Genomic DNA, 119,405 nt, shown 5'->3' on the forward strand with positions numbered 1-119,405 from the left:
GCACTCCTGTGCCTTCTGGCTGCTGGTTGGCTTCAGCCTATGGAAATCCTTGGCAGGAGATTGAAGGGCAAAAGGAAAATAAGATCTAAGTATCTGCTTCCTTGGCTCCACACTGGTGAGGTTATCTGGGGCTGTCTGTAGCCTTGGTCACTGCTCTTCTCAAGGTGACCTACTCCATGTGACTTCTTCTCTTCCCCAATTATGGCCGCCTCTCCTTCCCTTCTTGTCTCCAGGCCTAAGGGGGGTGACAGCGAGCCACTAACTGCCCTGGGTTCCTGCACCACTCACATGGTCTTCCTACACCCTCCCACACCTATGAAAACATCCCTTTATAAACACATCTTCCTCCCATTATGTGTCTCCTACTGAAACCCCAATTGATCCAATGTGGTGTCATTCATTGCTCCCCTCTCCCTCCCAGGAACATCCATTTGCATTTAGGACTTGAATGTTATTCCCTCTACTCAGCTAATCAAATCCAAAAAATTATATGGAGGCAGACGGGAAGAAAATGGAGAGACCCTCCCTTCCCTTTGAGATTCTAGGAACCGGGTGTCCTGAAAGGAAACAAAAACAAGCACACAGACAAAGCTAGGACTTTACGTAAGCCATGTGTGGTTCTCCCCGTGGCCTACAGAGCACAGCACTGGCACTTACATCCTTCCACCTCTGGACACGTGGCCTCTACCCACGCAGGCACTAGCAGCAGCAGGAGCAGCAGACATCCTGAGACGCAAGGTCCACAACCCCAGACTCCTTTGGGCTGAATACAGGCTCTTGAGTTTCCATTCCTACCAGCAAGCAGTGAAGATATCCAGGATCGATTCTGGAATTCATGTAAACACTCCAAGGAGTCTGAGAAATGTAAGAATAAGGAACCCTGGGAAAATTGGCCTTCCTGTTTATTTGGTAAATGAGACAGAGTCGTTGAAATGTATGGTTCCTATGAAAAGTTAACTCAATTTTCATCCCAGCCTGTGAAGACATTTAGGCGATATTTACATGACCTTTCTCTTGTACTTGACCCTACTGACCACTTCCTCCTTCTTGGGCCCCCTTTTCTCTGCCTGCCCCTTAAACATTGGTGAACCCAGGATTCTCTTCTCGGCCACTGCCCATTCCCCTGCTCTGTGTCCTCATAGTAATCTCTACTACTTTCATGATTTAACCTGAGGCTCCATTTTTTTCTCACAACACATTGTCTCAGGGACACGTGTTGGAAAAGTCCCAGGGCCAGACAAGGAACTTGGTGGCTCCTGGAGAAAGTTTAGTGTGCAGAGATAGGAAAACCCCAGGGGAAGACAATAATAGCCCACAGGACTGTGCCTGTTCTCTCTGACCTCCAGGGAGCTGAAGAAGCGCTGAGCAAGTCAGCTGAGACTCCTCTCACCTTAATGCCTTGAAAGAGGGTTAAAAACCACCTGCTGCTGCCATGCTGCTGACACCAGAAGCCAGAAATGATACTTGTAGAAATGCATGGTCCAGAGATTATAGCACCTATGAACCTATCTAAGAAATACTTTACTCTCAAAAAAAATCCAAACACAAATAAAAGATGACGGAGAAAAGGAAGTGGTGAGCAACAAATATACACAAATCCAAATACGTATGTACCTATATGCATTCAGAGATATTTTATATATGCCTGTAAGTACGTATATATTGAAAATCAGCACCTGAAAACAAGTAATCCAAGAAATAAGGATCTTAAATAAAAGACACCTACGTACTGAAAGATAAATTCTAATAATAGCTTAGAATAAATGTACCAAACTCTCTCAGGAAAACCTGGGTGTTAAGATGGAGGGACATCAGTAAAAATGTTCAAAGGCATCATTCAAGTTGGGGAAGAGAAAAGTCAGGAAGTAAAAATGTCCTAATGTTTCACCACACGCAAGGTGGAGAGAACGGTCAGATAACTGAGTGTCTTGACAGAGGAAAAGTTGGCATTTGCTATCATTTAATAGTGATGAAGAAAATACGGATTTGGGTACTTAGAAATGGAACATTATCATTAATGGAATGGAAAATGATAGTTGAACTCCCAAATTTAATAAGGGGGTTAAAGAGCAGTAAATAACAACTGAAAAATAAACAGCAACCAGCAAAAATAAGGAAAACGATGATTGGGAAACCACAAAATAAAATGAATAAAAAATACAAAATAAGGTAGAATGCTGTATAAAGTATAACAGTCATTACTCAGTGTGAATGAACTGAATGATCCTCTGAAAAACAGACACCATCGGATTGAAAAATATTTTTACAAATATGCGATCTAGAAAAGTCAAACAGCATACTTTGAACAGAGACAAAGAAAGGATGGAGGTGTTCAGTGTTGGTAACAAGGCCAACCAGATAGCCTAAAAATCCTCTGCCCCTAAAATCTAGAATGCTGTATAGGATGTAGCAAGCATGCCTCTGAATGCATAGCTGAGTTGATAACTTCTTTAGCCAAAAGTGAAGAGAGAATTGGAAACCAGAGTGCTAAGTATAGGCCGATGCTCCAGTTGATCTGACAGAGAGAGAGGTAGGCGAGAGGGGAAGGGTCCAACCTCTAAGAAAAGCACAGGGACTGGCCCCTGGGGAGAGGTATCAAACACACAGGCCCTTGCAAGGCAAACTGTCAGTCCTGACAGAAAGCCAGGCCCTTCAAGGGACCACATCCTCGGGGAAAGGACCAACACATGGAGACGGGGATGCTCATTTGTCTTAATCTGATGTCCACGTGATTTTAGACCTTCTCTTGTCTCTCAATGAAGTCTTGCCATTTAACTCATAAAGGTCTTGCCCATTGTTTTCTCTTGTTTCGTTGTTGTCGTCACTATTATAAAGATGCCTTTTAAAACACGTTGTTTTGTTGCTGGTATAAAGAACTCCATCCACCTTGGGTTCAGCAATCTTGCTTGGTTCTCTTACTGTTTCCAATGGTTTGTCCATAGATTCTCACAGATTTTATATATAGATATTCATATCACTTGAAAATAATCAATGTTTTATTTTACTTTCTTTTAACCTTTTCTTGATTTACTTTTTAACCACATCAGTTGGATTTTCAGCCCAATATTTCATGGTGGCACTGATGCCATTTCTTTTCTTATTCTAGGCTTCAGAAGGACTGTTGCTCATGATTCCCCACAAATCATAACAGCTTCTGTAGGCTTCAGTAGACACTCAGTTCTGCATCAGCACCTTCAAGCTCAGCCCTGGCCTCCCGAGGACAGCTGTGCTGAGCTGCTCATCCATGCTGGAACCCTCTCACCAACCCATCCTTTATCTCCCTGGTGAATGGAGAGTCCTCCAGCCCAATCAAAAAGCACAGGCAGCCAGTGGGTCTTCTGGTATTCTAGAGTAGATCCATTCTAGCACGCCCATTTCCCTAAGCCTTTGGATCCCTTCAGCCATGATCTGCAAGGGAGTTCTGACACATCTATTTCATTTCATGTGGGCCGTCATTCTCAACAAGCCTCTAGGAACCACTCAGCAGCCATAAGAATTGCCTTATGGGGCCCTGGCAAGATTATTAAAACCTGTATCACTGGTGGGTGCCCCCATAACAACAAACTCTCCCCTGAAGAGCTTTCTAGTCTGGCCCCCTTGGCCCAGGACCCTCAGGATTCACCCCCAAGCACACTCCCTGGTCTGTGCCCAACACACACTAGCCAGATCCTTCAGCTCCTTGAAGAAATCCCTCTCCTCTCTTAGCAGAACCAATGCTTGCCTAGGGGGATATGCTGAGCTTTGATTCTCTTATTGGTCTAAGTGATAAGAAGGGACAAATGGGGCATCTGTGGATGGGAAAGCTGCTGAGGAAGTCAAGAACTTCTTGTAGAATACCTGCTTCATTTGAAGCATCTGCCTGTTCTTCAAGCAAGGAGGGGTTTCTGTCTTCCAGAAACGGGGAAAGGCCATTTTGGCAGGACCAGAAGTTTTGGGGAATCTGGAGACTCAAAGCCTTCCAACACATTTCTCTCTCTTTTCCCATCCCAGATGGTGGGTCTCAGTCTTTTCCTATTAGACCCTGACTTTGGCATATGAGACTCATCTGGTCTGAGATTCAGCCTGCTCCAGAATTCTTCTTCTCTAACAGTTAAGTCCTGGGTCTGGTCTTCAGCTTGTTCTGCCCTCCTGCTGCATATGGGAGTCTCTTTAAGGCCACCAAGGAGGCATGCTGACTCTCCTTTGCTTTAAATTGGAGATTGGCTGCCCTGGTCCTGCCTTTCCTCTCTTCAAAGCCTCAAGGGCATTCGGCCACTCCATCCCACAGTTCCTATCAGTGGTCTTTCTTCAGAACCTCTCAAATATAAGATGTTCTATGAACCAGTATATCCCTTTTCCTTGTACCTTCCCTGAGTTCTACATGGGTGGCCATCTTAGCAACTGCACTGCTAACACATACCAGCAACTGCTAATACTGTACCTGCCGCTATGATGGGGTCCTTTTGCCAGCCAGTGGTGAGTGACCTAATTCCTGAGTTCCAACCTTAGAGTCCCCTGGCATCCAGTCTTAGACTGGGTTCTCTAGGTGCAAAGCCTAAGCCAGGCAATGGGGTGGGGGGTGTTTTATTGTGGAAACTTCCAAGAAAAAAACTAAAGAAGTAAGGAAAGCTAGACAGGATTGGGGAAAGAAGTGATGAAGGATGTCATCTCAGGTGAATTCTAGCTGTGGCCTGATCCTGGAAAGCATCATAGAGACACCCTCTCTTTAAGGCAAGCAGGTGGCCTTTTGTATCCCTGTGCCAGCCATTAGCTGAGGGTCACTCCTGGCAGAGGAGCTTGTCATTTCTTGGGCAAGGGGGCTCACGTCAGTGAAGGGCACCTCTCCAGTGATGAGCAGGGTGGGAGGCACCTGTGAACCATGGGCCACCAACATGCAAAGAAGCCAGGGGATGGGCACACCCATCTACTAGAGGGGAACTGGATAGGACACTTTGGCACCCACAGTGCTCCTGAGCCCTAGAGCTATGATGTCCTGGGAAACTTCCACTCAGCAATCAGCTGTGCCATCAGAACTTCCCCTCTGCCTCCTAGCCCAAGATTTGTCAATAGTCACTGTCTCCACTTTCTCATCAACCCACTCCCACGGGGCTTCTGTCCCCACCGTGCCACTGAGGCCGCCTTGTCAACATCATTAATTACCTACCTCTACACGACACTCAGCTGCTTGTGTGCACCCCTTCTCTTCTCTGTCTACCCTCCCCTTCTAGGATTTAAATACCATCTCTCTGAGGACAATTCCCTAACCTGTATCTACACTGATAGGGTCCCTCTGGAATCCCAGGCCCACACATCTAGTGGCATCTGACCTGACATCTCCAATGGGAAGTTTAAGGACCGTTTCAGACCTTACAACTCTTGATGTCTGTCCCCTTTCATACCTCCTCCTCCCCCAGTCCTCTTTCTCAGTTGCTCAGGTCAAAAGCCAGAGTCATTCTTGATTCCTCTCTTTTCTTCACTCTCACGGCAAGCTTTTCAGCAAGTCTGTCGCCCCTCCCACACAGATCCAAACTGGTCGTCTCCTCTCCGCCTCTGCTGTGGCTGTCCTGGTCTAAACGCTTCTCAGCTGGGACTGTGGATGGCATTGTCATCTCTCTGTTCCCTCTGCTCTCACCCTCCTATAGTCCGCTCTCCACCAGCAGTCAGAGGGGTATTTCTAATACATAAATCAGATCAAGGCTTTGCCCAGCTTAAAACTCTCCGGTGACTTCCCAGCACCCCGAGAATACAATCTAACCCTCCTTCCCTTTACAGAGCCCTAGTGTGTCATTCATCCTCTTCCGCTGCTCTCTCCTTCCCTTCCCACTCATGGCTCACTCTATTCCTCAAACAGACCAAATCCACTCCTACCTTCAGGTCTGCAGAAACAGCACCTCTGCTTGGGAGGCTCTTCTCTGCTGAGCTGTACCTGACTGGCCCCTTCTCAACAATGTGAGGAGGCTTAAATGTGACTTCGAAGCCATCTTCCCTAGCCACCCAACCGAAAGCAAACCGCCCGTCACTCCACACCATCCTACTCAGTTCTACAACCCGCCTGTCACTCCACACCATCCTACTTGGTTCTCTGCATAATGCCCATGACACTTTCACAGGACTGGGTTGTTGATTGACTGGGTGACTGGCTGGATCCCTACATTAGAATGTAGGCTGTGGGAAAGCCAGGCCTCTCTGCTGGTTCCAGGCCATTTCTCCCTCCTCACACTGCTCCTCTGAGACGTGTGCCTTTTGGGTTGGCCACCAACAGGACTGATGGGGGCTCCACTGCCAAGGGGCTTCCACACTAGTGAGGCGGACGCACAAGGAGCCGGTGAAACGAAGCGCAGTGGAAGGCTGTACTGAGGTCAAGGAGCTGCCGCTGTGAAGGCCCACACCCACGAGAGGATGAAGGGGCCTCAGGTGTGAAGGGACACTTCCTGTTGCCCTTTGATGATTAAGGCCCCAAACTGAGGACACACAGGAGCTGAGCATCCCGCCCTGTCACGGAGCGCTGGTTACCTCCAGCACAGCTGAACAAGAGGCGGCACAGCTGGCCGTAGCAGCACACCAGGATGGCAGCAGGAAGGAGACGAAACAGAAGGTTGAAGTCCAGTCACTGGCCTTCTGAGGAGTGCCTGGAAGTGCTAAGAGGCGTTTCCCTCACCCTCCTTATGTGGGTGGAAAGGGCGTGCTTCTCCCTCAAAGCCAAGCGAGATAATGCTTCATAATGATCTGGCATAGAGAGGGGGACTGCCCGCAAGAAGGAGAAGGTGGCATTTCTCCTCGGAGGATGCCACTGAGCTGCAGACACCTGCACTCAGCCTGTGCTGCCAAGGCAGTCCCCGAAGACTTAGACGGGAGCCCTGTGCGTCTGCACAGACGTGTGTCTCCTGCCAAGAAAGGCTGCCTCCCTCCCTGCGGGCAGCTGCCTCAGAAAGGCCAAGGGATTTCCCCAAGGTCCCACTTTTTTTTTTTTTTTTTTTTTGAGACGGAGTCTGGCTCTGTCGCCCAGGCTGGAGTGCGGTGGCGCCTCTCTGCTCACTGCAAGCTCCGCCTCCCGGGTTCACGCCATTCTCCTGCCTCAGCCTCCCGAGTAGCTGGGACTACAGGCGCCCGCCACCACGCCCGGCTAATTTTTTGTATTTTTTTTTTTTAGTAGAGACGAGGTTTCACTGTGTTAGCCAGGATGGTCTCGATCTCCTGACCTCGTGATCCGCCCGCCTCGGCCTCCGGAAGTGCTGGGATTACAGGCATGAGCCACCACGCCCAGCCGGTCACCTCTTTCTTAACGGCACAGGCAGCACAAGGACTTTTTCCAGGGGTGGGGGGCGAAGGCAAGCCACTGTGAATGCAGATGACTTCACCAAGGCTGAGAAGCACAGGCAAAAGCAGCTTCGCAAAAGCAGTGATGAATCTAGGACGGGAATTGCAGGGTGCTGCCCACCTCTCTAGGCTGATGAACCAGGGCATCATGCAGTTCTTCTTCAACACTAGGTTTGTAGACAGATGGCTCCTAGGCCCCGACCGCAGAGGAAAGGGTTCCATGGAAATGGGGAAAACAGCCCAAAAAGGGAGGCTGGGGGCACAGGAGACTGGCTAGTTTACCTACAGCACACCATCTGCGTGATGATGCAGACCGCTGAGTACCCCAGGACTAGCCCGGTCTCTCCCCAAAACCTCACAGCAGAGCTTGGGTCCTGAAATCAGCACAATCTCAAGGTGTAGAAAGCCCAGAAAGTTTGCTGTCACCTGGTGTCCCCTCTTTCTCTGGCACCATAATTCACCCAAACTTCCACTAATAAAAGTCCTGGCATTGCTCAGCAGGGTTCACAAGTGCCATTTCCTAGACCCAAGGGGCTGCATGACCTCACTTGGGGAACACGGGTGTCCTGGGACTGTGTCATGTGGACCTGAAAGGAGGCCTAAGGGAAAAAGTACTGGGCCTCATTTTTATTTTCTAGGCAACTTCCTGCTGCCTTAAAGCCTTTGAGCAGCAATGAGGGGAGGAAAGGATGAAGGGAGAGAGGGAGGCAGAGAGAAGAAGCGAAGAAGTGAAGGGCCATCGATTGGCTCATTCATTGGTTCTGACCAAAAGAGAGATAAATCAGACCTATTTTACTTAATCTGTGAGGTTATCTTGAGCATCAGATGAAATAAAAATGAAAGCATTTCTTCAAGTATGGAGCACCTGAATTTAGGCCCAATCTTAAAAAGAGGCAAAAGTCTCTTAAATCTAACAGAGACGGTCCTCCTGACCAAAATTATTTTTTTCTCACTACTTTTTTAAAATTTAGCTTTGCCAGAGAGCCTGTGAATGTTACAGGATTGTGAGGTCAGCCAGCTGCTCCTGTAGAATGCCGACGGCATGCTGGGAATGCAGTACCGCACTGCCCACAGCCTCGGGGATGAGCTGAGAGCTGGCTCTCACAGGGTGGGGTTGGCAACTTTGGCCACATTCACCTATGCATAAGAAAGAGACTGCGAGACACTCCATGCATCTGCTTTTACAAATTAAGATCAAATGTAGAAGAGACATCAAAAAGATTTTCATCATGGCCTGCTAAGAGCAGGGGAGGGCAGAGGAAAGAGCGAATGCAAACTAGGGAGGAAAGAGAATCGTGGCAGATCACTGAAGCAGAGGAAAGCTGTGCGGACCCAGGGCCCGCCAGGCGGAACAGCCCATCTCACAGCTGTTAGGGAATTTCCCATGGCAGAGGTTTTTTCATGTATAGATGGGCCTATTTTTCTGTCCGTTTGCTGGTTTTATCATTTGGCTGTTTTCTCCTCTTGGTACGCATAAACAGGAATATCGTATTTTGGCATCTGATCTCCACCTAAATCCCAAATAAAATGAGAAGGCAGCCTAGTAGGTATTGCTAGGGAACCAGGGGAGCATTGCCTACATCCAGCATGAGAAGGGGAGGACGAGGACGGGCCAGGGCAGGAAGTCAAGTCCCCAAACTCAACCCTGGAGGAGACAGAGTGAGATGCCGAAGCCTGACCATCCCTCCCTCTCGGGAAAAAGAAAGGCTGAGACAGAGGGGCCATCACACCCGACTCTTGCATGAGATTTTGCCGAGGGCCAGCAGGACTTGCTGGCAGGAGACTCGTTTAGACAAAGATAGAGTCCAACCAAAAAATTACCATCATTGCATAATTGAAGAGCCACTGCAAAGAGCCTACAAAGTAAAAGAGAAGTGTGTGCATTCACCAGACAAGCCACCCCCTTTCTGCTTTTGCTCCAGTGCTGCCTCCCGCTGAGACCCTCTCTGAGCACTCTAAAATAGCGCTCTAAACCGCAGCCCCCTCCTTCCTTCTGTACGTCAGCTGCCCCTTACCCTGCTCCTTTTTTTTGCCTTATGCCATTCGATGTCATTTTCTTAGTGCAATAATGACTCATTCTCTGTCCCTATCACTAGAATGAAAGCCCTCCAGGAGCAGGAGCCTTGTCTGGCCTATTCACTTGTGCACCCCAAGTGAACTAAACAGTGACTCACACACAGTATACCCTCAGTACATGTGTGTTCAATGAACGAAAGGCAACCTCTTCATCTCCCAGCCGCAAACCATTTCAGAATCATGTTGAGTCGTGAGTTTAAAGTGGGTTGATTAGGGAGACCTAGGGCCAGGGGTGAGACAACATCAGGAAGCACTCCCTAGGTACACAAAAAAATTAGAAAATGAACTTTTTTAGCAAATGTTTATTTATATCAAAATACAAAACATTTCTGAAGCAGAGTAATGTTACATGAGGAGCAATTAAATACTAAACGTCTTTTCATCAGTTTAACTTGCAACACTCCCGGGGTACCTGCACTGGCTGCACATCTCATCATTTGATGTGTGCCTTCTTTTTTCTCATTTGCTTATGCACGTGTTTGCTCATTTTGATTTGTAATTCAGGATATGAACATGCAGTGTTACTGGGGATGAGTTGGTTAGTACTTAGCAAGCCTGGAAATACCAGCGAGTGGAGCCTGGCGTGGTAGCCTGAGCTGAGGCAGGCTGCAGGTTCTCTTCCTGACTGAGTCTGGGGTGTCACTCCATTTTTGACTGCCAAGTCAAAGGACAAAGGGATCACCATCATCAGCAGCCAGGGCAGGCGTCTATTGCTTAGGGCCGTAGAGCAGGCGTGGCTTTGGGGTCATCTCCAGCGGGGTCTTCTCAGTGTTTGGGAAGAAGGGGCAGGGCAGTCTATAGGCCCAGGCCCAGCAGCAGGATGCCCAGGGTCCCTGCAGGAAGAACCCTCTTCCCCAGGAAAGCAAGGAAGGGTTCGGGAGGAGACAGTTCCTCCTACTCTTGGAAGTCTGTGATTTGGTGGCTGGGGGTGCCTGCCCATTGGAAGGGCCCCTTATAAATGCTTTGAGTTTGGAGATTTTGAGGGAAAAAAAGCACCTGATTGAGAGTGTAGCTGTTTCCAATACACCTCCCTTCCCTGACGGAGAAGGGAAGGAGGCAGAAAACAGGGGAGAGAGCATCCCCCCTTCATTCCCACACCGCCCCACTCCCAGAGCCAACCTGGGCCTCCCTTCAAGCTCGTACTTAGTACATTCACCATGACACTGTGCACCTGTGAGCTCTCTCCCGCTCTCACTCTCTTGCGTGCACACACGCACACGCACACACACGCACAGGTATGCACACATATATATGCAGGTGCGCGCACACACACACATCTGGTTTCCTTGCAGTCTGCTCAGGCAGCAGAAGGGTGTCCCATCCTCACCGTCATCTTTTACTTCCCAGGGTGCCCTTGGCCCACAGGTCCCCAAGACCCAGCCCCAGGCTTGGCACGCGCTGGCATTCCCAGGCTTTTGAGAAGAGGGTGATAGAGCAGGGAGCTCCTCACAGACAGGTTATACAGAGTGTAGAATATGTTCATATAAGGCTTTGGTACAGCACCGATTTCATGTTCTTATAGTTTGATTTCTAAGTCATCTTTTAGAAGAAAAAAAAGCTTACTGAAAAAATAGTGGTTTTATTTACTTTTGAGTTACATACCTGAAGTTCAAAAAGTAAGCCTCTAGTTGCCATTCAAGTTCACACTCAAAGGTGTTCTGTGTGCAGCTGTACAATTTGTTGGTTTGTCTTTAATGTTGAACAAAAGTCAGCCAACCCATACCATAAAGTCAGCTGCCCAAACTCACTTTAACCAGTCCATACATACATACAGAAAAGAAAGAGAGAGAGAGGGAGAACACAAAAGCCGCCCCTAAGTCACCCACCCCAAACCCCTAGGGAAAAATCAGAAAGAAGACAAAATACAGCAAGATATCAGGAGCCAGTGGGAGGAAGGAGATTCAGCCCAACTGGCCTCTTCGAGAACAGCACCATGAAGCACCCTAGCGCAGTGATGTTGTAATACTCAACATTCAAGAAATGGAAACGAGGTTGGAACGGTCTTCACAGGAAGACCTGGCATGGATCGGGGGTCGCCCCCAAAGAAAGTGGAAGAAAGAAAGAGTTCGAAATGAGAGCAAGAAATCTCATGACGAAACTGACAGTCATATCCAGAAAAGAAGAACTACAGCAAGAGGCTGCCGCGCACCGAGAGGTACAGAGTTTGTAAGGGGTCTGGGGGAGGTAGCCCCTCCCCACCCACACTGCCTGCTCACCCCCACCCTCTGTGTGTCCTCAGACCACCAGGTGAAATGGAGGAAAGAAGCTCATCTAAAACTTGCCCCCAGGTGTGCGATGGGAGAATTCTATCCTGCATGATCAAAGTCCCTCCTGGGGAAGAGAAAAACACTGAAGACCAAGGGGCAGGAGTCACTGACATGAAGCGGGATGTGGTCCCTTCACGTCAGTGACTGCGCCCCCTTCTGGGCCCTCTATCCCCAGCCCCACACCTGGCAGTTAGGAAATTAAATCTGAATGGGAGGTCAAGACCTTCTGACACTGATACAGACGACTTAGCAAGTGGAGCGTTAAACTGCTCTTCTCCCCTAGCCAACAATTCCCCTTTCTAACACCTCAGTCTAAAGTTCCAGAATCAAGACCATCCCATCAAGTACCTTCCTCCCAGTCCCTGGACTCTGAGACTCCACCCTCCAATGCCACAGGCAACCCCCTGTGGACAGGAAGTGTGTGTGCAGGCTTGCCTCTTCCCCCACCTCCTACTTTCAGACCGCCCAAAGTGGATCACCATGAACATCTACCGCCAAGAAGAGTGGAAGCGGGAAGCAGGCAGCAAAAATCCACGACAGAGCCTTTTCCCCAAGCTGCTGGTTGGTGACAGTGGGGAAGAGGGACAGGGCCCACACTGATCCATGGGAGAGTGATTCTCACACATCTCCCTATTCCCGACTCTTGCTCTATATAGTAGACAGAGGTAGCAAGACAGAAACAACTCCTCAGATACCTCCACCTTCTACCAAAGGGAAAAGCACCAAAATTCAATGTCCATTCTGCTGTGGGGACCAAGGAACGTGTCCCAAGCATGGGGAAGAGCTCAGGCTCCTGGCAGTGGCTGTGGGCCGTAAAAGCTCCATCAGAGCACACTCATCCACCTGTCGCCCCAACTGATGCCACAAGCGGTTCCCAGGCCTCCTCCTTACTCCACATAAAGCTGATCTCAATGACCTTTGCTCCAAGTGCCTTAAGGGCTGGCTCTTCAGAGAAGCTGGAGGTCCCCTCTGACACCCAACCTTACCTCATCTTGCTGAGCAGTGGAGCAGAAAGGTCACAGGTAGGCACTAACATCCCCTCCACACTGTACAATTTCAAGGTAGGGGCTATGGCCCCATCTTCCCTTTCCCTCCCCAAAATGAAGAGTCCTGTTGGAGGCTGAGGAATAGAATGGTGACATGTGGGCCAGTGGCTCTCCCAGACCTTGATGCTGCTGAGGACCTAATCTTGGGCTGGCCCTGGTGGGAGGGCAAGCCCTAGGACATGCCCGAGGTGTTGGAGCAGTTTACTCTGCTGGTTGCATGTGGCCAGAAGTCGGGCAGAGTCCACAGAAAGAGAGGGGATGGTGGGTCTAGAAGCCAACAGAACAGTAATGGGAGCCTCCCTTGTGCAGAGACCGTGGTGGTCTGGGAAGGCTTCAAGGTAGGAAGGGAACAGAATTTGCACCTCTTCTTCTTGCCCAATCCCCCTGAAAAATCTTACAAGAAACACTCAGCTGCAGGAGCCTGCAAGAAAGATCATTCAAGGCAAGGATGGTGCCACTGACAGTGGCACCAGCACTGGATCCTTCCAGCTGCATGGACAGAGCCCATTTCCCATCAGCGTCCTCGGAAAGTGGGGAGTGTTCTCAGCAGTTAATTTGAGGACCCAAGGACAGTGCCTGACTGAATGGCAGGGCCTCATAGGTCCATGTAAGGATCAAGAGTTAGACTCAAGCTTTACCCCAACCTACTCTTCCCATAATACCCCAAAACTGTCAACCAAGCCCTTCTCACGCTGAAGGTATCTGCTTTCCTCTAAGGACCAAACTCTATAGACAAGAGCTCTTAGGGAGTGCCATGTCTTGGTTAGGAAAGGGGTTAGTACTGCCCTTTTCTGAGTGATGAGCAGGAATAAGGAGCCGAAAGGTTGCAGTCCTGAGTCTCTCCTCACTGCCTGCACCATCTGGCCCAGCACCAGCTTCAAATACATCACTCCGAGCTCCGGGCAAGTCAGGAAGGAGCTAGCACCAGGAGACGCTTGCTGAGGCTGCAAGGCAGAGCCCTTGCATATGTGTGAGGTCTGGAATTTGCTCAGAGAGGTATTCTTCAGGGCACACTGCTTCCTGCTCAGATACAAGTGAACTCCTGCTCCCCAGAATCTCCCATTGTGGGTCCAGTTCTGCCAATACATTGTTCAGTTTTGTAAGTCCCCGGCTGGAGGCCAGAAGGAAGGTTCCACTAAGACCCCCTCTCCCAGGCCGGCCCACAGTTCATCTCTCCCTCCTCATCCTCCACTCAGTGTCCCAGGATTGGAGCATCCTATTTGCAATGGCACTTTATTTCCAATTAAAAATAACTGAAAAAAACATAGATGACATATTTATACTACATACCACATTCACACTGGCTCTAAGAATCTGCAGCAACACTAAACAGGCCATGTGTTCTCCAAGACCAAGCCCAGGCAGCCAGCCTCACAAACTCTCCCATTGCCATGCCCTCTATGAGCGGTCTGAGCTGTCTGAGCTACAGTGCTACAAACCAAGACAGGTGTCACCGTAGGTCCCTAGGTAGTCTCAACCACCCCCTTTCTAATGCTGTGAAGCCAGGTTTTCTCTGAGGAACTGGTTACCTTTCCACAGCCACGTGGGGATGGAGTCACAGTTTTCATCTCCTCAGCCTTGCCCTGTTAAGCCCCTCTGCAAAGAAGTTCAAGTCAACATCCCTCCCAAGTGGCAAGAGACACATTGGTCCTGGTTCTTTAGGGCTATCAGATCCTGCAGCTCCACACAACCTTCAGCTCACTTGTCCTTCCTGCAGGTGGGTTATTTGTTTTGTTATTTTACAAACTTTTCATATATACACATTTCCATCAGAAAGACCCAAGCAACTCTGAACAGAGAGAATACCAAAGGAAGAGCAGGGAAGGAGGTGGCGTCAAGGCATGAGCTAGTATCCCAGACTGCCTGGGAAGGTAGCACTGCTCAAAACATCTCTAAGCACAGGTACAAAAATAAAGCAAACTATGACTTCATATAGATATAGAGATATATAGACTTTATCTAGGTGTTCTTTATATTTATATATGTGTGCAGAGGGCACGGGCCCCTGCCCATCTTGCCCGGCACTCATCTCTTGCCCTCCCGCTCCCCACACCCGAGTGCCACTCGCCCGAAGCTCCCAGTCTCCACGATTGCATCTGATCCTTGCCTCCCACATACATTCCCCTCTCTCCTTAAAATAGAACCAATTCTGTAGATTTATATAATTTTATGTACAGTCTCCATAAAAAATACATTAAAGATGGTGCATTACTAATTTGACCCTCCTACCCAAACAGAAGTTGTCTAGCAAAAGAGCCAAACAAAGGAGGGTCTCCTGGGCCTGACACTACGCAGGCAAATCAGCATGTCTGTACAAATCTCTCTCACACACACCACACACAACAGACACACCACACCACACACACAAACACACACACACCACACACGCACCACACACGCACCACACACGCACCACACACACACACAACACACACACAACACACCACACACAACACACACCAAACCACACAACACACACACACATCACACACATGCACACCGCATCACACACATGCACACCAGACACATCACACACACACACACACCAGACATACACACACCATACCACACACCACACCCACACACAATACACACATACCACACACAATAACACACCACATACAATACACAAAACACATAGCACACACACACACCACACACAGTCCATGTACCACACCAAACACACCAGACACACCACACACACCAAACACACACACACCAAACACACCAGACACACCACAAGCATACACCACACGCAACATACACACACCAAACCACACTCAACACACCACACACACTGCATCACACACACACACACCAGACACATCACACATACACGCACACCACAGATACACACACACCATACCACACACACCCCACACACATACACAACCACACAATAGACACACCACACACAACACACCACACAATACGCACAACACATACCACACACAATACACACACCACACCACACACACCACCCAGACACACCACACACAGATACACACACCACACACAACACACACACACACCAGACATGCACACCACACACAGACATGCACACCACACACATATACCACACACACCACATACACACACACACCCCACACACACACACACACACCCCACTTACTTCCTGAATCCAGAAAAGAAACACTGGACTAGACAGCTGGCTGGGGGTTAGAGACCAGGGGGACAACCTGGTGCCTGCAGAAGGACACATGAGACAATCCCTTCTCCAGCCCTGCCAGGACACCGTCGGCCATGGCACACCTCTCGTTGTTCATGGGAGGCCATATAAAACCTCATTGATAGAGTGGCTGACAACTACCCTTTCAAGAACTGCAAGATGACCGTGAGGAGGCTCATCCCTCCACCAGAAATACAGCTTCATAGACCACTATGCCAAAAGGAGGCCAAAGCCCTGGGTTCTACCACCAGCGTGAGGAGGGCTGGGCACTCGCCCCTCCCATGGCTTATATGAAAACCCCACACGTGCATGCCCGCAGCATTTCTAAGGCCGAAAATGCAAGTCACCTCCCCAGCCCAACCCCCTGCCCTCCGAGATTCCCTGCCCCTCCCACCACCTCCCCATCGTAAACCACGCACATGTTCACGATCCCTGGAGCCATACAGAAGTGGGGAAAGGAAAAGGGAAGGGAAGCTAACTGGTGTGTATACGGGGTGGCGAGGGAGAACCTGCCCTAGTTCGCAAAATAAATCCAGGAAATCCAGTGCCACAGAGAGGTAGGATTGGTGGAGCACACTTCTTCAAGACCCGAAAGAAAGGCAGGCCCAGGCAGCCATTCACGTCCCCATCTAGTGTGATGGGAATGGTGACAACCAAGGACCAGTGACAGGAGCTGAGCATTTGAGCCACGGGGTTAAAACTGTCCAATCTAGCTCTCCCAGCCAGGGCTCCAAAGCCGGTAGCTTTTCACCAGCTCTCGTCCGAAACCCTAACTACTACTACTGTCTTCTACACCGCAGAAGACAACACCCATGTGATTTTAATGACTGGCCACTGTTCCACCAGAGTATATGGCAACCAAGATACCCAGACTCTTCCTTCTCTAAGATGTGAGCAGCCATTAATGACCCCTGTATGGATGCTTCATTTATCCTTATCCTACATGGGATCCCTCAGGGGATGGTGGTGTCTTTGGACCAAATTCAATCTACTGAGTGTTTTTCTAACAGCTTAAAATGAGGTTGAAAAAAACTTCCACCTTCTCGGCAACCCAACACACAGAACATCTGGTGGGGTTATTATACTTGCTCCTGAAAGAAGGTTTTGAGAGTACAGACAGGAACCCAGAAATAAGGCTCTGAACCAGTGTGGATTCACTCGCAGTCAGAGGGAAGGGTGGTGATTGGTACCCCTAGCCAAACAGCAAGCTGGTAAGAGTGCGAAAGTCCAATCTGGGCTTTGATCCTTGGTTTACTGACTTCTTCTAAAGAAGAGATTTTTCATTCTGCCTCTTAATCTAAAAAGAAGCAGAGCTGGAGACATTAAAGAGAGAAGAATGGCTGGTCAAGCCAAGAGTTTCAGGTGAAACTCTTTTGCCCTCCCACCTCCACCACAGACTAGTGACTTTAGCCTATCAAAAGAAGAGAAAGTAAAGAGAAGGCCTCACGAAGCCACTGTGCAACTTCATGGCCGGAAGGAAGCCTCTCTACCTCAAGAGGAAAGGGGGATGAAGGCACGTCAGGCTCCAGCTCCCCCTCTCTATCACCATCACCATCACCAAGGCCCATGAACATTTTCAGATTGTGGACGGAGAGGCAACCCACCGCTGCAGCTTAGGAAAATGAGAATGGCACTTCCTTCTCCACTGATGAAGAGCTGGTGATAGGATGGGCATCTCAAGACAAGTTTCTCAGCTTTGGGCCTGAGGAGCCCCCAAAACAAATGAAGTTGAAATACAATATAAAGAAGATGTCCATGTTTGGTTTGGGCACTTAGTGTTAGAGGCTAATTCTAGAAGAAGCAAGGAAGATCTAGCTAAGAAGCAAGACCTCTCCCAAGATCCAGTCTGCGTTCACATGCAGGACCCCACCCCACAATCCGTCCCTGATGCCCAGATCCCCCTCCCACATGCCCTGCATGGCTACCACTCCCCAGCCAGATGCCCACCAGGCAATCATTCTTCGTCATCTTGGGATGATCCCCCAGTGTGTACCCTGCACCCTTACAAGTAACTAAGTTATCACATGACTCAAAGAGATGCTGAGGCTTGGTGTCCCCTGGGGTGGTCTCACCATCCTAACCCATGCCTGACCTCACCCTCTGTGCCCCTTCCAGCCTCACCAACACCTGGCAAAGCACACAGGCCTCCCCTCCACCCTCCAGTTCTCCAACTCCCCCTCCTGAAACACCAGTGCCCCATCCATTACCCTAGTCAATCTAGAGCTGGCCAATAAGGCACCTCTTTGGCCCTCTCCCTAAAGCAACACACACAGCCACATGGGGCTCTACACACTGCCTACTAGATCCACTTTATATGAAGAAGATACCCAGGCAGGGCTGGGTTAGAAGCCCCGGTGGGAATGTGCACAGCTCCTAGAGTACCACAGAGGCTGGACTCAACAGAGCCTTCCATGACCCGCTCAGCTCCACCCTCTGCCCCTTCCTGCAGCTCCCCAGCCATCCCTGCAGTGCCCCCAAAGCTCCTTTACATGCAAGCAAAGCAAGCCCAAGATTAACCATTAGCTTTTCTTTTCCTAGGTTTCTCTACAGATTAATAAAATGTACTTTATGTACAATTCTTCCCCCACCCCACCCCCAAGCCTGGAAAAGGCTTTTGCTAACAAAATAGGAAGAAACAGATTCCAGCCACGCAGTCTTCAGCCCTGGAGATTCAGATCGTGGGCAGTGCCAAAGATGCTGGAGGCTCCGTGAAATCTGTTTCTCCCTAGAAGCTACTGTTTCGTCAACCTTGTCCCCCACCCCAAATAAAATCAGAAAATTTCACATTTGAACCTTACCCCAGTTTCCTCAGCACAAAAAGGGCAGAGGAATAAATTAAATCAGTTCAACCCCAAATATTTTAGATCACAAATCAAAAATAAAGACAGAGAGCATGGAAAAATAACAAGAAATACTCGGCTCAATCCACCCGGCTTCAGTCTTCCCCCAAGCGCATGGTTGTGGGACTAAGCACCTCAAAGGAGGGCACAGACCCCGCCAGCCTGCTGGGAAAAAGGCGTCCTTCCTGCTAAGAAAGTAGGATCTCAAAAGGCCTGTCCTACCCCCAGTCTCTCCAGGGAAGCTGCTTAGAGGCAGACTGGCAGCAGGCAGGGCCACTCCCAGATGCTGGGCCCAGAGCCACCCCAACAATCCAGCACAGGACCCCGCTCAGCACCAGGGAGCCCACGGCAGCCCACCAGCAAATCAAGACAGGCTTCGCCTCTCTGCCTCGTCGTACATCTTCTCTCCCCACGCAAATGCAGTTGTCCAGGCCCCGCTAAGAACCGTTTTCCCCTCTTCCTGGTCTGTGGGTCACCTGACACTACAACAGCCACAGTTCTCAGCCATGATGCTGAAGAGGCAGACAGACATCTGAGACACAGAAGCAGGTTTACATCTGAGTCGTGTCTACTGCAAGGCCGCCAGACCGTAAAAGGGGAAGTTTGGAAGGCGTGATCTCCTACAGAGTGAGTGCCGAAGTCCTAAGAAGCTGATCAGTAGTCACTGCCATTGTTCAAAGGCAGACTATGAAGGACACTGGTCCCTAGAGGTGGTTACACCCCCATCACCCACATGCTCACAACCACGCTGTCACACATGCCCACACCCAGCACCTAAACTTGTGCCTGTGACATCTTCACCCTCTATCCACGGAGGGAACTGCGTTCCACCAATCCCATCGCCGTCCACGGGCTGCAGGAGGGCTGCTGGCCTCCGAGGACACTGTCACAGGAGGAAGCCCTCAGGGGAGCTGAATGAGTGGCAGGCCACTGAGAGATGGGCAGACCTGACGTCCTTGCCCTAGCCAGGGAAGCCACAGCACAGCAGCCACTCGGTGACCAGCGAAAAGCACGGCTCCCCGCGTTGGGTCTACGTGCTGAGGTCATGGGCACTGCCAGAGGAAGCGGAGGAGGAGTCAGCACCTGGGTTAGCACGGGGGTGCCCTGGAAGGCACAGCCATGGCCTGAGCATCTCAGCCTCTCATGACATCCGAAAGAAGCAAAGCCTTCTACCTCATCATCTCCTCTTCTTTTCTAACCTGAGGGCTGGAATTCCCAGGAGGGTGCTCAGAAAAGTAGGCCAAATTCATCCTGAAGGCTGACAGCCTGATGCCCACATCCCAGTGCATCCCAGGGCCTGGCTGAGCCCCGTGAGCTCCTCTGGGGTAGAAATCTCACACTGCCAGTGCATAAAGGCTGCACGTCAGCTTGCGGTAAGCCCCCACCTCCCACCCCAACACCTCAGGTAAGCCGGCTCCCGTCATCCCCCAGGAGAGACGCCCAAGTGAGCAGCACATCACGACGCGGGGGCAGAGGGTGTGCTACCTGGAAAAAAGAACACAAAGAGTTGTGTGCTCTTCCATCTCGCAGAGCTGGTGCCCAGTGGTCAAGTGGATTCCAACGCCCCAGAGAAGCACATCAACTGGAAGGCCCAGGTTCCACCCCAAGGGTGCACGGCCCAGTCTCAGAAGCCCCTGCGTGCCTCTCTCACCATGACCCCTTCAGATGTGTTCAGAAAGGAACTGCGGTGGTGTTACTTGCACGGTAAACCTCAAGGGTGGAGCTGGTCCTCAGCTCCCTGGGTGAAAGGAAGGACCAGGGCCGGTGTGGCACAGAAGAAGTCCATCCCCTAAGATGGAAACGCCAAGAAGAGACAGCAGCCATCCAAGGCCTCATCCTGCGAGGTCACTGGGCCAAGCCCATGGCAGCTGCATGAGACCAGCAGAAGCCATCCAATGCTGCCGTGGCTCACGTCCAAGCAGGGAACTCGGGAGAGGTGGGTGCCCCCAAACCCACCAAGACAGCAGCACCAAGAAGGAAATACTTCAAGGAACCTTCATTCTAAGCCAAGCCAGAAGGGGGGCTCCTACACAAGAGTGGGGGAGGGGCAGATCTCCCCTCCACCCCGCCCTCGGGGCCTTCTGCCCTGCCCTTGGGCAGCACCATATCTTACCGGCAGAGAGACATCTTAGTGGGAAGATGATCTCAGGAAGCTTCTGGATGCTACGAGTTTGAACCAGGACCAGACTTTGGCAGAGGAAGAGTCAGTGCCCAGACCCTACTCACCACCCCTCCCGCCTTCATTCCTACGCCTCAGCCACAGAATAGAACTGGGCAAAGAGGGCAGGATCCAGAGCGTCCCAGGCCCCAGCAGCCAGAGGCGCCCTAGCTTCACCTGAGCTCATCCCCCTGCAGCTCAGGTCCACCGGAGGACGAAGGCCCCGGGGCAGAGAAGAGTCGGCAGGCAGCACGTGGTGAGTGCGGGAAAGCCACAGGCGGCTCCGCACAAGTGGTAATTAATCAATCTGGAGAATTAGCTCCCACAAAAGCAAAGGAGGATCCAATCAGCCGCTGTGGAACAGCACTGCACAGAGTGCTGAGCCGGGGACGGTATAAATAGAGCCGGCAGCTTGGCGCTAGCACAGGTGGCTCCGCAGTGGGGAGACTTTGGCCACAGAGCTCACGGCCTGGCTGGGCGGAAGGGCGCCGACGGATGCGCTGGACATGTGCACCAGAGGCTTGCTTTAGCCCCGCGGCTGAGTTAGCCTCTACTCCTGCAGCGTGAGCCACGCTGGAAGGAAGAAAGATGCAGGTCTAGGAGCCTGGCCACCCCTTCTTCACCCAGGAACCAAGAAACAAAGGCTTGAATTTAGTTCTGCAGTAACTCATTACTGAACCCCCATAGAAGGCAGCCGGTAATCACAGCAAGGCCCCATTTCTGCTCTGGGTGGGAGAAGGTAGGAGACACACGGAGAATTCAGCTGAGAGACACGGATCTTGTTTTGGGAGAAAGAATCCCCCAAGACAGATGTCAGGCACCTGGCCAACGTGCAGCCAGCCCTGCTCGCAAACCCCAGCTGGCCACTGCCCTCCTCCTCCTGCCTCCACTGACCACAGAGAGCAACAGCACTTTGCCTCAATGTACATATATATATATATATATACACACATAGAGAAACCCACACACTACAGACATATGCATCTGTATCTATATCTATATATATGTGGGGTGTGGAAGATGGACATTAAGTCCAGCCTTCTTCCAGGACTTGAAAAACTGAAACAGAAGCAGAGAGCAGTAAAAGCCATTGCTTTCCTCTTCACTTCCAAAGACATTGGAAGAGATGAGAAAAATCAACCTAGTGAAGCAGGGGGCGGAGGGGAGGAGACAGGTGTTGCCCAGTCTCCAATCCACTTCCTGACCTCGACCCACAGGTGGAAGGTGTGCCCACCCTCCGTCCTGAAGACAGGCGGCCAGGATCTGGAGGGAGACACCCGCTCTGGCAAAAGAGGGGGCATGCAGGACAAAGGTCTGGGCCGCCCTTGGCAGACGGAGGAGGACACACCCCCACACAGTGGCCCTCCCTGCCTGAGCCCAGCAACCTCGCCCCGGGGACACCTAGAGTGGGGTGGAGTCACAGCAAAGTGGCATGTCCTGGGTCATCGTGGTCCACACTGTTGAGAATCGCTGTCTGGTCTTCCGGAAGCTGGCGGTGGCACAAGTCTGAGAGCCGGGCAAAGGGGTCAGGACGAGAATGTCTCTTCTTCTTTCGGAGGCAGACAGCTTCATCGGGCCACAGAACCTGAGAGTTGGGAAGCTGCTGAGTCTGGGAGGCAGAATCGTCTAGGAAGAAAGGAAGAGGGACGCAAAAGAGAAGCAAGCGGATGAAAAGGAAGCACGCAGCCTGCTCACCTTTTCCACCTGCATTTGTTCCGGGTTTCTAATGTTGAAACAAAGGAATCACCTGAGTCTAGAGAGACCAGACCGAATTGCTGCAGAGAAACCACCTTCTTTTCCGCCAAGACAACCAGCAACCTGACCCTGCTCCTTTCACTTGAATAAGAGTTAAGAAAGTGGAATGGAGAGGATTTTCCTTCTCATTCATTTCTTTCTCGATCAGTCTACAAATATTTCTTTTAGTGCCTCTTGAGTACTAGGCATCATTCTAGGGACTGGGGATCAGGAAGGAACAGGCTGGGACTCAGGACATCTTTCTCATCTGCCCCAAGCAATGACCGACTTTATACAAGATTTTAATCGCATGCAACGGTCAGGCCTTGACCCTTCCTGGACTGCCTGGGCCTCTCCTCTGCCTCATGGCCCTTCTGGAGATTAATCAGGAATGCCTTTGCTAGCTTCAAAGACTATGCATCCATGTGAGGGTGCAGAGGAAGAGACAAACTGTCAAGACTTTAAAAACACAGAAATAAAATTTGCAGTTACTGAAAATACTACAAAGATAAAATAGGGTCAACTGAGGCACTACTCCGCTCCTTAAAGGGTTAACACTTGAATTGCATCTTAAATTATGAGCCTTCCACAGATCTGAAGAAAAATTATTCCCAACAGAAGAAATGGCATGTGTGCAAGCCCCAAGTTAAGGGTAAATGTGGTGTGTCCCCGATACAGAAGGGAGGTCATCTCAGTTGGAAAAGAGTGAGGCAAGAAAGACAGGCAGGGCATCTAGGAGCTTGAAATCTGTTCTGGTTACGATGGGAATCTGGTTACGATGGGGAGGTTTTAATCAGAAGTGTGTGTGTGTTTGTGTATGTGCACACACGCCTGCACGTGTGTGTTCGTAACTGAAAGAGAGGATGCCGCTACGTGTCCTGCAGTTCGCCGTGGTGGCTGTGTGTGGAGTCCACGGTGCAAGGTACAAGGATAGGGCTGGAACACCAGCCACGAGGTACTGCAATAGTCAAGGTGGGACAGACAGTGACTCAGAACACAGAGTTAGCAATAGAGACAACAGAAAGTGGCCAGATTCAGGATATGTTGCAAAGGCTGAGCTAACAGGCATTACCTAGCGGGCTCGACGTAAGATGTGAAGGCAAGGGAAGAATCTGGGAATTAAGGGGCCTGACACCCCAGTGGGTACCAGTGCTAGTGATTAAACCGAGGAAGAGCTGAGGAGAAGCAGACCTGGAGAGGCTGATCAATAACTCTGCTTTAGACATCGTAAAGGCGTATGAAACACCCAAGTGCACGTTCAGCTGGCAACTGGAAATATCAGCCATGACCTCAGGGAAGGGACCTGGGCTAAAGACAGACATTTGGAAGATGCCACCACAGAACTGGTAACAGGACCACTGCCATCAGAACAAGAGACAATGCAGGTCTCTGATGTGACTTTTTTTTGCAATAAAGAAATATATGTTATACATATATAAAAACTATATATTGATGGGTCTTAAATGGGTTAACAATGGGCTTAATTGGCTGAAAATGCAGCTTTGAGCTCCAGTTTCTAACCCAAGCCCTAAAAACATCATTTTCTTTTTCTCTGCCTCAGTATTTCCATCTGTAAACTGAAAGTATACTAGTACCAGCCAAAGGCTAAGTGATCATAAGTGATCACCGTCTCCCAGAGATTCATGGGGCTTTGAATTTCTATATAACACTCTCCCATAATCCTGTCTATAAAGAGAGTTACTCTACAACAGTTATCAAAGCTCTGCAAAGCAACTGTTCAGCATTCTTCCTTGACAGACTGCCACAACACTCCTAAAACCATTCATGAAAAGAGGGTTTTTAACAAATATTAAAGAATTTTCTAGTCCTTAAGAGGGCTAAATTCGTTTTGCACTCAGAAGCTACCTATCCCTGCTAGATACACATCGGACATACTTCGATAGAGGCATCCTCTCTGTGGGGTAAGGAGGCTTCACTCCATCTCACTGAGAAGGGTGTAGCCAACCTGCAGAGGCTGGGCCCAGGCTGCAGTGTACCCTGAGGTCCACATGGGGTCCTGTCATGCCTTTGTTCACTAGAAGGCCTGAAATGATAGAGGGGAAGTAAGGAAGGAGATAGAGTTATGTGCAAGGTGAAATGCAGAGTGGAAAAATAGATCTGTACTATTTGTGTTGTTTGAAAACACACTAAAATAATAGGATACATTTTCTGAAGCTGTAGGCACAGAAAAGTTTCCAAAGGCACACATGCTGAAAACGACAGTTCTCCAGGTGAGTGGAAACAAATTGGAAGGGCAATCAGATAGATTTCCCTTATCTTTCTCGTTTTGTATATGAAAATTATGTTTGTGTATTGCTTGAAAAATAGTGTTAAAAAAAAGAAACAAAGGACAAGAGAAGCTTGTGGATTCAATTCTAGAGAAAGCCCAAGGTTGGGGCCCTGAGCCCAATAACCCTCCTGACAACGGCAGCCCAATAACCCTCCTGACAACGGCAAGGCAAGGTGGGAGGAGCGGGGCGGGCCACTGCCCATCATTTACCGGATCGTTTCTTTGACTTCGAAGAGCCCTTGGATGACTTTTTGGGCTTCTTTATCCGTTGGTATTTCAGAGCCTCCAGCCTCTCAGGCGCAGCAGCGTTCCCGGGTGCAGGTGGAAGTGTTCTGGAAAGGACAACCAGAGAGCCACAATTCAGCTCCCGGATGTGTGAGGCTTTGGAAGAGGGGCTGGAAGAAAGCCAAGTAGCTGACCCACAGAAGGACAGAGTTCAGTCCTACAGAGCCCAAGGTGCCCACGATGGCTCCATGACACCCGCCTTTCTATTGCTCCTGGAAAGAAGAAAACCCAGTAGAAAGCTCCAGGAGCATGGCCCACCTCGGATGGAAACCAACCTGCAGAGCAATCAGAAGACCCTAGCAAAGGCAGACAGAGAGATTTTAATAGTAAGCACCTTCCCATGTAACGCAAGCTGGGATGCATTTAGTGTCAGAGACAGAAGTAGGCTGAACGTCTGGAGTTCCTAGAAATCACCACAATCAAGACCTTTGAATGGAAAGTAAAAGGGCATATTAGAGCAGGGGGCAAGCAGCTCCCATCCCAGTGAATCATCCTCCATCTCCAGAAAAGGGGGTGCTAAGTGAGAAACCCGACCCCCAGTAAGACAGGCTGCACAAAACCCAGCCTTGCCAGCTTCTTCTGCAGCTGCAAGATTCCCGCAGAACAGCAGCAGCTAACAACAACAAATACTTGTCATATACCAACATTTTCAGGGCAGTGTCTCCTCGACCCTGCAGACGAGGCTCAGCTCTCCTCGGCCATGTAAGAGAACAGGAGAAAGTGGCAGGAGATAACAGCAGAACAACCAAATCTGGTAGCCTCCCAGAGCCCTTGCTGTCTGTAACAAGAACGTGGTGAACCTCTGTATTTTAGGATTCGACAGAGAAACGAGGCTATTGGAACAGACCATGTGTACTGGCCTCTCTTCCTGCATCCTGATTGTCACTTGCCTGGTGGATCAACTGCCCGGTTAGGACAGGGTCCACAGTCTGGCCACACCCGTGAGGCAGCCCAGGTACACAAGGGAGCCAAGAGAGCTGAGAGGAGGGGCAGTCTGTGACACTCGGTGCATATTGGAGAGAATCTTTCAAGAGTCATAAAAGAGGAAAACCTAGAAGACATGTTCTCAATGCCATTTCTTCTCAAAGTAACCCAACTCGGAGCCTGAGGAATGAAGGGGAAAGAGAAAAAGACAGGTCACTCTGTCTTCCCACCAGCGCTGGCATTAGCACGTGATCAGAGAAGCAGGGACGCTCTGGGGCCACGGCGGACAGGCGTGCCTCGCTCTTCTTCTCCTGGACCCCCCAACTCCCTCCCCTATCTCCATTGCAAACAGTTTTTGGAAAGTCCTGATTAAAAGAGGTAGGACAGACAATGCTGTGAGGGCAAAAGAAGACCCCAAAGGTCAGCAAGCGGTCTGAGGTTAAAAAAAAAAATGTTAAGAGGGATAGGAAGCCTGCAGTCTCTTCTCCCCAGCATCAAATATGTTGGCAGCAAGGCGGGAAGAGGAGACTTACACACTAATTGCAGATAAGCCTCTGGTCTCTGGGGTTTCCTGCATGCACTGGCAATGCAGTGACCTCCATCTTCCTGGGGGATGTCATCATTCTCTAGTCCTTTAGTCCATAAAGTTTCAAAAGGCTCCCTCAAAGTTCAGGTCACGGTCAACCTCTTGACTTTCCATAGCCCTGACAGCAGAGCTAAGAAGGCTACACAGGGTCCCTCAGGTGCACACACAGGCACACACAGCCCTCTTGTGAAGAAGTGGCCAAACATGCCAGTCTACCCAGAGAGATCCTACAGCGCAGCAGCAGCTGGGAAGGAAGCGGGAAGGCAGACAAAGGGTGCAGGTGCCCGGGCGGGAGGCAGCACACCTTCCCAGTGTGGATAGCACATCCTCACCCCTTCTCATCCTCAACTGAGGCTTCTTCATGCTGCCTAGAAGGAAAGTTAATGTGAATCCACCTGTTCAGTCGATCTCTGTCTCCTGGCCGGCCTCTTCAGGAGGACCACACAGGGTGAGCGACGTGTGGTCAGGGAGGCGCATGACCGGCAAGAAGAGTGCTCTCCAATGTCATCCAGGGCGACCGCTGGGGCACGAGAGAAACCGGTACAGGGTGCCCTGAAAACTGTTAGGGATTCTTCAAGCCAGGTGAAACTTCCAGGGGTGATATGATGGTTAGAATCAACATCTTATCACTGTTGTCATTTTTATCATCTAGCATTGATTTACCACTTACCACAGCAGGCACTGCTGTACAATAATTGCCTGTAATCTCTACAGCAAACCTAAGAGGTAGATACTACAATGCCCCCATTTTTCAGATGGAGACACTGAAGTTTAGAGAGGTGAGCAACCTGTCGAATCATCCAGTCATCGTGGGAAAGAGCCAAGACTCTTAACATTAGGCTCACCTCTCCACTGCCCTTCCAGCGTCTTCCCAATCCACAAAGGTATAGCAGCTACAAAGAAGAAAAGCATGGCATCCCCGCCACACCTGAGAAATAGATCTGCCTTGCAACGTACTTGAGGCGAGCACTGACATTCTGTGCTTTGGTGGAACAGCCCCGGTGAGACAGACCAGGGCTGGAGAGGAGCCTGCTTAAGTTGTATCGTCAAAGCAAAAATTCCCAGACAGTAATGATCCAGTGACCAGAAGCAGCCGATTTTCCCTTGAGAAACAGCCAAGCTCCAGCCCTTCCGGGACACCTGCTGTCCACCTGTTTAGCTCTGGGCTCAGCACCGAAGCATAGCCACAGGACAAAAGAAGGCTCTGGACACACCAAGACCCTCACCCAATGTGGGAGGAAAAAACAAAAGCTGGTGTCTGGCAGAACAGGAGGGAGGAAGCAGGGCAGGCAAAATGAGTCTATTTTTGGCACATGGTACAGAAAAGACACATAGAATGTGACCTAACAGACTTTACCAACAGCACGTAAAGCCCTGTGCAATCGAATTGCCTCCCTGTTTTAGGAAGGTGACCATGTTTGTTGCCAACGCCAGCCCCACCTGGGGCCCTTTGGTCATGGAGCTCTTGGTGCCAATGTCTCAGGTGGGAAGCTTCAGTGAAGCAACTCCATCCTATCCCTGGAATTCAGCTGTCAGGTAAATCTAAGCTTGATCCATAGATGATGCCATTACCCCAGAAGCCAGTCCTGGGCTCTCCAAGAATTTAAGGTCACAGTTCTCTTCCCAACCAGCCTACACTGTTCTAAAGCATGCAGGAATGCTACGAACCCTGGGGCTCCCCTTCTCCCAGGAAGTCAGGGGATTACTCCAAGATGAGGGCCTCAAAGCCTTGGCACAGAGGTGTTTTTTGCAGTACAGAACTACCAACAATTGCCTGGAACTTACTTCTCTCTCTCTCTTTTTTTTTTTTTTTTTTTTTTGAGACAGGGTCTCTGTCACCCAGGCTGGAGTGAAGTGGCGCAATCTCGGCTCACTGCTGCCTCGACCTCCCCAGCTCAGATGATCTTCCCACCTCAGCCCCCCAAGGAGCTGGGACTATAGGCATGTGCCACCATGCCCAGCTATTTTTTTGTATTTTTTTGCAGAGATGGGGCTTCACTATGTTGCCCAGGCTGGCCTTGAACTCCTGGACTCAAGAGATCTGCCCTCTGGGCCACGGCACCCAGCCCACACTCTTTTTCTCTCTTTTCAAAAAATCCATACAAAACCCAAATCATGACCAGGTAGCCCAGGAGGTCTTATTTGCTTAGCTCTCAGCTTACCCAGAAGAGCTGAGGAAAGATGCAGCCAGGTCAAAGTGGAGGCAAGCCTCAGGACAGGGAAAGTCAAAACCCCCTGCATATTTCCTTAGCTCAGCGCCCAGGAGCTGACCATTTTGACCCTGTTCAGGTGTTCCCTGGCCAACAGGCTGAAGCAGTGGCTTGATGGGCATTTTCCTCCTCTTCTAATCACCTAAGAGCAAACACCACCTGCCTGATTATACACCGATGGAGGCAGGGGAAAGCCACTCATAGACGGGCCATAGCAAGGGAAAGGGTGGGCCCACTGCGGGAGTCTGCAGGTCTGAGCCCACCCCGCTGACCACAAGATGGAACCCTTCTGTGGGGCCGGACTCAGACCAGTGCTCTGCCTCAGAACCTGGCAGAAGCTTGTTTACAAAGGGGCCCCTTCCTACAGCTGACCCAGGACAGGGGCCACTCCATGCTCCAGACCCACCTGCCTCCCTGCGGTGACAGTCAGCCTGAATGGGAAAGGGAGTGGAAGCAGAGGTGAGGACAGGGCATCACTAGGCTCAGACAGGAGCTAAGAATTGGCTCGGCCTCCCCACAGTCCACAGAAAGGACAGGTCCACGCAATACAACTCCCCATGTTGAGAAGGGAGTTGGGAAGAGGAGAAAAAAAGGGAGAGAGAAAGGAGGAGAGGCAGGGGCAACAACTACATATGGACCAAAGGAACAGGAGAGGAACTGAAGGGAAAAGAAACAGTGAGAACGCACGTGGACAAGAGCTGTCACAACTTCTCCAAGCAAGACCAAGAGGGCACACATGCAAAGGTGCAGCATGGAGACAGCATCTGAACAGAGCCTGCATCTCCCCAGGACCCAGCAGCCGTACCGGGGAGGCTCCCAGCAGGCAGGAGAGGCCAGCACCGAGGGGCTGACTCAGGATGGGGAGGGTCTCCTTCTCCTAGGCTGGGGATGCTGGCCAGGCCCGGGAGAGAAACGATGGTCCCTCATCGCTGCCCCTGGTTTCTGGGTTTGCCACAGCAGTGAAAGGAGAGCGGGCTTCTCTTGGATCTGGCACAGTGGGGACACTGGGAAAGGAGAGGGTCAATGGAGTTGAGTGAAGGGGTGAGGAATAACACATGAGAGCAGAGTCTAGGAATTTCCAGGAGCTGGGGTGAGAGCTAGTCTAGGGCTCCCACACCTCCGGGGGCTGTGGAGGAGTCACAGCTGGGACAGGGAGGGAGCTGGGGAAGGTGGAAGACCAGTGGGTCTCTGGGCGCAGGAGGGCCCCAGAGCAGGTGAGCTCATAAACGCTGCCTGACAGCCCTCACACTCACCCTATGCCAGACAGCCTCACCCACAATTCCAGGGCCTCTGGGCTGCTGACAATTTTATAGCTACAGATGGTAAAGAAATGTCAGGGCAGTCCTCTTTATGGAGGCCACTCTTAGGAATGAATGAGATTTATAGCCCTGGTTAGGAAAGTGAACCTCCCTTGACATCTCTAGGGGGGGAAGGCACCTGTCTCCTTCTCGCCTGGAAAGCCAGAAGCACCTGGACGGGAGGCTCGCCGTCTCCCATGCAGGTGCCCGATGCCTGTGTGTGCCCAGGCACAGGGCAGAGGGTCCGTGGCGAGCGGCAGCACCTTGTCAGGCTACTGTGAGAGGGAGCGAGCTTCGGGTGGCCCTGAGTCTCTGTGAGGGACTCAGAGGCTCCCTGAATGCCCAAGTTCCTTTAGCTTCCACCTGGAAGGACACTCAAGGAGAGGCTGACTGCGGGGGCAGGGGGAGGGACACAGTGCTGGTCCCTGGGGGTTTCACTTCCTGCCAGCTCAATGCCTGTCTGCCCAGGGGAAGCCTGCCCCCTCCCCTCGGGGAGGTCCTCCTAAGACCCTTTCCCTACAGCATGACCCAGGGAGGACGACAAGGCTACAACAGGGACCTTGAAAGCAATGTGGACCCAAGGGCTAGGTCACATTTCAGTCCTGTGACTACCAAGGTCAGGCTGCAGAAGGCAAGGAGCACAGGGGAGTGATGACATTTCGCTACAAAGCCCCATAGGACTGCAGGGACCTGACCCTGCAGAGGACCCCACTGTCAAGGAAGAAGTGGGGCTCATCCCAACCTTGTACTCCTCGAGAGAGCCTAATACCACGAAGATCTCAAGAAGCTGGTGAGGGGCCAGCCACCCCAGGAGAAGGGATGCTATGCCTGGGGCTGCTGGGAGAATAGGGTGCGGGGGGGCTCTTCCTGGATACCAGAGGGGCCCCAGAGAGGTCCCCAAGGGTGCAGAGATGCAAAGCAGATCTCGGGTGTTCTGGGCCCCTTCGGGGTGCATGCAGGGCCCCAGGGCTTCTGTGGGAGGCCCTGGGTGTACTGGCAGCAGGCTGGCGAGGCTGGCGAGGAGTGAGGAGAGCCGCAGGGGGCTCTAGAGGGGCCGGACATGGGGACGGGGGGTGGGGGGCAGAAGCTGCAGCTAGGCGGTGCCGAGCGTGGCTCGATGTGGGGAACCCAGAAGCCGTGGGGATCGAGGAGCGGCAGCGGCCACCCCACGGGGCGGTGAGGGGACATGGTTTGGATCCCCTGTCCAGGAAGCAATGGCCCGGCCGAAGCCCCGTCCGCCTGCCCGCCCCCGCCCGCCCAGCCGAGGAGCTCCCTTACCTATTGAGCTGAGGAGAGGCTTGTCTCGACAACACTGCCCAGATAGCTGAGATCAATCAGAAACAAAGCAGTTACCAACACCGGCCGGGGGGCACCGCCCACGCACACCCAGAGGGAAGCAGGGAGGGGCACAGCGAGCACCGGACAGGCGAGGCCGGAGCGTGGGGGAGGGAGGAGGAGAGAGACGGAGACCCAGACACGATGGAAGGAAGCAGATGAGCTGAGCGCGCACAAAGCACAGAGACAGGGCGGCCGCGGCACCTCCGCGCACAGGCGGCGGCTGCGGCTCCTCCACCTCCCTGCGCCCTAAGCCCCGCACCCCCTTCCTCGGCCGGCCCCGGAGCAGCCCGCGGTGGGGCTGCGGGTGGGAGGTGACCTTGGACTTCCAGGTACCAGGGAGGGTGGGGGACGGGGCAGGGGGAGGGCGCTGGGCTCCCTCCTCCTCGACCACCTCCCATCCTGCCTTCCACCAGGCCAGCCTCCTCTGGAACTCTCTGCTCCCTCCACAGGCGGCTACATCGAGAAGAGAGACCAAAGGACGGAGCCAGAGAGAGAGAGAGAGAGAAGAGGGCGGGGGACGGGGTATCCGGGGGCACTACAGAGGCGTGGCCGGCTCTTCCGAACCCAAAGGCGATGGTGAGGAAGGAAGATAGGAGAGAGAAAGACTGACTGGAGAAGGAAGGAGGGGCAGGGGGAGGAGGAGCGGGGACGGCAGGGAAGAAGGATGAGAGAAGAAGAGGCACAGGCAGGCGTCCAGGCCCTGGTACCTGGAATACCAGCTGCTACAGTTTAGAGAGTGCTCTCTCAGGCGGGCTGGTCGCGGGAGCTGGTCTGTCTCTCTGCAGCTTCCTGCGAGGTATACGGGGGGGGGGTGGGGGACGTGTCCTGCACATGGTCACAAGGCCTGACCCTTTTCTCTGGGCCTCCAGGAGAGGCTGAGGAGGGGGCTGGAGTCCGGCGCTCACTAGGGCTGCTAAGGGCCAGGAGTTCGGGAACAGGAGGCCCCTGGCCTGGTGGTCTGGAGAAGTCAGGCTCCGGGGTCCTGCTTAGCAAGCAGCAGGGGCCGGGGAAGAAAAGGAGGCTAGACACGAGGTGTGTGGGCAACCCCCAGGACCCCTGCCCGATGCCAGGACCGCAGGGACTCGGAGAGCCGTCAACTCCAAGAGGGACGGGGTCCACCCCCGCAAGGGCACGCGCTGTGATCCGCCGCTCCCTGGTAGGTGGTGCGCCCGCCGAGAGCTCAGGGCTTGCCGGAGAAGACGCCTCATGCTCCCGGCAGGGCACCTGGGCAGGTGGGCCCGCTGCGCCCCAGCGACTGCACCCCGCCCAAACCGCGGCGGCCAGAACTCCTCTCCGAGGGACGCCGGTGCGGCATGTCCGCACGAGCCCTGTCGCCGGGCGGATGGACGGGGTGGAGGGCAGGGCGAGGCGGGTGGGGGAAGGAAGTTGCCCAGGTGCGGGTGGCGGAAGAGGCGGCGCACTCACCCTGAAGTAGGTAACGTGGGTGGTGGGGTCTCCGGTCGGAGCAATTCCTCCCCCGTCCTTCGAGGGGAAGGCGTCTGTCCAAACACGTCCAAGCTGTCCCCAGGCCCAGCAGGGGCGGGGCCGGGTGGAGGGGAAGGGTAGCCGGTGGCCAGAGTGGTGAAGCCCATGGCGGGCCGGTAGCTGGGACTCCCACTGCGGCTGCTCTGGGAGGGGGAGCCTGTGGACGGCGTAGACTTTCGAGAAAAGCTGACTGCAGCCGGCGGCTGCAGGGTGATCTCTGACATCTCTGCCTGCTGCAGGAGGCCCGGGCGAGGCCGGGCACGGGCGGCGAGCTCAGGGGAGCCGGTGCGGGAGCTGAGGGGGCTTTGGGTCAGAGGTGAGAGCCGGGAGGGCTGTAGCACCACTTGATGTAAACTGGGCTCGGCGCGCCTGGCCTGCCGAGGGCTAGGCCGGGGCCGGGGCTGGGGCTCATACCACCGGGTGTCCAGGCCAAATGTGCTGGGGCCGCCGTGCGCCCCCGGCTCAGCCGGCTCGGGGTAAGGCAGCACAGGTATGCCCATGCCTTGGCTTGTATGTCGCAGCTGCCCTTGGCTTACCAGAGGTTGCATAGGTCTGTCCTGCCACTTGGCGGCGGGGGGCGCTGGGACAGGGCCCCTGCCGGGCGACTTGCCTGCCCAACCCTTCGGTGCCTCCAGAGACAGGATGCCCGGGTAGGCCGCGGGCACCTGCAGGGAGGTGGGGGGCAGTCCTCGGGGGAGGCCGGCCTTGGGCTGCAGACTCTCGGGCACATCACAGGGTGGCAGCTGGTGGGGGAACATCATCGCTGGGGTCTCCAGCCCCCCGAAGGGGAATTCTGGCCGGCCCCAGGGCTCAGGGGAGCGCCCTCCTGTAGGTGTCTGAGTCAAGGGCAGCGTGCTGTTGGATGCATTCTCTCCATTCTCCTCGGGGATGGTGGGGTGGCCAAAGGGCCCCTCGGTGGGCAGGGGCGGGGACGACATGACGGAGCTCAGGGGGCTGCCCACTTCTGGCACGTAGAACGGGGGCGGCTCCACCTCCCCAGGGCTGCTGCTGCTGAGGTACCCATAATACTGGCCATGGTGGAAGGGCCGGGGGGCAGGGGGCCGGGCCTGGCCTGTGGCCTGAAGCCGACCTTCCAGGCCACCGGGGCCCTCCAGCCCGCGGGGCTGGAACCGAGGGCTGTATGCTGGTGGTGGCAGGTAGGACTCCTGGCTGGATGACAGAGGGGTGAGCTGGGACTTCAGGGCGGCCACAGATGTGGGCACCAGTGGGTCCTCGTTCTCCTCGTCCGACTGGCGGAACTCGGGGTACATGTCCGTCTCCTCGGCGAAGGGGAAGCCCTCGATGCGCCTGCTCTTCAGCGAGGGCTCCATCTCGGCAGGGTCCATCACGAAGCGGCCGTCAGGGCCTCTGCTGATGAGCTCGATGGGCGTGGTGGCCTCTGCCTCGGCCTCTGCCTTGGCCACGCTGTACTTCTTGCTGCTGATGGCCCGCTTGGTCTTCTTGTACAGCGACAGCTCCTTCTCACGGGTGGGGCTCAGCATCCTCTTGGCCGCGGGCTGGCCCTGGTCGTCGGAGGATTCTGACGGCGCTCGGAGCGTGCGGATGCTCTCGGGGCTCACCTTGCCAGAGGACAAGCTGCAAGGAGGAGCAAGAGCCGGGAGGGGATGAGGTGGGGCAGTGTGCTGGCCAGGACTTCCTTTCCCTCTCTCGGCAACCACCCAGCACCCAGGATCCTCACGCTCAAGAAAACTGGCTGTGTATCGTGGTGTGAAATGCTTTGGCCAACTCTCCACCGTCTGGACGTGAATCCTCCTTTTTTTTTTAAAGACGGGGTCTTGCTATGTTGCCCAGACTGGTCTTGAACTCCTGGCCTCAAGCAATCCTCCTGCCTCAGCCTCCCAAAGTGCCAGGATTACAGGTGTGAGCCGCCGCGCCCGGCCCCCCCCATCATCCGTCTTTCCAGTGAACACCCGCCTCTTCACTTTTGTGCTGGCCTGCCCCCTCTCTGCTGTGCTCTAAGCACACCTCCAGCTTCATTCCCCTCTTTTCAAGACAAGCAAGCTCACTTTAATATCAACTTAAGCAACACATATTAAGGAGGCAAATCTGCTAGGGTGGGAAAACACTAAAGAAATACATTCCAAGGCTGAAGAGAAACTGATTACTGGCTAATTTGGATCATCTGCACTGCCACTCCCTCTACCAGCGTGGACAACTTACAATTAACACACAGGTCAATCAAGAAGAAATGGCTTAGAAACACTGAGATGGGGCTGGGCAAGTACAATTAACACACAGGTCAATCAAGAAGAAATGGCTTAGAAACACTAACATGGGGCTGGGTAAGGCGAGCGGTCTACCTATGCGCCCCCTGCCATGAACAGCACAATTCTCCCAGGATCTGAGACACTTACGGAGACTCCAGGCTCTTCCTGCAGTGGGTGATGGAGAGTGGAGGGTCTGGAAGGAAAGAGAAGGGGAGAGGCTGCTGAGGCCAAGCCAGCAACCACGCAGCACGCGCATCTGCAGAGGCTGACAGAGCCGGAGCACCACCGCACAGGGAAGGAGCTGCTCACAGTGGGCATCTTTGGCCCCTGCCTTCATGCTAGCTTGGGCCCCAGCAGCCTCTCCCCACCACCCCTGCTTCTTACCCCCACTTTCAAATCAAGTCTCACTGGCAGCTCTACCCACAAGATCTCAATGTCCCTATTTCCAAGGGGGGCCATGCTAAAAATGGTCCACCTCTCTTGATGGGGGGCATTTGAAACCGGGCCAGGGAGAGCAAGGGAAGGGGACAGACACCCACCTTTTTTGCGCTTGAGCTTACGCTTGCGCTGCTTGTTGACAAAGCAGGCAGCCAGGGTGCTGAACAGGATGGCAGCTGCCAAGAAGCAGATGGTAGCTACGATTCCCGCCAGCACAGGCCGCGCCAGCCCATCCTCGGTCAGGTCCGGCTGCGGGAAGATGTCTGCAGGGAGGGTGGGGAGCACTCATGAGCCCATCCTTCCCCGGGACCTCACCTGCTCCGACCTTCAGTCCCCAAGTGTTTCACCCTGCCTTTGTAGAACAGACAGTGTCAAGGCTCGGGCTCCAAGCTGAACTCTAGCACTGAAGAGGTTTGGATGGCGTCACGAAGAGGAAGAAGAGAGGAGAGTCTACAGAAGTCAATCTCTCCAAAGGGTGTAAAGAAGAAAACATCTATGCCTGTCCCCATGGGGATAATGACTTCAAGAGTAATCTATACTTATCTAGGGTTTTGCCTTCTGCAAAGCACCTTCATGCACGTTATCAGCTCTTCTCATGTTAACCCCATGAGCTACACAGAGCACACATACTGTTCTCATTCTCTAAATGAAAGAGCTCTGATCCACTGGGTTAGAGAGACCCGCTTACGTGGATATTGCCATCAGTGCCCAAACCAGAACGCAGCTGCCTGCTCCCAGTCTGGGATTTCCTGCCTCACACCAGTGTCTCTACAAAAGGAGAGCCCAGGTGTGAAGGCAACTTGAGGATAAAATACGACTGCAGGAAGAGGGATTATTACTACAAAATTCAGATCCTCTCCCCTTCTAGTACAGGCATGCAACGTCCTGAAGATTCGCATCCTGGTCATCTCAGGTACGGAAGTACCCTAGAGCTGGCAGGGACAGCAGAGATGGAGCCAAATCTCTCGTTTCACCATAAGGAGCTGAACGTCCTCCTTTCCTGCCCAAGTCTACAGAGCTCGTTATGACCGAGCCAAGACTAGACACCAGCCTACCATCTTATACTCATAGGAAAGTTGTGTCGGTAAGTGCCACTGCTTAGGTTCAGCAAAGGCAGAATCGATAGATTGTAACGTATTTGGCCAGAATTCATTGCTGCATCGATAATAATAATGGATAAAAATAATCCAGATGATGCTGATTGTCTGAGGGGAAAATGAAAGCTACAGCCTTTGGAAATGGGGGACCTAATACAGGGAATGCTGAGGCTGCTGCCTCCTCCTTCCCCTGTGTGGAAGTGTCTGACGAGGCACATTTCCTGCCAGGAGCTGGCATAGAGCTACTGAGCACAGAATGGTCAGGGGTGGGCCCACACAACACCCCTTCTTCAGCTCCAGCCTTGGATGCAAGCTCTCATCCCTGTTCCTCCAACTCTGAGTCTATTCCCCACAGAGAAGTCAAGAAAGACTGTGGGTTCTGCTACCTGTAGGACACAACCTTTTTTTTTTAAAGCCCATTGATGCCTAATGTATAAAGCAGAAATTGCACTCCACACCTGCCCCTGCTCTCGTGCTCCCTGCAGTGTGCCCACACCAGCACTTCCCCAACTCTACAAGTCCTGCTGCATGAGCTCCTCAGACGAGGTCACTGTCACCTGGTCCCAGGGGACTCTGGGTGAGCGGTGCCCAAGGAAATGATGCCATCACTTGCTTATAAGCAAGAGCCTTTTCCCATACCAAGGACACCCCTTCACTGGCGGAGGAACCTGCTATGTCTCAGGAACTATAGCTGGAGAGAAGATGTGTAGAAATGGGACCAGGGCCAAGAGAAAGAAAGATAAATGGAGAAAATGCTAGGGAATTGGCTTTATTTAGCCTTAAAAATCTAGAGAGAGGAAGGAAGGGAGGAAAACACCAAACAACAATTTTCCAAATAAAACCCACATAATTATAAAGAAGTCTATCACAAGCATTTGATAAACATGGTTGACCTGTTGTTTCCTCCGATTCACAGCCCCTCCCCGACAAGAGGAAACTGAAAATGTACAGCAAATAGCACTTCAATCAAGTCCTTTTTGACTACTATAATGAGAAGATTAGTTGAATTTCTTTCTGTGGCTGTCTTATACAAGTGTCAGAAACTCAGCTTCTGAGCTTCACGAAATAGCATGCATCATGGAAATATGGGTCTGGTGGGCTTAAGAAAGGCTATGACTCACGCAGCTGCAACCAGGCACTGCCTTAGTTTCCAATCCAGCTTCTCCTCGTGGAGTAGCCATTTCACAAAATGACCCCCATGCAGCTCTGGGGCTTATGTCCCTATAGTTGCAAGAGCACCCTCAACCCAAAATACCTGTGCTGGAGACGCCGGCGATGTTGCTGGGCTCGCTGATCAGATCCTGCATGACGGCCAGAACCCGGAACTCATACCACGTGTCCTGCAGCCCCAGGGACAATACCCAGTCAGCCGAGGGACCTGAGATGACCACTGTCCCCTCACACACTCATCCTGCACACAGCCTTGCAAAGGGCAGGGCACCCAAAGCACAGGAGGACTGCTAAGTGTCTAATGCTAAGCGATGGTAGCACTGGCCAATTGCTGTGGTGTAAACACTCTTACAATGGCTGACTTCAAGCTACGAACGTGAGGTCACCGAAAGCGTTGGGAAGAGATATGTACAACAGGCTCTCCAGGGCCACTGGGAGCCGACTCCAGCAACCACTATTGATAAATAAGTGTCCAGGAAGGAAGACAGAAAGATAGATGAGACTGTATCTTAGGAAACCAGCTGCTTCCTCTCCCCAGCTAGATATCCAAGTTTAACGGAGCTACTGGAAAAAGAGATAATGCACTTTCTTCCAGGAGCTCTAAATTACTGGAGAAGGGGTTCTTCCCTGGACACACCTAGAAGAGAATTCTTCTTGGAACTTCTCTGCCCACCCCAGGTTAGGCTCAGCAAGGGCTGGGGTCAGTGCTCTGATTACGCCTGCTGGCCTCTCAGCCTGCCCTGCCCAGCTTGTAGCGGTGCCGGGACCCTCAGTAGAACACAGGTCCCCGCTGCCCCAGAGCTGGCCCCGAGCCTGTGGGCCATGATCTGAGGAGTCCAGGCCTTGGTAGCGAGTCTGGGAGAATCCAGGACCAGTGGTGAGGAGGTACAGGATGTGGCTGGCCTCACACACCCAAAGTTGGTCACTCAAAGCTTCCAGTGCCTCTAGAGTCTTGTCGCTTCCCGGATTTGGGAAGCAGCAGCAAGGAAGAGCAAAGCCCTCACCTGTGACAGATCCTTGGCAAAGAACTCTCCTTCGGTGCCGGGGATGCCATCGTCGAGCAACTCCCAGCGCTCTGCGACACGGAACTCCATGATGTAGCGGTCGATGGGAAAGCTGTGGTTGGCAGGCGGAAGCCAGGACAGGAGCACACCCTGCTGAGTCCGATTGGCTATGAGGCACCTCGGTGGGGTGACCAGCACCAGGGGTTCTGGAGTTGTAATAGGGAATGCTGCGGCGGGGGAAGGAGAAGAACCACAGCGCATCAGCGAGGCCCAGGGCAGCCACCGCACCCCCCACACTCCTGTGCACATGTCAGGGCCCAGAGGGAAGCAGAGTCAGGGCCCGGGGCCCAGGGCTTCAGGGTTCTGCCTTCAGAGTACGTCTAAACATACATGAGGGAATCGTGTACTGCAAAAGGGAAGAGAAATGGGAACTATGGGGAAGGAGGAATAATTAAATGTCATCAAAGTATCTCCTGTGCTCTTCCAGGGAGCTAGGGATATCTTCTTTCTCACAGCACAGCAGTCACTCTTTCCATTCCCTTCTTGGCCGGGGTTTGGGGGTCAACACAAGGCCCCACAGAGGTGCCAAGGACTGGGGGTGAGCATCCCAGACTGCTGTCCACCTTGGCGGCCGCTCAGGAGCGGATTCTGGGAAAGGGGCTGGAGTCGCGCCACCTACACCACCTAGGAAAAGCCTGTTCACAGTGGCCCTTTCTCTGGCTCCAGAGCAGAGCAAACACAACTGTGGCCAGGCAGGGAGGAGTATGAGGCTGCCTCCAGGAAGGTGGCCTGGAAGACTCTGCAGCGGGAGGCAGCCACATGCCTACCGCCCAGTGACGCTGGGGCCAGAGGCCAGAACCGGCAGGCGCTGCCAAGGAGGGAGGATGCCCAATCTCCCCTGAAAGCAAACATGTGGCCTGACAAGGAAAGAGAAAATTCTAAGTGTCTTTCTTCCACCTGAAAAAGCAACAGGAATTCGGCCAATGGCACTCTGATGCAGGACCAGCAAACCCCACAGAGACCACAACAAATCCTCACGGGGAGATCAGATGGCACGGCTCTGTGGAGCACTCAGCAAGGTACCGGCACACAGGAGGCCGACTGCTATAGCTGCCTGGGCCACCGCCCCCACCACCTCTACAACCCCCGCTCCCAACATCCCACCCCGGGCCCTCACCTAAAGTGTTCACAGTGACCACCTCACTGAAGGCGCTGGTTCCCAGCTTGTTCTGGGCCAGGACGCTGAACTGGTACGCTGTCTCAGGCTCCAGGGTGTCCACCAGCAGCCAGCTGGGTCCTGGCGGCACTGGCAAGGACAGCCAGTCATGGGGCCCAAACTGTGCCCGCTTCATCCTGGCCAAAAGAGAGAGACAGGATAGGGGACGAGGGGCGGGGTGGGTCACACTGGAGAGAAGAGGGTGCATGCAGGGTGCTCAGGGAGAAGGCACTGGTGGGCCTGGCGTTCCTAGGTTCAAGGGCAAGAAGAGGGCATGGCCCAGAGTGGATGCCCTGCCCAGCTTTGGCTGTGCCAATCCTCCTGATGCTGGGTCACCAACCACAGCTGGCATCTTTTCTACCAAAGGGGCCTTTAGGTGCAAGTCGTGCTCAGGACACTGGTCAGATGGATTACCAGCTGCATTGTGGGAGAATCCCACCCTGGTCACAACCCTAAGAACAAGCTCTGCCTTGGGAGAGTAAGGCTCTGGGGTATGGGGATAAGCGGCTCAACAGTGGCAGGATGAGGGAAGGAGCCCAGGACCTGGCTGCACACACCCCCAGGGACAGCTGAAGTAGGGCCTCGGGTAACCCACAGGGCTCATTCATCCAATCAGACTGGAGTCACCTGAGATGTCCAGGGTATAAGACCATAATGACCAGGGGTTTCCCCACAGTGGGGCCAGGATCCCTAAGGCCGTAAGGGTTGGAAGAAGGTCACGCTATGCATGGAGAGTAGGAAGACGGGCCGAGGGTGTTCCCTTGTTCCACAGGCTCCCAACTCCCAGCAAAGCCGGAGGGCTATGGGTGCAGTGCTGCCACGTCACCACAGGGAGGAGACATGGTCCTGTGGGACTGGCCCTCTCCTTGCAGCCCTGAGCTGTAACCTGGTGGGTGCCCTCCAGGATCCACTCCCGGGTCCCGGCTCACTACCGTGCACGCCCAGGAGGGTGAGATGAGGCAGCGGAAAGCAGTACAAAAAGAAGCCGGCGCCAAACGTCGGAGTCAGTGCACAGAGTTAGAGGCAGGCAGAAAGAAAGGAGACCTCCCCAACCTCGGCCCCGCCCTTCCCTGGCCCAGGCAACAAAGCAGCGAGGAGCCACGTGTGGAAAAGCAGTGCAGATGAGCAGCAGCGTGGAGCAGCAGCGTGAAGCAGCACCGCAAGCAGCAGGGGAGCCCCAATCTACACCTGAGCCCCCCATCGTATGCCCAGACCTCCCACCCAGGCATCTCCAAAGACAGCTTGACCACACCAAATGTCCCACCCTGGACACCTAGGCGCTGAGCAGCACCGGTCTCCCAGCAGCCACCGGGCAGGCTGGTTAGGGCCCCCACGCTGCTGCGGGAGGAACAGAGTAAGGGGACGGGAGGTGAGCTGCGGCAACTCCCATCATCCAGGTGCAGTTCTCCAATCAGAATCAAGACACCCAGGACACTCCGCCCGGGAAGCAGCCACCGAACCACCATGATGGGAGACAGAGCGGGTGCCCCTCTCAACTTCCCTCGCTGCTGAGAAGTGGATAAAGGGGTCTCCCTGAACCCCCTGAGCTGCCCCAGGTGCCTGCCTTTTCCCCCTCCCCTCGAGCTCCCCCTCCTCGAGTTGAGCCTGGCTAGAGAGACACCTGCAGGTGAGACAGGTCTAAAAGAAGGCACTGAGGGGCTCGCCCTCCCAGCTCAAGGTTGTCACCCCCGGGGCAGGGCAGGTGGCTGCCACTCTTACTCAAACAGGAGTGTAGGGAGGGGCAGCCCTTGGGGGTGGGAGGAGTCAGCTAGGCTTCCTTCTCCTCCCTTCCTGTGCCTCCTGCCCTCACCCCGCTTGGCACATTTTTGAGATCTGTATCTACCCTAAGGTTTGCGCAAAGACCTCATATGACTGCATCTGGCTAAACTGACAACAGAGGAATGAAAACAATCGAGAAACACATGGTCCTAGAGAGAAAATGCAGGGGCTGACCCCAAGGCTGGGAAGTGAGCATCACCTCTCCACACCAGTTTCTGTGGCCTCTGGGGAAAAGACAGAATAAAAACTAGACTACAGGAGGTGGGGAGGGTGAACACGTACAAATCATAGTGAGAAAGAACCAGTAAGACCTGGTGTTTGCCAGCACAACAGGATTACAAGCAACAATAATGTATCATACATTCTTAAACCACTATGAGTATAATTGGATTGTTGGAACACAAAGGACAAATGTTTGAGGGGTGGATACCCCTTTACCCTGATGCGATTATTACACACTGCATGCCTATATCAAAATATCTCACGTACCCCATACCTACAAACGTATGTACCATGTACCCACAAAAATTACAAATACAAAAATACAAAAAAAATTAGTCTAAAAACTAGACTCTACACTTAAGGCTGGGCAATTTCACAAAGCCCTTGAAGGGCAGGAGTCTCTTCCAGGCTCCAGAGGAATCCAGAGGATGAAGCAGGACGCAAAACGAGGCAGCACGTGAGCAGGGAGAGGGCACAGAGAGGCCCAGACCCCTCAGGCCACAGGGACACAGCCATGCCCAGAGTCCCTTCAGACCCCTCCCGTCACCCACAAGGACCTCATCACTGTCTCAACCCACCTCAGTCTGTGCAGGGCTGGCAGGCCAGGAACTGCAGCCTCCTCCTACCTCCCCCCACCCGGGGTAGCCTGCAGGAAGACCGGGGAGGGGAGAAGCAGAGAGCAAAGCATGCCGGGGTGACTCACAGAGGTCCGTACCAAACTGAGAATGTCTGCTCGTAGCCTCCATCATAGCCTGGTTCCCAGGACACGTTGGCAGTTGTCATGGAGACCTGGACCCGGACACTGCCCGGGGCATGGGGGCTGGTGCCTGGAGATCAAGTGGAGACCTCTCAGACTGAAAAGAACTCAGCCACGTGGCTGGGTGCCCACCGTCTGGCTGTGGGGAACCTGAGAGGCTGAAGCGCATGGCAGCGGAGCACAATACTGCAAGTGAAGGGATGGGGGCGACGGGGATGCTCTCAGGCGCCGACTCCCCTGACCCTGCTTGTTAGTGGGGTTGGAGCAGGAAGCCTGTCCCACTGTGCGGTCTAGTCCAACTAGGAGATCACATAGCATCAGGAATGGGTCCAACAGAAACCAGAGCCCTCCTCGTCCTGGCCCAAATCCTGTGCTTCTCTGGTGAGCACAGAAACACTCTCTCCTAAGGCGGCAGGCACAGCCACAGAGCCCCTCCCGTAAGGTTCTCTGGCCTCAGAAGACAACTCCGTCCCACCCCAATGCTGGCATGTGGGCAGCACAGCACAGCAGTTAGGAGCCCCATCCTGGCTTCGATTCCCGGACCCACTACTTCTTAGCGATGTGACGCCGGAGAAAGCATTCGGGCCACGGCAACCTCTGCTTCGAGGAACCTACACTAGAGAAACCCCAGCTCGCACCTCCCGAGTTGTGAAGGACGAGCTGTGCAGACCACTTGGAACAGAACCTAAAACTGGTGGTAAAGGCTCCAAAAGCATTGGCTGTGACTGTGATTATAGCCGTCAGGACCCAGAAGGACAGGCTGAGAGGGCCCAGGCGAAGGTCCTGGGACACGCGCTTCGGGCAATCGGAAACGGGAACGCCCAGACACAGAACCCCAGAAACTTCCTCCTGCCCAGCCTCCGCACGCCAGGCCTGGCCTGCAGGTCTCAGCTCTGCCCTCATCTGAGATGCTGCACAGTCCCCGTCTCCCTCATTCCAGCCCTCCAGCTCTCCCTAAGGCCCTTAAACTCAAGGCTCTGCAGTCCCTGCCAGCCACACAGCCGCCTCTTTCCCTCAGGTGGGCTGCTGTGGACATCAGGCCTGTCCCCAGAAAGACCTCCCTGAGGACAGGAGCCACGCTGCCCTTCCCCGACAGAGCCCACGGGGGCAAAGGCTGCCGGTGCTGGACGCGGAGTTCAGGGCTGCACTGACTTAGGAAGGGAGCCCGCAGAGTGCAGCGGCCACCAGGGGACGCTCCCAGCGTCCAGCACCCCGCCCCCAGCCAGCCTGCTCTGTCCCCGCCGCCCGGCCCAGCCTTGCCGGCCACGTACCGATGACGGTGAGGTGGGTGCTGGCAGTGATGCTCGTGACCACGTTGGTGGCGACACATTCCCACTCCCCGTGGTCCTCCTTACTCAGGGCACGGAACTGCAGGCTCCCACTGGGCAGGGCACTGTGCTTGCTTCTGCTGGGCTTCCCTACCTTGGTGAACAAGGGGCAGGGAAGAGGGTGGGAACAGAAATGGGGGTTAGGAGAGAAGCCCGAAGCAGATGGGGAGGACGCGCCTGAGACCCCGGCCCGCCCACGCTGCCCTCCTCCCGAGTGCCTGCCGCTCTTCAGGGTCAGCTCACTGCTCGGCATCTAGCCTGGTCAGGGCAGGTCCAGAATAGAACTGCTCGCTGGGCCCTCACACCTCCCCTCAGCCCCGGGGCTCGCTGGGCCCTCAAACCTCCCCGCAGCCCCAGGGCTCCCTGGGCCCTCACACCTCCCTGCAGACCCAGGGCTCCAGGGCCCAGGTACCTTTCTCCAAGTGATGACAGGAAAGGGGTCCCCTGCGGCAGCACAGGGGATAAGTAGCTCCCGGCCGGCCTCCTGCCTGTACTCCCAGCCTGGTAGCACCGTGAAATAGGGGGGGTCCTGGGGAGGAAAGCACAGGCACCCTCGTGAGGCCGGGGATCCAGGTGCCCAGCTCATGGAGGCCGTCACAGCCCTGGGACCTCACCTTCAGGACAAGCCTCGCAGGGGCAGACTGGCCCATGGTCCCCAGAGTGTTGTAAGGCACACAGGTATAAGTGCCAAGAGCCTCCTCTGTGGCCTCCTCAATTCGAATGGAGCCATCCTCCATCAGGGTCCAACCGAGGTTCTGCCAGACACAGACGATAGGGCAGGGAACGCTGGTCAGAGACTCCGCGCTCCATCCCAGGCTGGGTCCCAGCTGGGCCAGGCAGCACGCAGGATAGTACAGGAGCTCCAGCCCGGGGCGGGCGGCACCCGCAGACCCCTACAGAAGCAGCTCTCTGTTTGCCCAGGGCTTTTGGAAGGGGCCAGGAGTCCTGGCAGAAATCCAGAGCCCAGAGGTGGCATCACAGTACTGGGGGGAGCCCTCACTCCAACCCTCAACATGCATCTCTCTAGCACCTTCTCAACCTGCAGGGGACGGCCGTCCTTGTTCCACTTGACCACGGTGGCCGGTGGTTCTGCGTCCACAGGGCAGCGGATGTAGCCATGGATCCCCACGGGCACGTAAATCACAGGGGGCATGTTGAGGACACGCGCTGGGTCTGCATAGAGGAAGCGCAGGTGAGAGAGCAGACAGACAGACACAGGGACAGACAGACAGACACAGGGACAGACAGACAGACACAGGGACAGACAGACACAGGGAAGCCAGGTGGGAGAGCAGACAGACAGACAGACAGACACAGGGACAGACAGACAGACACGGGGACAGACAGACAGACACAGGGAAGCCAGGTGGGAGAGCAGACAGACAGACAGATACAGGGACAGACAGACAGACACAGGGACAGACAGACAGACACAGGGAAGCCAGGTGAGAGAGCAGACAGACAGACACAGGGAAGCCAGGTGGGAGAGCAGACAGACAGACAGACACAGGGAAGCCAGGTGGGAGAGCAGACAGAGACAGACACAGGGAAGCCAGGTGGGAGAGCAGACAGACAGACAGACACAGGGAAGCCAGGTGGGAGAGCAGACAGACAGACAGACACAGGGAAGCCAGGTGGGAGAGCAGACAGACAGACACAGGGAAGCCAGGTGGGAGAGCAGACAGACAGACAGACACAGGGAAGCCAGGTGGGAGAGCAGACAGACAGACAGACACAGGGAAGCCAGGTGGGAGAGCAGACAGAGACAGACACAGGGAAGCCAGGTGGGAGAGCAGACAGACAGACAGACACAGGGAAGCCAGGTGGGAGAGCAGACAGACAGACAGACACAGGGAAGCCAGGTGGGAGAGCAGACAGACAGACAGACACAGGGAAGCCAGGTGGGAGAGCAGACAGACAGACAGACACAGGGAAGCCAGGTGGGAGAGCAGACAGACAGACACAGGGAAGCCAGGTGGGAGAGCAGACAGACAGACACAGGGAAGCCAGGTGAGAATCCAGGCCGGAGGCAGCCCATGCACCAGCCCAGGTGCTCAGAACTTCTGTTCTGAGTGTCTGGAGGCACTCAGATGCACGTCCGAGCCTGCTCCAATCCTCAGTGCCCCTGTCATGCTTCTACCATGGACCTCACCCGTTGAACGAGGTCCTCTCAATGTCCATTTCTCTCTGTTCCTAGACCCCTAGCGTCAAAGCCAGCATTTGCCCACACCCTTCCCCAACAGCTCCTTATCCCAAAGTCTCCTGAGCAACAAGCAGTCCCCGCCTCTACATCCGAAGCCAAAAGAAGAACACTATCATAGGCTTAACCACAAAGGGGGTATTTTTCCTCCCCATTCTGCTGGTTGACCAGCCTTCCTTGGATTCATTTCCCCATCTGATTCTGCAGCTGAAATGCTGAATCAGGCCAGGTGCAGTGGCTCACACCTGTAATCTCAACACTTTGGGAGGCTGGGGTGGGAGGACTGCATGAGGCTAGGAGTTTAAGACCAGCCTGGGCAATTTAGCGAGACTCCAACTCTACCAAAAACATCTTTGAATGATCTGGGCATGGTGGCACACACCTGTAGTCCCAGCTACTCTGGAAGTTGAAGCGGGAGGATCACTTGAGCCCAAGAGTTTGAGTCTGCAGTAAGCCATGATGGCACCACTGCACTCCAACCTTGGTGACACAGCAGGACCCTGGCTCTCGGAGGAGCAACGAGAACCCCACACCTCTTGCAATGCGGGCTGAGTCACCTCCTCTCAGTACTCCCCTATTTCTCCTGAGGGCTACGGAGGAGAAGGATCCAGAACTAGGAAGGCAGTGAGGATGAATGAGCTGGTATCTTTTAAGCATTTTGAGCTCTTCAGAGAACAGTGTTACATAAATACCAGGCCGAGTTATATATTTAGACATAGCTTCCTACTTTTGTATGGTAGAGTTTTTTTTTTTTTTCCTCCAAGGTTTTCAAAGCGTTTATGAATGGGAAATACTCTGAACACTGCTTTTTAGCAGAAATAAAAATCCTTGTCTCACCCACCTGTAAATCTCAACCCCCTGGATTTTCTTTGAAGACAGGAAGGAGGTAAAAAAGGACAAGGGGGAGTGGGTGGTGACGCTGGCGCTGGGGAGAGACAGGGAAAACCAAAACATGTCTCCAGAAAGACAGATGGCCTATGGCTTCGAGGAGGGGCCTTCATCCTGGCCAGCTCGTCTTCCAAAGGCCACCTCCTGTTGGCTCCTCCTGCCCCACCATGGCCAACTCCGTGCCAGGTGGCACAGCCTGCGTCCAGCACAGAGGGACGGGGCGCACCTTTGTGGTGGACGGGTCTCTCCTTCCTGCAGCTCTTCCCCACCCCAGCACAGCTTGGGCACATCCTAAGTCATGTATGAATAACTTCTCAACTCGCTTTTTCCCGCTGCAGGTCTGGGGAGTGAGATCTGTTGTCCTGGACCTCACGGCTCTCTAAAGCTTGGGCCTGGGAATACAGCACATCAAAAGTCCTTTAAGTGGCTGACGGCAGACGCAGAGAGGCGATGCACTCCATAGAGAGGAAAGAGTGAGACTGCGAGGTTAGGGGTCCGATGGCGCTCAGCAGGCGCAGCGTGCTCCACCACCGCGACCAGTGGTGGAATGTCCACATCCAGCTCTGGGCAGCAGTCGGACCAGCTCCACCTCCAGGGCCACCAGCCATCCTCCACTTGTCCTCAGCTCGTACACTGACCCCGGTCTTGTCTCCAGACTGTTCCACTTCTCACCCCTGCCACTCCCTGTCGCTGGGTGTGAGCAATCCGCCCACACCAGCCGGGAAATGAGGGAGAGTCTGTTATCTACAGCAACAATGCCAGCCTTTGTTGCCTGAGTGACAGGGCCATCCACAAATCAAAAGGAAGATATTACTCCTCATTACTCATCCTTCTCTGTCTCAGGGCTCAGCTTGCCAGGGGGCGGGAAAGCAACTGGCGGCTCAGTATTAAAGATCAGCAAGCTGAATGGTGGTGCTTGCACAAAAGCCCTCGAACGTCTGGGTGAGGAGCAGCTCATTCATCTGGATCTCCAGCCACCCAAGGGGAGAGGCCGCGGACGCCAGAGGGAGCAGGCGCAGGAGCTGGAGCACATCGCCCCCGACACAGACGCGGTGTGGAAAGGCAGGGAGTAAGGCTGGGAGAAACCTAACCCTGCATGGGCCTGGGCTATGCTCCATAAGACACCTGAGAAAAGAGCACCAGAGAGCAACTGATTCTGGGCACAGAGGTGCAGGCCAGCCTTCAGCCCGAGGACCACCGTTCAGAAGGAACTGCTCAAAGGTGTCTTCCTGAGTGCAGCCTGCACGGAGCTGATGAGATGTACTGGCTGAACAGCGACGCCTGGCCAGCGAAGTAGGAGCTGCTCCACCCCAACTGTCCAGGGCCTCGGCCTCCTCTCCAGCCATCCCTCCTTCTTCTCTTATTCGCTCCTCCACCTACATGCCCCCAAATGATGCTTGGTCTTTGCTACCCTCCAGCCTACAGTCTGGCTAACACCAAAACCTTCTGGGAGCCCCACCACCCAGGCTCCCCTGCACCCCTACTCACACTGCACGGTCAGGTACGCCGAGGCGGAGGGGGAGCGCCCCAGGCTGTTGCTGGGCACACAGGTGTACTTCCCCGAGTCCTCCGGCTTCACCCGGAAGATGATCAGGGTCCCATCGATTAGGATGCGCACCCTCAGCTTCAGGTCGCTGCAAAGCGGCATGGGGACAGGGGGTTGGGCGAGCAGAAGGGGATCTTGCCGCAGACACACAGTCACCGTCACTGCCCCAGATGTGGCATGGAGAGCCCATGCCCCTGGCATCCCCAGGGCCCCTCCATGCAGACCCTGGCCTTGGCATGTGAGACACACGGACCAGACTGCCCACCTCCCCCAGCTCCAAGAGCCACGGGCAGCCTGCCCGTGCAATTTCTGCTCAGGGGCCCTGCCCGTGGGGGCTGGGGTGGCAACCTCATTGAAAAGTCAGAGCAGGGTGCTCACTTCTGAAAGTAGACGTTCTCGTCCTGCCAGTACCAGGTGTAGGTGAGGTTGCCCGGATACGCCTCTGCCCGGCAGGTGAGCAGAGCATCCTGGGAGATGTTGACGGTGATGTTCTCAGGAGGGGAGACGATGAAAGGGGGCCCTGGGGAGAGCAGGGAACAAACCCCACCTCGCCTGATCAGGGACGGCAGCAGCACCCAGGCCTCCTGGGAGCCCTCAGTGCCTCAGGAAGCGGTGCCCTGAACACTGCGATGGGGGCGGCTGTCATGGAGACACTTCCAGATGCTATCTGTGCTCAGGCATCCTGTCCACCACCCCTGCCCCCGCACCAGGCTCCCCAGACCAGCCGCCACGCACACCCCCTTCCTGCCTGCCTTCTCCCAGCAGAGCCCGAGCCAGACATGCAGCAGGGAGAAAGGCAACTCTTTTCAAATCTAGAGCGAGGAATAGTCCAGTCTCAAGGAGTCAGGGCCGTGGGCTGCTCCCCAGCCAGAAATCAAGAGGGCAGCTGGGGGTGCAGGGGCCGAGGAGTAAGCAGAGGGTGAAAGTCCAGCAGTCCTGGTGCTGGCTGCACAGACAAAGGGGGCAGCTGCGGCCAAGTCTCCCCTGAGAGGGAACAGCTTCCATCCAGGCTGCTGAGGGACCTCTGGCCCAGGCTGCTGCTCGGCACTCAGAGGCAGGAGGAGCATGCAGCCGCCACCAACCCCCACAACCCCCGAGTTCCTCCAGGAGGCAGGGCTGGGGAGGCTAAGCCGGGGGCCGAGTTCAGCACAGGGTAGAGACCCCCCGACCGGGACGCTGCCCCATCCTGCACAGTTCCTGGCCCCTCTCTGGGGACTCTGGGGCTCCAGGCAGGGCAGTCTGGCATCTCCCTGTGCTGACCATACAGACCCCAGCTCTGCCAAATGCCCACTGTGTTATTTAAATGTCTGGGGCTTGGATTGAGTTTCTATCTTTATTTATTGATGCCGTCACTAATGGATAGATGACCCCAGGGAGGTCTCCTCTCCCAGGGAGGCGGAGACATGGGAGAGATGCTATCTGAACAGAAGGAGAAACCAGAAACCCACACAGCAGGGGCCTCTCTGCCACGCCATGTGGTGCCTGGCCACGGCCTGTGGGCCTGGCCCTCTCCCAGGCAGCCGGTGCAGGAGCTCTGACCAGGGCAGCAGGCAGCACACAGGAGCCCCGCACAGGTCCTCATGGCCGCCTGCACCTCCACTAGCCCCAGCTGAGCCCTGGGAAAACGCCCTCCGTAGCTCAGCCGGGCTGGACATCCCCGCGGGAGCCCAGGGTTAAAGAGGCTGAGGAAATGGCTCCTACCTTGGACAAGCAGGTGAGTCGTGTGGACAGCCTCCCCCTGAATGCTGTACGCTCGGCAGGTGTAGGCACCTCTGTCCTCCCGACTGACCGATGTCACTGTCAGGCTGCCGTCACTCACCTGGGAGCCCAAAACAGAGGGAGCTCAGCACCCACGCTCACACCCACCGCTGCTACCCTCAAACACGGAGATGCAGTCGGAGACACTAAGGTGGAGATGACCACAGGGACAGATGCATCTGGGGGACACGAAGGGCAGGTGCCCCCTTGCCCATCTCCCGCCAGCGACACAGAGACGCCTGCAGCTGAGCCAGGCTACGGCTTTCCAGCCTCCTCTGTGCTTGTGCCTGTAGCATCAGGGGTCGGCTGCAGTAGGAGGCTGCCCTGGGGAAACGGGGGAAGAGACCGCAGCGGCCCCAACCTAGAACCACACTCACCTGGTATTTCCCACTAGCACCGAGGAGCGTCCCCTCCTTGAGCCAGGTGACAATGGGCTTGGGGTTCCCAAAAGCTGTGCAGGTCATGGTGATACTACCACCCTCCTTGGCCTCGATGTACTGGGGGGGTGTTTCTGTAAAGGTGGGAGGGGCTGCAAAGGAGACCACAAAGATGAAGGACACGCCATCAGCCACATCGCTGCCCTGCAACAACAGTACCTGCCCCACACATCACCCTCGCTGCGGCTCTGCGGAATGCAAGGACAAAGGAAGGAAGGTGGGGATGGGAAAAACTTTCTGCCTACCAACATCACTGGCAGGGAGACCTGCATCCAAACTCAGGCTGGCTGGGTCCAAATTCTGTATTGTAGCTTATTCCCAGGTCACCGATGTTAACTGAGCATCTACTCTAGGGTGGCCCTTACAAACACTGCCTGCTCCCAGCTCCTCAGGCTTTGCTACCATCCTTCAGTCTTTCCCTTTATGATGATCCATGACACACAGGAGCTCCTACTTCTTGAAACCCAGCTCAGCCAGGCCCCCGCGTTTCCAGGACACTTGCCGTCGGAGCCCTACCAAGACTTAACACAGATGCAGGCCAAGGCTACGCGGAACCTCATTTTCCCAGATTCTGCTGAGAAAATCATCCAGCTTCCTCCCTCTCTGGCTTCCATGGATGAAGGTGGACAGCCCACCCGAAGGCCACTCCCTTCTTCATTTTCCTCTGATCATGTCAGGTCATCTTCCCCCCTGCATTGGAGATTTGATTAAAACTCCATCCTGTTTGGGTAATCGGCTTTTCACAGACTCAGTCCCATTTGCCTGAGCTGCTTGTAGAAGCAATCCGGTCAATCTTAACCCCTTGGACTATCAGTTCCAGAGTCTTCTGAAATGGCAAGGAGGCCCCCAGTTCTGAACTCCAGCCCGGAGGCCCACGGCACTAGGCTGGCGCAGGTCAAGCTGAGCTCATCTCAAGGTACCTGAAGCTCAGAACCCAAGTTCAAGCACTAGCCTGCCACTTCTGGTAGGCTTGACAAGTTACTCAGCCTCTCTGGGTCTTACCTAAATACCTAACTCCCCTACCCTCCAGAAATGATGTGAGGAATAAACATGTAAAAAGGAGCTTGTAAAATGCACCAGTTGCCAGTACCACCGCCATCTCTATCAGCTCTTCAGGAGCCACTGAGGCATTCACGGGAAGCTTTGGGAGGGTCCCTCCTCCCCACACAGCCCTGCCCTGAGAACTAGTCAGAGCGCTATAGGATCTTGTCCTGCCTGTGGCACCAGCCTCCTCTCCCTCCCAGCGCACTCCAACCACACTGGCTGCCTTTGTCTTCCTCAAATGCACCAAGAACTTCTGACCTCAGGCCCTTTGCATGTGTGGCTCTACCTGCTTAGGACTACATACCTGGAGCTCACTCCTTTGGGTTATGCAAGTCTTTGCTAAAATGCTGCCTTACCTGGGCAGCCCATCCCATCTCAGATGGCACTTCCAGCATTCTCTATTCCCTGGTGCTGTTTCATTTTCTTCAAAGCACATATCACTTACAAGTCTGTCTCTCTCTGTGTGTTTACCTGTTTCTTACCTGTCCCCTTTATTAGGATGGTGGCTCCTTAAGAGCAGCCCCCTTTTGCGTAGGTCACCACATGCCCAGCTTTTAGCATAGTTCCTGGATGTAGTAGCCAAGGGCTCAGCAAACATTTGTTGAATGAACGAAAGAATGAAACAAACAAATGAGTGGTGTTCACACATACACAGACCTGCAGGCCGATACCAAAACACTTCTTAAGAGCAAGGCCACAGCTAGACCACTTTCATCTCTCATCTCCAAAGCCTGCAGCTCAGTGCAAGCGCAGCAGGGGCGCACGGAGGGTGGCCACTGAATGAATGCAGGAGCACACGTCATCACATGCAAAAACACGCACCTCGCACGTCCTTGCACGCGTCATCGCACACAGAAACACACACCTCGCCCGTCCTCGCACGCGTCATCGCATGCAGAAACATACACCTTGCATGTCCTCGCACGCGTCATCACACGCACAAACACACACCTCGCACGTCCTCGCACGCGTCATCACATACAGAAACATACACCTTGCACATCCTCGCACGCGTCATCACATGCAAAAACACACACCTCGCATGTCCTCGCATGCGTCATCACATACAGAAACATACACCTTGCACGTCATCGCACGCGTCATCACATGCAAAAACATACACCTCGCATGTCCTCGCACGTGTCATCATATACAGAAACATACACCTTGCACGTCCCCGCACGCATCATCACATAAACATACACCTCGCACGTCCTCGCACGCGTCATCGCACGCAAAAACACACCTCGCACGTCCTCGCACGCGTCATCGCACGCAAAAACACACACCTCGCACATCCTCGCACGCGTCATCGCACGCAAAAACACACACCTCGCACGTCCTCGCACGCGTCATCGCACGCAGAAACACACCTCGCACGTCCTCGCACGCGTCATCGCACGCAGAAACATACACCTCGCACGTCCTCGCACGCGTCATCGCACGCACACACACCTCGCACGTCCTCGCATGCGTCATCGCATGCAGAAACATACACCTTGCACGTCCTCGCACGCGTCATCACATGCAAAAACACACCTCGCACGTCCTCGCACGCGTCATCGCATACAGAAACATACACCTTGCACATCCTCGCACGCGTCATCACATGCAAAAACACACACCTCGCATGTCCTCGCACGCGTCATCACATGCAAAAACACACACCTCGCATGTCCTCGCACGCGTCATCACATAAACATACACCTTGCACGTCCTCGCACGCGTCATCACACGCAAAAACATACACCTCGCACGTCCTCGCACGTGTCATCACATGCAAAAACACACCTCGCATGTCCTCGCACGCGTCATCACATACAGAAACATACACCTTGCACGTCCTCACACGCGTCATCACATGCAAAAACATACACCTCGCATGTCCTCGAAAAAATCAATTCTTATCCAGTGTCTAAGAATATACTAAAAATAATGGCAAAAAGTTATTCGAAGTCCTGTAAAGGGGTCCTGGGATCCTAACTTGCAGGCCTCTTCTCACTGAGAGCGTGCTTATCTCCGACACAGCCCCTGCCTGCCCGGCCTGCCCCTTGAAATACAGTGAACACAGATACTGCCTCTATTACCTCTGGTGCCAAGCTTAAAAGAAAAGATAATAAATTAAATTTACATCCTGAAGTGACAAATTACTTACTAATTACATAATTACTTTATTATTTAGGTGCTAATCAGGAAAGTACGTTGAACAATTTCTAGTTTTCAGGAAAATAATGGCTTGACTGTCAATTATTTACGGAACTAGATGTCAGCTTGCCAGCTGCATTTCCAGGCTTAATTCTTTTTTACAAGAGCCCTGTAATTAATAGTGCAGGTTAGAAATAGGCTGCCCTCTCCTCCATGTAATTCACCAACCTAAAGGAAGGCTTGGCTCAGGCTTTTGGGGTATTTTATATGTGATAAAGAAATAATTGGGTCTGTTTCCACCCAACTGGTCTTCAAAGAAAACACCGAAGGAAAATGAGACAATTTGTAATTCTAATTGTTCACTGGCCTTTCATTTTCCAAAGGTGATCCCCGTCAGAAAATGCCTGACATTAAACATTCTAGTTTGAAAGCAACGTAATGCTGGTGCTTGGATTCCTTCCTTCAGTAACGGAAATTTTTATGCTGGAAGGAGCCTCGAACTTGGGAAGAAGAGAAAGGCAGAAGAGGAGAAAGGAGATCTCTCACCGCAGAAGGGTTGGTTCTGTTCTGCCTGTGCGCAGGTAGGTGCCTTGATTATGGAAAAGCGTCTTTTATTATCAGCCCTGGTTCTCAAGCCTGGAGCAGATGGTGCACCATCCCCAGCTTTCCCGCCCAGCATTTCCCTATGAACAGCCTACCCGTGTTCCCTGAATGCGCCGCTCTCCTCGCTCTGGGCTTCCGAGCACGCTTGTCCACTCTGGCTGGAGGACCCTACTCCACTTCCCACCTGCACGTGACGAACTCCCCTCCCTAGCCAGGTCTCTGAAGAGAGGCCATTTCTTCAGAGAAGTTCTCCCTCCTTTGTGCTCCCAAAGCCATATGGCAGTAATCTCTGGATGTGACAGTCTCTTGAAGTCTCCTTAAGACCTAGGACAGGGTCATGCCTCCTGCTGTATTCCCAGAGCCTGCCACAGAGTGGATGTCCAAAACTATGTTTCGAATGGATAACTGCTGGTAGACTCACAAAACTACCAAAGTCCTCTACACCTTCCGGCCTGATATCCCTGCTACTAGATTTTCATCTGACTTTGTTTTTTTTCCTCTCGAGAAGGAGGATGGCCAGCATCTCACACATAATTACCCACATGTAATTAACACTCCAGACACTGTGCAAGATCCAGCATTTCACCTAGTCCTCACAGCAGCCCTGCAAATCATAGTCCCTGCTTTTTGTAACTGAGGAACCGGAAGTCCGACAGGTAAGTAACCTTGCCCAGAGCCACACAGCTAGTACACAGTGGGTTTATGAAACGAACCTCATCTTTTAAAGGTCTCGCTCCATGCTTATCCCACTCAAAGCAATTAGGAATTCCCAAAGAACCAACTCCCACTCGTGCAAACTAACACAGATACGCTCCAGAACATAAAATTGAAGTGAGATTCTACTTTCCAGTCATACGCACGTCCACTGAATGCCTGGTGTCTCAGATTCCTGAAATGAACACTGCCAATCAGGATGATGCAAAAGAACGGAGGCAGTGCCCCAAGATGGTTTCACCCTCCCATTCAGAATAGAGCACAGTCGAGAAGGGAAGCAATGCGGGGACCCTCAGCCTGGTGTTCATCAAGGCGAGGTTTTAGCGGCAGATTTGCCTTCCTAATTACACTTTGCTTGGGCTCCTGTTCCCTGCTCACGCAACAGCTGGCACCAAAAGGCGGTGACTCAAAAGCTTACCAGGTGGTCAGAACAATCCCCCCAAGATTTCAAATATGCTTCAATCAGTCTCTTGGGACTGATTGACAGGAGCCAGCCACCTCCCACAGGCAGGGCTGGGCTAGGCAGGCTGGACCCACACCAGCCTAGGGCCACCAGCTGTAAGGTTTCTTTTCTCAAAGCCAGTGATCTTGCTAAAATATAACATATTCCGTTCTTCCAGGGTCCTGGACAAGTTCTCAGACCCAAAAGGAACACAGGTCTGGCCCAGCCCCCCCAGGCAGGGCAGACAGAGCCACCCTTCGGAGCAGATAAAAACTGAGAGAAGCTTCCAAGCCAGGAACGTCAATTTCTCTATTCTAACCACAGCATCTATGGTCTCAAGGACCGTAAGCTGTATGTGGCACACCCAAGCACCCACGCTGTTGAAGCCTCAATAACTAGCACAGTATCTGCCACACAACGGTGGCTAGATACAAATTTTGTCATCAATGGAATAACGAAGGACACATTGTTAATTTTTTGGCCAAAAAACAAAACGAAATGTTTTTTAAAACCCGCTCCCCTCCCACGACGGGGACCACTTCTCCTTCATCTTTTCTCCATGGTTCCAGCCTTCTAGCTCCTCCAGAGTACCTCCTTCCAGGGACACAAAGAGGAGACTCTCCCTCCAGGGAGACCCCGAGGACCCAGCCTCTAGTGCTGTCACCGCTGGGGACTCAGGCCCCCAGCCTAGGCCAACTCCCAGAGCTCAGCAAGCTCTTGGGGCTTCCTTGCCCTTACCCAGATCCTTGAAAAGCATCTTATCCAGCACAAGGCATTTAACCTGAGCTGTAATAACTGACGCCCATTAAAACTGTGACGCTTCCCAGGATGCCTGCATTTTACTATGTGGTAAACCCCGCACAGGCAGGGACTGGGTGCAGGTCTGCTTGCCAGTGTTTATCCATCATCAGCTGCAGAGCTGGATACACACTACACCCTTGGTACATACTAATCAAACGAATACAGTTAAAGAGAACCAAAACATCGATCTAAAAAGAAAGACTAACTCTGGGACCCCAGGAACTCCACCAGAATTGGGGTAGCAGGGTCTTCCCAAGGCTGGGAAATAATCCCAGCGGTGACCCATTTTGCCACCTTAAAGCCTCAGCCCTCCTGGTTTGAAGTAGCAGCTTCCCATGTCCCTCTAAGGACTCTGACAGCACCACACATGCAGGGAGCTGCCGCTCCTGGGCACCTGCACTGCCTGCACAGGCTTCGAGAAGACAGCAGCGGGGACACTGCAGGAGTGAGCTGATGTCTCATGGGACCACAGCAACAAGGAGGGGGGCAGGGGGTGAGATGCAGTTGGGAGAAGGGCTTCCCCTGGGGCAGGCCCACCCCGGAAACAGCCCTCAGGCACCGTTGATGGTGAGGTGGACCCACCCTGGAAGCCGTCACTCACCGTTGATGGTGAGGTGGACCCAGCTGCCATTGTGGAAGGTGTCATACTGCTGGTCCAGCATGAGCACTTTGCACTCATACCAGCCCTGGTCCTCAGAGCGAACTTGTTCCAGCCGCAGAGATGCCTTATCATGAAGACTGGCCCGGCCTGGGGGAATAGAGCAGACAAAAGCCCCACAGGCCATCAGGTAAGGACAGCAGCTCCCCGCCCCCTGCCCCAGCTAAAGACAGGGGACTCATCATAATCTTCATACCATTCCCTATGGCAGGGCTCCAGAATAACAGCTGGCACCCACCTCCAGCAGCAGGTGGCAAAGGAAAGGGCATAGCACCTTGGCCACAGAGCCACTCTCCCGCCCCAGCTGGCCCTGCCCCAGCCTGCAAGGCAACTCAATGCACTTGGCATTGAGAGCAGCCTCAGTTCCCTAGAATACTCTCATTCTTTTGGAGGTCTCCTGAGACAAAAGTAAGGCATGATGGATACAGAGCTGTGAAGAGATGAAAGAGAGAATGAAAAAGTGCCAACAGAAGAGGATGGGTGGGGGGTCTCCAGCGCACCCGGGAGCACCTCCATTCAGGCTGAGCAATATCCCTATCCCAGCAGCATTTCCAGGACTACTGGCTCACCCAGCTTCCCTCTCTAGGGCAGAGGGAAGGCAGGCTGGGGTCCAGGATGCTAGGGTCCCCTCCCAGTCCTGCTGTCAGTGCCAGAGAGACTATGTATCCTACCAAAGCCCAGTGACCCCAGGAGATGAGGGCAGCAGGGCCCAGAAGCCTGAGAACAAGGAATGGGTTGGCCATCAGAGCAAACATCCTGGAGGCACCCTTCCTCAGCTCTAATCCCCTGCCCCAGTAGGATGCCATCTGTGTCTCACATGTGGCAATGAGGAGGCCAGAGGTGCAGAAGCCTCTTCCATGACGCCAGCAGGGTGGAGCAGCCCTCGAGGTCGGCCCACCTCACCCGCTCTTAGCTCACCCCTCACCGCAGCCAATATCACCACACCTCTGCTCTCCTCCTCGTCCTGATGCTGGCAATCTGCCTAAAAACTAGACTCTCAAAGCCAACCCTGGCCAAAAAGAGAGCATGAGACATGGGCACAGGAGCGAAAGAGGGACAGAGACGGAAGCATTCTGAGAAAGGCAGGGCAGACCTCAGAAGCCACCAGCAAAGATGAAAGTGAAGGCAGTGCCCTGCCTGCTTCCTCCCTTCCTTTCAACCCCAACAACGCTCGCTCAATGACACGCACACGCACGCACACACACACCCACGCCCTCCTCTCCCGCGGGCTGGGGGGCAGGCAGCGGCAGTGAGTCACGAGGCCTTTGCTGGCAGGAGTAACTGCCAAACAGGACACAGACGGGGCCAGGAGAAGGAGAGGACAGCATGACAAGGAGGCAGACACCAGGCACCTGCAAACGGTGGGAGGCCAAAGATTCATCCATACACTCAGGACGGGAAGGCGCCCCGACTTCAGAGCCAAGAGGAAAGGGGTGGGTGCGGCCAAGCAGGGAGAGCCGTGCTGGCCCAGGGCTGCCTGACTCAGTCTGCTGTCCTCTCCATCCCACTCTCCCACCCAGGCCTCTCCAGCTTCCCCTTTGGCTCCCAGCCCTCTCCACAGCCCAGGCGGTGCTGTTCAGAAGGCTTTACCCTGCCCCACCTCCACAGCCCTCTCCTCCCACCGCTTGATTAGAACCAACAGAGGACAAAGGATGGGAGGAACCAGGCAGAGACTGGGAAACAGAGATAAAGAGTGGTCAGGACAAGGCAGGGGCCAGAGGGGAACCACCGAGGAGCTGACTCCAGCTGGGGAAGGTGCGGGAGACCGGGTGCCCAGACCTTACCTGCATACTCAGGGTCCACGTGCGGCGGGTAGTAGCCAAACTTGATGAAGATAGGGATGGGGACCCCGAACTTGAACCACTCTACGACATAGGGTGGGGGCTGTCCCGTCACTGGGTGGATCACGTCGCATCGCAGGACCACGCTCTCCCCAGCTCTTGCCGTCACAAACTCGGGCTCCTCTCGCAGGCCGTGGGCGCCTGATGGGGACGGCCAGGTTGGACACAGAAAGGAGGTGACAAAGAGATCCTGCCCCAGCAGCCCCATGTCCGTGTCACAGGGTCACCCCGCCCCCCACCAGCTGCCCTCCATGGGCCACCGTACCCTCCCAGGAGGGTCCCAGGCACACCCTCCATCCCTCTCCCCCTCGCTGCTCATACCTCCCTCTGTCCTGGGGCCCCCAGGCATCCACAACTTGGGGGAAAGGAAGGGAGAGGAAAAGAGAGGGAAGCCATTCTCTTCAGCCCTACACGCCAGCTCTTCCCTCCCCAGTCTCAAAGAGCCGCAGGCGTCATCCAGCCCCACCCCCTGCTGGCATCCTGCCCCAAGAATTACAAGGAGTCCAGGACATGGAGGTGAGGGGCCCGGCCCCCTCTGGAGGCCCACGGCACTGCCCAGTTGTGGCCGCTCGTGCACAGGGAACATTCTTTCTGCTCCAGGACGCCTGCCACTACAGCCTGGTGGGAAATGACAGAGCCAGCCTTCCTCCTCCACCCCACCCCCAGCTCAGCCCGATGTGCATGGCACAAAACAAGGGTACTCCATGCAGGAGCAGGGAAATCCCTAACAAGCTCAGCCGAGGCTGCTCGTGGCAACACCAGAGGGAAACCCCGCAGGCTGAGCCGGCCTCTCCAGCCCCTCCTCCCAGCACAGTTCTGCCAGCCCTGCCGCAGAGGGGGGAGTGGGAGGGGCCCAAGCCCCAGACATCACCATTAGGAGAGCAGGATGCTGGCGACAGAGGAGGGAGATCCCAGGGCTGTCCCCACGTTGGGCAGAGGAAAACGAAATCAGACGGTGGGATAGGGAACACCCACCCTGGCTGGCAGCAGAGAGGGCGAGCAAGGCAGCAGGCGGGAGGACCACCCCTGCCTCCACCCCACCACAAGCTAGAGGACGCCGCAGAGAGGAAGAGCCACGCACCCCAAGCGCCGCAGCACCACTCCTGGGCCCAAAGAAGGCATGCAGCCCTCCTCCCACGCCAGGCTCCACTGCCAGGCAGGGCCAGGGAGGCCACAAGGTCACCTTGTCCAGTAACGTCCCAGGGAAAAGAACAGCTGAGGGGAAGCCTCACCCCCTTCATTCCCTGGTACTACCCCCTACTGCCAGTTGACCACAGCTTTCCCCAGCCCCAGACCCTTCTGGTCCCAGGCCGGGCACCCGACTCTCCAGGGCAGCACCTAGGACAGCAGCTGCAGTACCGAAGCGGCAGCTTAAAGACAGAGAGCCAGCTGGGGACTCCCGCAGGGGAGGATGCCCAGAGGAGGGCAGCACCAGCCCCTGCCATTCCCCATTCCGGTGCCTCGGTCTGACTCTCTCTGCATCTCGGACCCCTGTGTGCACCTCGCTGTCTCTTATCCCTTCATGTCTGTGTCTGGCCACCTCTCTGTGTCTGTGCACGCACACACACATGCTGGGCTCCTCTGTGTTTGTTCTCTCTCTCTCTCTCTCTCTCTCTCTCTCTCGCATCTCTGGATCTCTGTTTGTCTGTCTTACTGGTTCCTCTGTGTGTCTGTCTGTCTGTCTCTCTCTAGCTCCTTCTCTGGATCTCTGTTTGTCTGTCTGCCTTGCTGGCTCCTCTGTCTGCCTGTCTGTCTGCCTATCTGTCCTGCGGGCTCCATTTCTGCATGTGTCTGTCCGTCCATCTCTCTCTGGCTCCTGCTCCTTCACCATGTCTTTCTGTGTCTCCCTCTGTCTCTTTCTCTCTAGCTCTTGCTCTGTGTGGGTGACTGTGTCTACCTGCCTATCTCTCTCCCTGTTTCTGTCTACCAGCATGTGTGCGTGTGTGTGTGTGTGTGTGTGTGTGTGTGTGTGTCTGTGTGTGTTTCGGTTGGCTCATGCAAGGGGAGGGGTTCTGCCTGCTTCTCTGTATGCAAGGGCTCCGTCTCTGCATGTATGTACTTCTGTGTCTGTGGCTCTCCGTGTCTGTCTGTATGTCATCTCTGTGTGTCTTGTTCTCCCCCTCCCCCTCCCCTGCAAGTTGCGGAAGAGGGAGGAGGCAAGCCCTTCCAGAAGCTGATTGGCTCCCGGTGACATCACAGTTTTCTAGAGAAAGAGCTAAGATCACAGAGTATTTTTGGAGCAGAGCAGAGCATTGCACTCACCTGCCTGAGGCCCCAGCATGCTTCCCAATTTCCCCCACCCCCAACCTTGCTTCAGGCTAAGTTTGCAACCCAGCCCCTCAGGGAAAGCAGGGAGAGTGCCCAGCTGCAGCCTCACCTCCCCCACAGCCCCAGGGGCCCTCAGCAGGAGAGGCTGCCTCCCAGCAGCCAGGATCACAAAGGCGGATGCTGGACCAAGAGGAATGGGTGAATAATGGGTGCCATGAGTTTGCAGAGAAGCTGTGTGTGTGTGTGTGTGTGTGTGTGTGTGTGTGTGTGTGTGTGTGTCTACAGCACACACCTGTGAGGAGATAAGAAACTACAAGAGCCTAGGGGAAGAGGAGGGAGTTATTCCCAGGTGCCAGGTTACCTGGAGGAGGGCAGAGTGGGCAACAGAAGGTGGTTCCTTCCCAGGGCTTTGGCCCAGGCAGGAGGAACAGAGGCCTAGGGGGACAGCAGGCACCTCCAACAGTGGAGTTTGCTCTGGTGAGCTGGCTTCCAGGTGGAGGGCTCTAGCGGGCAACGCCAGGAGGTGGGTTGGCTTTGACGTGGGTTCCCGCTGTGAGGCTGCTCATTTGCACCGAGCCAGCCTCATTTTCACTGCACAGCAACGAGGCAGGCTCTTCAAATCTTCCCCAGCGCTGGGATTCCACCCCAGCCCCAGCCAGCCCCTGGGCTAAGCGCTGAGCACCCAACCCAAGGCCTACCTCCAAGGCAGGCCGTCCCCTCCCAGCATCTCTTCCCAAAGACCCTTTCAACCAGGGAGAGGCAGCTGCAGAGAGGACACATCCCAAAGAGGATAAGCAAGACAAAATGAGAGGGAGCTTCCCCAGAATAAAGCAGTGGTGTGGGCGCCCATGTCCTGGCCTCCACCCTCGCTCCAAGCCCTCTTGCTTTTCTGGATCCTAGAATATTTATTGGTTTTCTGTCATCTCCTTCACACACACATGCGCACGCACACACACACGCACGGCATATTCTCTCACTCCATCACCCACAAGCACTTCTCCCTAAGCCTGATCATTTCTGAGCCAAAGTATGTCTAATAACACACTCTCTCCAGAAAAGCTCAATATGAAAAAAAGTAATCAGGCTAGCAGTAAAGAGGGAAGATGGAGGATAGATAGAGAAACCCAAATACAGGGGGAAACCAAACCCACATCCAGGAGCAAAAGAGGTGCAAAGTGGAGAGCAAAGAGGAGAGCAGAGGAGGGGCCAGGTGTGGAGCCCAGCCCTGGGAGGGTGAGTTCAGGCCAGCTGGACACAGACACACCTGTGTGTGTCTGTGTTCTGTCAGAACACCCCAGAGCCTGGGTGGGGGCAGATGGAGACTGGAAGGGGGAGGGGCTGGCTCCTGAAGGGAGTGGGGAGGAAGGGGAGGAAGAGAGGAAGGGGAGGGTGGAGTGTGCTGAGCCCCTCTCCATCACAGCAGCTCAGAGGGGCCAGGCTCCCCCCTCAAAGGGGGAAAACCAGCATTGTCAGGAGTGGGCACAGGGAAAGGCACCATAGGTCTCACTCTCTTTAGAGAAGGCCAGAAATAGCGGTGCCCAGAACCTAGTAAATCTGTATCTTGGGGGTGTGTCCAGCTCCCTTTGGAGCAGTTATGGCGGGGAAGAGAAAGTAGGAGGGCAAGGAAAGATAAGGCAGCCCCCAGAGGTCTGGCTGACCTTTTGGGAAGCCCACAGGGTACAAATCTCCTGCTCTCTGGGCCAGGTGGTACCCAGTGGGTGGCTGAGTCCAGGGCTGCCGTTGGACCCCTGTGCAGAACCATGAGGCATCCAGGGCCTGGCACAGCCCATGTCTAGCACTCACAACCCGGAGCTCCTCCGCCGGGGAAGGGCTGGGGAAGGAGGGTGCCTGAAAGCAGGACTGCTCTGAATACGGAGGAAGGTGTGCAGGGCAAGGTGTGAGGAGCAGGGCCGGGCGAGCATCAGCTGGCATGCAAGCCTCGCGTGCTGTGAATGCCTGCTGCACCCTAGGCTCTGTGCTGGGAACGCAGGGAATCTCAGTCCCTGCCCACAATGGCCTCCTGACACACGCACCGCTGTCTCCCATTGAAAAATGAGCAAACGGGGAGTTGCGCCGCTCACCCAAAGTTACTAGGTTCCAGCTGTGCCCGATGCACGGATGGTGTCCCTATCCTTCTCAGAAAGCAGGTGGGGCAGAGGTCATCCTGGCCCAACCCAGGCGCCGGGATCAAGGCCTTTCACCCACTGAGCCTCACTTTTCCCTTTCTTAGGGCCTGAGCCAGAGGTCGGCAACTCCAACCCCACACTGGGGACAGGTTTTGCCAGCCCAGACCCTGAAGCCTAGGACCATAGGGTGGGCCTGTCTCAGAAGGCGGCCGGGTGGGCTCTGACCAGCTCTGAGGAGCCTGGCCTTCTGCCTGAGACTCTGAGACCCCTAGCTGGGTCTGGCTGGTGGCTGGGGAAGCGGGGAACGGAGTGAGCACCAGCATCCGTTGCTCATTAGTACAAGTCCTTATTGCAGCCTCCTCCTCCTCCTCCTCCTCCTCCTCTGGGCACCAGACTTCCAAACCACAGGCCTGTTGTCTAATAATACCAGCGACAGCCACCGCCACCTCCATCTGCCAGCCTAAAAATAATCCCTGCTGAGTCCAAAAAAGGCACAGCCCCCAATAGTCCCCCAACCCCTCCTCCCTGACAAGCCAGGAGGCTCCAGGAGATTCCAGGAAGCCGGCAGACCCGGGGCTCTCACAAAGTGGGAGGCACACGCCCAGAGGAAGGCAGGAGGAAGGCGGGACCCAAAGCACAGCGAACACCCAGAAAGGACGAGGCGGCGGGGGAGAGACCTGGTCCAAAACGCCGACGGTGTCCTGTTCTCCCTGCAGGAAGGCAGACGGGTACGGGTTGTTCTGGACAGCCTTCTGCCTGCGGGAAAGCCCCCACACCCAACCCGACAGCACCTCAGAGCATTTCCACCCTTCAGTGATCTCCCCTTCATGCCCTCACAGCCCTCCCGGCCCCCACGCGCCACCAAACCTCTCAGGTTCGGAAGCCACGGGTCAGGGAGCCCCAGCCGCTCCTTAAGGAGAGAGAGGCACTGGGGAGGTGCAAGCTCAGCAGGCTCCTTCCTTCTGCGGGGGCCGCTCCGGCCCTGAGCCTTCTCGGCTGGGCTCCCCCAGCAGCTGTGAGGCCGGGATGCTATTAGCAACCTTAATTTGCTCTCGGCTAGATTGTATTTCCAAGAGTCCTTTCCCCAGGAGCCACTGGCAGGAAGGAAGTCAGTAATTCAATCTCTGCTCCACTCCTTTAATGGCTCCTCAGCAGAGGCAAAGCCACACCCCCACTGCCCCTCTCCCCACCTGGGCAGAGGCCTGCCCGGCACTCACAGGGCCCAGGTGCACGCGCCCCTGCAGCCGGCAGGCCGCCTGGCCAACTGAGGGCACCGTGGGCTCGGCCCCCAGGAGGCTGGGCTCCGTGGTAAGATGCCAGATAGAGGCAGTAAGTCCGTGGGAAGCCGAAGTCCCATGTTTACTCCCCGGGCAACATCAACATTCCTACTCCAAAGCCAGAAAATGAAGACAGTGACTCACCTCGTACAGTCTGTGCCTGTGTGCAAGTCACAGGCCCCCGCTCCATCTCGGGGGCACACACGACCAGGAGGGAGGCAAGGGGCCACAGAGGACAGAAAGCCAGGCTGAGCGGGACCTTCTCAGAAAGGACAGTCAGGCCGGCTGAGACTCCTCCCAGCTCTGGCGCACTCGGACTCTTTCTCCAGAGCCCTCTTGGAGGCCCCATCTCCTGCTTATTCACGCAAGAGAGAACAGAAAAGCAGGAAGATTCCCAAGAAAAATAGGTCAGCTGCCTCCAGCAGACTGGGCTCACACCCATGGGCAGCGCCTTTTGGGGAATGGGCATAAGCTGCCTATCCAACCCCAGAGTCCTCTGGAGTGAGCAACTGAGACACAGCCACACCCTCAGGGAGACAGAGAGGCCCTGGGCTGGGGCCTGCCACTCTGGTAACCTCTGTGCTGCCTAGACTGCAGCACCAAGGGCACCGTGGCAGAGTGGGAGGGGATATGAAGGCAAGAAGTTGGCTCCAAGGGTCTCTCTGCTCTCAGGGCTGCAGCACGGAGAGGAGTGGCCCCCACCTCGTGTCTGCACACTAACTTCCCCACCCTGCCACTCCACGCACGTGCACACAAACACACAGGCACTCAAGCACTTGTGGGCAGGCACACATACAGATTTCACATGTATGTGCACACAGGCATACATGCATGTGCATGCACACGTATGGGCACATGTGCACACACATACAGGTGTGCACACATATGCAATGCACATACATGCCAGCATGCATACACACAGGGGCACATATATGCACACATGCAGGGGCACACACATATGTACACATATAGGAACATGTGTGTATGCGCACACACATGTGCACATGTATGCATGTGCACACACACACACTTCTGGACAGCTGGAAGCTCTCAGCAGTTGCAGCTCTTTGACCATTCAGATCCACTCTTCACACAAGCTGCTTCACCTCTTCTAGGAAGCAGGTGGAAGGGGACCGCTCCCTAAGTACTCTGCACCCCAACCTGAGAAGGCCACAGGATGTGGAGAAGAGAGCTACCTTAAATCTCAGGCCCAGCCCTCTTTGGAGCTTATCTCCCACCCCCACATCTTGAAGCACCCAGCAGGGCTGAGGAAGAGAGGGCCAAGGAAGAAGACACAGCCAGCACCCTGGCTGGGGAGAAGGCAAAGGTACAGGAGGTTGGAGTGAGGGCCAGAGTGATGCTGGGGCTCAGAATCTTCCAGCGAGGCAGCCTCTGCTCCTCTGTAACCAGATTCCAGCCTTCTGTCTCAGAGCCATAAACACGAAACCACTCAAGGTCTATCTAGGACCCTGCAACTCCAGGACCAGCACATGCAGGGCCACAGGCCCGCGGCTGAAAGCTGATTGCCCTCTGCCCCTCAGCCAAGCCCTTCTCACATCCCCGTCTCCCCAGCTTCCCACAGGGCACAGGCTGCCAGACACACTCCTGTCCCCAGCATGTGTGTGCTGAGGATACACACACACATCCATCCAGCCACTGACCACTTCCTGAGTGAAGTCCTTCTCAGCCGATAGGCTCACCACGGGGTCTTGATAGCAACCTCTGAGTCCAAACCTCCACCCTCCCATCTTCATTACCAAAAGGAAGCATAGGTCAAGGCCAGGTAGAAAGTAGAGGGCAATGGCCCAACTACCAGCAGGATCTGAGTCAGAACCTCACTGTATTTGGGGACACTGTAGTCAGGGATAATGTAACGACAGAATCTGTGGCAGACAGAGGAGGCAGCCGTGGGAGTAAAGTCTGGGACTTTCCTCCCCTATCCAAGGTCCACAATCAGCTAAGCACGGCCCAGGGTCCTCCCACAGAGTAGGAACTCCCCCGGGCTGGCTCAGCAGCCGTCTGAGATACTGAGTGCACACCAATCACTGTCTTCCAGGTTCTGGGTACCACTCCAGCCCCTCTCTTCTCCACACTTCCCCAACCTGTCCACTGACCTTAATCACCTCCCAGGCACACACACTCAAAGTCAAAAGGAGGAGCCCATTCCAACCTCTGTCCCGCACCCGAGGGCTGATGGAGTCGGGTCCCAACACAACATCATCCCTTTCCCCCTCTGCCAGAGCAGCCCCTGCTATGGCCAAATCCTAAGGGTGGCATCTCAAAGTCCCTCCTGCTGAGGGACTGCCCCAGAAGTCACCTCTGCCAGTCAGGGAACAGCTGAGCTCTCACAGGGAGACTCAGCAGCATGTGGACACTGGCTGGTGCTGCTCACACGAGCGGGCGCCCACCCGCTCTCTCCAGAGGCTGTGTGTTGCAAGCCCTCACTTCCCGGGCTGTGTCCTTCCATAAACCTCTGGCCACCAACAACACTCCAGCTTTGGAGACCTTGCAAAGGACTTCCGAGCAGCTTTGAGGCCCGCACATCCTGCACACGTGTCCCTGGGATGCCAGGGACAAGAGGTTCTGCCCAGACAAGGTCAGCCCAGAAAGGGGTCTTACTTCCTGACACAGGCAGCCTTCTGAACTTCCCCGCAACACATTCTCAGCTCCTAGTGCCCTGAATGGCCCAAGGGAAAGAAATTGAGGAGGATCTTGGAATCCCAGGGACACTGAGAAAATAATGTTAATGTTTACTGAGCACGTACTATATAACAGGTAGTTGTTTTGTTTCCTTATAACACTCATGTCCACCTAAAAACCCTAAAAGTACATGCTATTGGCACATTTTCTATTGAAGCAAGTGACATTTAGAGAGGTTGAGAATTTGTCCAAGGTCACAGGGTCGGCAGGTGACACAGCCAGAATCTGAATCCCAGTCATATGGCTCTAGACCTAGGTCCTTAACTACCACACACAGAGCAATTGAGGCTAAGAAAGACCCCAAGACCAGCAAGGTCACCCTCTGCTTCCAGACAGGGGTACATGTCCAGCCATTCCAGACAGAAGGACCCCTCTGCACCCTGAAAGAGGGCATAACCTTCATGCCAGGCAGCCTTCAATTTTGGGAAGCCCTTCCTTCTATCTTGCGATTCTGCGTGTTGCTGCAGTATAAACTCACATTCCTTTATTCTGGGCTGAAACTTGCAAAGAAGTCCATTGCCCACCCTGACTTAGGTTCGGAGGCTATTTCAGAGCCTTCCTTCAGCGTCTCTTTTCTATTCAAAGATCCCAGCTCATCCTTTTGTGCTTTCAGGGACAGTCCCATAGCAGGAACATACCAAAAACGGGAGGGGAGGAGGATGCGGGCATTGGAAGACGGCAAGGAAATGGGGGAGAGGATGAGGCTACAGGCAGACTGTCAAGCGCAGCCCGATGCACCTCACATCCACCCCCCGTTCCGTAAGCTTCCGCCATCACCCTTGCCTCAGTGTTCCCACCTGACAAATGAAGAGTTTTAAAACCGTCCGGACCAACATGTCAGTTAACAAAATCACCCTTCGCTTCGCCCTCTGCTCGTTCTGTTTTCAGACACCACCACCCCCCTCAGAAGCAGAGGCGACATATTCATTCCATTCCGGAAAGTTTCCTGAAGCACGCCCCCCTGCACAGACGAGTGACGAGGGGACCCCGTGAGAGGCGCCTCCAGCCCACCCGGCGCCCCATGCCGCTGGGAGAGGGTTCTCTGTCGGCGAGTCCTGCCTGCTGACTCCCACCCACAGCGGGTTCTCTCCCGCCGCCATCTCCTCCGGCTTGGTGAACTTGCCCGCAGCCGGGTCGTGTCTGCGCGCTGACAGCCCTGAGCTCACAGTCCTGGCACCCTCCAGGCTCCGCTCCCACTTCCATACAAGGGCCGAGAGCCGGGGGTGCCACCCAGAGGCTTGTAGGTCGCTCTGCCCATCTCCAAAGCAAAAGCCCGCGCGCTCACGCACGCATCACCCAACTCGGTGGCTCCCCCCTTGCGTCTCCCCCAGCTCAGACCCAGGAAAGCGGAAAGAGAAAATCCCCCCTCCGCTCGGATTCACAGCGTGGGGACCCCCCCTTCCCCGCCCCTCCCCTCCCCCGCCGCCGCCCCCAGCCAGCTCTGCCTCGCAGCCTGGGGAGGGCGGCGTGGGGCCCGCGCGGCTGCGGCGCGCTCCCGGGGAACTTTTGCCTGGCCGGGGCCCAGGTGCGGCTGAGAGGCGCGGGGGCCGGCGGGGTCCAGCCAAAAGCGGACACACCTCGAAGCTGGCCTCATCAATCCTCCTCTCACCGGGCGCCCCTGCTAGGGGGATCCGACCTCCAGCTGCCAAGATGTGTGGGCAGGAGGGGCGCGAGCGGAGCGATGGACGCCCGCAGGGCCGCGCGAACCCGGGGCCTTAGACGCGGGTGCCGCCAGTCCCAGGGATCCTCCGGGTCGCGCCTCCCTGCAGGCGCTCCTCGCGGCGCGGGGCTCTAGCGTGCTGCAGCCTGCCCGGAGACCGCAAACTCCCGCAGCCAGAGTTTCCCGCAGCTCTGGGAGGCGGCCGCCGGGCAGGAGGCGACGGGCTAGGCGCGCCGGTGTGCACCGTGGGGCCCGTGGTGGGCGAAGTCGACCCAGGTTCCACTGCGTCCTTTCCCCGAGTGCCCGGCAGCCCGTGGGCTCTGGCCCCTTCCCGCCCGCCCCTCCAGCCCACGGCCCCCAGGCCCTCCCCGGCAATGCTCCCGGGCCGCCTGGCCCGCGTCGGAGCCCAAGCCTCACCCGCGGGAAGGCGCGCCGGGGAGCTGGGGAACCGGGGGGCCAAGGAGCCGGGAAACCGAGGGGCCGGGCGCGAGGGGCCGAGGGCGCCGGGAGGGGCAGGGGAGGGACGCCGCACTTCAACTCACCTTCAGCCGCAAGCCCTCGGGTGCCGATCACACTTGCTATGAAAGTGGCCACATACCAAATCATAGTACTACCGCGCCAGCCCGGAGCCTCATCCTATCGCAAAGTGCTCCCGCGCCCGCACGCGCCTCGCGCCCGAGCGCCCGCCTCGCGCCCGCCTCGCGCCGCCTACGCCCCGCGCCGGTGCTCCTGCAGCCCGGGTGGCCAGCTCTCCATCCCTCCTAGGCTCCGCTCGGCTCGGCGCGCGCCTCCCCGGCCCCGGCGCAGCGGCACCTGCACTACTCGCCCGGGCGGAGCGCAGCCAGGTCCACGGTGAAGCCTAGCCGGGCCGGGCCTCCGGAACCGCCCCCGCCGCCCGCCTATTGGGCGCCGCCCGCAAGCCGGGGGTCCGATTGGCTCAGCCTTCCGCCCGTCGCGGCGCGAAGGAGGCGAGCCCATTTCAAGGTGCGTTGAAGTGTGGCGAGCACAGAGCCGCAGAATCATGCGCATTGCCGGGGAGAAGGTGGTATAGCGTCTCTGCCCGCTTCTCTCTCGGCTCACACTGCGTGGCAAGTTTCTGGTGAGGGAAATGGTAGCTTCTAACGGGACCCTGGCGGGTCTCAATTACCCCGGACAGGTCTGAGGGAAGTGGAGCCCCCGCCCACTCATGGAACCCAACATCCGGTTTCCATCCGGCAAAAAGCAGTTCCCGAGAGGACCATGCTGATTCTATGATGGGGAAACCCAGGAGCCGGCGGCCCGGGAGAGCCGGGGAACGTCCTTCGCCGGAGATCTTTTCAAAGAGGTCACGCGCCGCCTCCCCACCCCGTCTCCCTCCGCACCCAGACACGTCCCCAGAGCAGCGCACCACCCCCTCCAAACGTGATGCAGACCGGGGGATGACTAAAATGACCTCTCAAAGTCGCTAAGATTTAGAGTGAGTCATTGGCTCAGCTGCGAAGTGCCACAGACCCCTCAGGAACACTCGTGCACACACACTCCACCCCCAGTGCTGGTCACTGCTGCTCATCATTACTGAATCCCGACTCCAAGCAGTCAAAGTTGGGTCTTTTTCCCACTTCTCCTGATAAAGGCTGCTTCCTCACGCACATGGTTCCTCCCCTCTCCACCTTACTCGGAGCCCAGCCCCGACTCGGCCGCATGAAACCAAGATGGGTTTGGGGGAAGCTTTAGGAGTCTGGGATGGAGGAGACCCAGGGAAAGGGAAGGAGCTTCTCATCCTACAGAGGAATGTAAATAGGAAACTGGAAGGTCTTCGTATGTTCCAGTCTCCCTACCCTAGCCTGTCTGCTTCCCCTCCCCCAATACAGTTGTATTTGCAGAAGAAATAAATGAGTGTCATGGAAACATCTACTACAAACAATCACCTCACACCAGCGCTCAGAGGCTGCAGTGAAGATGTTTGTTCTTTCAAGGAGTGAAGGCAGTGGTAAGAATCACACCGCTCCCTGGGATGGGCTGTTGGCCAAGGAAGGAAGGCAGAGGGTCAGCGAGCGAGAGCTCAGGAATTTCATCCTCTCAAAGCACTCGTTAGCCACAAAGCCCTGGCTCCAGGACATGAAGCTCCCAAAACAACAAGAAGGAGACTTGCTTCTGGGAAAGCGTGCACACAGGTACACACACATGCACAAAAAGTGGCCTTGAACACCGGAGGTGGAGCATTCCCTGACACCGGAAGCCTCTTAGCTCACCGCCAGCTGGGAGGCAGAAAGAGGCCCCCAACAGAGCAGTCAGTGAGCACATGGATAAAGGTCGAGGGCCTGGATAGATCCAGAGAACCAGGACTGTTGAATAACCTTCTACCCTACCCACCCCTCCACCTGTGCAAACACACTCAAGATGCATAACTTGGGGCCATCTCTCCCTGAGCCATGATTTTGGTTCTCTTCTTGGGCAAAGATGCCTTTCTGGGGACAATGAAGTGAGCTGCTCCAGGTCTCATTGATGCAGTGATCTCCAGGTCTCATTGATGCAGTGATTTCCAGGTGGCATGACCCAGAATAACTCCACCCCCAACACACACACACACATATACATACACACACACTTACACACTTTCCCAGGGCCCCGGGACTGTAAAGACATATTGGAATCCATTTGCAGAATTGGTCATAACAGGATCCTTCTCCTCCCACAACCTCTAAGCAGCTAACTGTGGCCTAGAGAAAAGTGCCGGATCCACAAAGCCTGGCCCTAGTTCCTCACCATTGTTAGGTATGGAGTGGGAAACATCAGGTCTCAGAGAAACCCTCTCCTAGGGGCCTGCAGGGCAAGGAAAAAGATGGAGCCACTCTCACCACCCATCTTGATTGCTTTGTCTGGCCATCCATTTGTCCTACTCAGGGTTCTGCCTCCTGCTAGGAAAGTAGAACTGTCTGTCAGAATGGATGGCGGGCATGGAGGCTCATGCCAGTAGTCTCAGCTCCTCAGGAGGCTGAAGCAGGAGTATTGCCTGAGCACAGGAGTTCTAGGCTCAGTGATCATGCCACTGCACTCCAGCCTGGGTGACAGAATGAGACCCTGTTAAAAAACAAACAAAAACAACAACAAAAGTGTCTGTCAAATTGGAAAGAAAAAAACACGTAACAAGCTTTAGAACATGAGTTGGGTTGGGAAGGGGTTCGAAGGATCTATCTAAAGAGGAGAACAAATTTCTTCTGGATAATTCTACTGGAAACAGAGTGGAACAAGGGATGAAGGCAGAGAGGAAGGGGAAGAAAATTAAGATACAAAGGGAAAAGTTCGTCATCATCATCATCATTAGACATGTCTCAACTGGGTTTCAGATCAGCTAAAGAGAGATATACTGTATCAGCTTACAGTGAGGAGTGAGTCTGATCAAATCTTTTCCTCTTGGCGTATGGCTGAGCTTTGGACCCAGAAAGGATGGTTGCCCCTTCCTAGAATAGACACATCCAGTTGAGTGTTCAAGGGGAGCATGGACCCCAGATGTCCAAAAGGGACATGAGGGAGGAACATGAGCCACTTCCCTGCGCAGCTCCTAGGTGTACCTGAATGTCATCGATGTCACTAATAAATGCAGTAATATATCCAGGAATGCTATGTATATCAGATACGGGAGTGTCTGTCATCTTCTTTTAAGAGGTACTGACTTTTTGGAAATACAAAACAATAGTCTTATCAGTGTGTCTATGAAAAAAAACCAAATGTAGCCACCTACCTGCACATCCCAGAGGCCTTTGGAGGACATGTGAGAAAGGGGGCTGACAGGAGCTTCAAGTGTAGGAGAAGAGGAAACTATCCTCCTTCCCTCCTCATAGTCATCGAACAAGGAGGACTCAAAAACAATAGTTCACTTGTCTGTCACTTCTCACCTTCCTCAGTGGTTCCAGCCCTCATTGCAGAATCTAGGGTAGAACAATTGTTGGGACAGCTGCTTGTGAAAAGGAGAGGCAGTTCTAAATAAAAGCAGTTTACTCAACACAAACACCAAAGAGCGTGTTTAGTGTTTACATAAATAGGGAACTGTATCAGTTGTCTTACCGTGTAAAAACCCAGCCCAAAATATCATGGCTTAAAGCAAGAAGGCTCATTCATTTGCTCTTGAATCCGCAATTTGGACACTGGCTGGTGAGGACAGCTCTTCTCTACTTCATGTGGCATCAGCTCCACTGGGGTGTGGACCTTTCTCCTTTCAGGATGGCTTACTCACGTGGCTAGCAGGTTGACGCTGGCTGTTAGCCTGGGCTGCCAGCAAAGGGCTGTGATTCTTCCTCAAGTGGGCCTCTCTGCAGGCTGCCTGGGCTTCCTCAAAGCATGGTGGTTCCAAAAGCTGGCATCCCAGTAGAACCAGGTGAAAGGCATATGACCCTTCATATCCCAGCCTTGGAAGACACCTAGCATCACTTCCATCAGGGTCAAAAACCTGCCCCAATTCAAAGGGAGAGGACACAGTTCCCCACCTCTCAATAGAACAGTGGCCCTGTCACTTTTTTTTTTTTTTAGACGGAATCTTACTCTGTCACCCAGGCTGGAGTGCAGTAGCGCAATCTCAGCTCACTGCAACCTCCGCCTCCCAGGTTCAAGTGATTCTTCTGCCTCAGCCTCCCAAGTAGCTGGGCCTACAGGCACATGCCACCACATCCGGCTAATTTTTGTATTTTTAGTAGAGACAGGGTTTCACCATATTGGCTAGGCTGGTCTCGAACTCCTGACCTGGTGATCCACCCACCTTGGCCTCCCAAAGTGCTAGGATTACAGGCGTGAGCCACCGCACCCGGCCCCTGTCACATTTTAAGAAGAACTTACGGGATGGGAGAGAGTGTTGCAGCCATTTCTGGATGATACAATTTGCAATGAAAACAGTCTTCAAAATTGAAGGAAAAAAATGACTGCTAGAAGAAATATCTAGAAAGAAAGGTATATATTAGAGTTCTCCAGAAAAAATAGAACTAATAGGATTGATATAGACATCAATATTGATACCAATATACATATAGAGATATAACGGGAGGTATTATAGAAATTAGCACATGCAATTCTGGAGCCTGAGAAGTCCAATGCTATGCCATCTGAATGCTGAAGAACCAGAGAAGCTGGTGGTATAATTCAGTCTGTGTCTAAAGACCTGAGAACCTAGAGTTCTGATGTCCAAGGGACAGGAGAAGCTACCCCAGCTCCAGAAGAGAGCAATTTGCCCACCCTCAGCCTTTGTTGCTCTATATGGAGCTTTGATGGAGGGTAGGATGATGGCTGCCCACGCTAGTGAGGACAGACCATCCTCACTCAGCCTCCCAATTCTGTCGCCAACCTCTTCCAGAAGCACCCTCACAGACACACCCAGAAAGAAAGTTTTGTGAGGTATCTGGGCAGCCCTTACCCTAGTCGACATCTAAAATTGACCAACACAAAAGGGCTTGGCATATAGTATCCGATCTCAGAGTTTTCTCCCTTTGAGTCAAGCTACCACTACCAGTCCCAGGTGTCAGGGATGTACGCTTGATCCTTACAGAAGACTAGCCTGTTTGTGAAGCAGATCCTTTCACCTTGCTTTCTCTTAATACACCAGAGACCAGTCAGCATATTTTAAAAGAACTTGGAGGAGAGAGGAAAATAAATAAAATTGCATTTCTGAAACATAAATATATAATCTTAAGATCTGACGCAGAAGTGGAGAAAAGCTTTGCAAGGGTCTCAAGCCCTCTCACCGTAAGAATTGTTCATCTAGGCTCAAAATCCTCCCACAACGTTGCAAGCACCTCACATGGCGTTCGTCTCTCCTGGCTCCCCGCTTGTCTCTTGGGTGGGTGGCCTCTGGTCTTAAGTTGTTTTTCTGGACCCAAGTAGATATTCTAACCATCCATCTTGCCCTCTCCAAATATAAATTCCTGAATACTTTGTCTTATTCAAACGCAAACTTCATTATGAGTCAAATTTACCAGGTTGGGCATGGTGACTCACCCCTATAATCCCAGCACTTTGGGTGGCTGAGGCAAGAGGACCGCTTGAAGTCAGGAAGTTGAGACCAGCCTGGGTAACAAAGCAAGACCCCATCTCTACAAAAAAAAAAAAAATTTTAAATTAGCAGCACGGTGGCATGCTCCTGTCGTCCCAGCTACTTGGGAGGCTGAGGTGTGAGGATCCCTTGAGCCCAGGAGTTCTGGGCTACAGTGAGCTATGATTGCACTACTGTACTCCAGGCCAGGTGATAGAACAAGACCCCATTTTAAAAAAATTGCTACAATGTCCAGAGTTCTATTGAGGTGCAATCTCCTCTGAAGGCCACAGCTTGGTTAGGTGGTGGTAACAGACCCAGAGACTGATCCAGCCCTTCCTAGCTTAAGATACCCGTTCCGACCACCATAGGATCATTTTATATTTCATCCAGATGAGTCCACAGCCCAGGAAGAGGATCTACCCAAATCCCATCCATTGCAGGGTGCAGCCTAATGTTGCTTCCCTGTGCTCTCACCATCCCGCGCATACGGCAGAGGTAACATGTATGCTAACTGCTGCCCACATATGCAAGTGGGCAGCAGATGACACTCTCTCAGAACCTGTCCTGGTCATTTGTGTGTGCACAGGTATAAACATGCATCTCTACAGAGCAGAATTCTCTCATGCTGAGCCTGAAGTCCAAGTTCTTAAAGATTTGTTTGTGGCAATGTAGTAGAAATTAATGATAAAGAAACTAGAATTTTAGCTGAACTGTATTCATTTCTTGCCTGGCTGAGAAGGGAGGAGTCCTTGCCCAAGGTCGAAAGTAGACCTATAATTTAGGATAAGTTTATTTGAAAACTAGGTGGACAGCACCCTCAGCCTTACTAATCCCTCTCCTCTTTCTTCTAGGTGTTCCAGGCCAGCTCTGAACAATCTCAGAGAAAACATATTTCATTGTTGTGTGACTTAAGGTAGGACTACAGAAAGGAAGTTCATTACTCTGCATGAAATTTGTCCCATAGAACTCAGGAGCCCTATATAGATAGCCCTGCTTGTGAACTGCCCCCCAGGAACATTTCACCCACACTGTTCAGCAACTCCTCACCTCGCCAATGTCTGCATCATTAAAAATGTTGTTCTCAGGCCTCCTGGGGCTACCCTGGCCCACCTGAGTATGCCCTTGTCTGCCCATGGCCACAGGCCCCAGCTGCAAGGCGCAGTGACAGATGAGCAGAGCGAACCTCACTCAAACTCTTGGCATCCAGAAGTCTGGAAGACAGCTAGAATCAGGGCTCCACTGCACCATCCAGCTCTGGCCCCAGCAGCCCAAAGGTGTGGGTCATTCTCTTTGTCTGAGTTCTACTTCCTCCATCTGGAAAAGGGACCGTAGAAGGTAGTGGGAACTAAGGCCCAGGAGAGAAGGATCTGAAGACTCTGATGGGCAGTTTCTTTGTCACAGACTCTCCAGCAGCCCAATGTCATGGCCCTGTGATATGATACAGGAAGAAAATGAGACCTGGCTTTCTCCCCAAGGCTTGAATAGCCAGAGATTCTAGTACAGCACAGACCTTCCACAGAGGCACATGGAGTCCTGGACTCAGGCAAATGGCAACCTTGAAACTGCCAAAAGGTGGACTCGAGCAGTGGCTCAAGAAGCTGTGAGGAGTCAGCCAAGGAGCAAGCCATGCTAGAATGCCAGAAACAGACAGGCCCAGGGCCTACGCTCAAGAAGCACCAGCAGAAGGGATTCCACAATGAATGAGTAGCACCTGGACACCAGCCTGCAGTCAGCACTGTGCTAGGCCCTATGGAGAACACCAGAGTGACCAGCCACAGTCTCAGTCACTCAGGACCTTGGCACCTGGATGGAAAAACAAGGCTGACCACATGAACGGCACTTACTAAACTCTGTCTACACCATCGCAAGAGTGATGATGGCCCAGACTTGAATTGCAGTAGAACAGGACAATGGCGCCGTGGCTCATGCCTGTAATCCCAGCACTTTGGGAGGCCGGGGCAGGCGGATCACCTGAGGTCAGGAGTTCAAGACCACCCTGGCCAACATGGTGAAACCCCATCTCTACAAAAAATACAAAAAATTAGCCTGGCTTGGTGGCAGGTGCCTGTAATCCCAGCTACTCGGGAAGTTGAGGCAGGAGAATCACTTGAACCCGAGAGGTGGAGGTGGCAGTGAGCCGAGATTGTACCATTGTACTCCAGCCTGGACAACAAGATGGAAACTCCATCTCAAAAAAAAAAAAAAAAAAGAAGGAAAAGAAAATGGAGATGGTGCAGATGGTGAGGGCTGAGTGAAGGAAGTGAGGTCTGAGCTCAGTCTTCAAGAAAGGAGAGGGAGAGACGGAATGGAAGAATAAGAGACTGCCAGCCAGGAAAGCTGCTGCTCTGAAACTTGCTGAGGTCAAGGGGCTGGCCTGTGCAGCACCTAGCCAAGTGGGCATTCCCTAAAGATGTGTGGCAACCGAACGTGCGGAAGTGGCAAGGAGGTAGCCCGGCTGGTCAGTGTGTGGCACGAGGAACAGGCTTCCATGTTTAGAACAGAACTGTGTTGGGGGAGAATGAGGAAATAAGTCCACTCAGAAAGGTGGAAAGGAGGCATAGGCAAATGGGGCGAGTTGTAGGTTAATTTGGAGGGAGGTGGTGAGAAACAGGTCTGGGTGGAAGGAAATGCTGAGGAGAAAGCACCTCTCTTGGCCGAAACAAAACTGAAGCCGAGGGCACAGAAGTGGGGGCTGGAGAGAGGAAAGAGGCCCTCGCAGGGGTGTGGGGGGCCTGCGCTTCTGCTTTGGGCCTGCAGATGGATAGGCTGGGGGTGGGGGAGGAGACTGGGCCCTGGAGCCACAGCTGGAGGGCTCTAGGGGGTCTATTCTTGTACCCATTCGACCCCCAGACCTCTCATTCCCGGACCTCTCCACACTGAGCTCTCAACACCCACACAAAAGGGCCTTGTGTGGTATTACTGGAGATGCCCAATGCAGCTTTATCTCACTGCCCCCACCCTTCCCGGGAGCCTTGGCATGCACATTGCCCCAGCAGGTGCAGGGGACAGGAAGAGAGGGGCTGGGGACCAGACAGGGGGCAGAGGTCAGATGGAAACATCAGCCTGCCTTCCTCCGCTGCTACCCCGCTGCCCGGCCTCTTTCACAGTCTTCTATCCTAACCCCTCCCTTCTCTGTTTCTCTCCTCTCCTCCTCTCTGTCCCTCCCCTCGCTGGGCTTCAGAGTGGTATGGACAGCCTAGAGACAGATCCGGATTTATTCTTGGAAAACACGTCCATGGCAGAGGGTACCACAGCAACAAGTTTCCATGGTACTTGGACACAAGGCAAATATGGCACAGAGGAGAGATTCCTGGACTCTGAGTCAGAAGACCTGGGTCCTGTCCCTGCCTCTCCTCACCACCAGTGCCTCCTTAAGCAAGTTGCGTAACCTCCCTAAGCCTCGTTTTTTTACAAATGTCCAACCACTCAATCAACAGTCTGAACAAACCAACGTGTGCCAAGCACCTACTGGGAGCTGAGCACTTTACTAGGTGCAAGACAAGTAACACAAACATGGTTCTTGCCCTCACAGTACGTACAGCTAAGAGACAACAGGGTTGCTCAGAAGAATTAGTGAGCTAAGAGGTTAGTATGGCAGCCAGTCCGCAGCAAGTGCTCAAGAGGTGCTATGCACAGGAGGTCTACCAGAAGCCCAGTGAGGAGAGCGCAGCCGGACCTCCATCTGCCCTGTGGGATGTGGTTGCAATGGCCCTGACTAGAATTAGAGGGTGGTGCTTAACCTCTGACCTTGTCTGCAGCCCAGTGTCTGTTCTAGGTGGTTAAAGACAAGGGGAAAACATGAGATAGAGGATAGAGAGGACTGCCCAACCCGGCGAGGCCTGGCTGTCAAGGATATTTGGGTGTGTATGAATGAGAAGGGTGTGTTCCTGGGGGCAGGGTGAGAGGAATAAACATAATAACGGCACCTGTTTGAGAAAGGAGAGTTGATCCAGAGCCCTGACTGGGGAGGGCTCAGAAGCTGGACTCCCTCCCCACTCCCTTTCTAGGAAAGCAACTTGGAAAAACAGAGCCTGGGCCTTGGTGGTGGGCACAGCTGCCAGGGGAGCCTGGGGCAGTGGTGGGGGCGGGGTGCGTGTGGGAGGAGGCCAGTGGAGGCACTGAAAAGAGAGTCTCATGGGGAATCCGGGACAATGAGCTGATGGAAGGGGGAATATGGGGAGAAGGAGACGGAGGGGCTGGCTCTGCGAGGGCTGCTCTCCTGGCAGCTTCCCAAGGTTAATTGAGGGGCACCGAGCAGCCTCTGCAACATTCCAACAAGAGGGAGGCTGGTTTGAAAAGAGCATTTGCTGTGGGGAGAAGGGGCCTTTCTCTGCCCTGGGCTGCTGTCCCTTTGTGGAGGTTCTTTGAGGCATGAGCCCTGTGAAAAAGCAGGGACTGAGGAGGGGCCAGGGTGGATGGTTCACCATTCATCATCCAGGCCAACGGGCTGCTCTTGGCAGAGAAGAAGGGGTCAGTGGCTGGTTCAGCCACCCTCAGCCCTGAAATGATGGTAGCTGGGAAATCTCTGTACACGGAATTCCACCGAGTCTGACTCTAACATGATTTATGGGCATTTAGAGAAGGGCACGAAGGAAGAGAAGGGGAGGAGGCTGAGTATCAGCTGAAGGACAGGCAGGACAGGCAGTGCCCTTGGGGGGATCAGGAGTTGGCAGTGTAGAAGAAAATGTTGACAGTTTTTCAGAGACCTGTGTCTAGGTTGAAGGGTTTGGCATAATCAGAAATGCCCAGGCTTTTACCATATGGTGTGCTAACATAACTAAAACCCACGTGTTTCCACAAACACACACACAAGCAACATGCTGCACACACAGACATTGTAGGAACACACACACGTATGCAAAATCACACGTACAGAGGTCCACACACCAATGTGGGCCCTCCTGCGCACACACTCACACGCAGAATCTCTTCAGATAACCACACATATGTTATCTTCACCATCTGCTCCCTCTGGAGCTGCTCGTATGTGCAAGTGTGTGCCACATCCTCACGCATCGCGAGGCTAACGTGGGTTGTGTGCAGGTAGGACGCGTGAACACACGTGTTCATGTGCAGGTGGGCCTCGTGCTCTCCCACACCAGAACTCCTGGCATAGACGTACCCAGGACACCCTTCTCGTCTTGCCTAAAGCAGGTCCCAGGGAGACTTGTCCCCCCATACCCACCTTCTCCACCCCTGCTCCGGTCCCAGCGTCCAGGCTGCCGATGCCTCACGCAGTCCCGGCCTCCGGGGCACCCCCGGGTCCCACCCGCCCGGGCTACAGGCGCTGGGGAGCGACCGTCAGCAGGTGGCGCCGGCGGGAGCCTCGCGGAACCGACTGGCAGAAGGAGGACAAATCCGGTTTCCGCGCGGAAATGCGGCCATGCCGGCTAGTGCCTAACCCTCCTCACTGTGCTGAGACCGAGCCCCGGAATGATCTACCGAGACCACCAGGCCAAAGAACGCCACTCCCAAGAGAGAAGAGACAAAGGACAAGATCCTGCCCCTGGGAGGAGACAAGAGGCGCAAGATCAGGGACAGGAAAGCGGCGGGGAGCAACGAACCTCTTCTGCGGGGTCAGCCAGGGGCCCGGGTGTGTGTGCTTGTGTTCCGTGTGCACCTGGCTCAGTGTCTGCATGCACATGTGAGCGCTGCACCCTCATGCAGGGCGCTACCCGTGTGTCAGTGGATATGGAAGAAGGAGGTGTGAAAAGCTTTGAGGACACAGGTGTGTGTGCGTGCATGCGTGTGTGAGTGTGTGCATACGTCCCTGCGTGTCTGCACATACGGCTGCGTACAGGGCGACTCACGGAAAAGGTAAAGATGAAGCCAAGAAAACTAGACCTCACAACTGCAGTACAGCCAGCACCCCACAGACCACAGTCGTTAGCCTCCCCCACATACTCCCCACACCACGCACACTCCAGGGACACACACTCGCACACCACCCACGCAGACAGGTGCTGTGCCACCCCATAGAGACCTGCCACCCACACACTTTCTCACATACACGCAGGCCAGTAGAGAACCTAGAGATGCATACAGATACAGCAACGGCACACCGGCTGTGTGTGCACATGCACGCGTGTGCACTCACACACATGCTGCGCTGTACCTGTAGATCCGTAGTGCCCCACACGCCCAAGAAAGGGAGAGAGGTTTAGGATGGACAGATGACTCTCATCCTGTAAAGCACCCTGGTTTCTGAGCCTCTGGAAATCAGAGAGACATGTGGCATCAGAAAGCCCCTTGTCTGAGGATAGGGGTGCAGGGGAGTGAACAGAGAGCCTTGTACACACACACCCGTGTGCCCCAGGCTGGGGGCAGTGGTGGTCCAGCCGAGTCCTTCAGCACTGTGGACAGCGCCTCCATAGCAGGGCTGCGAAGCCTGGAGCAGTTCTCAGAGGTGCAGGACACCAGAGGCCGCTTACCTGCATCCAGAAGACCAGCTAAGTCAGATATATTCAAGTCCAACCCTGTTGACCCAGGAGTCTTATAAACAGGGGTTGAAAATACCTACCTCTCAGGGCTGTCGGGATGATCAAATGACTGGAGACCATACAGCACCCAGCACTGTGCCTAACATGTACTAGAGAACACTGTCAATATCGCTAACAACCACTCTGGCTCCCAGCCCCAGGCACTTCCAGGCCAGGAGATGAATAGTCTGTGCAAAGCATATTGATTTCCTTGGTGACACAGCATTGCCATGTTGCGGGACCATAAGCCAGGAGATCTGGGTTCATGCCCCAGTCTTGCCAAATTTTTGAGATGTAGGCAGGTTACTCACCCCATGTGAGTCTCAGTTTCCTGTCTACTAACCTGGAATAATCACCATAATAATACTAACACATATTGAGCTTCGTGAACGCCAAGTCCTGTTATAAGCACTTTACAAAGATTAAATCCTTGAATCCTCATGACATTAAATGGAATGATCTGTTACTATCCTCACTGTATAGAAGAATAAACGAAAGCACTTGCCTAAGATCACACCAATGGTAGGAGTAGAAACTGAATTGGAACCCAGGCAGCCCGCCTCCAGAATCTGTATTCTCAGCCATGACACTGTGTGACCTCCTTCGTGGCATGCCGTGTGCATCCAATGACGTCATGGGTCTAAAAGGAGCTTGAGGACTGCACAGCATTATACGAATGTTAGGGTATATTGTTATGCATCCCAGCCTAGCTCATGTATGAGTAATTGTGCAAGGAATGAGAACCGAAATGAATACAGGAAACCGGGTGGGGACGGGTGCCATCTGGGACTGGCGCATCACACCAAGAAGGGAGAAATGGGTAGAAGATGGGCCAAGAGGGGTGGGCAGGCATATGCACCCTCGCATGGCTTTTGACTCTCTCCTTAGTCAGTCCGTGACTAGCTAAGAGGTCAAAATAGTTTCTAGAAAATTAAGAAGATAATTTCAAGTCACCCTGAAATCCTTCTAATCCTTCTCTTAATTATAACTTTTGTCTCACCTGACATCTCTCTTCTCCTTCCAACCCCTAAAGCTGTATGCTGTCCGTTTATCCCTCTGCTCCTCCCGTCACCACCCCTCAACCACCTTCCCTCATGTGAAACCCGTCACCAGGTCTGTGACCTATCTGAGAATCACTATGCTAGGAGGACCGGTGTTAAGCCGAGTCATCCTAGGACAGGTCCCAGAAGGACAGTCAGGAGGGTTCTGTGGATTCAAGAAGGTACTTCTGATGTTTCAAAGTAGTTCTTGGATGTGGAGACCGAGAACTACTTTGCAGATTACTTTAGGCAAAGGAGACCTCTGGGCACTGCTAGGTCCCCGACCAGCCTCATCCTATGACCTGCTGCTTTCTGTAGAAGGTTCTCTGATGCTCAGAATGGAATCATTTCACTTACATAAGCACACACCCCATCTTTTTGGAAGCCCCATACCTCTCATGCTTGGTTGGCTGCTGTGCAGGGCAGAACAGTCACTGGCCAGGGACGGAGGGGCTTTCAGACCCTCATTTTACCCCATCTCCTATGCTGTCCCAATCTTCCTTTTCTTCCCAGAATCCCAGGCAGTCTTCCCAGCCCTGAGCTGGTCCCCCTTCCTTCCCCTCCTTGCTGATGAATCTGTTAGGACAGAATTCTTCCCTTGTGCTCCTCACGCTGGCAAATGATCTCAGGCGTTTAACAGCAATGGCTGTGAATCTGTCACCATTAGCAGTCAGTGAAGGCACCCAAGCACTCTGCTCTCTGTTTTGTTCTTACTCGTTTTCTGTCTCCTGTCATGTTCCCCTCCTGTTTCCTGAACCTGCGCCCCCCGACCCTCCACTGCCTAAGAAAGATGCAGCTGCTTCTCTTCCAAAGCCCATAGAACAAGAGTCTTAAGGAGCCTCAGAACAGCCCGGGTTTTCAAGAACGGTCATTTGGTCCTTCCATCTTCACTCTTCACTCACAGCAGAGATGGCCCCACTTCTCTCCTACCCTACCACAGGCAGGCGGGATGCCAGGCACTCAGGCTTCCCTGTAGCAGCCCCTGCCCTGAGCTGGTACTACCTGCTTCCTGACATCTCTCTGGGTTTCCACCCCCTAAAGCTCTGTTTCTGTTCCGCCAAACCAGGCTCATGGACCACCGGTGTCAGGATCACCTGGAGCACATGATAAGAACTCAGCTTCCGGACTTCACCTCAGATGCCCCCAGACCTGCTGAATCACAGCCTGGAAGCAGGGCCCGAGAGTAGAGCCTCTGCAAAGCCCCTGAGGCTCAGGCACAGCTTGGGGAGCCACGGCCCTTGTAGGAGCAGGGACCATACTCCAAACCACAAACCTTCTCTCCAGATGACCAGGTGTCCTCAGACACACACAAGCTCTGTGACCTGTTGCTAGAGGAACCCCTGTGCTGGCCGAGCTGGGCCTGAACTGTGAACCAGGCTCTGCCAATCACTCATTATGGGAACCCTAGCAAGTCACCTTGCACATGTGCCTCCATTTCTGCAGCCACAAAGTGGGGCTTGATACTTGTTATCTCGTCTCATGATTATGATATAAGGTTCAAAGGAGAAAAGAAAAATGGAAATTTGTTGAAAGGCAAGTTGAATAAATGACGTGTGATTCTATTATCATGTAAGAGACGCCTGGTGGTGAAAGACACGGTGTCTGTCAGGAGATGCTGTTCCCATCACGCTGTAGACCAGCAAACAAGCAGCGTGGCCTCCACCCCAACACTCCCTGTGGGCTTTTCTCGGAGCTTGTCCTGAGCCCAGGAAAGGAAAGGAGGCTGTGCTGGGCATCAAGCACTCACATGAAGAGTCCCGGAACCTGCTGAATGAGGCTTTGCTCCGCCCACGCTGCCCCCATCTGCCCACAGGCCTGCAGCCCCTACCAAGAGCAGTGGGCCCAGCCCTCTGCATCGGCTCCTCTCCCTCTAATTACTCTTCACACACTCTGGTGCCAGGCCCTCCAACCAAATTACAATTGATTCTTCACTCCTCTTGGATCAATGCCATCGACCCTGGAGCATGGAGGACAAACCCAAACTCACCCTCTAGGAACCAATGGCCCAAGGCAAAGCCCGGCAAGAGACCTGCACGTGCAAACTTGGAATGTGCATGCACACATGTATGCACATGCACACACACACATGCATTCATCCCCTTGCCCAAGAAGCATATGGATCAGCATGCACACACAATGCACCGGGCCACATATGGGTATCCACATGTAGACACATACATAGCTTGATATAGACAGACACTTTCATGCATGTCTACATGCACGTACACAAAAAGCACACAGGCCCACTCATATGCAGGGGTACAGACGCATGCCATTGGCTAGAGAAGAGGACACTCTGAGGCTCACAGGAAGCATGCTCTGGCCAAGTGAGGAGCTGGATTCTAGCCCATCCCAGCCCCCTCCCCGGCTGCTCTCCTAGCTCCACGTGTGAGCACACCCACCATCAGTTACGGTGGGAGGGGCCCGGCATCCTGCGACACACACCTCCGAGCCAAAACTCCTCTGCCGTTGTGGAGGCCTGTGGCGTGCCCTCCCCTGCAATGGACCCTGCCCCATCATCCCTTTGGGGTGTTGGAGAAATGCCCAGCCACTTCTCCACCAGACAAAGCCCGTTATAACTCAGCTGGGCTCTCTCTACACCTCAGTCCTCAGAGGAGCTTGGAGTGCATCTGCACCTGAGGCCCCAAACCATTGGAAAGGAGGTGCCAATCCCTACAGATGCCAACACAGAATGACAGCCACCAGCTCACTCCCCTCCCACACAGAATGGGAACATGAATGGCAAGTATAGAGGAGAAAGAAGACAGAGCAGGACCAGCCATCCAATACAGCCCGAGCAGACACCCAAGGCCTCAGACTCCACTGCTCCTTTCCTTATGGTCAAATTCTCTACTCCCCGCCAATGGCCAATGGCTTCCTGCCAGGCACATCTCCAGGTTAAGTCACAGAAACACAGAATATCAGGAGAAAAGCTCTGGGAGATCCTCGAGTCCCTCCAGCCCACATTCTCTCGGTGCCCAACTCTCCTTAATGACATTCCCAGCAAGGGACTGTCCCTCACACCGAACATACCATGCCCAAGGACACCGGAGGAGCAGAGGCCTCATCACAGAGCCGGTTCTCTGCCGAACAGCTCTAGAATTCTCTCTAAAGAGAGTAAAATCTCCCTCCCCAGAATGTTCACCGGTTGGCATGAAGTGGAAGGAAAGCCATTTCAATAATAAACGGTTGGTCTGCAGCTTGTCTGAAGGAAGAGCCACTGTTTGGCATTTCTGCTCACAGTTCTCAGTGCGAGGCTCTGCAGCGCCTGAGGGTGAGACCTGGGGGTTATCTGACCCTTGGAAGAGGGTGAAGGGCACCGTGGCCTTCCCTGTGCAAAAGGAAGATCTTGAAAAAGTCAGATGTCTGTCAATCTATGGAAGAAGCCTTATTTGAGTTTTGTCTCTAATTTTGTCTACTAATTTCCCTTTACTATACTAATATATTACTAATATTCCTAGTGAGTTCTTGGCCTCCGCCTCCCCCCAGATAAGCTGCATTTGCAGGCTTACAGCAGCTGAAGATAGATGTGTATGATCTGGGGAGGACGTCTTCAGTGCTGTGCCCCATCAACACCTCAGGACTTGGCCCCAGCACTGGAATCAGAAGCCTGGCACATAAAGCCGAAGTCTCTGTCCTCATGGTCTCCATGTCCGTGGTCTGAACCTTCTCTGTGTAACCTATTTCCTGTCCTCGATCATACAGAGCTTTTCCAACCATCCCGGAGGGCTTAAGGACCAGCAACTCTGCCCCCACTCCGCTCGGGCCCCCATACCCCGCCAGTAAGAGCTGCGTGGACTGAGAGGGATTTGCCATTCGGTGATCTCTTGCAGGCCAGAGTAGTGGAGAGAAGCCTGTGGAAGACCCCTGTGGCTGGCTCGCTCATCCACCATTTCACTCCCAGCATTCCACCATCGACACCACAAGGTTGGAAAGCATTTCCCAAAACACCTTGCACTATGTTTCTGGGTGTGGATTAGATGCCACCCATCGCGCGCACTTGCACAAGATTTGGCAGACAAACGGGAGGGGGTGTTCTTCCTGCAGCCCTAGCTGTTGGTGGCTATCATGGTCATCACAGGCTTGCAGGAGTCTCCAGTGTTCATGCTTCATTTTCCAAGATTCGAAATGTTAGCCTGCACAGCCTCTCCATCTGACTGCCTGCTCCCTGAATTCCACTGTCTCTTCTCCCATCTGCAGGTCTCTAGAGGCTTCTCTGGGGCCAGTGGCAGCTCTGACGTCCAAGAGCATACCCTCGATGGTGCCTCTGAGCCATGGCTTCAGTAATTCTGTGTTGTTCTGGGAGTCGCTGTAGTAGCCTCAATCCTGAATCTGCTTCTTCTGCCCTTCCGATGATTGCGTGAGCCCCCAAATTCCTGTACGCAACCCCTTTTGGTTTGAACTACGTAGATTGGAGACTTTTTCCTTTACTGAACCTTGACATACAAGATGCAACCTGGGTTAAGAGCAGTTATGGTGTCAACTTCATTCAACAGACATTTAATGAGTGCAAACCATTTCACCCGGTGCTGTGCCAGGCACAGTGACATCCCGCAAGCAGGTGCACCGTGTCCTGACATGGTGGCGATAGGCAGGGCGAGGGGTCCGTACTGAGTCTTCACCCAGTCAGCCCAGCTCAAGGGAGTGAGGCAAGTGGGAGTAGGGCAGCCCTGGCTTCAGAAAGGCCAGGTTGAGCCCCGCCCGGTTCCAGTGCTCACCCCAGACACAGGCGGGTTGCCAACCCTCTCTCCAGGGCTCAGTTGCTTTGCTGCACTCCCACCGCTCCTCTTCCCCTTTGCACTTTTATCCCTCATCCTCCAGACTCAGGGGATGTGCTCTCCCCTGCAGGTCTTCCTGGCCCTCCTCCCTCAGTGCCTCTGTTCCATGCTTCATAGAAAATGTTCGATGAATTGAATTCATCTGATCCCAGCCCAGCATTTCTTCTTTCCTGAACACACACACATGCACACTCTGACACACTCACACACATACACATTCACACACACACTCACCACTAGAGTAAGGTATTTGTCTTGGGTGGGGTTCCCCAGATGCTAAGTCTGAGATGGGGGATTCTGTGCCAGGTAGTTATGGAGGGAGGGCTCCCAGGAGGAGCCTTAAGGAGGAGAGGAAAGCAGAATGGCAGGGGAAGAAGCCAAGAAAAGAACATGGCTTTATCCGAAGTCTCTCTTCCAACTGCCCACCCCCAGAATCCCGGGGCAGGAATGGCACCCAGACTTGTCCCACATTGGGGGAAGTGCTGGCCTTTTGTAACCTGCACCAGTTCCTCACGGCTGCAGGTCACCCTGGTGTGGGGCGTGGCCTCCTCAGCATCTCCCTGCAAGAAAGGGTGCAGCTCTGAGCAACAGCAGCCCACACTCAGAGAGAGACAGAGGGAGGGACGGTGGCAGCCCAGGAAGGAGACCTGGGAGGTGCACCGACTGCAAAAGTATAACATAGCAAATGCACTGCAGGATTCCTAGAGAATAGGCACTGGACAGAATGGGGTCAAGGGAAAGGTAGCAGGTTCCTAATCCAGTTGCCTTTCTCCCTGCCAGCCAAGCCAGAGGTGGGCCAGGCTGATTCCCAGCAAGCCGGCACATGGTCACAACAAAGAACTGGCTGTGCTTGCGGCGTTTGGGGATTCCTAATGAGCTTATTAAAAGAGCGACATAAAGCTGCGGGGCGTGTTTTTTACCCTACCACAAACAGAGCTGTTGTTTAGATGCCAGTGAATTCTGCCCTGTGTGGTGGGACCTGTGCACTGCCAATGGGCACCAGGGCACGGCACAGGGAAGACGCCCCACTCTCCCTGAAAGCTCTGCGTATCTTCTGAGTACCTCCTCGGAAGGTGGCGGCCTCTAGCACCCCCTCTTATGACCAGCCTGTAGGGAGATCTCCATCCCTCTAGCTGGAAGGTGGTGCTGTTCCACCCAGAAGCCAGGACTGCCAGGAACAGCTGTGTCAGGGGAGCAATGCAGCTCTGCAAAGACACAGTGAGCAGAGTACGTGTCGTGTCACCTGAGCCCAGAACGAAAGGGCAGAGCCAGTCAAAGCCGGCCTTGCCCAGAGAGAGGAGACACAGCCCCAGAGCCTGCAAGGTGACCTGGATACCTTGTACTTTGGCAAGGAGGGACAATGCCACAGTGACCTGATGCCTCAGTTTTCTGCCCAGGGGACTGACATCAGGGTGATGTGCTACCTGCCTTGAGGTGGATCTCCAATCTTCTTGTTGTTATTGTTGTTTCTTCGTGTGTAAGCCAGAAATCATGTATTCTATACCCCTACAATAGACTTTAGTGGGGGCCGGCATCACCAAACCAACAAAAGAAGCACTCTGGGATATTCTGCAGAAGCCTCTTCTAACTTGTGCTCAGCCTCATGACTTTTCCTTCTGCTTCCTATCCCTGACTTCTTCCTGCCCTAATGGAGCAGATGGTGATCTGTCTTAGGGTGGAATTGGCCTAAGAAAATATCTCCCCTGGCCAAGAAGAAAAAGTGACAGCAACAGGTCCCAGAGAATCTGTCTCTATCTGGATGCATCAGATGCCAGAGCAGAAAAGCCTGCACCAGACGCCACCAGCCTGGAGTCCCTGGGGGGCGTCCCCTCCTGTCCCGAGAAGATACACTGGTGACTCCCTGCTTACTAGGCTGGGGTTGCACATTGTCTTAATTTACTGTACAAGCAGCACCCACGTTGGTTCTTATTTGCATGGTGAACACTGAGCTGGGGCAGTAAAGAAAGGGTCACATTTTACAACAGAGCTGGGAGCATTCTCCTTGCAGTGAGAAACGGCTGAAAATAGGCTTAGCCAGGAAGATGGGACTCAAGTACCAGGGAATTAAGGGAGATGTAGATGGGGCTGTTGTTGGGGGACAGAGCAGAGTTGAGCATATAGTCTGCCTGAACCAACTGGTTGGCCTCAGTCAGCCTCTTGAGCTGAAATCCACCCTTATTACTTTTATGTTCACTGGGACGTCTCTCTCCACTCACCTTTGGGATACCGCTCCTAGCATGGCAAACACCATCAGCTCTGCACCAAAGGCTGCTCGGAAATACTGTTTCCTTCTCTCCTGAGCAATTGCCACATACTGGAAATGCAAAAGCCTTGTGAATTCTGGGGTTGTGCAGGGTCAAACTGCCCATTCCGTGCCTCCAGAGGTGCACACGCCCTAGAACATCAGGTACTGTCCTGTTCCTATGCGTAAGTTATGTGAAAGTGGAAGGCAAGGCTTGGCCAGGGACTCCAGTCCCTGCACACCTGAGTCCGGGCTGTGCCAGGTGCTCCCGTCCCCCTCCCTGGCCCTGTGGTTCTCCTGCAGAGATAGAGGTGGGGAGGACAAAGGCAGGTCAAAGCACACTCTTAAAGTTTGTGCTGAAAACTCTGCAATGGTCCTGGAGGGGAGCCTGGACACAAACATCTCCTCTGGCCAAGACCAGAGGCAGGTGTCCTTTGTTCTTTCTTGTCTCCAGGTCTAAACCCACTTGAGCAGAAAGGGGAGGGGAGCCACCTCAAAGCAGTATTGAAAGCACAAGCACTTCCTCCTTGTGCAAGTGTAGGGCCCCAGCCAGGCATGCATAGGTCAGGACGGCCCACCAGTAGGAAGAAGGACAGTCCTAGGCACAGAATCCCCAGGGAGAGGGATGAGACCTGCAAGGTGGCCCCAAACCACCTTGGCCCCAAACCACCCTTGCCCTCAGTCCATGGAAATCCAGTTTCTTTCCACTTGGGCGTGAGCTGAGGGAGGGAATAATGGGTCAGGAAAGCCCCGAAGCTTACCCCAGGAGCAGGCGTCCCAGGCCGGGTGTGGTCCCTCAGCTGAGCAGCGCTTCCCACATGAAGCAGTTAGGAAGCTGCCTGTGTTTCCAGGGCCCTCGGGGGGGCCCTGGCTCTCACCTGAGCTAACACAGAATGAGAGGCCAAACTGCGATGCCGTGGGAGGCTTCAGACGGTGTTTCTTGTGGGTGTTATTTCCAGCCTAATGCTGCATTCACATGGCTCTGCCTGTTGATTACTATATTATGATGTATTAATCACAGGCTAACGAGGCACTCCGCCCCACTCCTCTCTCCAGGCTGTACAGGATCCCACCTGGATCCCACAGCACCACTGGCTCTCCTGTATCTGCACCCCCAACCCACCCTCAGGGCCAGCCCTGGGTTCAGCCCCCTTGCCTACAGACAAACTCAGAGGCAGTCATTTCTTGTGTCCACATCCAAGCTAACAATGTTTAAAGCCAGGGTTTGGCACCCACAGATCTTTGTGATGCCCCTCTTCCTCACTCTCTGATAACAAAGGTCTAGGAGGCAAAACAAAGCCCAGAAGAGAGGAAAGTCGTTCTGATGTTTTTCTTGGGTCCAGGAGAATGAGACAGGCTATGGCTCTCTGGGACCTGCGAACTCTCCCAAGTGCTGAGTGAACTTGACTTGGTCCTGGGGAACCGGTTCATTCAATAGCATTTAAGTCTTTATGTGGCAAGTGCTGTTTTCAGCCAAGTGAACGGGAAGTTCCTAACTCCCGGGACTTCACTCCTGACAGAGGTGCGCTGTCAGGCCTTGGGCCGCTGCAGTGAAAAGTCTTGGTCCTTGACCGTCTGGCGAGGACAGTTCAAACCAGTGACTTCAGGGTATGATCTGAGTCCTCAGTGGCGCACTGGCTTTAGAAGAAAGAGAGAGAGGACCCAGAGAGAGAAGACTCACTCCCTGACCCCAGGAACAGAGTCTAGCAGGAAAGAAGTACAGATGAATGTAGTGTCTCGCATCAGGACCGAGGAATCAGGGGACGTGCCACTGAGCTGACAGAGCTTCGGGGACGATGACACTCCATGTATCTGTGTCTGTTTCAGGAGTCAAACCCCTTACCTGTGATTTATACTTTGCCCTTATAGTCCTGTTCATTTTTTTAGGAGTCCTTCAAAGGCATGAGGTCATTTGTATATGCTCACCCACAATATGAGCAGGCCATAGAATATGCCCAGACTTGGGTATAACGTCCTGGACTTAATAGTATTAGTGGGTACCATGATGAGAAAACAGAGGCTGGTATGGTGATGATACTGAGGAACAAGAGGGCTTCTTAGGCAGGAGAACTGGTCACCTGGAGATGATGTGGGCATATGCTAAGCCCAAGCCACAACAATTTATTTGCAAGATATGAGCACTACAAATAATTCATGCATCCTGTGGCTCCCAGTGCTCCAGGCCTCCTGATGTCCACATGCTTTTATACAGTCCCCTTCCCTAGGGCTGACTTACGTTACTCACCAATAGAATCACATGGAAGTGATGATGTATAACCTCCATGCTTTATCACAGAGGCATTGTGCCTTGGTCTTCTGGATGACTCACTTGGAGAGAAGTCATTGCTATGCCATGAGGACACATCAGCAGCCCTGGGGAGAGTCCTCACTGAGGACTCTTGCCAAGTGCCAGCATCAACTGCCAGCCACATGAGTGAACCTCCTTGGAAGCAGGTCCTTCCTCTCTTCTGGGCTTTAGTTTTGCCTCCTAGACCTTTGTCATCAGCGAGTGAGGAAGAGGGGCCTGCAGCCTGAGTCAAGCCTTCAGATGATGATAGCCCAGGCTGGACATCCAATTACAGTCCCATGAGAGACCCCAGGCCGGGACCACCCAGCCAAGCCACTCCTGAATTCCTGACCCATACACACTATGAGAGGTAAGAAATAGATATGGTTGCTTTAAACTGCTAAGTTTTGAGATAATACACATTGCAACAGAAATAACTAACACATATCCCTAGCAATAATGTAGTTCCTAGAATACAGCAGGTGCTCAGGAAATGTTTAATGGATGAATGAATGAAGCTTCTAGTAGAGGGGCTGTAAGTCAAACTTTATGACTACTGATGAGAAGAGGGAATGGGTAGCCATGGCCAGGAGAACTCATGTTCCAAACTTGGAAAGATAAAACTTAGCTCATAAACTCGAGAATACAAGAAATGTCATAATACTTTATTTTCTTCAAATCTGAATAAATTGACCCTAAGTCATTATTGTTACCCAAGACCCCTCTCTACCCCACCTCAACCTCATCCAAGGATCTGGGAAAAAATTCACTGTGGGAAAAGAGCCTCTACTCCCCAAGTCTATGATGGCCATTTATAATACCTTCAAACCTCACACACTATGATTCCTTAAAGCCAGGTTATGCTACAGCTATCAGGACTGTCTTGGGAGTCCCTGTGTCTACAATACAGTCTCTTAGACACCCAGGAAAGCCATTCTCTTCTGAGGTCTCACACCTCATTCAGACCTTCAACAAACATTTATTGGGTGCTCTACTAGTTAGGGTTCTCTAGATAAACAGAACAAGTACGAGAGGGTGGAGAGAGAGATTGATTTTAAGGAATTGACTCATGTGTTTAGAGCTGGCAAGCCCAGAGTCCGCAGCGTATGCCAACAGGCTGGAGACCCAGGCAAGGGCTGATGTTGCAGCTCAAGTCCAATGGCCATCTGCCAGCAGAATTTTCTTTCCTTCAGGAGATGTCAAGTCTTTTTTCTCTTAAGGCTTTCAACTGATTGGATGAGCCCCATCCACATTACTGAGGGCTTTACTCAAAGTTGACTGATTTAAATGTTAATCCCATCTAAAAGGTCCCTTCACGGTAACATCCAGATTCATGTTTGACCAAATATCTGGGTACCACGGCCTAGCCAAGCTGACACATAAAATTCTTCATCATAAGATGCCATTGAGTGATGTAGGCACTGGGGATAGAGCAGTGAACCAACATGGGCAAAAATCTGGGACTTTTACATTCTAGGAGTGGGACAAATAATAATAAACCATAATAAAATACATATATCATATGTCAGGTAGTTCTTGAGCCAAGAAGAAGCACCTATCAGGTGACATGAAGGAAACTAATGAAGGCTGCCATTTAGACAGACTGGTCAGGAAGATCTCGAGAAATAACACTTTGCTTAAGTGAAGACGTCATACAAATACCTGGGGGAAAGAACCTTCAGGCAGAGCAAACAGCACTACAAAGACCCTCTCGCCAGAGGGTAGGGACCTGCCCCTGCTCCCAGGCCCGAGACCCTCCACCCCACTCCCCACCACGGCCATCACTCCCCTTGGACGTCCCCCTTCCACCTCCCCCAACCCAATTCCTCCAAGGAGCCCAGCCTTAGAAAACAAACGCCAGGAAGGAAGCGTGTCTATGAGGAACACATCTCGTCTGCGTAAGCAAGAGAACATAGAAGACCTGGCTGCTTTCTTGGAAAAGTGTGCTGGCGGGAGTGGGGGTGGGGAATATAAATAGACCAAAAATTAATTTCTGAAAAAAATCAAACAGCCACAGAAACAGCAGCTGCTCTCCACATCCCACTCCCAGCCAGGCTCTTGAGGTAGGATTGGGGGTGAGGAGAGGGGATGAAGGGAGAAGCAGGAGGAAATCTCTAATTCTTAGAACTCTCTGATTCAGGAGAATTCACTAATTTCCTGACAAAAATGAGAGAAATTCTCCCCACAAGCTGTCAGACTTCTCCTTCCCAATACATCCAACTTGGATGTGAAAGTCTGTGGGAAAGGCGAAAGGATGTCTCTCCACTCACACCAGCTCAGAGGCGGGAGCCCAGCACTCCCTAGAGAGGAAGCTACCAGGAGTCCTGTGGCAGCCCAGCACCAATCCGCAGCCAGGCCCTGGGAGCCCCCCTCAGAGAGATCAGAGGCCATGGTGACCGCGCCCCAGGAGAGGGAGAGGCAGGAAGGAGCATGGCCTCCTGTGCCTAAGCTGCTGTGGACTTGAAGTAGGAAAGCTGGAGGGGGAAGAAGTAAGCCCACACCCAGTCCCCTCCCTGAGGACAGGGAGCTTAAACCAGACCTGCTGCAGGGGAGGATGGGGGTGGCTCCAGGCCAGAGAGCCATGAAGAGACCTCGTTTCTGCCCCTGGCCTTTCCTTCCCTCCGCCTCTCACACTGCACACACACAATACCCTCAGAGAACATGGTATCTGAGAAACTGAAATCAATTCAGCACAACAAACCGGTGTGCATTAAATGTTCTTCTCTGTGCTAGGTGCTCTGCCAGGTGCTGGAAATGCCAAGATAAATAAAATGCAGCCCTGCCCTCTGTAAGCTTACCCATGGTAACAGCATGATCGCTGGTATACCACTCGTACAAATAAAGTACAACGAGGGCACAGAAGAGGAAAAGCTTAATTCTGCCCAGGGGCTGGCAGGGAAGGCAGCTTTGTCAGAAAGGTGACATGTGACCCCTGGGAGTGAGCTGGGGATGGTACAAGGGCCAGTGGCACAGCAGGTCACATGGTACATGCTTCCAGGGTGGTCCTGGGTACTGGCCAGAAGGCAGGCTGTGGTCAGGGAGAGGTCTCAAATGAGCCTAGGAACAGACATAGGCTTCAATTAGGTTCCAGCTCTTCTGTCAAAAGAGCTGGAACCTCATCCCATAGGCAGTTTTTAAACTTCAGTGTTCTTAAACAGGGACATGTGCCTGTGAACTCTGAGAAAGAAAACCCAGGTATCAGCAGGGGATGGGTTGGGGTGAGTTAGAGACAGATTGCGAAGCGGGAACATGGGCCACTGCCGGAGTCCAGGTCAGTAGTCCAGGTGCAAGGTGTTGCCAGCCCCTTCGAAGGCAAGGCAATGAGGACAGGGAAGAGAGGGCAGATCAGAGGGAGGTTTCAGGCGGATACCAAGGCCTCGGGGATGGCTGGACGGGGTGGATGGTGGATTCAGGGACAGATGGCCCCCAGGTTTCTGACTTGGAGGAGAAAGGGCCCGGACGCGAGCCCAGGGCAGGCAGGGCAGGCTCTGGATCATTCTAGCATGAGCGCAGTGACTAACACTGAGAAGGTACTGGATCACACGTGTAGGCTGAATGGGCGGAAGAATAAACGCAAAGCGATAGAAGAGGAAATGTATGGTAAGCTCTCCCGGTGCCTCTCCCCCCAGGAACAGCTGCATTTCACCAAAGGGCATGTCACACACAGCATCCTGCAGGGAGAGGTTTCTCACTGAGGGGACCTGCCACTTGCTCCTGCTCTGTCTGGCTTTGAGGCTACACGGAAAGCTTGGGTCCAATGGTGAGTGAGAACTGCAAATCCTAGAGTGGAATGGGAGCCATTGGGAGGCAGAGGGTACAGCGGCAGCAGTAGAACTGGCAAGAAGAAGACAGTGAAAGGACAGAATTCTATTAAGAGCAAGAAATCCATCACTGGGTCTGAGGCCAGGAAAAGGGATTTGCAAAGAAAATTCTATTCAGGGTGTATTTCCCTCTTATCGCAGTAAATGGGCTGCTAAAATGTATTGCTCTGTGTTAAAAATATGCTGTCCTTTTAAAATGGCACAGACACCGGTGTATTCTATCTGCTGTGTGTACATAAAGAGAGAAACCGATCCGCGGCTCCCATTCATAAACGCAGGGCCTCACGTGTGCTGATCAAGGTGGCGGGGGAGTCGTTTCCGCAGCGTAGACACTTCTCCCAGAAGCAGGGCTGATACTCCACTTAGGGATCATCCTGGAGCCTGTGCACCTGCACAAACTCCACCCCTTCCTTTTTAAAATAGTTTTTTGTTTATTTTAAAATTACTGTACGGCAAAATTAAGGCTTTTTTCTGTTGGTCTATAGCCCTATAGACCACGTGAATTTCTCCCCCGGGTCTACAGTCATGTGGCCACCACCCAATCAGGACGCATAGCAGCTCCATCACCCAAAACACTCACTTGAGCTGCCTGCTTACCCTCCAACCCTCACTCAATCCATAACCCCTACAATCACTGATTTGTTTTCTATCACTATAATTTTGTCTTTTCTACTATAGCAAACAAATGGAACCTTACAGTACTCAACCTTGTGAGACCAGCTTCTTTCACTCAGCACAATGTCTGAGATTCGCCCAGGCCATTGCCCACAGTCAAGCCGTTACCTCTCTCCATAGCGCGTACTTTTTTCTCTGGAGCTGTGCCCCGTGGCATGGGCGGGCCACGGTTTGCCCCCTGCCCTCTGGGTCTACTTCATAAAAGCTTAGCACCTTCCTCACAGAGGGGGCCAAGAAAGAAGGGAAGACACAGCGACCGTCCCTCCTCCTTCATTATGTAAGAATGGATGGAGTGTCCTCCGTGTTTTCACTTTACAGGACTGGGATGCACGTGTGAACAAAGCAGGCTGCAGTTCTTGTCCTCCTGGCGCTTCCGTTCTGGCGGGAGGAGAGGGGTGGTGAAGGATGCACACACTAAGTGAGTGTTGTGGTGTGTCAAGGGGGGAGTGCTGCGGGGAGGACAGAGACGTGGGAGAGGAGTCAGAAGTGCGGGCAGGAGGCCCTGGTTAGGAACGGCGGGGGCGGGGGCCAGAGAGGCCTCTTTGAAAAGGGGACCTTCGTGCAAAGACGAAGGGTGTTAGCCTCCTGGCGCGCCGCGGAAGGGCAGCCTGCCCGGCAGGGGAAGCACTGGAAGGGAAAGGCTGGGCAGACTTGGCCGGAGCAAAGCCAACTAAATAAGGTGCAGCTGGGGGCAGAATGTGCTTCTCCAAGCCCAGGCCCTCGGCCGCCCAGTGCTGCCCCAGTGCCTTTGGCTGCGACATCTCAGAGCACCCAGGACTGCTGCCTCTGACTCGGCTCTCGGTAGCCATGCCCGGGAGAGGTCCCTGAAGCTGGCTCAGGCAGATGCGCCGCGGAGAGCCCGCCACAGGCTTCCCCAGCCCTTCGGGAACTGCGGTGCTCTTGCAGCCTCGCAGCCAAGGACTCCAGGCCCTGACTCGATGACTTCATTCTCCTCCCAGGTAGTTGGCATTCTGGCCAAACTCTGCCAGCAGCAGCTTGAGCTGCTGAGGAGGCCATGGAGGAGATACCAGGGCTCAGGCACAGCCTTAGTCCTGGGGCACAGCCTCAAGGGGCTAAGGGGATAGGGGTGCGGGTCCCCCACAAGGGCTCCCATCAAGCCCTTCTAGAAGCAGCAGAAGGGCACTAATCCGTGCTCCTTCCCCTGGCTGGGGTTCCAAATCTCATTAGCATTTACAGAAGTGGAATTAATCTTCCCTTGGTAATCTGGTCGTTATTGATTTTTATTTTTAACTCTTGTCTTATGAAGACAAATAAAGTGCCTTCGGCAGCACAGATGTTCCCAGGGGTGCAAAGGGAGCAGGGGCCGGAGAAACGGGCATTCAGGCAGGCTCAAAGGGTCTCTCGTGGCGCCATCAGCAGCTTCCAGGAGCGAGATAGGAAGTCAGATGTGTCCCAGCCTTCCAACTATCATAAACAGGGAGGACCCCCAAAGAGGACAGAGAGGCCCGAACCTCCAACGCCCCAATTAGGTGCATCTGCAGCTGACGGAGACAGCTCTGATTCATCTCAATCACAAGCCAGTTAAAAATAAACATCAATAACCAGCGGCATGAAGAAAAGAGGTGACATTCTGAGATGCAAATGAGGTGGGAAGTCCGAAAGCCAGGCAAGGAGAGTCCCAACCCCCTGAGTGCCTGAGCACACGCAGCCTGCAGACAATTTGGAGACCCCTCAACCACAGCCAGCCCCACCTCCACACCTCTCAGGACCAGGTACAGAATGTCAGCTGCTAGTCTGTCAGTGCCAAAACTGTGATGGCTTCGCACATGTGACACCTTCATAGCAGCAGTGGTGTGACGGACAGACCTGGGCCTTGGCGGTAGAAGAGGTGGGCTCACATCCGAGCTTGCTGGCTCACCCCTACCGCACCTCAGTTCAAGGAGGTGATATGGCACCACACCTGAGAGGCCTGGTGTGTACAGGCCCTCAAAGAGTAGGGATCTAGTCCTGCATTTTCTGCTTCCCTCTGAAGCAAAATCCAATGGTTAGAGAAACTGGTTTAAATTGCAAAAATAAAAACCTTGATTAAACACCAAACATGAGAACTTTCTCATGCTAAATCAGGTGCCAAGGATTCTACAGGAATATGCAGAAATATGTGAGGCCCTTGCAATATATATGAAATAATAAATTCCCAACTCCCACCCACACAGAGCTTAAAAATCTCGCAAGGGCGTTTATAAACAGTCCATGGAGTATGAGGGGCGTAAGAAGCTGCCAGAGAGACTGTGTCGTCTACCTCCACGTACATCTCACCGTCTGGCTTCCAGCCCTTCCTGCCCAGAATCCAGGGCAAGATGGTCGGGGGCACCTGCCACTCTTACGATATTGTGTTTAATTCCCACAGCTGCCCTACAAGGATCAATATTCTCAGATGAAACAATGGGGCTCAGTGAGCTGGGTGATTTTCCCAAGACAGGGAGCTGTCGGGGATTCTGGCCCGCATCTGTCAGCCCAGAACCCATTCTTGCTCTTCCTTCCCAGGCTTGCTATCAGGAGGAGCCTCAGCCCGAGCACAGGGGCCTCTCAGCCCAAGAGTCCGGATTCCCTCACTCACTGCACCTCCCAGCACATGGCCTCTCCTGACTGTGCCTTTGCTGTAGCTTCTCTGAGGTCCCACAGCTCACCCTCATTAGCACAAGCTCCTGCACCTCCTTCCGCACGCACACCCTCAGCTTGCAGCTTGCTCTTCTCCACTCAGCTCTTGAGCCTAAGGGCCTGACTGGCTCCCTGGTGCTGTCATCGCAGCCAGCGCAGGGCAGGGTGGCCGGGCTCAGCCTACTGTCCCACCGCCCACCCCTGTGGTGGGCCAGGTCACCCCAACACAAGGGAGACAAGGCCAGAAATATTTACCTACTGAAAGATTATCATCCCCTCATTCCTGGTGTGGGGGGATCAGCTGCAGCATCAGCTGATGAGGAAGGCCACATTCACATCCAGTCAAAACAGCTCTGTAAAACAGGCTTTGACAAAATTGTCACATTAGATGTATCTGAATAAAGTCACCCGGGCGGCTGGCAGAGCACAATTCTACATCATTTTGACAGCCTGCATTACGAAGCTGCAGGCACCACCAGGAAATTACCTCCAAGCTAAGCCCAAATTATAGCCAGTGCAACATAGTCAACACTTGGTAGGGTGAGAGGAGGCCAGGAAAAAGGCTTGGAGGGCAAAGAATGAACATTTTCCTCTCCTCCCCTCCCTCAATCGGAAGTGGAGAGAGGGAAGCAAAATGGGTGTTTGTACAGCGGGGAGTCTTCCCCTTCCCTCTGGCTGGGAGCCCGGAGCTTGCATTTCTGTCTGGCCTCCCCATTTAGTGGCCTGGGAAATGCCCCAGGTGGGGAGGCTTCTGCTTCTAATGAGCTTGTCCATCTTGGGCGATTTACCTCCCCTCCCTGGCCCTTCATTTTCTTTCCTGGGGGGTGGGAGGGAAGGACTAGCATCAATATTTTTAAAACTGTATTCCTTAGGTTTGCAGAAGGTGTCCCAGAGGTGACCTGATGCGAGGATAGGGTAGAAAAGCAGAGTGTTTTGCACCCTCAATTGCAGATGAGCTAGAACTGTGCTGTTTCCATCTGTTATAGCTACTGAGGCTCCAGGGAAGATGCCTTTGAAGGAAGGGTTCTATTGCTAATTTCTTTTTTCAAAAAGGAAGAAGAGGAAAAAAGGAAGGGAGGAAGGCAGGAAGGCAGGAAGGAAGAAGGGAGGGAGGAAACCACTAGACTTCTAGTTGCTCCCATAGTCTGTGGAGAGAGTTCCACATTCTAGTGCTCAGGGTGGGCCTTTCCGGAAGCAATCATCCTCATAGCCTCTGCAGCACGTGCAGAAAATCCGCCACGCATCTGTGCATCCTGCATCTCAGATGAGATGATCTGACCGCCAAGCCCTCCGGCCCCTGGATAGGGAGGGGCAGTCGTGAGAAGTGTGGCCTCAGGCCTAAGTCCATCCCAGCCTCCAAGGAGGCCAGGCAAGATGAGAGGAGTCTGAGCTCCATGGGTCTCCACTCCCACCCCAAAGGCTGTCACCAATGCATTGACAGAGCAGCCTCATCGGGAGAGGCTGGGTGGGGGGGGCATTCAAAAGGGCACGAGGATGCTGAATATTCATGATGCTAATTAAGCAACAGCTAATTGGAAAATGCTGGATTTTATTAAGACCCCAGATTTATATCATTGCAACAGGCACCAACATAATAACAATCATCTAATGGCCACTTTGGGTTCTTTCCAGAGTTTCTTTCCTCTCTTGCTGGCTGTTAATGTGCATATATAAAGGAAACATATTTATTTGTGTGTATATAGATGTGTATGGGTTACATATTTTTTCCTTTCTGTTCTTTCTTTCAAAGGTTTGGTAGGCCTTCCAGTTTCTAAGCATGAGCTTCCACAGAATGAAATGTCATCGTGAGTCAGTTATTGTATACTCTTGAGATTTCCTGCAGGCTTGTCCTTCTAGGTATTTAAAAGGAAAGCATTTCTCCAGCAGTGAAAAAAATAAAAACCTCCCCCAAGGGCCGGGGGTCAGTTGTGAGCCAATACGGGCACTGAGGCACTGTGAAGGAGGAAAACCGCCTGTTTCTTGCTCAAAGGTCTCAGGTAAACCAGAACAGCTGGTAGAGTGACAGCCCCAGGGAGGGGGCCCTAAGCAGCTGGTGTCAGCAAAACTGGCAAGGAGGGGAGGGTGCCCACGTGTGTGTGGGCAGAGGATCAGGAAGATTTGAGGGTCAGCAAAGAGGACTGGAGGGCAGGAGTAAGGGAGCTTCAGGGTCTGGGGCACAGGACACCATGGAGGGAGGAGCCTTCTCGCCAGCACCTGGGCTCTGGGCACCTGTGGGTTCAGCACCATGAGACACAGGTCCAGTGGAACCCTGTCCCCACTCCAGGTCAGACACTGGAGACTGTGCCTCCACATAAGGCAGGGGAAAGGCCCATTGTTTCCATCGTTTCCCGAACCCCTTATTCTCCACGTGACTGTGTTTCACTGGGCGGAACTTCGCCAGCCGCTCAGGACTCCTGCACTCACCTTTCCCCTTCTCCCGCTCCATGGCTATGGCCTCATCTCACCTCCCTTACCCAGCCCGGAGGCTGGGTTCACGCTGCCCAGCTCTCCTGCCGAGTGAGCCCCTCCTCCACTCGCCCTCTTTTCCCTCTGGCCCTTCTTCTCTATTTACCGGAGTCACCCGCAGGCCTGCTCTCCTCTCCCCACTCCTCGGGGGTCCTCATGGTCCCTCAGTCCACAGTGCTCTCTGCCTCTGGCCCTGCTCACCCACCCCCAAGGTGGCAACTGGTGTCTGTCGGCATCTTCTCCTTCCCATACTCTCCACCGGGCACCAGGCACATGCCCGCCTGTAGGGTTTTCTGGTGTCTTCCCTCCACAAACCTGCATCGAGGGTCTCCCATGCACTGGGCGCAGTGCCAGGAAGGAGGTCTTCCAGTACGCAACCACTCAGACCCTGGCCGATGGATGGCCAAAAGATGCATCGGCAAAAGAAGCAGTCCTGAGCTCACCCGCCTTCTCTGTCCCTTCACGGTCAGTAAGGAAAGGCCCAGGAGCAGCGTCCCCCCGGGGCAGGCACTCAAGTGCAGGCCTCTAGGACAGGGCCGCAGAGCCAGGGCTGCCACCAGCTAGCTTCTCTGGCCTCCTCCCCAAGGCATCAGGCCTGCCCTTGACTCAGTGACAGATTTGGCTGCTCCTCACCCACCGTCTGGCTGCATCCCTGCTAGCCCTGGGTTTCTGACCTCAGCTGCCACTGCCAGCAGGCTCCGTCGGCCACAGCCGTCTCCACGCCTAAGTGACAGCCCTGCTTGTCACTGTGGCCAGGCGGCAGCACGCTGTGTCCTTGGCTCTCTCCTGCCTGTGGCACACACTAGGCTGCCCCCTTGCCTGCTGCGGTTCTGCTCACACTCTGCAGCTGTACTGTTCCTCCCACCCAAGCTCCCCAGCACCTGGGGAAAGCTGACTGCGTCTGGCTTCGCATGTAACCTTGGCGAAACTCTTACCCCTTTCACACCTGCCCTCTCTTCTGTAGAATGGCAGTAATAAGGCACAGGACTGCTGGGAAGGGAAAACCAGGTCATGGGTGTGGAAGTGCTTTGCAAATCCCAAAGCCTATAAGATTCCAAGATAGATTTCTTATTATTCCGATTGCTATATTACGACCTGTCCCAAAGCTGATCACCTTCTAGCTGGACTGTGCAAACACTTCATACCTAGGGACACCTCCTCCGTCCCCAGCTAGATTCTGCAGGAGTCACTCATAGCTCAGCCCGGCAAGCTGAGGCCACAGGAAGACACCTCACAATTGTGGTGGGTAATTTTACCTGTCAACTTGTGTGGGCCACACGGGCCCAGATATTTGGCCAAGCACTGTTCTGTTTGCCTGTAATGTGTCTCTGGATGAGATGAGCAATTGAATCTGCAGACTGAGTAAAGCAGATGGCCCTTCCCAGTGTGGTGGGCCTCACCCAACCCACTGAAGACCTAAATAGAACGAGAAGTTTGACCCTCCCTCGAGGAAGAGAGAATTCCTCCTGCCTGACTACCTTCAAACTGGGACGGCAGCTTGTCTCTGCCTTCAGACTTGAACAGAAATGCTGGCTCTCCTGGGTCTCAAGCCTGCTGGCCTTCGGATGGGAACTATACCGTCAGCTCTTCCGGGTCTGTAGCTTGCTGACTGCAGATCTTGAGACTTGTCAGCCTCCGTAATTGCATGAGCCAATAACACACAGACACAGACACAGACACAGACACACACACACACACACACACACACTCACCCGTGCTGTTGCTTCTGTTTCTCTGGAAAACCCAATACAGCGATCTTCCAGTAGTCTTCATCAGGCTGTGTGTCAAATGGAAATGTGTTGGGGGATTTGGGGGTTGTCAGATGATTTAGGAGAGTAGACACTGCTAACATTTGGGGTTGAGGGTACGAGACACCAAAGGTCACCTAAAACCCATACTTGTCCTTTCGGACATTCTGGATGGAGGCTCTGCCAACCTTTCCAAGTCCCTGTCCTCTACTCTGGCAGCCACGAGAGCCACACAAGCAGCCCTGGCTTCCTTTTCTGTTTCTTAAACGTACCAAGCTGGTTGCTGCCTAAATATTTCACACCGGCAGTCTTTTCTCTTGGAGCAATCTCCCCTGCCCACTGCCAAGGGTTGAATGGCTGGTTCCTTCTTGTCCGCCCGGTCTCAGCTGTGACAGCACCAACTGAGAGAGGTCTTTCTTGATCACTCGGTCCAAGGTGGTCCCCCCGCCCCGAGACACTCTTTACTCCACCTGCCTTTCCTTCTCGTTCCCCCGTGGAAGGGCAGTGTGCTCTCCTTCCTCTCCCTGTTGTCTCTCTACCCCCACCAGAGTGTGTACCCCACAAGGACAAGAGCTGTAGGCTGCTCACCCCTGTATTCCCAGAACACGGTAGGAGTTCCGTCAGTGTTTATTAGACCTATGTTTGGAGCCTGCAATGTGCCAGATGCTATGCTGGGCACTGAAAGATGCGAGGTAGAACAAGCTCTTCCCACTACGGGGAGAGGTGTCTCTGGAATTTGTTTGGCAAAAGCCCCGTTGGCCTTTGGCATTCCTAGGGGAAAGCGCTGGGCACCAACACAGCCACCAAGACGTTATTCCTATGACCAGGCTGCTGCCTCAGTCCACAGGGGTGCGGGGCCCTCTCAACCTCCAGCCTGCTTAATCAGAGACACATCCCAGGGCCCTTGCCCTGTCAGCTCCCAACCCTCCCCTGACCCCACCCCACCCACCACATCCTGTCTCCGGAATCTAGAAGTCTGACAGTGTGCAGCCCCCCAGCAGGGCTCTGCGGCTAGCCCCACGCTGGGCCCCTCTGCCCAACCCCTGACACCCTGAGCACGTCATCAGGTGTGGCCGTCAGCATAGGAAGCAGCCATTGCACGTGGGAACGTTCCCCAAAGCCCCCACCCTCTCCAGACCACCTGCGATTTAGGCTTCCAGAATCCTACCTTGTCTCACGCGCAGACCCACTCAGGTTCAGAAGGATGGACCCACCCTGACCAGGACTTGGTCTTAAGGAGAGTGTTTCAAAAACTGCCTGACCTTCAACTTGATCCCAAATATCTCCTTGCTGACTCCGTGGGACTTCAGGTCGGTCAAGCCTCTGGGGCTTCTTGGCGAATCTCGAATTTGATGGTATATCTGGAAACCAGCTTCATGGGCTGTCTGCGGAGAGCAGTGGGCTTGAGCAAGACAACCAATGCTGTGGGAAGAGAATGCACTCGGAGAACGCACGGACTCATGGGGGCCAACACACACCGGGGCCTGTCGGAGGTCAATGGGGTCGGGGGAGGGAGCCTATCAGGAAGAACAGCCAATGCATGCTGGGCTTCATCCCTGGGTGATTCGATGGTCTCTGCTGCAAACCTCCATGGCACACCTTTACCTGCGTAACAAACCTGCGCATCCTGCACGTGTACCCCTGAACTTAAAATAAAAATTAGAAATTTGAAAAAAGAAAGAAAAGAAAATGCATTCAGAAATGGCAGTGAGCTGGCCCGGCTGGCACGCAGGTAGACACCCACTTGCTGAGACTCGAGATATCTGCTCCTGCCTTTGATTCTGGCACTGTCTCCAGAGCTTTGTGTTAAAAATGTAAATGTTATTATTCATATGCAACCTGGGAGGAGTAAAACATTAGTATTTCCGCACTGCCATTTTATCACCCTAGTAGATCAAATACCTGAGGAGAAAAAGCCGGAATAGGGTATCTAGGAAGAAGGAGGGGAAGGAAGTCCTGGAGACAAAGATTTTTGTTTCACAATTTTGCCTGAGGCCACACCTTCGTGATGCTCTCTGGAAGGGAACACCCCAGGCAGGAAAGGATCACCAGGTGTCAATCCCAGCTGGTATCACAGTCTGCCTCAGCCTTGCCCTAGGTCATTAGGAGTCAGAAGAACCACTGTCACCCTCTCCCCCGTTTAGAGATGTTAATCTGATCACTAACCTGTCTCTGCAAAGTGTGAACATTTGTTTTTCTTAGATCAGTTGATACAAGGTTGAAATTATTCAAAGGGAATTCTTAAAATATGAGACAGAAATGCAAAAAAACAGAAAATGCAGACAACTGTTTTCTCCTAACACAGTGCATCTCTTTCTGCGGGTGCAAATGGCCCTGCTGGCTGCTGGAATTTCCATGTCCTCAGAATCTAAGACTTCTGTTCAATAAAATTGTATCAAATCCCAGGGACATGGATGAAACTGGAAACCATCATTCTGAGCAAACTATCGCAAGGACAGAAAACCAAACACCGCATGTTCTCACTCATAGGTGGGAATTGAACAATGAAAACACTTGGACACAAGAAGGGGAACCTCACACACCGGGGCCTGTCGTGGGGTTGGGGGAGTGGGGAGGGATAGCATTAGGAGATATACCTAATGTAAATGATGAGTTAATGGGTGCAGCACCCCAACATGGCACATGTATACATATGTAACAAACCTGAACCTTGTGCACATGTACCCTAAAACTTAAAGTATAATAATAATAAAATTTAAAAAAATTGTGTCAAATCCATAGGTGTTTCATTTTTTCTTCAAGTTAAGCAAGCTTTATTATGTTATAACTTATTTGCACAGAAGCGATAGACTACAATAATATAAACTGCAGTGTAGATTGTAGTCAAACTTTCTAGTATCATGTATTTTCATTTGATCTACACATTTCAATCAAGCATATCTAATATATTTGCTGAAACCACTTGGAAGCTTGGACCAGGGGCTCACGTGAACCTCAGACTGAAGTCGTAGCTTCAGTGTGGTGTTGCCACTGTGCCTTCCTGGGGTGGGGCTCCGGGAGTGTGGGGGCAGAGCCAAACTTCTGCCTGCAGCCCAGGCTGCTGGAGCCGTGGCCTGGGTGGCACCTCCCAGCTGAGGCGGGGGCTACTCTCTCTGGCCCCCAGGCATTGCAGAGACAATCACCATGAACCACGAGGACGCTTCCTTTGTCCTTCTGGAAGGGTCTGTGGCTCTCAGCCTCCTCTCGCCCCAGCCTTCTCTGTCATAGTCCTCGCTCTGTCACTAACCAGCTGTGACCAAGGGCTTTGGGATCCATACTTGGGACTGGTCTCTCTACTTCAGTGCTTTGCAGTTTGACTTTCTGCAGTGATGGAGACATTCAATATGGCAGCCACTAGCCAAGCAGAGGGGGCTTCTCAGCACTTACAACATGGCCAATGTGCCTGAGGAACTGAGGTTCGAATTCTATTTCATCGTCATTAATTTAAATGTAAAAGGCCAGACATGGTGGCTCATGCCTGTAATCCCAGCACTTTGAGAGGCTGAGGCGGGTGAATCACCTGAGGTCACGAGTTCAAGACCAGCCTGGCCAACATAGTGAAAGCCCATCTCTACTAAAAATACAAAAAGGGGTGGTGTCATGTGCCTGTAATCCCAGCTACTTGGGAGGCTGAGGCAGGAGAATTGCTTGAACCCACGAGGTGGAGATTGCAGCCAAGATCACGCCACTACGCTCCAACCTGGGCTACAGAGCAAGACTCCGTCTCAAAAAAAAAAAAATGTAAAGAAACAGATATGCTAGTGGCTACCATTCCAGACAGTGCAGCCCTGGCGAGTGGCCACATGGGCACCGCCGTCACCAGAGGCCCCTGGCGCCTGTCAGGAACCTACGCGCCAGCCCTCCAGGCTGCAGGGACATGCACCTTGGAGCTTACATTTAAAGACCTACCCAGTCTAAGAGATGCTTTCTTTTCATCATATCTGCGCAGCAGATTTATACCTTTAACCTTTAATTATAGCGTCAGCCTACGGAATGATCTGTTTCTCTCCAGGTTGGATAATGGGCTCTGCCACCACTAGGAGATCTTTACTTCTCCCTTGTGGGTGCCAGAGGGGGGTGCCACTGAGGAGAAATACCTGAGTGGAGAGGAGGAAACGCAGCCATACTGTGCAGCACCTAAATGCCAAGGAAAGGAGTTCAGGCGTGATGCCTTCAGCAGTGAAAAATCCTTGAAGATTATAGAGCAGAGGGGTAGCAAAGGTAGCAGACAGTGAAGGAAAGCCTGCGAGGTTGAAAGTCTAGAAGCATTGGATTTGGTTCTCTTCACTAGCTATGAAGAAGTATCTTATTCATAGCTCACATTTCTGAGACTCAATTTAATCTTTGTCTGTAAAATGGGGATAGTACCCACCTGTATTAGTTAGGAGTCTGCAGACAGAGTCAATAAAATACAGATAGATAGATACAGATATATAGTTACATAGATAGATATAGATATAGAATATATATATATATATGTATAGAAAGAGAGAGCGAGAGAGAGAAACCAGGCTTTAAGGAATTGGCTTACACAATTATGGAGGCTGACAAGTCCAAAATTTGTAGAGTGGGCCAGCAGGCTAGAGACCCAGGGAAGAGCCCACGTCGTGGTTCAAGTCCAAAGGCTGGCAGAATTCCTTCTTTCTCAGGGGAGGTCAGCCTTTTACTGCATTTAGGCCTTCAGCTGATTGGCTGAAGCCCACCCATATTCCAGAGGACAATCTCCTTTACTCCAAGTCCATCAACTTAAACGTTAATCTCATCCAATACATCCTCACACAAACACCCAGAATATTGTTTGACCAAACAGCTGGGCACCCTGAGGCCCGGCCAAGTTGACACATAAAATTAACCATCTGAACACCCTGTAGTGAGGGCCACATTCATTCACATGTTTGAGAGAATGTATATGACCATGTTTTGAAACTGTCACGTGCTGTAAGAATACAAGACCAATAGCCACATGAAAACATGCTCCATTACTAATCATCAGGGAAATGCAAATCAAAACCACAAGGAGGAGACACCACTCGCACCTGTCAGAATGGCTGTTATCAAAGAGGAAAGATACGTGCTGGCAAGGATGCGGAGGAGAGGCAGCCCTTGCATACTGCTGGCGGGAATGTGAATTAGCGCAGTCATTATGGAAAACTGTACGGACATTCTCAAAAAATTAAAAATGAAACTACCATACGATCCAGCAATCCCACTGCTGGCTATCTACCCAAAGGAAATGAAATCAGTGTGTCAAAGAGACATCTTCACCCACCCCCCACGTGCACTGTAGCACTGCTCACAATGGCCAAGACATGAAACAACCTAAGTGTCCATCAGTGGGTAAGTAGATAAAGAAAACATGGCATATAACATAACTGAATAGTATTCAGCCTAAAAAAGAAAAAAATCCTTCATTTGCATGGCCTGGATAAACCTGGAGGACGTTATGCTAAGTGAAATAAGCCAGGCACAGGGAGAAAATCCCGCAGGATCTCACTCCTATGTGGAATCTAAGAGAGTGTAACTGGCTGGGTGTGATGGCTCATGCCTGTAATCCCAGCACTTTGGGAGGCAGAGGCGGGAGGACTGCTGGAGCTCAGGAGCTCAAGACCAGCCTGGGCAACATAGTGAGAAGCCATCTCTACAAAAATTAGCTGGGCGTGGTGGCGCGCACCTGTAGTCTCAGGTACTTGGGAGGCTGAGGTGGGAGGATCACTTGAGCCCAGGAGGCAAAGGTTGCAGTGAGCTGAGATTGCACCACTGCACTCCAGCCTGTGTAACAGACTGAGACCCTGTCTGGAAAAAAAAAAAAAAAAAAAAAAAGATACTTTGGAAAAGAGGAGTCCTCGCCTCTGCTCCCAAATGTGCCGAAACACGAGACCCACAGGCAATCGACATGCCAGTCTGGGTCTTTAAGAAGAGAAAACAATGGGATTTAGAGTTAGAGGCCCTCAGCAGATGCCCAAACATGGAAATGGATGAATATTCATTAGAGTTGTTATCAGCCAGGATCCTGGCAGAAAACAAAATCATCTTGGCTGGTCCAAATGAAGAGACTGTAAAATGGAAGAGCCACTTACAGAGGTGAAGGCTGGGTGAAGGGAGGGTGGGTACAGCACAAAGCAAGCCCACCCCCTCGGTGGTTATTAAAGGTCACAGCCTGGCATGTAGCACCTCACACCATCAAAGCAATTTCACCCCCATCATCCTGCCTGACTCCCGCAACAGGCTTGTCGTGGGGTACGTTACAATCCCTATTTTACAAATTGGGCGACTGGATTGAAAAATGAAGCAACTTGCCCAGGGTCACAGGACTGTTCCCCGTCTTCACATGCCCTCGTCTTTCCACCACACCACACAGCTGTCCCCAGAGAGGGGACACAATGACGCACCTTGTAAAGTGAATTTACATTCAAGAATTTAAGAAGGATATTCCCAGGCATTATCTCCTAGCGGTGCTCACCCTGTAGCTGCTGCCCCCACGGGAAGAGAGTCACACGTGGCAGCTAAGTGATTCCCATAAGCACACACTGGACGATGCTACATGCTGCTCTCCATCCCTCCGATGGCTCGCTGTCACCCGGCCAAGACAGTAAAGAGCCCTCTGTCATCTGGCCCTGGCAGGTGATCTCCCGGACCTAACTTCCTTTGCCCAGGCTGGTATCGAACTCCTGGGCTCAAGCAATCTTCCCACCTCAGCCTCCCAAAGTACTGGGATTACAGGTGTGAGCCACCCACTACACCTGTTCTCCTCTTTCCTTAGGACACCCAAGTTAACCAGCTTCTCTGCTCCCCCTTAAACGTGTCAAGCACAGGCCCATCTCAGCTCCCACCCCCTCTGGCTGCTCATTTCACTTGGAATTCTCTTCCCCCAGGTTCCATATGGTGTACTTCCTCCCTTTATCCAGGTCTCTGCTAAAATATAAAAAAAAACTTTCCCAAGGAAGCCTTCCCTAGTTACCCTGCATGTAATCACGCGCGCGCGCACACACACACACACACACACACACACACACACACACTTCCCTTATCATTACTTGGCACTTTGTCTATCTGTTTATCACCTGCGGTCCCCACCAGCAAATAAGCTCCATGAAGGTGGGAAGTGTCTTCTCCTCATCGTCTCCAGTGCCTAGAGCAGTGCCCAGCACGTATAAAGGGCACAGAATTGTTGCTGAGTGAATGAAAGAGCAAATGCCGTGTGAAGAGGTGAGAGGGCCGGAAGGTGCAGAGGGTTGCACGCTGCGCACTGCGACCCGACGTCTCCCTCTTCTTCCTCCCCATTCCACGCTGGCTGCAGCTGTGATCTTCCAAATGTTGAATCAAGTGCCTCCTTGCAGAGCTTGGTCTATTAAATATTGCAGAGCCTCCTGGGCTGAACAGATGCTGAATGTCAGGAGAAAGTTTGTCTCCAGGAACAAAAGCAGGAAACACTCTCCTCACTCCCAGCCTCCAGATGTCAGAGGTCCCTAAGGCAGAGGGTGAAAGAGCCGCCAGGACAACATCCTGCCCTTGAGTATAGAGATAGATGCCCACCTCATCTCATTTCCCAGTTCCTTTTGGGCTTCCTTCAGGGAAATTCACTGTCCCTTCTGCCCCCAGTGCCTTCTCCCCACTTGCCTTCCTCATTAGCCCCATAGAAGCAAGACACCGAGGTGGGAAGGGGGACGAGGAGGACTGGGCCCTATTTCTCCCATCTATGTAAAGGGAGGGATATCAGGGAAGTCTCTGTCTGTGTACTCAAGTTTGGGATGCTGGGACATGTTTCGAATAGCAGGAAAGGACCCCAGAAATATATTATCCAGAGGAAACTGGCTAACTAGGAGGCATGGTTTGAAAAAAAAAAAAGACAGCGTCTGCAGCTTCCTGAGTAACATTTCCAAACAAGAACTGCCTGGCCCATAGCAGGGGCTGCTATGCGTCTGAAAGGATGGCAAGACTGCCATCCTTGAGTCTAGATGGGTGGGAGGGGACCCCCTCTGGAAGGCAGGACGCTGGTGCAGAGAGGGAGTCAGCTCTGTCTTCCGCACTGGGACCACTGTCTGGGGTCCCAGGCTTGGCCTGTGACGGCACACCATGTTCTCTCCCTCCTCATCCACCCTCCGGCCTGCCTCCAAGGACATGATCCAAAGCTTGACACAGGGAACCTTAAACAGTGAGGGAGGTAGAGCTGCCCCTGGAGTTCCAAGAAGGTATAATTACAGATTTTTCACACCATTCACCACTGACAGTGATCTTGAAACCCTGGAGGACTCTTTTTTTTGTTGTTGTTTTTTTGAGACAGAGTTTTGCTCTCGTCACCCAGGCTGAAGTGCAGTGGTATGATCCGCCGCCTCCCAGGTTCAAGCTATTCTCCTGCCTCAGCCTCCCAAGTAGCTGAGATTACAGATGCCCGCCACCACGCCCAGCTAATTTTTGCATTTTTACTAGAGACGGGGTTTTGCCATGTTGGCCAGGCTGGTCTTGAACTCCTGACCTCAGGTGATCCGCCCACCTCAGCCTTCCAAATTGCTGGGATTACAGATGTGAGCCGCCGCCTGGCCTGAGCCACCATGCCCGGCCAACTCTCTTTCAAAGTAGAGGGCCTGCCATGGTGTGGCACCTGGAGAAGGGGCAGTGAAGGATGGGAGTGGCAGGCCACGGACATGAAGCCGGTGGTGGGGACCTTATAGCTCCTCCTGCACAACAGCAGCCCTCAGAACCCAGGGCAGGAAGAGAGGAGGCAGGGCCCAGGCAGCAAGGATGGGGGGCCCAGGCAAGCCACTCTGGTCTCTCTGGACAAAACACCGGCCAACCATGGTCCACCTCTAGGCTCTGCAACAGTGGAGATGTCACCAACTGATGAAAGTGCATCGTGGTCTTTGGGTAGAGGGAAGGCCCAGAGGCCCACAGGAAAGCTGAGGCGCAGGCTGGGAATTGGGAGACCTGCTTCTATTTCAGGTCTGCCACTAGCTCCCTGTGTGTCTGGAGCAAACCACTTAACCCCTGAGGACCCCATTTTTCATCTGTGAAGTGGAATAACACATCCTGGGAGACTTTAGAGGGTCACGAGAGATGCTGTGCACACAGGCTGAGCTCCTTCCTGGGTCCCACCTCCAACCCTGACGACACTGACCTCTGCTTACCACGCCCACCCCACCATGCAGAGCCGCGCCTCCAGTGATGTGATAGGGGACAGTCCAGCCTCCATGGCCAGGACGGTGATGAGTGCCCACCCCCGGCTCTGTCCCTGCATCCAGGCTGTGGTTTCCATCATGAACACGTGATCCAGCCTTGCAGACAGCAGAGACAGAGCCCAGGGGACAGAACTAGCTCTGGGGTGGAGGTGCCTGTTCTTCCTCCCAGGAGTCGGAGAGGGAGCTGCAGAGGGAGCCACAGAGTCCCTGGGGCAGCAGATGGTCGCTGCACGCTTCCCTCAGCCACCTGCCTACAGCCGGGCAGTGGCCCCTGTTGTTCATGCCCGGGACCAACCCCTGTGAAGCTAGGGGGCCCTTGGCAGGGGTCTTCAAGGCTAGAGGTTCCTGGATTTATTTTCAGGACCACGTATGTGTGTATTTGCTTGGTGAGAAGCGGCGCTGAGGGTAAATTGCAGAGGGGCTGAGGTGCTGCAAGGAACACAGATGAGGTCCCACGACACCCACCTGTGCACTTCTGTTCCTCCTATTCCAAAGCCCCAAAGAGCATAGAGGGCTGTCCTACATCTACCAGAAAAGGCTTTGCGACAAGGCCGATCTGCTGGTGGGAGGCCTACGACAGGCATCACGAGGGTCCTCCTAAGGTAACCATCCATCCTGGCATCCTGGGACAGAAGAGTTCCCAGGGTGTGGGACTTCCAGCACTAAAACCAAGACAGTCCTCGGCACACCAGGATGAGTTGGACTTTGGAGTCCTGCAAGCAGGCGCTCAGCACCAGCACGGGTGACCATCCTGGCATCCTGGGACAGAAGAGTTCCCAGGGTGTGGGACTTCCAGCACTAAAACCAAGACAGTCCTCGGCACACCAGGATGAGTTGGACTTTGGAGTCCTGCAAGCAGGCGCTCAGCACCAGCACGGGTGACCATCCTGGCATCCTGGGACAGAAGAGTTCCCAGGGTGTGGGACTTCCAGCACTAAAACCAAGACAGTCCTCGGCACACCAGGATGAGTTGGACTTTGGAGTCCTGCAAGCAGGCGCTCAGCACCAGCACGGGTGACCATCCTGGCATCCTGGGACAGAAGAGTTCCCAGGGTGTGGGACTTCCAGCACTAAAACCAAGACAGTCCTCGGCACACCAGGATGAGTTGGACTTTGGAGTCCTGCAAGCAGGTGCTCAGCACCAGCACGGGTGACCATCCTGGCATCCTGGGACAGAAGAGTTCCCAGGGTGTGGGACTTCCAGCACTAAAACCAAGACAGTCCTCGGCACACCAGGATGAGTTGGACTTTGGAGTCCTGCAAGCAGGCGCTCAGCACCAGCACGGGTGACCATCCTGGCATCCTGGGACAGAAGAGTTCCCAGGGTGTGGGACTTCCAGCACTAAAACCAAGACAGTCCTCGGCACACCAGGATGAGTTGGACTTTGGAGTCCTGCAAGCAGGCGCTCAGCACCAGCACGGGTGACTTTGCTATTCTAAACCAGCCTCCTCTCTCAAATTTCCCACCCTCCACGAAACTCTCCAGCCCTCTTCTGGCAGCGCCTCCACCAGCCCCGAAAGAATGGAAAAGGCAACCGTTGAGGGCCACCTGGAGAGTGTGTCCCTGGAACTCAATCCTCATTTGCCAAGCCCCATCCTTCCCCCTCTTACCAGGTGGGTTGCCTTGGCACGCAACTTCGTGCCTCAGCTCTCTGCATCTGTAAAGTGGGAATCCTAATAACACCTCTTTGTAGTAGCAGAATCGTCCTGGGGAACAGACGAGTGAAAACGGGTCAACCTCTTAACAGAGTGCTGGCTCACAGCAAATGTCACATAAATCTTGGCTATTGCTATTACTATGCACAGAGAACATGAGATATTCTCATAGGGACTTACATGTGTCACCTTGTCTAATTAAAAATAAATTTTTTAAAGCCTTGAGACAGATGGTATTAATCCCTGTTTGACAGATCAGGAAATAGGCTTAGAGAAGTAATGGGGAGATTGGGGGTCAGGGCAGGGCAGGGCCAGAGGAGCAAAGATGGATATTCAGAGCCACGGTGAATGCTTGTAAAAATCCCAATCCTGCGTGCAGCCTTCCCCAGCTGCTCAATGTGCCAAGGCTGAAGTTCCAGTGTCCAGTGTACTATGAGCCCTGCTCCAAGCCATCCTATGCCTGCCTTCCCTGGCCTCTTCAGGCCTCATGTGTTCTGGATCTCTCCTTTCTGTTTTCACGCTCCCTGCCCCCCTACCCCAAGAGCTCCTCACCCTGCCATGCACCCGTACCTGGCTGGCCCCTTCTCGTGGGCCAGCAGCCCGTCAGGCAACCATGCCAACTGAGTGAGCCCTTAGTGCAGGGCACAGTCTCACAACAGTGCCCAACAGGTCCCAGGCCCAGATGCCCCTGAGAAGGTCCCTGAGCTGCCTCTGCTCATTAGGACTTTCCCCTGGCTCCCACTCGGTCCTGCCTCACACTGGCTGCAGTCGTGACTGGATGTTTATGTGTTCATTTGTCAATATCTGCCACCCCCTCTAGACTCCATGAGGGCAGGAACTGTTCCTGACTTATTACCATCTGTGGCACATACTAGGTACTAACTAAATAAGAATTGCATGACTATAAAGTGGATGAGTGAATGCGAAATAGTATCGTGGCCGGAATTGGTGGGTTCTTGGTCTCACTGACTTCAAGAACGAAGCCGTGGACCCGCGCGGTGAGTGTTACAATTCTTAAGGTGGCGTGTCTGGAGTTTGTTCCTTCTGGTGTTTGGATGTGTTCGGAGTTTCTTCCTTCTGGTGGGTTTGTGGTCTCGCTGGCTCAGGAGTGAAGCTGCAGACCTTCACGGTGAGTGTTACAGCCCTTAAGGCAGCGCGTCTGGAGTTGTCCATTCCTCCCAGTGGGCTCGTGGTCTCGCTGGGCTCAGCAGTGAAGCTGCAGATCTTTGCGGTGAGCGTTACAGCTCATAAAAGCAGCGTGGACCCAAAGAGAGAGCAGTAGCAAGATTTATTGCAAAGAGCAAAAGAACAAAGCTTCCACAGTGTGGAAGGGAACCCGAGTGGGTTGCCGCTGCTGGCTGGGGCAGCTTGCTTTTATTCTCTTATCTGGCCCCACCCACATCCTGCTGATTGGTAGAGCCGAGTGGCCTGTTTTGACAGGGTGCTGATTGGTGAGTTTACAATCCCTGAGCTAGACACAAACGTTCTCCACGTCCCCATCAGATTAGTTAGATACAGAGTGTCGACACACAGGTTCTCCAAGGCCCCACCAGAGTAGCTAGATACAGAGTGTCGATAGGTGCACTCACAAACCCTGAGCTAGACACAGGGTGCTGATTGGTGTGTTTACAATCCCTGAGCTAGATATAAAGACTCTCCACGTCCCCACCAGACCCAGGAGCCCAGCTGGCTTCACCCAGTGGATCCCGCACCGGGGCTGCAGGTGGAGCTGCCTGCCGGTCCCGGTGCCCTGCTCCCGCACTCCTCAGCCCTTGGGTGGTCGATGGGACTGGGCGCCGTGGAGCGGGGGGCGGCGCTCGTCGGGGAGGGGGTGGGAGGCTCAGGCAAGGCGGGCTGCGGGTCCCGAGCCCTGCCCCGCGGGAAGGCAGCTAAGGCCCGGCGAGAAATCGAGCACAGCGCCGGTGGGCTGGCACTGCTGGGGGACCCAGTACACCCTCCGCAGCGACTGGCCCGGGTGCTAAGTCCCTCATTGCCCGGGGCCAGCAGGGCTGGCCGGCTGCTCCGAGTGCGGGGCCCGCCAAGCCCACGCCCCCCCGGAACTCCAGCTGGCCCGCAAGCGCCGCACGCAGCCCGGGTTCCCGCTGGAGCCTCTCCCTCCACACCTCCCTGCAAGCTGAGGGAGCCGGCTCCGGCCTTGGCCAGCCCAGAAAGGGGCTCCCACAGTGCAGTGGGGGGCTGAAGGGCTCCTCAAGTGCCGCCAAAGTAGGAGCCCAGGCAGGGGAGGTGCCGAGAGCGAGCGAGGGCTCTGAGGACTGCCAGCACGCTGTCACCTGGGTTACCTAGGTCACCTGTTTGGATTGTCAGAGCACCACCAAATGGGGTAAAAGAATATTTCTGATGATACCTATATGAGAGCCCCAACCAAAGGACCTGGCTCTGCTTAGAGGGCTCAACATCACGTTCGGAGTTTCCGGCATAGCTTCTGCCACCACAGTGTCAACGACAGAGACCTGCTCTGTGGCTCACTATGACATCCCCAGGGATGACCACAGTCCCGGCACGCAGCAGGGACTTCATGCGCTTTTGTTAAATGAATAAATGTCACCAGCAGGTGTGGCTTCAGTGCAGTCATATTTCTGTATTTAAGCTGGAATCCTATTTCATTGATCGAATATTAACTGGAAAACTATATTCTCTGGAAATTACCCAGAAGCTCCCTGAAAAATGTGATACTTACCTAGGTCAGGGCCTGAGCATTCGAACATCAGGATATCAAACTGGCAGACCTCGCTGCCATTGTCCCTCTACAAAGAGCAGTGATATAATCCACACAATAAACACAGACAATTTCCATTCAAGTCCAGTATCCGCACTTAGGTCACAGTTCTTTGGAAAAGCGTCTTTCCTGAGCCTCAGTTTATTCATCTATAAATGGAGACGATAAAAATACCGACCACACAGGGGAACTGAAGGATTAAACTCAATGTTATCTGGCACACAAAGAGCAGCTATTATTACAATTGTTTAAACAGAAGGTATCATTTCAAAAGGAAGCTGTTTAAAGCTCTGAAGATATTTTGTAGCATTTTCCTGACGTCATTCTATAGACAGAAAAGAGTCAGGAAATTCCTTGAAAAGTGCAGTCTTAATGAGAGTGTTCCTTCCAAACCCCACTTCCACCACAATCAACTACCCAGTTTGAGGTGGATTCTGATTGAAATTAAAAAAAAAAAAAATTTGGCAAGATGAATGTATATTGCAAAACAAAATGTGTTGCTTTTAAAGTGATTTTGGAGCCTCGGTAATTAGTCTAGCAAGTTCCAAAGACACATTCTGTAGTCATCATTCCGTATTTGTTTCCTTTGGTAATCTGCCTTTCTTCAAAAAAAAAAAAAAAAAATCAACTGGGGAAAAACATCTGTTCGGAAGCTGCCTGGGACTGAAGGCCCCCACCCTCCCCAGCTTTGCTGGGCTCTGTATTATAAGGAAACTCCCTTGAATCCCACATTTTTTCTTCCTGCCAGGCTGCTCTTGGGTCACTTCTCAGCTCTGGTGGCTGCTGAAACGAGACAGATGCTGCTATACAAAATAACTCAAGAACATACCAAAGCCTGTTGCTTCCAGCACTTGGAAAATCTGACATTCAAATATGCAAATATTTTATGGCACGAAGAGAGAAAAAAAGAGAGAAGGAGCTGCAAAGTCACATTTGAAACGAAACATACTAGAGATGAAAGCAAACTGGAATTTACACTTCTGGATTATAATTAAACTGGTGCTATTATCAGAGAAAAGCACAGAATTCGCCATGATTTGCTGCAAGGGTCTCTCGTTACTGCTGAAGTCACCAGACATGTCACCCAGTCTCCAGCACCTGCACGATGACAGAGCTGGATTTGCAGCCCTGGATGTGAGCCTCATTGTCAGCCTTACAGAAATGCCCTTGGCAGAGAGGACAGGGAGGGGAACGAGGCAGGAAAGCCATACCACTGTCTTCACCCCGTTTTCCACAGTGCAGTGTTTGTGTTCCTCTCGATATCTGGATTAAAATTCTGTTGAACAATCACCAGCCTCCACACAAACTTTGAGTTCGTTTTCTTGGAGCTATGAAGGAATGAGCCTTACCGTCAGGCTTACCATTGCGGAAGGTGAAGTGAAAAGAAAAGCAAACCAGAAGGCCTAAGTCAATCGGGGTCAGACCATTAATAGCGGAGTTATTCTGATCAGTGACTTAACCTCTTAGAGACCCTCTCTCCCCATACGCGTGAGGGGAGTTAGTCCAGAGGATTCCAAAGCCATCTTCCAGATCTCGGAGTCTGTGAAAGACTGTAGTAGAAAGAGAAGAAGCCAATGAACCTGTGTTTAAATCATAGCTTTGTTATTGACTCGCTTTTGAACTTGGACAGCTTGCTTGGAATCGTGCAGCTGGGGCTTCTCGTGTAGAACAAGGACAATAGCACCTGGCTCACAAGGTTGCTGAAAAGTTTAGCTGCAATTATGTTGGTAAAACATTTGACGTAGCGTGAATTCTGCTTTTACTCCCTGTTTCTTGTTTGTTTGTTTGTTTGTTTGTTTGTTTGTTTGTTTGTTTTACGACAGAGTCTCACTCTGTCGCCCAGGCTGGAGTGCGGTGCCACAATCCTGGCTCACTGCAACCTCCACCTCCCAAGTTCAAGCAATTCTCCTGCCTCAGCCTCCCAAGTAGCTTGTATTACAGGTGTGTGCCACCACACTCGGCTAATTTTTATATTTTTAGTTGAGACGGGGTTTCACCATGTTGGCCAGGCTGGTCTCGAACTCCTGACCTCAGGTGATCCACCCGCCTCGGCCTCCCAAAGTGCTGGGGTTACAGGCATGAGCCACCGAGACCGGCCTACTCCCTGTTTCTTATAATTTCTTTTCCTTTGTGATGGAAGCCAAAGAACACAACCAGACGAATCATGATGAGAACCAAAGATCGTGACTGGGATGCCTGCAAGGTGAACCTCATCAATACCATTTTCAGGCCCACTGCAATAAACTTTGAAGGTCTACATTCAGGCCCAGTCATACATGGGACTAGCCACTTAACTGAAAGACCATTTATGGGACT

General features: G+C 53.5%; 1 protein-coding gene and 1 non-coding gene across 2 annotated transcripts, besides 17 other annotated features; both read right to left on the minus strand.

The window, feature by feature from the left end:
• Positions 7,670-8,565: an enhancer, noted in NCBI's record as "OCT4-NANOG-H3K27ac-H3K4me1 hESC enhancer chr11:133764343-133765238 (GRCh37/hg19 assembly coordinates)". NCBI's record gives its function as "activates a minimal SCP1, AML or CMV promoter by ChIP-STARR-seq in naive and primed H9 embryonic stem cells {active_cell/tissue: H9 hESC(naive and primed)}" and the evidence as "EXISTENCE:reporter gene assay evidence [ECO:0000049][PMID:30033119]".
• Positions 8,566-9,461: an enhancer, noted in NCBI's record as "OCT4-NANOG-H3K27ac-H3K4me1 hESC enhancer chr11:133765239-133766134 (GRCh37/hg19 assembly coordinates)". NCBI's record gives its function as "activates a minimal SCP1, AML or CMV promoter by ChIP-STARR-seq in naive H9 embryonic stem cells {active_cell/tissue: H9 hESC(naive)}" and the evidence as "EXISTENCE:reporter gene assay evidence [ECO:0000049][PMID:30033119]".
• Positions 9,660-70,190, minus strand: IGSF9B (immunoglobulin superfamily member 9B). Its single transcript, NM_001277285.4, has 20 exons — positions 69,913-70,190; positions 59,283-59,480; positions 57,442-57,588; positions 51,032-51,183; positions 50,598-50,715; positions 49,275-49,416; positions 48,839-48,984; positions 45,293-45,435; positions 44,877-45,017; positions 44,675-44,791; positions 44,206-44,356; positions 42,893-43,004; positions 40,138-40,313; positions 38,961-39,187; positions 38,042-38,126; positions 35,791-35,952; positions 35,399-35,444; positions 32,964-34,619; positions 25,108-25,229; positions 9,660-22,499 (listed from the first exon to the last, which is right to left on the minus strand). The coding sequence occupies exons 1-20, from the start codon at positions 69,974-69,976 to the stop codon at positions 22,291-22,293; spliced, it is 4,314 nt and encodes a 1,437-aa protein (NP_001264214.1). The 5' UTR covers positions 69,977-70,190; the 3' UTR covers positions 9,660-22,290.
• On the minus strand, positions 11,726-11,803 carry MIR4697 (microRNA 4697). The gene has a single exon (NR_039846.1). It is a non-coding gene; the product is annotated as a microRNA 4697 (primary transcript).
• Positions 40,826-40,915: a silencer, noted in NCBI's record as "silent region_4088". NCBI's record gives its function as "represses an Ori minimal core promoter by ATAC-STARR-seq in GM12878 lymphoblastoid cells {active_cell/tissue: GM12878}" and the evidence as "EXISTENCE:reporter gene assay evidence [ECO:0000049][PMID:35858748]".
• Positions 43,716-44,388: an enhancer, noted in NCBI's record as "H3K4me1 hESC enhancer chr11:133800389-133801061 (GRCh37/hg19 assembly coordinates)". NCBI's record gives its function as "activates a minimal SCP1, AML or CMV promoter by ChIP-STARR-seq in naive H9 embryonic stem cells {active_cell/tissue: H9 hESC(naive)}" and the evidence as "EXISTENCE:reporter gene assay evidence [ECO:0000049][PMID:30033119]".
• Positions 43,956-44,250: an enhancer, noted in NCBI's record as "tiled region #3502; K562 Activating DNase unmatched - State 20:ReprD". NCBI's record gives its function as "activates a minimal TATA promoter and a strong SV40 promoter by Sharpr-MPRA in K562 cells {active_cell/tissue: K562}" and the evidence as "EXISTENCE:reporter gene assay evidence [ECO:0000049][PMID:27701403]".
• Positions 44,036-44,330: an enhancer, noted in NCBI's record as "tiled region #9399; HepG2 Activating DNase unmatched - State 20:ReprD". NCBI's record gives its function as "activates a minimal TATA promoter and a strong SV40 promoter by Sharpr-MPRA in HepG2 cells {active_cell/tissue: HepG2}" and the evidence as "EXISTENCE:reporter gene assay evidence [ECO:0000049][PMID:27701403]".
• Positions 47,537-48,295: an enhancer, noted in NCBI's record as "H3K4me1 hESC enhancer chr11:133804210-133804968 (GRCh37/hg19 assembly coordinates)". NCBI's record gives its function as "activates a minimal SCP1, AML or CMV promoter by ChIP-STARR-seq in primed H9 embryonic stem cells {active_cell/tissue: H9 hESC(primed)}" and the evidence as "EXISTENCE:reporter gene assay evidence [ECO:0000049][PMID:30033119]".
• Positions 48,296-49,054: an enhancer, noted in NCBI's record as "H3K4me1 hESC enhancer chr11:133804969-133805727 (GRCh37/hg19 assembly coordinates)". NCBI's record gives its function as "activates a minimal SCP1, AML or CMV promoter by ChIP-STARR-seq in naive and primed H9 embryonic stem cells {active_cell/tissue: H9 hESC(naive and primed)}" and the evidence as "EXISTENCE:reporter gene assay evidence [ECO:0000049][PMID:30033119]".
• Positions 52,728-53,450: an enhancer, noted in NCBI's record as "H3K4me1 hESC enhancer chr11:133809401-133810123 (GRCh37/hg19 assembly coordinates)". NCBI's record gives its function as "activates a minimal SCP1, AML or CMV promoter by ChIP-STARR-seq in primed H9 embryonic stem cells {active_cell/tissue: H9 hESC(primed)}" and the evidence as "EXISTENCE:reporter gene assay evidence [ECO:0000049][PMID:30033119]".
• Positions 53,451-54,172: an enhancer, noted in NCBI's record as "H3K4me1 hESC enhancer chr11:133810124-133810845 (GRCh37/hg19 assembly coordinates)". NCBI's record gives its function as "activates a minimal SCP1, AML or CMV promoter by ChIP-STARR-seq in primed H9 embryonic stem cells {active_cell/tissue: H9 hESC(primed)}" and the evidence as "EXISTENCE:reporter gene assay evidence [ECO:0000049][PMID:30033119]".
• Positions 58,231-58,959: an enhancer, noted in NCBI's record as "H3K4me1 hESC enhancer chr11:133814904-133815632 (GRCh37/hg19 assembly coordinates)". NCBI's record gives its function as "activates a minimal SCP1, AML or CMV promoter by ChIP-STARR-seq in naive H9 embryonic stem cells {active_cell/tissue: H9 hESC(naive)}" and the evidence as "EXISTENCE:reporter gene assay evidence [ECO:0000049][PMID:30033119]".
• Positions 59,689-60,417: an enhancer, noted in NCBI's record as "H3K27ac-H3K4me1 hESC enhancer chr11:133816362-133817090 (GRCh37/hg19 assembly coordinates)". NCBI's record gives its function as "activates a minimal SCP1, AML or CMV promoter by ChIP-STARR-seq in naive H9 embryonic stem cells {active_cell/tissue: H9 hESC(naive)}" and the evidence as "EXISTENCE:reporter gene assay evidence [ECO:0000049][PMID:30033119]".
• Positions 60,693-60,922: an enhancer, noted in NCBI's record as "active region_5767". NCBI's record gives its function as "activates an Ori minimal core promoter by ATAC-STARR-seq in GM12878 lymphoblastoid cells {active_cell/tissue: GM12878}" and the evidence as "EXISTENCE:reporter gene assay evidence [ECO:0000049][PMID:35858748]".
• Positions 64,386-65,129: an enhancer, noted in NCBI's record as "H3K27ac-H3K4me1 hESC enhancer chr11:133821059-133821802 (GRCh37/hg19 assembly coordinates)". NCBI's record gives its function as "activates a minimal SCP1, AML or CMV promoter by ChIP-STARR-seq in naive H9 embryonic stem cells {active_cell/tissue: H9 hESC(naive)}" and the evidence as "EXISTENCE:reporter gene assay evidence [ECO:0000049][PMID:30033119]".
• Positions 65,130-65,873: an enhancer, noted in NCBI's record as "H3K27ac-H3K4me1 hESC enhancer chr11:133821803-133822546 (GRCh37/hg19 assembly coordinates)". NCBI's record gives its function as "activates a minimal SCP1, AML or CMV promoter by ChIP-STARR-seq in naive H9 embryonic stem cells {active_cell/tissue: H9 hESC(naive)}" and the evidence as "EXISTENCE:reporter gene assay evidence [ECO:0000049][PMID:30033119]".
• Positions 70,019-70,368: a silencer, noted in NCBI's record as "silent region_4089". NCBI's record gives its function as "represses an Ori minimal core promoter by ATAC-STARR-seq in GM12878 lymphoblastoid cells {active_cell/tissue: GM12878}" and the evidence as "EXISTENCE:reporter gene assay evidence [ECO:0000049][PMID:35858748]".
• Positions 106,857-107,357: an enhancer, noted in NCBI's record as "H3K4me1 hESC enhancer chr11:133863530-133864030 (GRCh37/hg19 assembly coordinates)". NCBI's record gives its function as "activates a minimal SCP1, AML or CMV promoter by ChIP-STARR-seq in primed H9 embryonic stem cells {active_cell/tissue: H9 hESC(primed)}" and the evidence as "EXISTENCE:reporter gene assay evidence [ECO:0000049][PMID:30033119]".

This window comes from Homo sapiens, chromosome 11, assembly GCF_000001405.40.
Source record: "Homo sapiens chromosome 11, GRCh38.p14 Primary Assembly".
Taxonomy (NCBI): Eukaryota; Metazoa; Chordata; class Mammalia; order Primates; family Hominidae; genus Homo; species Homo sapiens.

Bases quoted from the DNA above. Each gene is read 5' to 3' on its own strand.
- IGSF9B (NM_001277285.4), bottom strand. From the start codon at position 69,976: ATGATTTGGTATGTGGCCACTTTCATAGCAAGTGTGATCGGCACCCGA. The intron at 34,620-35,398 runs GTAAGTGTCTCA...TCCTCCTTGCAG, and splicing joins AGGAAGAGCCTGGAGTCTCC to CTTGTCCTCTGGCAAGGTGA. The intron at 25,230-32,963 runs GTGAGTGCGCCG...TGTCCTTTCCAG, and splicing joins CCCACGTTACCTACTTCAGG to AACACTTCCACCTGCACCCG.